Here is a 121,896-nt window from a genome sequence, read left to right on the forward strand (position 1 = left end):
TATATATATATATATATATATATATATATATATGTATATGTATGTCTTTGGTTGTTCGGGTTTTCTCCCGCGTAGAATTGGAAGTATCTTCACGACGTTTCGATGAAGTCTCATTCATCATCTTCAGGCTGCTGCTTCCGGCTTGGTGCTTCTGGCTTGGTGCTTCCAGGAGCAATGTGAGATCTCAGCCGGTTCCTCTTTTTAACTGCCAGTGGGGGTTTGTGCTGATTGGGTGGGAGCTTGGCTGCATTCTGATTGGGTGGAGGTGTATTCTGATTGGTAGGGGGCTTGGCTGTGCTCTGATTGGATGGGAGTTTGGCTGTACTCTGATTGGATGGGGGCGTGTTCTGTTTGGGTGGGGGCCTGGTTGTGCTTGTGTTAGTCTGAGTTGCAGAGGGATTTGAGCTGGTGAGCTGCGTTGCTGTTGTTTGGCTTCGCGTTTGTGGTCGTGCCACATCTCCGTGGTGGGCATCAGTTTGCTTCATGTATGGATTAGAGGGGTTTAAAGTGGCTAATAATGCAGCTGTGGTCTGGCTTCTGGTTTGTGGTCGGGCTTCTGGTTTGTGGTCATTATCGGTGTGGGTTTGGGCTTGCTTTTTGCGTGGATGTGTGATAGTGACATCCTGTGTGGTTTTCGTGAGTGTGGGTCTGGTATCATTCTTAGTGTTAGGGACTCGTTTGTCAGTGAGGGCGGGTTTCCAAATGGCTGGTAGGCGGGAGGTATCATCTCGTTTATTCATGCTGTGTGGTCGTTTTTCTATCTCAATAGCTTCTCTGATTATTCTGTTGTTAAAGTGTTCAATTTTGGCAATAGTTCTGGTCTTTTTAAAGTCTATATCATGACCAACCTACTCCAAGACTCCACTTACAAACCCCTAAGCACGGATCCCACCACCTACTTAGAAAAAACCACCAGATCCAAAATAAAAGCCTCCCCCATCAGCGAAGAGATCCAACAAAGAATCATTCCCAGAGAAAAATCATCCAGATGCCCTAAGCTCTATGGTCTCCCCAAGATCCACAAAGAAGGAACCCCACTCAGACCCATAGTCAGCTCCATAGGCTCACCTCTACAAAACCTAGCCAAATTTCTCGCCAAACAACTACAGCCCTATGCAGAATCCATCACCTTTTTATATTTGTGTTGTATTTGTGCTGATAAATAAATAAAGGGAGACTAGTATAGATCCATTTCAAGCTACTTAGCTCTCATCAGCTAGCCATACCCTTACTGGGCTTCGAACCAGGGCTGTATTGCATATTAGGCCGATGTAACACAAATACATACCTATTTCCCTGGCTTAGCTGATAAAGGAAGAGAGCCTGTGGCTTAGTGGTAATTACATCGGCCTAATATGCAATACAGCCCTGGTTCGAATCCCAGTAAGGGTATGGCTAGCTGATGAGAGCTAAATAGCTTGAAATGGATCTATACTAGTCTCCCTTTATTTATTTATCAGCACAAATACAACACAAACATAGCAAAGGCAACATTAAAAATAAAAATATGGTTTTCTGCCTGGATGGTCTTCTGTAATGAGCCGAAGGACAGAAAGGGGGAGTAGTGAGCTCCCTCCCATATTTGGGCATACCAGGGGTTGTAACACAAATACACAGAGAGAGAGAGAGAGAGAGAGAGAGAGAGAGAGAGAGAGAGAGAGAGAGAGAGAGAGAGAGAGAGAGAGAGAGAGAGAGAGAGAGAGAGTTTTCCTTACACTAGCTAGCTAGCTGGTGCTTGTAGGGATAATTACTCTGGCCAATTTCATCATATTTATAAATGTTCCCATATTATACATGTAATGTAATTCAGCACACTTGACAGTTTAGAAGATTATATGTGAGAATACTCAAAGGTCAAAATCCAAAAATAATTATGTTCAGGGATATATAATGGGCTGTCAAATGCAGTTTTGTCCAATTTATATCAGCACTTTAAAAAAAAGCTAAAGGCTTCCATCCTCTTTTAATTACAGTATCAACCGTTTCATCAGCCATCCTCTCCTAATGCTTCCTTAAATGAATCTTCTTTTATCATAACCATGGTGCGTTGAGTCAACATTTCCATTTAGTTGTTTTCCATCATGACACAAAGAAATATTTCATGCTGCCACTAGTGCCTGCTATTCTCTGCTTTAGCATGAAACCCTGATCAATGTACTAAGCTATTTTGGAAGAAGCATTTTCATTAGTCTGGTCCCTTGTGTTTGAAAAATATTTGGAGACAGGCTTGCTATTTAAAACAAGTGTTCAGCTCATGGAAAAATGTATTTGAGGGGAAAGTTTATATTTACAGAAATGGAGCTCATCATTTTTGATATGTTAAATTCCTGAAGCATGAAAGGTTATGCAGTTAGTAACGATATTCTGGCCAGATTTTTTTAAAAAAAAATATAAACGAAATTGCGTGTCGATTCAATACTGATAACTAAAACAGAGGAAGTGGAAGTAAAAAGCACTTTTTTCATATATTGCTTTATGTAGACAGATTTTAATTGGATCATCTGGCTGACTTGGATTGCTTTCAGCAGTTTTAGAGGAAATTTCAAAGGGCTTTAAGAGCACTTCCAGATGGTTGCTTCCCACACATTGCTGGAACTAAACAGGAGAAAGGGGGAATATACCTTAGGTTTTGCTCCCCAATTGATGTGTCACCTCTGTAGTTGTTGTTGTTTTTTTGTCAGAAACATAGGCATTTGCCCCTAGTTCAGGGGTGTCCAAACTTGGGAACTTTAAGACTTGTGGACTTCAACTCCCAGAATTCCCCAGCCAGCATGGCTGGCTGGGGAATTCTGGGAGTTGAAGTCCACAAGTCTTAAAGTTCCCAAGTTTGGACAGCCCTGCCCTAGTTTATTAAACCATAATGGTGCATTCTGACTCATGGAGGGAAGGGGCATTCACTGCACTTTTTTTTCCATTTTCACATTTTAAAACTGAACCTCTGAAAACTGTAATTGCATTTTAGTAAAGTGATCTTTGAGGGACTGAAGGAGCTGCTGCTGGGCTGCGTGGCCTGTGACTCAAGAATTTCCCAGTTCTCTTATTAAAGTGACAGAGACAGAGATTTGCCCCAAGAGAAAGGGCTCTTCTGCATGGCACCAGCCTTTAGCTGGTCTTCTCTGCATAAACTAGCTCAAAATAAAGCCCATTAATGAAATCCCTTTCCATTTTGCCATTTTTTCCTCTGCTTTGACCATACTAATGGGTGGATGCCCCTACTTCTTTTACCCTCCCATCCGTACCCAGAAAATAGGTGCTAATTGCTTTTTCTTGGATAGACAGACTTTTCTTTTGAGCACTATAAGGGGAAACTTGGCAGACCTCTTGTCAATCTCATCCCGTTCTTAAACTAAACCTAACCAAAGGAATACGGGCAGTTCTCAGTTAACGACCAGAATTGGGATCAGAATTTCCATTGCTAAGCAATGCAGTCATAAAGTGCAATATCACGTGGCAGTTCTGGTAGTTCAACCTGCCACTATTAAGCAAATCCCGTGACACTGTTAAGCACAAAGTCACGGGGTCACCATTTGCGGCCTCCTGCAAGTTTCCCCATTCCCCAGAAGCCAGTAGTGAAAGTTGCAAATGGTGATTGTGTATGTTGTGATGTCGTAATTGTGAGTTGGTCATCAAACACTCATGTCTTGATGGCGTGATCACAGAAATGTTGCAATGGCCACAACTTCAAGGACCAGTCATAAGTACAACTTGTTTAGCACCATCATAAGTTTGAATGGTCAGTGAACAAGTTGTTGTTACATGAGGACTACCTGTAGCCTGGGTCATTCTATGAAACTGGCAAAAAGGGAGGCAGGGAGGGAAGAAAATCCAATCTGTCATGGCCAGCAGCTCAGACTCGGACAAAGAGACTGACAATGAGCAGCCAGTTCCAGAGTTGTCAAACAAGCTGCCACCTGGAGAGCTGCAGGAGACTGTACCACCTGGCAACCACCAGTCTGCCAGGTGGTATAGCTGCCACCAGTCTCTGAAGATGGGAAGTCTGAGATGCCACCACCAACCAGCACAAGGCATGTCATGTGGAGACGAGAGCAGAGAAAAGACCCTTGCAAGAAAGGAGCCCACCCTTCTAAATGAGCAAAACAACACAAGGGTTGCTTTTATTTAAGATGGGCAGTGAGCTCAAGCCTCTGCTGGCAACAACTGTTCATCTACCTAGATTTTGTGTGTCTTGACTCGGGACTTGAAACCTTGCAACTTGGATTCTGGATCTGGGTCAGCTGATGACTCTTCTATAACATTTGGACCCATGGATTTCTCTTGGCCACTCTTTGCCTGATGTTTTGGATTTAAAATTCTCTTAAGGTAAGTTTGCTGGGGGGACTTGCTTTCTCTTCTGTCTGTGCATTTGCACTCACCTATCGTGCTTTGCCACTTGTTTATTTGCTTCACAAACTTCTCAGTAAAGTTTGAAACCATCTCTCCAGGATGTTTGTGCATGTATCTCCTAGGAAGGACACCATCTTTCGTGGCACGCAGCTCCAATACAAAACAGCCACTGAAGCAAGAAAAGTAAGGTCAGAGAGGTATTTCTGGCCATGAGCCAATTGGAATGAGGCATTTCTAGTGGATGGAGTAAATAGGCTGGATGTTATACTGGCTCTAGCAGAGAGAGGTTACTCTATTTTTGAAGTGAGACATCTCAGATGAAGTCACCATCCCAGCATGCAAGGGGAAGGAGAAATGTTAGGATGACATCATTCATTCCTACAACCCCAAAATGATAGGGAACCCATGCTCAAGCTGGGACAAGCAAAAGGACAGATCAGATCAGTCTCCATGATAGAAAGATCTTGATTGAGAATAAATGCACATCATAGGAAGAATCATATTTCTACCACTATGGCCATTGGGTTCTTGATCTGATTCAAGAGAGCCTTTCTTACATGCTTATGTAAAGTGACCTGTCCCATTTTGAAGTGAAATAATATAAATTATCATTTATATAAAAGAAGGGGTTTGCCTGAAAAGCTTTAAATCCATCTGAAATTACAGAGCTAATCTACAGTATAACCAGTTCAGTGCAAACAGTAGTTTTGCAGATGTAATCTTACAGTGAAAAGTCTTCCTTTTCTTAACTTTCTTTCCTTCTGCCAGTATTTTTAGCATCAGTCTCGATAAATGGTCTTTTTTTATTATCTGGAGTTACTTAAAATGCTAAAATACATAAGACATTCTTAATTCTGAAGTAAAAACTGGTTCAAAATATGCTGGTTCATTTCATTAGAAACCTAATACCTATAGCATCATATTGCACACCTGCAACCCTATGAGGAACTAATCTAGTTAAGCCAAACATCTTATGAAAATCCATGATAAAATATACTTTCAGTCAATTCTACAAATACAGGATTGGAATGAAAAACTGAAATGAAACTATCAAATTCCTTATAAGTAAGATGGATTTTTTGTGTGGATTCGCTACTTAAGGTATCTTGTTTTTTCAAATCCCTTTCATTTCTTCTCCTCTCAACCTAAATCTACGAGTGGATTTGTTAATAAAATCCAGGTAGTATTTCTTACATTTTACCTGGTCCAATTTTCTGACAGTCTCTCTCATCTTGGTCTAACATGACAAGAGATAACTCAGTTAAATTATCAATAACTGCAACAGGATCAGTAAAGCTTCATGGAGGAGTCTGCACTTCAGACTCCTGGTTTAAAGCTGCACTTCACTAGGAATATCTAGGGCTGTGTTGCAGAAGAAGAAACACAATGCAGTCTTTAAACGAAACTTTCATTGAATAAGCCTTGTTCAACAATCCAATTGCCCTGAGTAAAGGCATTACTACCTGTGAGTTATGTATGTTATTTTGAAGAAAAAAAAATATGTTCTTTACAATATAGGATAAATCCTGGGCAGATATGTTTTCCTGCATTTTTCTCCTCCCTCTTCCTATTTAATGTGATGAAAAAAAAAATTATTGGAATTTGTTCTGAAGGAGAAAAGAATTCTAGTTAAATTCTCATGGGAGAGTAACCTTACTTGGCTACAAGTTGAATTAATAGTAGGTGTGAATATCCTTTGATTTTTTAAAATTCCTTTCTCTTGCTCACCCTCTGTGGGGCCACAGTGCTGCCATTAGATAGAGATAGATTTGAAAGCCAGCCACTTTGATTTGCCTGCATGACCTGCCTTGCTGGGAACACAGTGCAGAGAGCAATCAAAGAGCAGCTACCTCATCCTAGGTGCACTCAGTTGATGGTACCATTTTGAGGGCTGGCCTTACTTATTTCATCCTGCACATCTTCCATTGAGTAAGAACGAACGACGAGGTTGAGGTATCTCATCATATTATCCAGAAACTGAGCGTGATTCCTTCTTCTGGGTGGTCTGCTGCTCCCAACCTTTTTTTAATGCATTTCCCCCAAAGAAGAGATGTGTGACTTGTGAGGGGAAGCCCTCAGAGCTACTGGCAAGTACAAACTTACCTAAAACTTACCTTGCAATTGAAAGGGGGGAAAAGGCTGAATAACCAAGACCGGTTGCTTTGGCAAAGACAATATATGGCCTCCTCTTGCTTTCCCTCTTTTTAGGTAGTACAACTGAGAGGATTTGAGTCTAAGCCACCACTATTATGGTACCAAAAGAGAATTTAGGTGAACAGGTTAGAAGATGCACTGCTTCTTTGGTGATTAACCCACCCTATTGCACTGCCCAGAGAGGGATTGAAAGCAGATCTATGCAAAATGTTCTCTGTGTGTGACGTGGTTTGTTTGATTTTGACTCACTAATATCTGTGAATCCAATAATTAGATTTAAACCAGGATTTGCAGGTTAGTGTGATGCAATGAGCCAACCCACATTCATTCCTGAACAAACCATAGATAAAAAAGATTATGGCCTAGCATTAAAAACTTTTCCTACTGACAGAGAACCTACCAATTGTTTCCCCTAACATAAGATAGTGCTGGGGGAGGAAGCAAGTTTTGATAGATGGGCACAACATTGAATTCAACTTTCTCTGAACCTATGCTTACCTACCAATCTTGGTTTGATCTTGTTAAGCATTTGTTTCTACAGGAGTATGACAAGCAGTTGCTTAACCAAGGCATTTTCATTTAAATCCAGAATACAAATCAAGGGATACATCTGGCCCCAAATTCTACCTGTTGAGAGCAGCATTGACCCAAGGTTCATCTCAATAGAATTTCAAATGCCAAGTTATGAAACTGTCTTTCATTTTAGATTGTATATTTGTAGCTGAGGGTTGAACTGTGGGATCCTTGGTGCTCTGACTGAACTTGGTTGTTTTCTTGCAGTCATTTCATTGCCCAACTAGTATCGTCTTTAGTGCACCAAGGCCCCCATATTAGACTGTTCTGCTGTGTTGGGGATCCTAGCCTTTTCGTCAGCAGAAAAATGTGGAAAATTCTACGCCTGACATTAAATACTCTTTCTTAAAGAAGAAGAAAAATAGAAGAACAAGGATAAGAATAAGAATTAGAAAAGGCTGAATCTGATAGACAATAGTGTCTCTTGCCATAAGAAATTCTATCATCTAAAGCAGTGACATTTCCTTTTGTTTAAACCAAGTGTTTTCATGCTTCTTAGGCAGTAATCTAAGAATAAAGGAACTGTGCCTTACATAATACAATTCTTCTTTGTTTAGTGAGAATTGCTTCCACCTTCTGGTTGAATAATAGCATTGAATTATTACTAGAAATTAAGTGATAATTTATATTCCATGAGAGCCATATCTATTTCACAGACATAATTTTCATAATCATGTGTTGGACAGAACCTATCTATGGGAGAAGGATGCCACTTCAATCTAGATTTCCCATCGCTCCTTTCTCTGGGGAAACTATGTTCATGTACTACTATGTACAAAGGGACCTAACACTTATCACATAGATCTGACACATTTGCAATTCTGCTGATCATATGTCTTGGGTAGTCAATGGAAATACATTTTTACAAAGCTCTATCTTATACTGAATGCATGACAGATAATAAGGGACTATGGGACGATTGACACTAAGCCAGTTGTGGGTTGCAGGCGGTACGCCCCAGTACAGGCGTACTGGAGCCAGCCCGGAGCACCAGATACTGTTCCGGTACGGTACTCCGTTTTAAATAATTTTATTGATTTTTAAAATTTATGGGAAAAGGGTGGGTGGATATACAAAACATTTTTGGCAACTCCATCGTGCTAGAGGTAGAAATCTCTCCAATTGTCACAACTTTTACAGAAAGGAAAAAACAATAGATAAAAGATAAGCAGAAACAGCATCTTATTATACATTGTATCAACCATATGTTCAATCATCTCTTTTGCCACTTTCTAATATATCAACAATTACAATGACATTCCAGATATATTTATTTTTGTGACCTGAGTCTTTCCAATATTGTTCCCGCCCCCCTGTCCCCAGGCGGAGCCGCAGCCCCTCCCTCCTTCATGTCTTGTGTATTGTCGCCTTTTTCACTACCTCTTATATTTTCGTCCTCTAGGAGGGCACTATGTTTTTAATGAAGGCCTCTGCCTCCACAACTCTGTTAATTCTAATTCTGTTTCCCTCCCAGAAGATCAACATTCCTTCTGGCAATAACCATCTAAACCAAATTCCTTTATTATATAATTTCTTTGATAAGGAGGAATACTTTCTCCTCTTATCTCTTATTTTTTTCGGAATTTGCTTAAGAATGGCAATTTCTTTATCTTTATATTTTAGTGGTCCTCCCACTTTGAGCCCCTAGAATTTCATCCCTCGTGATCTTCCTAAGAAATTTAACATGTACTTCCCTTGGAACATTATGTGTTCTGGCATATGCTGAATTAATCCTGTAAACCAGATCCATATCTCACCACAACTGTTCTTTATCTCTTTTAATATATTCTGCTAAAATTGTACTTATTATATCCTTAAGATCTTCATCTTCTGCCTCCTGTAGGTTCTGGAATCTGAGAAAGAAGGACATTCTTTCAAGTTCTATCTTTGCCATAAAATTTTCCAATTCTATATTCCCCTTCTGGACTGCCTTAACCTCCTCCCCCAGCCCGACCGCACCCTCCTCCAGCACACCAATTCTCTGATTATTTTCTGTTATTGGTTGCTGTACACTTTTGAGCTCTTCTCTAAAATCTGCCACCTCCTTTTTCAACTCATTTTGTCCCTGCATAAGAGCCTGGAACATTTGAGTAACAGATAAATCTTTTGAACTCTCTCCAGTCCTTTCTTGTTGTGAAAATTGTTAGGTACTGGTGCGATTAAGCACTAGCAATGAACGCCAGGTCGAGGTTATAACAGAGCAACAGAACAAGGTTTCAAATTGATTCCATTAGATAGAATAACAGTTTGACGTACCATTTTAAAATTTACATGGCCTAAACGTCTATGAAGTAGATGTATACAGTTATCATGGGGCTGTTTATTCTTATAACCAGGTTCAGAACTCGCAATATTTAAAGAGTTCTCATGTAGAATAAATAAATTATTCTCCAAATTGGCAGTAACACTATTACCTTCCTTTTCAATAATGCATCTATCATTCTTAAATGTTACTGTAAACCCACATTTCACAAGGTCTTTTACAGATAATAGGTTAAATTTCATTTTAGGTACATATAACATTTCCAATTTTTCATTAATTCATGGACAATACGCTGTACCTTCACCTGAAGCCTTAATTTTCCAACCATTTGCTAAGGAAATGTGCTGTTTGCTAGCCTTCATAGTAACAAACCTTTCTTTAACCTTAGTTATAGAATGGGATGCGCCACTGTCAACCACCCAGAAACTATGGTTTACAGCCTTATCTACCTTAGCTACAGTTACAGTAACATTGTTGCTTTTTCTTTTACTATTAGCAACACTCCTTTTCTTGCTATTTTTACAGTTCTCAGCAATATGCCCCTTACCACCACAAGAATAACATTTCTTAACAAAATTTACAGTTGAAAACTGTGTTTCTTCTTGTGATTGATTGTCTCTGAACTGAACTCTATCCTCTCTTCGTCTGGACTCTTCAAGCAATCTCCCGGTAACCTCAGATAATGTCAGTTCATCTCGTGAAAGAACTTCCAATGAGGAAACAAAAGAGTCGTAGCTTTCATCAAGCGATGATAGCATAATATACACCTGTTGAAGCTCAGAAAAAATTAACTCTTTTTCTTGCAAATCCTGCAAAGTTTTCTTCATGAAGTCTAAATGAGCTAACATATCACCACCTTTTTGCAAACGGGCTCTAAACAGTTTCCGTGTGAGATAAATATGAGCACCCACACTGTCCCGAACATAAATTCTCCGCAATGTGTTCCAACACCTAGCAGCAGACTCTTCGCCACGAATATGGACCAGTTGCTGGTCATTCAGTGTTAGTCCAATAATGCAGAGAGCTCTCTCATTGTCCCTGTTAAACTGCGCAATCTTCTTCGCATCCTCATTATCAGCAGGATCCCAATCTGTAACATCTGGTGGGTTCTGAACCACAAACCACAGTCCTTCTCTACGCAGAAGTAGGGAACACTTCAAGGACCAGGAAACATAGTTGGTTCCATCAAACCGGGTAATCATGGAGAGTGCAGCAGAATGTTCTTGTGCCATATTCACAAAAATAAACTATCCAAAAAGTGGTGCTTAAAAAAAAAAATTATGGTTAAGGCAGGACGTCTGGGCCCATAACCAATGTTAGGTACTGGTGCGATTAAGCACTAGCAATGAACCCCAGGTCGAGGTTATAACAGAGCAACCCTGTAAAGTATACGCAGCGTGCGATAGATAAAGCAACCACACTGAATAATGGATAGTAAAGTAACAAAATAAACTTTACTTTTTGAAGAATATAGCAAAATCCATAAACACAGCCAAAAAGTCATACACAGAAAAAACAGTCCAATACTACCAAGATAACTTGGATACAAGTAGCAAATAACTTACACACAGTAAGTAGTAGCAACAGTAGTAACAGTTAGACAGCAGTTATCATACATCAATCAAGAGAGAGAGAGAGAGAGAGAAACAACATCAGCTGCAATTTAAATGCTGTAATCTACTAATTAGCAGAGTTCCTCTCTTAAAGATACATAACATGCCTGGTGCAATATATTGTCTACCCAACTTGTTGGTTACACCCTAACAAAAATGATGAAATTTTTGTCTGTTGAGTCGTTGGACTGGATGTAGAAGAAGTAGGTGCCGAGGCTGCTTTGCCTGAAGGTGGTTTTCTGGGCCTCATTGTCTGAGTTCAGAGATGAGTATAAATCTTTTGCAAAACAAATGGTGTCTGTGAAGCGTGCAGCCGAGCAAGTCCGAGAAGACAGGCAAATCCAAAAGTGAAATTTAATCCTCAGTCACAGTTCCAAGCCAAGAAGTCACACACACACACACAAATCAAATTATCCAAATCCAGACCACGTAACAGGAGAAGCTCCAGGAGTCCTTCAGGGAGGGTAATATAAAGCCAGACTTTCTTCAAAGGAAGTTTCAAAAGGCAGACTTCATTTATAAGTGCGAAGAAGAAGACAGAAGCAGGCCATCTTAGCTCCCCCTTTCACAGGGAACCAGGAGCAGAACATCAAAAATTTCCATAAAGTTTTCAAAACATCTCAGCAATCACCTCTTGCAATTGTGATATAAATCTTTTCCCATAGTTAGTTCAAGTGACTAATTCAACTTTTTGCTCTCTCTCTCCATTCCGAGATTGAGAGATAGTCCAAATGCCGCTTTGCCTGAGAGGGGTAGAAAAAAAAGAAACCCCCCTCCAATCTTCCAACTTCAAACAGATTGAATCCACAACTTACAAAAAGCTGCTGCTCATCAATTAAAAGCGATTAAAGAGATTGGAGCGAACTTCTCACCTCCAGCACTTCAGCCGCTGCATGTAATTAGTTATTTCCTTCCGAAATCCATTCAGCGAAGGTGCTGCTATGCACCCCCTACACTCCCCAGCTCCTGAGGCGAAACTGGAACCCCCCCGTAGCTGCCGCCTATCCGGGGGGGTTCCAGCAAGCTGCCCTACGGCAGGTGGTCCCTCCAAGACCGCCTGTGCTCCTAAGAGGAGCCCACCGGAGAAGCGAACAGCGGACCAATGTCCATCGCCTTCGGAAGCCGGAAGCGATCTCCCGGTACAGTACTCCAGAAGGCCCACCCGTCCGCCCGAGCTCCTTACTTGTGTTTTAAAGCTTCTGCGCTGCCGCACACGCACATGGCACATACAGTGCCTGCGCGATGCTCTGCGAAGCAGCTGGAGTCTTGCGGAACATTGCAGAGGCACTAAGATACATGCGCATGCTGCGCGTGTGTGTGCACACTCTGCACGTGTCCATGAGGACGCCACCAGGCCCGTTCCAACCATACCACTTGGAATGGGATTTGAAACCCACCACTGCACTAAGGGGATGGTGAGTAAGTGCAATTCCACTTCATCCCTCATCTGATACACAAATAGAGGTAATCTATGTATCTCCTAGCATTTTAAAGAATATAAAACATCCCTTGTGAAATCTGGTTAGAGCCTCAGACTTTGAAAGCTTACTCTACCATGTACCTACCCAAATGTGATTTTCATTTCATCAGAAGCTCTTCTTTCAAGGGCAAAATCATTTCCTATCACAGCGATGGCTGCCTTAATTCCCAAAACACATAACTCCTGCTCCAGCCCATCCTCCTGATGCTTTTACTCGCAACAATCTGTTTTCTCCCTGACAGCTTTTATGACAGCTCTTTGGGGCAACAGTGGCTTCTGTGAAGTGGCGAGCACAGTGTGTTTCAACGCCGCAACATTATCAGTTTTAGCTGCTGTGGGAAGGTGCACTTATATAAGCTTGGAAAAATCAGGCCACTGAGGTTTCTATGGGCATTGCGAAACTAAGGCATTATTTTTAAAATGTCTAGATTTGAACATCTCATGAGATTGGTTATTGAAACTGACTATAGAATGAGCAAGGGCAAGATGAACTTGGCATGAGAGGGTATCCCTGACTCTTTCTTTCTCCCAGAGATCAGTGGACAAGACACAGCTGATTAAAAAATAAAACCTGCACCCAATGTGATAATTCAAATCAGTGCACATTCAGACAAACAATTGGACTGAAAACCACAAGCAATCAAATGACCTTGCAATTGTAGTGCTATTGGCCACTAAAAGAATGTAGGGCCATTCTACTACTCCAAATTTAGAAGGCATATATACCTTGTCTTCACTTATGGATATCGGACTAAGCTGTTTGCCACATGCCTATTGAATATCAGTCATTATTTGGTGAATGATGCCACAGTCGCAGCCTGGTTTAATTATTAAGCATTGGACCTCCTTGTTGGGCCATTATTTAGGTCAGGGATGTCAAACTTGCATTGTCACATCATCGTCACATGACCTATTGCGACTTTTTCTGAAGGGAGGATATTAATCCCCACCCCCAAGGGCAGGCTCACCCCAATCTTGATGGCCTCTAAGAATGGCCTGAAAACCTGGATTTGCCATCTCTCCTGGGCATCAGCGAGTAGAATGGAGCCTACAAAATGGCAGCCCTGTTCTTGAAATATTGTGCTCTCTCAGTGATTGCATTGTATAGTTTCTGATTGTTTTTAATTGTTCTAACTTTTTGTATTGTTTGTATGCTTGTTCTATTTTTTGCTTTGGGGGGGTTGTTTATTTTTCAGTTTTAAGCTGCTCAGAGTCATAAATGCAAGATGGGTAGCTATATAAATTGAATAAATAAATAAACTGCATAAACGCGAACACTGCAACATTTCAGGAGGAAAAAGTCTTTTAAGGTTTGGGTATAGCTGGTCATATATAACCAACCATCAGTTACTGCATTTACAAAAGTCTGTTCCAATATACATGTCCATCAGTGGTGGGATTCAAAAAGATTTACTACCAGTTCTGTGGGCGTGGCTTAGTGGACATGGCAGGGAAAGGATACCATAAAATCTCCATTCCCTCTCCACTCCAGGGGAAGCTTACTGCAAAATCCCCATTTCTTCCCAATCAGCTGGGACTCAGGAGGCAGAGAATAGATGGGAGCGGGGCCAGTCAGAGGTGGTATATACCGGTTCTCTGAACTACTCAAAGTAGTTTCCACTCCAGAACTGGTCAGAACCTGCTGAATACCACGTCTGATGTCCGTTCCAGCTCTTTGTTTGTTTGTAGAAGAGCTAGAATACTGCAGGTAATGTGAAAGAAGAGAGGGCCTTTGGAAACTGTACATATTTTTTTTCTCAGATGAAGCAAACTTCAACAAAGATATACAAGATTGCTATGACCAAGTCACACCCCACCAAAAATGGTGGGGTCTTTCTTTAGGCACATTGGTTTTTAAATGTTAAATTAAAATTCAAATTGCCCCACCAGTAGCAACTAAGCGCGTATCATATCCAATCTTGCTGATGGCTTCTCAACAAAATGAAGAAAAACACATTGAGTCCTGCATCTAAAAGGTTGTCACTGAGAGCTGACAGATGCAGGTGATGGGTGTCACAAATTCTCAGCTCTTGCTAAGAATAATTTATTGTATTTGTCATGTATTATGGAAATCAGTTGCACAGTCGGAGACTATTTAGAAGGACACAGATCGTCTGCAGAGACAAAGGGAATGCAACGTGGACTGCAGCATTTCTCTGGGACAGTCTCTGAGGCTGCCCTTCCCAACAATACTAGCCTCACTGGCATTTTCCAGCCCCTTAGAAAAGAAACTGTCCTCTCAGAAGTGTACTTCTGAGTTGACCTTTCCTACTAGAAGCATTGGTGGGGTGGCACAAGGGATTTTACGCATCTCGTGACACCATCACATAAATGATCAAAATATATCATTCATGCCAGTCACAACTTTTGCTTGCAACTTGTTGTAAATAGAGTTTGGACTGAGGAGGAAGACTTTAGAGAGGAAGTGGATGAAAGGAGGGATCTCAGTAGGCATGGAGGGTGGGGTAGGGAAAGTGGGAGAGGTAAAGGATGAGGGCCTTTTATGGCTGGAATTTAAAAAGAGTGCCTTAGGAGAAGGCAGTCAAATAAGTAGTAGAAAGGCAACTAAATCTTTTTTGCGCATGTACATTTCTGTCCAAAAGGCAAGCAATCCATATTTTGGGCAAGGCTGGGTTATATAGACCTTGCAGATCTGATCTCGCATAAATTGATGGCCTTTTACATCCTTATTTGCTACTTCTTTTTCATTGTACATGTTGTAAACGGAAGGGGAAGCTAAAACACAAAAGCCTAATTTGCATCAAGTGTGAGCGTCTAAAGAGGAAACAGCTGTATAACTATAATTAGGAAACAGGAGGCCCAGATCCTTATGCCTAATTTATTCATCTATATAACAAGTCCCTTGTGGAGGGGTACTGATGTTCTCTGCAAAGTACCGGAGACAGAATAAGAGACTCAAGCAAATCTCTTGAGAGCAGTAATAAAAACGGTATGAACCTATTTTGACATACTTATTGCTGAATACTTTGAAGAGATAAAGCATATTGGAAAGACTTGTAGGAGACATAACCTACTAAACGAAGCTATTGCCTTGTGTCTCAGGTTGACAAGAATTACCCCTGGGATGTTAATAAGGTCATGCTATTATTTCTTAGCACTTACATTTCTTTGAAGAATTAACTTACTTAATTACCTGCCTCCATTACACTTGCCCAGATTAGACTTTTCTATGATGTGCTGCCCATCAAGATGCTGAGGAGGGAGGAGCAAAGAAGTAAGATTTGGGTCTCCTGAGTGCAGGGGTGAAATGCTACTGGTTCGGACCAGTTCAAGCAAACCGGTATTTCCGACGATCAGCTGTGACGTGCGATTTATACTAGCTAGAATCATCGGATTTCCTGCTTTCTAACTAATATAAATCGCAAGGCACAACAAATCCCCCCATTGCTGTTCTACCTACTTTTGCAGGTGCGCTCAGTAGCAGGCTCCGCCCACCCACCCGGATGCCATCAAGTCTTGCTTTTGATGCTCTGCGTATGTGCGGAAGGTCCTGCGCATGCACGGAAGTGGCATGTGCAAGCAAAGTGAGCGCACGCACGTGCACACATTTGCAAACGAGTAGCGAAGGTAAGTTGATTTCACCCCTGTGGGCAAATATAATTATCAGTTACAGAATTCTGTCTCAATATACATGTCTCTTCCAGCTCCTTTTTTGTTTATAGAACTGCTAGAATACTGTATGTAGATATGAGAGAAGAGAGGACCTTTGGAAATGTTTCAGGTTTTTTTGTCAGCCTTCAGTAAAGATATGCAAGATTTCTATGATCAAAACACACCCCACAAAAAAGGGCTGGGTTTTTCTTTAGGCACATTGGCTGTGAATGGTTTCTAATTTTGTTAAAAATCACTCAGACCCACCCAAGTGGGGCATGTTATTACACAAAGATTTAACCATGGCAACTGTTTGTCCTTTTATTTTGAATCTTTTCAGCTTGTGGATCTGGTGGGTGCAGGCAGAATGTCTGGAAATATGAGGACTGCCTCCAACCCTACTTGACCATCCTGATCAACTACATTGGCCAGAGGGACTAAATTCATGTTTACGGTAAACTAACATTTCCTTATAGGAAAAATGTGCCCCTACTAATTTAATCAGGACAGTGATAATATCATTAGTAAACTAGATTTCCCTTAATTAAAAGAATTGGGAAAATACTGCCCACTCTAAATTTTCATTTATGACTAAGGTGACCAGAAAATTAACAGCTTCACGACTCGATGCATATCTAGAGCAGTGGGGGGGATTCAAAAATTTTTACTATCAGTTCCGTGGGTGAGACTTCGTGGGCATGACTTGGTAGGCGTGGCAGAAGAAGGATAATGCAAAATTCCTATTCTCTTCCACTCAGCTGGGACTTGGGAGGCAGAGAATAGATGGGGTCAGAGATGGTATTTATTGGTTTTCCAAACTACTCAACATTTCCACTACTGATTCTCCAGAACTGGTCAGAACCTGCTGAATACGACTTCTGATCTAGAGCAGCGATGGCGAACCTTTTTTGGCTTGCGTGCTACAAGTGGGAGGAGCGCAGAGGGGTTGTGTGCAGGCGTGCCGCACCCATAATGCAATGCGGGACCCCCCCAGTGCACATGCGCACACAACAGGCGCAACCCCCCATTTTTACATGATTTTTTCACCCTTCCCAGGCTCCAGAGGCTTTATAGGAGCCTGGGGAGGGCAAAAAGAGCTTCCCCGCCCCCCCCCCCCGGAGGCCCTCCGGAGGCTTCAGGGACGGTCCAGAGGCTTCCCTGACGCCTTCGGAGCGCTCAAAACGACCCTCCAAGCAAACCGGAAGTGACTTCCGGTTTGCTCGGAGGGTCGTTTTAAGCGCTCTGAAGGCTTCAGGGACCGTCCGGAGGCTTCCCTGACGCCTTCAGAGCGATCAAAACGACCCTCCGAGCAAACCAGAAGTGACTTCCGGTTTGTTTGGAGGGTCGTTTTGAGCGCTCCGAAGTGGTCAGGGACTGTCCGGACGGTCCCTGAAGCCTTCGGAGCGCTTAAAACGACCCTCCGAGCAAACCGGAAGTCACTTCTGGTTTGCTCGGAGGGTCGTTTTGATCGCTCTGAAGGCGTCAGGGAAGCCTCCGGACGGTCCCTGAAGCCTTCAGAGCGCTTAAAACGACCCTCCGAGCAAACCGGAAGTCACTTCCGGTTTGCTTGGAGGGTCGTTTTGAGCGCTCCGAAGGCGTCAGGGAAGCCTCTGGACCGTCCCTGAAGCCTCCGGAGGGCTTCCGGAGGGCGGGGGAGGCTCTTTTCGCCCTCCCCAGGCTCCTATAAAGCCTCTGGAGCCTGGGGAGGGTGAAAAAATGGCTTAAAAAAATGGTGAACTCAGCTGGCCAGCGCATGCATGTGCGCTGGCCAGCTGACAGGGCAGCGCCTCGCATTGGCACCCGTGCCATAGGTTCGCCATCACTGCTATAGAAGATATTCTGTTTGAACAGAGAGAAGAACAAGTCATCTCACTTATGCTATTGTGGATACAATGTTGTTTAAAATGTATGGAGGAAGACTTCTTCCTGTCAAGAAAAAATGCTGTAGACATGGCTAGAAACTGGGCGAATCCTATTTATTTTACATACTTTTTACACATGCTATATTTCTTTTATTATTGCATTTTGCATCTTTTATTGGCTCAGTGTTGAATGTTATAAGTCTATAATTTGCAGGTGCTTTTGACATGAACAAAGGAAGAATCTCTCTTTGTCATGTAAAATTCTTGTCTTTTGTTCTTGCTAGGATTCTGGAACCACTTTATGTCTTCTAAATATGAATTTGCCTACAGTTAAAAGGTGACATGTGGAATGCTAAGTTTTATATCCGTTAAATAATGTCAGAGCTCTGTTTGGACTTTTCGCTGACACCTGGATTGGAGAAGACATTATTATCAGATTTGCCTATAGTCAAGAGATGAATTATGGGATTAAGAGTTTTTTATCAGTTAATTAAGAGGAGGTAAAAAGATAGTGAAATTGTTCATACGTAATGAAAGTGGAAGTTGTTGCTTTCTTAAGGTTTTTTTCCTATTTTTTCTTGTTTTCTTGCACTTTTCTTTCTTTTCTTTCTTGGTTTCTATTATTTTTTACTATTGTGATTAAAACTTTTAATAACATTATTTTTTAAAAAAGAATTCCAGGGACTGTCTTGCTTTTTGAGTTTACCTGGCAGATTAAGGCTGAGCCACCGGTTCTGTCGGTATATTTGGGGACAATTTCTTAATATACTTTCTTCAAAGTTTGTTGCTGTGCTATCTCTCTTACGTTCATGTTCTTTGTATTAAGGTGACCAACCGTCCTCCTTTTGGGAGGACAGTCCTTCTTTTGTAAGTTCTGTCCTCCCTCAAAAAGTGTCCTCCTACATGTCCTCCTTTTTGATATTTGAAGGCTAATCTGTTGCGCGCTATGTGACGTATTTTATTAAACAGTTTTTAATGGTGTTTTTTTTACTTCATCGCAAGTATATTGAACAGATATTGAATCTTGTGTTGAATTTTTATCTAAAGAAATGCTAGACATTAAAATAGATGACAATTGTCTCTTTGAAGAAATTAGAAGACTGAATGTATATTTAAATTCTGAAAAATTAATACAATGGGAAAATCAACATGTTGAAATTGATAAAAGATGGGTGGATATTTTCAGCCATTTCAAAAATGAACATATTCCATGTGAACATTTATTTATACTTGTTCAATTTACGTTGTGCTGCCCTGGTACTAATGCAGCAGTTGAAAGAGTTTTTTTCAATTGCCAATGATTTTTCGACAAGTGAGAAATCGAGATTGAATGTTGATACTCTAGCTGCAGCATTTGCCGTAAAATTCACTATGAAGGATATTTCTTGTTCAGATATTTCCAATATATTGTTAGAAGATGATACATTGACAAAAAATATTAATTCAATGGAAAAGTACTCATTCAAATAATAATTAACAGGCATGTAAGCATAATTACAATATAAAATGTTGCAAATGTTTTTATTATGCATATATCATATTTTAGTGTATTATTGTTGCAATGAATAAAATATTTCTTTTATTTACGATATTTTTTTTCCAATTTATTTGTCCTCCTTTTCATTGTAAAAAAGTTGGTCATCTTAGCATTTTGGACAATAGAACGTGTTTTGTCCTCCTTTTCATTGTAAAAAAGTTGGTCACCTTATTTGTATTGATCCTGAAAATCCTAAACTAAGCATTGACACACCAATTAGCACCAATGGGAGGGCAGTCCAGTAAAAAGGGAGAGACCCTAATAGTGGGCAGTTCTTCCATCTTGACAATCAGCTCTTTGGTGGGCTTATTTTAACACTGGATTTAGCACACTTCTAAAAGAGCATTAAACCCATTTTAATCAGTGAGGAAAATATGTGATCCACCAAGAAATGGGGTTTGTTTACATAAGCTGAAATTGTCAGTTAAGTACTAGGCTGTATTCAGAGTTATCTGATTGCTCTGCCAAATCAATATAGGTAGTCTTTGACTTACAACCACAATTGGAACTAGAATTTCCATTGCTAATCAAGATGGTGGCTAAATGAGTCACACCTAATTTTACAACTGTTTTTGCCATGGTCATTAAGCAAATCTGGCTCCCCCCCCCCCCCAATTGATGTTGCATACCATAAGCGGCCTGGGAAGGTCACAAACATGGCCACGGCCATGCTGCAATAATCCTAGAACATGCCAGTTGCTGAGTACTCAATCTTGATCATGTCGCCATGAGGATGCTACAATGGTCATAAGTACATGGACCGGCCATAAGTCGTTTTTTCCAGTGCTGTTATGACGTCAAATAGTCACCAAAAATGGTAAATTGAGGCCTATCTGTAGTCAGCAAAGAGCATAACAATATCTTCATTTAGACACTGCCAAATGTTACAGGTGGCTTGGGGTGTGTGTGTTACTTTAAAACAGTTAGGGATGACTTAAGCCTGTATCAGGGAAGTAGAAAAATGCAGTGTCATCGTTATATGGCAGAATAAATAGGTTGCTGAGATCTGTTTGGACTTCTGTTAGATACAAGTGTGGGATGGCCCCATATCTTATACCCACAGCTAATAATGTCCAAAAGTTATAATATCCTGATCTAAATTCTACTCTGCTATTCGCCATGCTCCCAAACTGTTTTTTCCCAATCAATATCAAAATCCAACGGCACACAAGTAACCCTTCTATTTATTCAAAAGTGTCTTTTCTCTGCTCTTCTTGCCTCACACTCCCAGGTCTGTTTGGATGTATTTTCACATATCCAAAGCAAGCATAGGCAGGATCTGCAAGGAGACAAAGGAATAATCCTGCTTTCCTCTACTTTCAGACAGCCCAGAGTTAGTAATAGGTTAAATAGGTATAAGTTAAAGCTGTAAAAGCAAAGTTATGCTTACAGATAACATTACTGCTGTTCCTCCACCCCGGAAAAAAAACACAAAATTTGTTTTTGATTCCTAGGATTTAAGAGCATTTTGTTTCTGAATGTATTTTAGCTTTGTGTATACTGACATCTTGTGGCTAAAAACATAATCTGAATTGAATAATTCTCCAACCAAATCCAGTGCAAAAATTGTGTTCACATATAGATAAGGCAGATTCCCAGGTTTTTTAAATAAAGAATTATGCACCTTCTTATCCCTTCATATACTGTTGTTTATTCTCCTGAGTATCTAAATAACTAATGGATGAGTTTGGAAACAGGATACACATGTAGTTCAAGAACTATATCAACATGTTTAAGCCAAACAATAACTAAGGTTGGATTGATACAAGCAATGATTTGCTTAGCCATGGTTTGTAGAATATATTGCAATTTGAGTTTTTTCCCTCACATTCTAAGGCAAACCCAAATAAAGTATATGAAAATGATGAACAATCAATCTAAAGAAACTGCATTTAGTTTTGTTTTGGAAGTGGGCATGTCTAGTTTAATGAAAAGAAGGACTAAGGGAGACATGATAGCAGTGTTCCAATATCTCAGGGGTTGCCACAAAGAAGAGGGAGTCTAGCTATTCTCCAAAGCACCTTAGGGTAGAACAAGAAGCAACGGGTGGAAATTAATAAAGGAAAGAAGCAACTTAGAACTAAGGAGAAATTTCCTGACAGTTAGAACAATTAATAAGTGGAACAACTTGCTTCCAGAAGTTGTGAATACTCCAACACCTGAAGTTTTTAAGATGTTGTATAACCATTTGTCTGAAGTGGTTTCCTGCCTAAGCAGGGGCTTGGACTAGAAGACCTCCAAGGTCACTTCCAACTCTGTTATTCTATTCTATTCCATTCCATTCCATTCCATTCCAAGAAACTGCCGTAAGCCAACAAAATTCATAAATCAAGCAATAGAGAGAGATTTTTGTATCTTTACAAAATGGGGAAAACTCACCTTAAGAATTCCACTTGTTTAAAATATTATAGGCTTTAAAAGATGGTATGTTGCCAAATTGGGTATATCCTGCCCGTTTCTTTTTTCTTTTTTATATATATAAAGTTTTTCATTTTTTCACATATAACCACATGCATACTATTATATAGCCAACATCCTATTGTATTATTAAATGTTTATATCAATTCATCTTACCATCAACTCCCAAAAACAATTATTGGCTCTTCTGTTCTCCATACACCATATTTGTATCTTATCCATCACTTTCTTCTCCCTCTCTTCTCCTCCTCCCTGCCTCCTTTCTTCCCTCTGTCGTCCTTCTCTTCTCTACTTCCCCTTCCTCTCTCCTTCTCCTCTCTCCCCTTTTCACTCCTTCTTTCTCTCCTCCTCTTCCCTTCCCTGCCCTCTCTCCTATCCCTCTCTTCTTCCCTTACCACTCTCCTCTACTTCACACTCTTCATCTCATTTATTTGGTGTATTTCAGCTTCTCAGCGAAATACACCAAATACACTTTTATGTTGATGATATTTAAAATTCCTTTTCAATATACATATTTAATTGACATATATCTTCCTCCCTTTTTTTAAAGAGAGGGGGCAAGTATACATGTATCGTAATTGTGTTTTTAAAAAACCCCTCCCCAGCCTAATTTTGGATGAGATGTAGACCTGGTTACAATTCCCAGCTATTCTCATCATTATATGTATATTATATGTATATAATTATGCATCCTTACACACCCCCAATTTGTGATTCTGTCTTTAAATCTCAATAGTTTCCAATTGTAAGTATATTTCATGTTCCCTCTCAATTTTTCCATATCTTGGCTTGGATTACCCTTAATTGTCTATAAATAGCAATCCTTACTGTTCAATGTTCATTACAATTCCCTTAATCTACTATATAGAATAACAAGCCATACACATCTCACTTTATCATCTTAGAATTACTATATATGTTCATGTTTTGTATATTTTAACCCATGCTTAATTGTCCTTCCATTGTCATATTCAATCAATTAGTAACTCAATTTAATTATCATGTATAAAAGTGAATCACAAACCTCTGCTTTACAATCTCCCCATTACAGTTTCATATTTATCCATATTCCATATATTTTAACCTTTATTTATCTTTCCATTATCATATTCAATCAGTTAACAGCTCAATTTTGTCATGTACAGGAGTAAACCACATATCATATCCTGCCTGTTTCTGTCAGTTCTATTAATATTAATGGTATTACTGTTGATTTGTTTGTTACCAATGCCTGCCTCAAATGCCATTTGTCAGCCACAGGATATGGTAGGATATAAATTAAATAAATAATGGTCAAACTATTAAATTCATTTTTAAATGAATAACATAAACATCTCCTTAAAAGGGAACTAAGCCAGTGAGCTATCATTGCTCCAACACTGGAAGTTTCTAAGAAGATGTTGAAGATGTCTGAAATGGTGTAGGGTTTCCTGCCTGGTCCCTTCCAACTCTGTTATTCTATTCTATTCTATTCATTAAGGAATGTGAGAGAAGTAATATACTGGATTGGTTTTTTAGATGCTACCTATTTTCTTATAGACATCATAAATATTATACTTGTCATTTTCATCAAGCAAATTTTGAACTACCTTGATTTGTGACCAATTTGTCTAACGACTACTCAAAGTTACAGCAGCACTGAAAAAAAGTGACTCAAGACTGTTATTGCATTTACAGCCATAGCAACATCCCAAGATCATGTGATCACCATTTGTGAATTTTGAGTAGCTTCCAACAAGCCAAGTCAATGAAGAAAGTCACATTCCCTTTACAATTGCAGCAAAAAGGTCATAAATTGGCCATGATTCACTTAACAACTGCATCATTTAGTGACCAATGTTCTGATCCCAACTGTGGTCATATGTTGAAGACTGCCTATGCTAGGGATTAATTCCATTCTTTCAATTTCTAGTCTGTGTTGCTAAAGAAGGAGGTGGAATCTTCTTAAGGGACTTATAACCTCCAAATATGCTTTTTGTTCATTCTGAATATTTTTAGGCTATGCTGTAATCACACTTAGAAAGTGTTACAGTGAATTATTGAAAAACAAAACAAAGGACAAGATACAAGAATCAGGCTTTGGGCTGGAGCTTCCCAGGACACCCAATTCTCCCTTTCTGGATGCAATAGTGTACATAGGGTGTTTTTTCTGTGATGGATAAAGCATGTGGGGAAACTTAAAATGTCAAAATAACTTGTAGAATAGTATTTTGATGTATTCATTTTGCTTGCTTGAATGCACATAGTTTAGTAATTGTAAATGCAATGAGAACTTGAATTAAGTGGACGTTTGGGGAATGGAAGTCTGGGATCTCCCAATGTCTTGTTAAATCAAAAACTAGGTCACTTGTAGCAATTTACATCAACAGAATAATGCTATCATTACACAAATGATACAAATAATTGTAAGCATTGTAAAATTAATACTTTGTCCATAATTTGGGGGAGATGCCTAGGCAGAAATATGGTTCATTGCATTCAGCCTGTTAAATAGAGATGTTAAATCAAGGTTTCATTGTACTGAACTATATTTTGATGTGACACACACACCCCTAAAAGGGGGGCTGGAACAATTATTGTCATTGTGTCCTTAACATGATTTTCTAAAAATGCCATTTGCAGAAACACCCTTGTCAGCTCTTTGGACAATAAGGCTCTATTGTGTTTTTCCCTCACTGAAACATACTTTTTTTTGTAGTGGTGATTGAGCCTTACTTTGCTTTGAGGAGGACATTTGTTTTTAAAGAAACTATAGCAATCCTAAAAAAATATTTTATCATTTACTTTGTTTTATTGTTTTGTTTACATCTTTTGCAATGTTCCCTCTAAGGTGCATGGCTGCGCGGCCGCGCACGTGGCAAGAAAACACCACGCAGCAGTTTTCAACTGCCACAGGCTCCAGAAGCTGGGGAGGTCCTTTGCAGGTGGCTAGAACTGGCCGCCCGCAAAGGACCTCCCCGGACTTGTTTTTTTTTTATTATTATTAAAAGAGTTTTGTACAAACAGATTTTCCCCCTTTTCACCACCACCCCGCCATACAATATAAATCTCATACAAATGCTATACCCCCCCAACCCCCCCACCAAAATTCACTTTCAAATATTATACCAAATACTTTGCCCCCTCCCCTCCCCCATCTTAAAATAGATTACTCGTAACCCCACTCCTCCCAACAAACACAATATAAATTTCTCTTAGATTAATAACACATTGATCCCATTTTCTAAGCTAATTTAACATCTATAACTCTTAATATAAATTTCTCCTAGCATAACAATGTTTCATTAATCCCATCTTCTAATTTATTCATACATATATATTGCCCCACCCTCCACCCTAACCCTCCCCCACCTCCCACACAAACCCACCCCCCTGACTTCCGCTGTATACCACTCTAACAATTCCAAACATCCCATATACTATTTACTCTGATCATCTATCGGTCTAAACATTCTTACCTAAAGGCTACATAATAACTCCTAGTCTGGTATTTATTCTGTATATAATCAATCCATTTTGCCCATTCCTGTGTGTAATCCTCCTGTTTCTGAGCTTTTAAGAAAGCTGAAATTTTTGCCATTTCAGCGAACCCCGCCACCTTCTGAATCCATTGATCAATTGTCGGTAAAAAATCTTTTTTCCAATGTTGCGCAATCAACAACCTAGCTGCTGTGACCATATACAAGGCCAATTTTGTTTCCCCTTTGGTAAAATCCTTAGCTATACCCAATAAAAACATTTGCGGAGTGAATTGTATTCTTTTCTTAAATACATTCTGCATAACCCACCATATTTTTATCCAAAAAGCTTTAACCTTGTTACAAGTCCACCATACATGAAAAAAGGTAGCATCTAGACACCCGCATCTCCAACATTTTGGTTGAACATTTGGGTACATGCATGATAATTTTTTAGGATCTAAATACCATCTGTAAAACATTTTATAAAAATTCTCCCTTAAATTCTGTGACTGTGTAAATTTAACATTCTGAACCCATATTTTTTCCCACGTTTCCAACATAACCACTTCACCAAAATTCTGAGCCCATTTAATCATACAATCCTTAACCAATTCACTTTCTGAGTCTCTTTCTAACAGTACATTATATATTCTTTTAACTTGTTTTGGACCAGTCTCTTTTATCTGCTTAATCAGTTCCACTTCTTTATCCATAAAACCGACCCTGCGATCTTCTTCCCATCTCTTCTGTAGCTGTATGTAATGTAACCAATTTAAAGTAATTCCTTCTTCCAACAGCTGTTCCAAAGTTTTTAACTTCCATTCGCCCCCATCAGCAATAAGCACATCTTTATATAAACAACCCCCGAGTGACTTAATATTCATAATCCCCATGGTGTCTGCAAGATCCAACCAAAGCGGTATTTTATAATCCCAAATTGGGCCGGTGCTTCTTCCATATTCTCATCAAGGCACTTCGGAGAACATGGTTGTTAAACACTTTATCCACCCTGTCTTCATAAAAAAGATATGCATGCCATCCCAGAACAAGATCATGGCCTTCTATATTCAGCAATTCCATTTTTGTTTTCCCAAACCAATCTGCTACATGCGTTAGTACCGCAGCTTCATAATATAATCGAAGGTTTGGGAGTCTGAGGCCGCCTCTTTCACGTGTATCTTGCATAATCTTCATCTTTACTCTCGGTTTTTTCTCCTTCCAAACAAATTTATTTAATGTTGTTTGCCAATTTAACAAGGTTTTATCTGATTTAAGCACCGGAATCATCTGGAATAGAAAGATAAATCTAGGTAGAATGTTCATTTTAATTGCTGAGATCCTTCCAAGCAAAGACAATTGTAACTTTTTCCACGCTTCAAGATCTTTCTGTATCTTTTGCCACAACACTTCATAGTTATTTGAGAAAAGTTTTGTATTTGATTCTGAAATTTGTATTCCTAAATATTTAACTTTAGAAACTATTTCAAAACCTGCTAAACTTACAAGTCTCTTTCTTTGAGTCTCTGTCATGTTTTTAACCATCATTTTCGTTTTGTTTTGATTTAGTCTAAACCCAGACACCATGCCAAATTCTACTATGATATTTTTCATCTGGATTATTGATTTCAAAGGATGTGAAAGGGTAACAACCAGATCATCGGCAAATGCTCTAGTTCTGTATTCCTTTTGCCTGATGGCTATGCCATCTAAGGATTTTGAGTCCCGAATTGCGTTCAACAAGACTTCCAAAGTTAAAAAATATTTTACCATTTACTTTGTTTTATTGTTTTGTTTACATCTTTTGCAATGTTCCCTCTAAGGTGCATGGCTGCGCGGCCGTGCACGTGGCAAGAAAACACCACGCAGCAGTTTTCAACTGCCACGCAGTGATTTCTACTGCCACAGGCTCCAGAAGCTGGGGAGGTCCTTTGCAGGTGGCTAGAACTGGCCGCCCGCAAAGGACCTCCCCAGACTTGTTTTGATGAGCACGGGCGACTGACGGTAGTTGTGAAGCCCCAAAGCCCCCACCGCCACCGGAATAACTGCTGCCACCTCCTCCTCATCTAACAGCACTGCCGGATTTGCCGCCCGGCACTGTGGCTGAGGTGAAGCCGCCAATGCTCCAGCCGGCATCCCTGCATGTGGCAGCAGCGCCTCCCCCTCTGCTCGGAGCACCTGAGCTGAGCCCCGCGTCACCCCTGCCCCCTCCTCCTCCTCTGTGCTTTTGAGAAGCCATGAGGCTGCAGGAGCCAGTAGGAAGGCGACGGAGGGGTAGGAGCAGGGGGGGGAAAGGCCTCATGGCTTCTCAAAAGCACAGCAGAGGAGGAGGGGCAGGGGTAACGTCGGGCTCAGCTCAGATGCTCTGAGCGGAGGGGGAGGCACCACTGCCATTCGTGGGGGCACCAGTGGGAGCTTTGCCGGCTTCACCTCAGCCGCAGCACCAGGCAGCAAATGTGGTGGTGCTGTTGGAGGAGGAGGAGGAGGAAGAGGTGGCAGCAGTTATTCTGGTGGCGGCGGAGGCTCGTCGGCATCTTCAGCGGCAGCCCTGCCCACAATGAAGAAACCAAAGATGGAGCAGATCCATGTAGATGACGTCGCTGCAACATGACTGGAGGAGGAATTCTGGGAGTTGAAGTCCACAAGTCTTAAAGCTGTCAGGTTTGAAGACCCCTGCGGTTTTTTTTTGTTTTGTTTTTTTTGCTAAAGGGTTAGGGGTGCAAGGATCTTGTAACTTGACAGCTTTAAGACTTGCACACTTCAATGCCAGAGTTCCTGAGCCAACATGACTGGAGGAGGAATTCTGGGAGTTGAAGTCCACAAGTCTTAAAGCTGTCAAGTTTGAACACCCCTGGGGTTTTTTTTTTCTAAAGGGTTAGGAGTGCAAGGGTCTTGTAACTTGACAGCTTTAAGACTTGCATGCTTCAAATGCCAGAGTTTCTGAGCCAACATTTTGGTTGCTAAGCACGAGCATTGTTAAGTGATACTGATATTATATAACACTTTGAATTAAGCGGGTACCTTGAAGAAACATAACTTTTGAGTTTCAAATAATACTGATTTCGTTGTTGTCTTAGGTGACATCTGTGAAAAAAATTCAGGTGCTCAGGCATGAAAATGTGCCGCTCAAACACTATACTTTTCTGCTCACATTGAAAAAAAATTAGAGGGAACATTGATCTTTTGTCACCATTGTTAAGCATATTTGGCATCCTTTTGTGATGGGAGAGGTAGGTTACAAATTCAAAATCCCTTCTTGGTAAGCAACCTTAGCATTAAGGAATATTCTGCTCTGGTAAGTACAGCTAATCTAAACTCTCAGGTTGTGTTTAGAAAGAGTAAATATATGGTTTTATTACAATGTACTTTTGTCCCCTAGAAGGGCAGATGTGCCACCATTGCATTTTATTTTACTTCAGGAATAAAGTATTTTTTATCTTTTTATTTCCTTTCATAAATAAAGTATTTACTTCATGAATAATAAAAATGCTTATATTAATGAAAAATCCTTCTGTTTGGGTGAGAGTGGACAGCTGTATTCAGACAGGATCTTTGCATTTCCTCAAGGTGTAATTTTTCTGCAAAATACAAAATAACCCATTTTAGCCTGCCAAAATGAACAGGTGGATCATAACAGAATGTCCTGACCTCTACCCAATTGTCCTGTTGCTCAGATTCTTTTTCTTCCTAGCTCTTATTCACTGCTCTCAGACACAACTATAAATGAGAGGTACAGTACTTTCAAAACATATGCCTTTCTTTTTTCAGTGCCCTTATCATTTTGAGCGGTCACTAAGTGAAGTGTTATAAGTCAAGGACTACCTGTACTAGTACTCATTTCCCTTGTTCCTGTCCATGTTTATACTTATACCTGTTATCTTGTACATGTTTGACAAACTAAATAATTTTAAAAATAAAATAAAATTTAAATCGGAGATCACCAATTTAATTTAAATTGCAGATGACACCAAGCTGGCAGGAATAGCCAACACTCCAGAAGACAGGCTTAAGATACAGAAGGATCTTGACAAACTTGAACATTGGGCACTATCTAATAAAATGAAATTCAATGGTGAAAAGAGTAAGGTTCTACATTTAGGCAAGAAAAACGAAATGGACAGGTACAGTACAGGTGGTACCTTCCTCAATAGTAGTAACTGTGAGAGGGATCTTGGACAACCATTTAAATATGAGCCAGCAGTGTGCAGCAGCTACCAAAAAAGCCAACACAGTTCTAGGCTGCATCAACAGAGGGGTAGAATCAAGATCATGTGAAGTGTTAATACCACTTTATAATGCCTTGGTAAGGCCACACTTGGAATACTGCATTCAGTTTTGGTTGCCACAATGTAGAAAAGATGTGGAGACTCTAGAAAGAGTGGAGAGAAGAGCAACAAAGATCAGGGGACTGAAGACTAAAACATATGAAGAACGGTTGCAGGAACTGGGTATATCTAGTTTAATAGAAAGAAGGACTAGGGGAGATATGATAGCAATGTTCCAATATCTCAGGGGTTGCCACAAAGAAGAGGGAGTCAAACTATTCTCCAAGGCATCTAAGGGTAGAACAAGAAGCAATGGGTGGAAACTAATCAAGGAGAGAAGCAACTTAGAACTGAGGAGACATTTCCTGACAGTTAGAACAATTAATCAGTGGAACAGCTTGCCTCCAGAAGTTGTGAATGCCCCAACACTGGAAGTCTTTAAGAAGATGTTGGATAGCCATTTGTCTGAAGTGGTGTAGGTTTCCTGCCTAAGCGGCAGGGGCTTGGACTAGAAGACCTCCAAGGTCCCTTCCAACTCTGCTATTGTATTGTATTGTATCACCAGAAGATGCTAGAGCTATAGGCTATACAGGAATTTAAAAAGAAACCCAAGAAAAAATTAATGGCAAACTGTTACTTCAGGTCCCCCAAAATCAAAGAATGCACATGCTTATGGAGAGGCCAACTCAGTTCTAGTTCCTGCTGCTAGCCCTCGACCGCGGTGGCAGGGAAATTCCAGGGGATCTGACAAATTACAAGCGAGTCCCAGCCCCCGAGTGGGAGGCGTAACGGGGAGCAGAGAGGAAAGACCCCTGAGCACGTGATTCCCGACCGCGTGGTTTTCCTATCAGGCACCGGGGCTGTCCGTCCGTCCGTCCCCCACCCTCCGCTGGAGCCTCGCTCTCTTCAGACGGATCCATCGCCTCGGGCTGCCTTCGAAGGGCTCGACCGTGAGGCTCGGCTAATCAATCGCTGAAGCTGAGGCTCTCGCAGCGGGCGGGATCACGCGCTCTGCGCTCGGCACATTCTTGGCGCCGCCGCCGTTGCAGCTGCAGAGCAGAAATTGCCGCCTCTTTCTCGAGACTCAGCGGGAAGCGTTCCCGGGGGGGCGTCGAGGGGTAGCTATGGCGGAGCCCGCGGAGAAGCTATACCGGGCCGAGTACGCCAAGAGCGGGCGGGCTTCCTGCAAGAAATGCAAGGAAAACATCGCCAAGGATTCGCTCCGCCTGGCCATCATGGTGCAGGTAGGGACTCTACCTTCCCTCTAAGCAGGCTTAAGAGTCTATGCCAAGCTCTGCAAGGCTTTCACCCTAGGCCACCCAGGCCCGGGAGCGCCACGTTGCCTGCAGAAGCGAGCGATCAATCGTCTTTGTGGCCGCCCCTCGATGCATCTGTTACCCTCCCGCCGCTGCCTTTGCGCCTGATCCCCTGGATCGGTTCGATTCCGTTTTGCTATGCGCCACCCAATGGGTCAAGGCAGCTGAAGGATGCGGAGCGCAGCGCAGGAGGAACCGCCCTTTCCCTTTCATAGCTTCCCTTCTTGCGGGGATCTTCCAAAGATGCCAGTTGAAATCATTTTATGATCCGGTCGCCTTAAACTGCATGTCTCTTAGCTTTTCACTGAGGAGGAAGTTCTTTGGGGGTTTTACGTCTAGGTGGGGAAATTTGAGCTGACAGTAGTTCCCACGTTATCCCATTAGGACCCCGGGGTTTAGCTGCTCGTCCTGCAGTGGGCGGGGGATATCATCTTTTTTAATCACAACCAAGTCCAATATCCTGTTTTTTCACTATTTCGCACATTTTCACCATACAATTTTACAATACAACCCTCCTAAAGGTTTGTTCAGAAGTGCACAGTTCCGAATAAATGTTTACACAACTTTGAATGTAATGAGGCTTTTCCTTAGGATTAGCAAATTTCTTGATCCTGATGCCTAGTCTAGTTGGAACAATCATAAATTGGACGGGGCTAACATATGGAATTGTTATCTTTGAGTTGGAGGGGATTTTAAAGCCTAGAATTTAGGACAACTGTTACTTTGTTAAAATAGTCATGCTCTGCAATCATATTTTTCAATCTGTACTTTGGAATCTGAATTTGAATGCTACATTCTTCAGTGGGGCATAGTCTTCAAGCATACAGTTTTGACTCTAGTCTGATGTGTTGCCAAGAACAGTATATAGGCAGATCTATTGAGTGAGGAGTTTGTTTAGCCAAGCAATTCTGCATCCTTCCATCTCTCGGTAGTTTACTATTTTTGCAATAAACCTGTGGATTTGACTCCATTTGACATAATAATAAAATAATGTAATTGGTAATCCTGACAATTTGTAGCTCACTAAAGGCAGCTTAATTGCAATAGGGTGAAATCAAATAAATGGAATAATAATGATACTACCAGTATATGGTGTGATGTCTTCAAACCTATTGTTGTGGAATGTGTACTATATTCCATTCTCTGAGGAGCATGCAAAGGCATTTTGTTCATAACTTCTTACCTAGAAAGTAGGTCAGGCAGAGAGCAAGCAGCTTTAGATGTACTAGCAGGGGAACAGCGAGATGATTAAGTTTCTTATTCTTGGCAGGTAGATGAACTTTGCTACAGAAAACTACTGCTGGATATAATTGTGCATGCTGAGTTATTTTGTAGGCCCTTAGCATCTCAAGTACAAAAAAAACCAAACCTGCCCCGAAATGGAACAACCATTCACTGGTTAATGACATTCTGTAATGAAGACTGCATTATGAAAGAAATAAGCAAACAAACTTGGTAACAGTGGAAACAACAATTTATATGGGGAAAATTGATGATCACAGAACCATTTTGCTGGATTACTTGTACAGTTGCCTAGTAACTATTATTATTTATTACAGTACTGTTTAATACATTTCTGGTTTAACTAAATCTGTAGTAATGTAAATCTATTAGCAACAATACTGTAATAGACAACTTCATTCCATTTTAGCTTCCATTTTACTTTTTCATTGTTTCATTGTTATGAAATGTTTTGCTTTATCGTTTTTGTTTTTTATTAAATGTTTTTGAAAGGGAAAACTGTGAGTGCCAAATTAGATTACACTTTGATATATATTGATATTTATGATTCAGAGGCTTCTTCCCCTAAATGCCTTGTACTCTTAATCTGAAAGTTCAGCAATGATCCATACACAATAATATATAAAAGTATATAAAACTAAATATTTGGTAATCAGCGATACTCTATTTTAGGGGTGTCAAACTCAATTTCATTGAGGGCCGCCTCAGGGTTGTGTTTGACCTTGGGGGCGTGGCCAGCTCTATATCACTTATGTCGATGTGCCTGTGGTGGCCTGAGCAGTCTGCTAGCGAAAATGGGCTCCTGAGCACCATTTTCAGCTGTGACGGCCTCCTGCAACCCTCTGCCAGCGAAAATGGAGCTTGGGAGAGCTACCTGCGGCCCTCCCACGTTTCGTTTTTTTCTGCCAAAGACACCATGGGCCAGTCCTTTGCTGTTTCCATGGTAGCTCTGCGGGCCAGATCGAAGCACCCCACTGGCCAGATGCAGGCCCGGAGCCTTGGGTTTGACACCCCTGCTCTATTTGATGGTTGCGTCCTAATTGCTGCCACAAAAAAAATGGACACGATATTGCAGATACTGTCATTGTAATCAGAAAGTTAAAAATGTATATACCAAAGATCTGTCTGTCTAGGATGCTGTTCCAAGATAGATGAATAGCATGAATTCCATAGATCCCTATAAAAAATTATGGTGCCGTATTATGTGAGTGATGGTTTTGATTTTTCAAATGCATGAGCCAAGGTTTTTTTGAATATGTACCCAGAAATAAAGTGAATGGCAAGATGTTACAATGTGTGCCTTTGGTTCTGGGAACCTTGGGATCCAGGTTCTGTTGTTGTTAAAGTGCCTACTGATCTCCAGTTGATATTGCACATGCTTTATCCTCTGAAGGACTATATGATTGACCTAAGTGTAATCCATTGTGAGGAGGTTCTCCATGTAAAGGCCATAAGAAGCTAGTTTGGATTCTGCAAGACCACTCCGACTTAAATTAGATTTCTTTGTCATTGCAATGGTTGGGAAGAGGCTGGTTGGGAAAAATCAGATTTTTAACCAGTATCTCATTGTAGCTCAAATTTTTAAAACAAACACTTTAGTTCTGTGTAAGTAGTGTTACATCTCCAAATTCTTATTAAAGCCTGAGCAGAAGGAAGCAAAAGGAATAAAAGAATCACAATTACTTCTGGATGTTATAGAAATCTGAATTGATAATCACTATTGATAATAACTGCATATGGGATGTTATAGAAACGAAAACAGTACTCATAGATGGGCATAAGTTGCTTATTTATAAAATGTATTAGCCGCCCATCTTGCCACACAGTAACTCTCGGTGGTTTACAATATTAAAAAATAAAACTATATAATTTATAATAATATAAATACAATACTATAAAATCAACCCAGCTAAAAAGATGGGGGGGGGGGGAGAATATGATAAGAGGGAAAGAGGCAGGAAGCTGTTGTTATTCAATCAACCACCCAAAACATGAAGCCCATCTGTTGGTGCTCCAAGGCAACTGGCTAAGCCAGATCTTTAAGCTCTTACAGGTCAGGAGGGCTGGAGCTGACCTCACTCCATTTGACTGTACCCAAACAAAGCATCTGCAAAACTGGAAAAATGTATGAAATAGGAAGGTGTATGGAACTGTGACTCTTATTAATAAATACTTTTTGTCTGGATTCTAATTGTACTGTATGGGCACTACTTCTTAACCCAATTCAGTTGTATCAGTTTTCATGCCTGAGATTCTTCCCCCCATTCTTTCTTTTCAGTCCCCTATGTTTGATGGCAAAGTACCTCATTGGCACCACTATTCTTGCTTCTGGAAACGAGTTCAGCTGCTATCCCATGCTGATCTGGATGGCTTCGCAGAACTCCGTTGGGATGATCAGGAAAAAATTAAAAAACACATAGAAAGTGGAGGAGCTGCAACAGGTAAGCTATTCACTGATGATAAAAAGGGGAAAGACTGTTGGGTGAACCATTGACTTGAGCAGGTTTAGGAGCCTGTCATTTTTATGCTGAGAGCAGACTTCATCAAAATGTTAGAAGGTCTCCAAAATATAATTGCTTAAGAGATTCTTTAGAAGTAAGTTTCAATGAATTACTATTGCTCTCACTCTCTGGGGTCACTCTTGCATGTTCTAGAAAACATTAACTGCAACCAAAAATTTCTCTCTCTTAGACTAGTCTTAAAAAGTCTGTATTTATTCCTGAGCAAATCTAACTGATTTATGTATCTTATTTCTGTTGTCCCAGGGGATTTTTTAAAATTAGAACCTAAAAATTATTCCTTTCCTCTTTTTTTTTCAGGCAAAGGTGGTGGCCAAGAAGGAGGTGGCGAACGTGGCAAAAGTGAAAAAAGTTTAAATGATTTTGCAGCAGAATATGCAAAATCCAATAGAAGTACTTGCAAAGGTTGTGAACAAAAGATAGAAAAGGTAAACATGGGTAGCTCTCTGTGTATAAGGATGTAAACATTCACACAAAGATACACAAACACTGTTTTTAATGGCAGAAATGTTTTCTAAAGCAGTGATCCCCAACCCCCCCAGGCCACAGCTCACTACCAAGCCATGAGCTGTTTAAAACCAGGGCACCCAAAGCGATGGGCGAATATGCATATATCCCCCCTTACGTAAGTAGCGGGAGAGTGCATGCATGTGTTTTCTGCTGCCGCTTGCGCAAATGGAGCTACATATGTGCTTGGCCGCCACTTGTGCTGAACCATTCCCTCCCTCCATGTGCTAGTCTGCAAAGCTGGAAAGCATTTCTCCAAATCAGAGGATTTCTGGTTATTTTTAAGACTTCCCAAGTTTAATTTTTGTCTTTAAATCTTAGATTATGGTCTAAATATGGTCCCTTGAATAACACATTAATTGAATTCATTTATGATTATATAATAATTGAAGAGACAAGATCAGAAATTGAAATTTTATGTGGTCTAGATTTAATTTGTTTAAAAATTAAATGTAATGGCTTAAATAGTGCTAAACTAAAAGCTTTGACATTGAAGAAATATTGTGATCTGAAATCTTGAAATTTTAATAGTTCTGTCTTATTCCTGAAGTAATTTTGTCCTTCTACTGTGTTTCCCCGAAAATAAGACGGTCTTATTTTCTTTTGATTCCCGAAATAAGCGCTTGGTCTTATTTTGGGGCGGTCTTATTATTTTTCAGCTGTAGGAGGCGGCGACCGTGGTCACCTCATGGCTGCTGCTGTGTTGCAATATTTTGGGGAGGGCTTATTTTCAGGGAAAGAGGGTAATTTTTGGTCTTTATAGTAACACATAGTATCTATCCATCCGTCTGTTGGCAATCTATTCAGTTTAAAGAAACAAAGAATAGAGAGGTGTGTGTGTGTGTGTAAGTAAAAGAGAAAAATTATAAACAATTTATTTGGGAATGATAGAATCTGTTTATGTTCAAGAATAGCGATCATCCAGTGGTAAGTTTCAATTTATTTTACCACTGGATCACTCACTCGCGCGACTCTTCTGCGCATGCGCAAAAGCATCCAGGTGGGTGGGTGGAGTCTCCCACCGCCGCCACTACCGGTTTGCCCGATCCAGGCGAACCAGCAGAAACCCACCTCTGGACTCATCCCACTTTTATTTCAGAAATAAAGTTCTTATTAATGTGTTTTTTGGAAACACTGATTTTAACTTTCAGAAACAGTAAAGAAAACCCCAACTACATTATTCTGAATTATTATTAATACAATAAAATAAATAATATTAAATTTCTGGCTTGAAACCTTAGTAGGCAATTGGTTAACTTTGTTTGTGAGTTTATTTCTAATTTCTCTTCCTGTCTACCCAGGGTCAGATTAGAATCTCAAAGAAAATGGTGCTTGCTGAGAAGCCACAGCTGGGGATGATAGACAATTGGTACCATCTTGCCTGTTTCAGTAGTCGCAGAACAGATCTGGGTTTTCTTCCTACCTTTAATGCCTCTCAGATCCAGGGCTTTGAGCAGCTAAAGGCAGAAGACAAAGAAACTCTAAAGAAGCAACTGCCCTCTGTCAAGACTGAAGGGTATGTAGAAGATGCCAAAAAGGTGCATATCATGCTATTTGATTTTGAACATTGTATGACAGATACTTCTTTTTTATTTTTTTATTTTTATTTACAAACATAAAAAATACACACACACAGAACTTAGACGTGCGCTACATTTACACAATACAGTACAAACAGGAACTTACATACATACATACATATATGCTGGTCTTGTTGTATTCAGGTCTTTTCCTGTGTAAGATTGAGATTGTCTTGGCAAGGTTTCAGCGAGGTCTCACTCACCATCTTCAGGCTGGGTTTTGGGCTTAAAGTGTGATCGGAGCTACCGTCTTTCTATAAATCTTGGTGGTGGGGTGTGGAGTGCTGGCTTTGTTTCAGTAAGTGGAATGATTGGTTGTGTGGTTGTATCATGATTGGTTGATTGGTGCTGGCTGTGTGTCCATTGTTGTTTCGTGTTGTAATGGCCTGGGTGGTGGGTGGGGCTCGTTTGTGAATGCTTAAGTCTTGCATCTTTCCACAAAGCCATTGCACTGGCACTTAAGAGACTGGAGATCATGTACCAATTTTTATAGAGAATTGAAAGTGAAAATAATGGCAGTCACTGAGCAAAGACTAGAATGAAGGCGATTCTGAAGGGAATGTTTTCCTTAGAATCATTTAATTCCAAATCCTCATGCTATTGAATTTCCCATTTTGATTTTTTTCAAAATGACTCCATACAGGAGATTTAATAGCAGTTGTTTGAGTTATTTCAGGATTGCTGCAATAAAAACAAAATATTAACACCAATACACACACACACACACACACACACACACCACATAAGTGGCAGAGATACAGGTAGTCTTTGAGTTATGAATGTAATGGAGCGTGCTCATTCCATTCGTAACGCAAGGATTCGTGGGAGTGAATCTCGTACCTTGAATGGAATCACTCTCTCCTTTCGCCTACGCATTCTCTAATCCAATGCGAGGCTGGTTAAGTGCACATGAGGTATTTCAGGGTGGGAAAGGCCATGGGGGAGCCTATGATGGAACAGGCCACCTGCCTAAGACCATCCCAGGCCTCCCCAACCCACTGAAATACCTTATGCTCCCCACAATTCCTCCCCCCCCCCCCAACTTACCATGCTGGATCACTGGTGCAAAGATCTAGCAAGCTGTCTCCTCAGAAGAAGCCTCTCAGCCGCATGCACCCCTCTGCAGCTTCTTTTAGGCCTGCACAGGCCTCGCCTGGCACATTGCAAGCCAAAATGGAGCTCCGCAGGCCTTGCCCAGCACATTGCAGGCTGAAATGGAGGTCCAAAGGGGCAGATAATTCTTAAAATGTTGATTGCTTTCGATGCAAAATCTGGCCCCAGACTCAAATCTAGATCTTGTTAGTTTTTGCAAAATTGAAAAGCTTTTAGTACTGACACCACCACTGTATAATTTTTGACCAGGATGGGAAGTTTGCTATTGTAATGGTTGAAACACTGAAAGATAGATGTCACTTTCTGGACCTAGTTTCCATCAGTTTTACCGATAGGATCTTGCCTAACAGAAGAAGAAAAAAGAATGTGTAAAAAAAAAAATCCCTTGTTAGAAATGAAAGGGGAGGTTTGTGGTTACATAAGGGTTAGCTGAATTTCACAATTTTCTAAACCATAAAATATTGTTTTACAAACCACAGTGTGGTTCAATTTGCTGCGGCTTCTTTGAAGGACAGTAATCTAATATCTGTTTTGGGGGATCGGCATCAAGTTATTCCTTCATTGTTTGCATCAACCTGTTATCCAAGTACATCCAAAATATAAACATTGACAAGATGTCCAATTCAACAGAAACTAGTCTTGCTCATACCCCACAATGATGGTCTGATTGTAGGCTGCTGGAGAGGATGTGCTCTAATATTTGTAGTGTTTTTATTGTGCCTTTTGAATGGTGGGTGAATATAGTTTATCTCTACTGATGGCTGATTTGTCTGAATGCAAAGCTTTCAGAAATTCCCTAGCATTTTTTTATTCTTCTTGATTTATTAGCATGCTTACAGTTTCCCAGTTGAAACTATGAGTCTACCCTATGTGTTATGAAATTAAGGAGCTTTCATTGGATTCTCTGAATGTTAGTTGATGTTTATGGATGTGCTGTGCTGTTCTTCTGCCTGTCTATCCACATAGTGGCTGTTACAGTCCTTATATTGTACATTGCAAACCACTCCTGTTTTTGTCTTCTTGGGCTATTGGATTTTTTGGCTTATTTAAGAAATTTTGGAGGACTTTATTGTGGTAAAGTGATGATTTGTGACTGTAATAGTCTGTTGTTTCTGAGATGTTTTTGATGTATGCTAATGTTATCCTTTTCATAGCTTGTGTTGATTGTTTTGTAGTGGGTTGAGTGGTCACACACTTTTCGATAAAAATTGAATGTTTACCCATTTTGTTGGAAGATGTTATATAGGTGATCTGTTTCCTTTTTCTGGTGTTCAGGGTTTCTGCAGTGCATTTGTACTAGTCAACTTTTCTATGTAATCTCTGTTCCTTAATGAAATGCTATGGATACTTGTATTGAACATAAACTGACAGCCAATGTAGGGTAAGTTCTGGTTCAGGATTGGGAAAAGCAGAAAGAAAGGCAAACTATACCATCCTAAGCTTCTAAAAGAAAGGTTGGTATCTTTGTGTCTTTGCATATTTGTGTATATACACTATATAAACTCACTGTGTACAATCACTCAACTGTATACCGAATTAATCTTATATATGTTAAAAGAAATAGAGGAAATAACATCAAATAACTCTCCTTAGCACACTATGTATTATTTCTTTTCAGAAAGAGAAAAGGAGATGAGGTGGATGCAAATGTAATCTCAAAAAAGAAACCCAAGAAAGAGAAATTATCAAAACAAGAAAAGCTGCTAAAGGTTTGTTTTGCTATGACTAATTAGTTTCATTTAAAGCACCTTTGGATGATGAAATCAAAATACCCTGAGAGCAATTCGACTTCTTGATGGAGACTGCTCTCTTCTGCATTGTCACCGTTCTGAATATGATTTGGCCCTGAAGAATGCTTGAAGTAAGTGGAATGTGGTAATGCTGAAGGAGCTGACAGTGTTACCAACTTTCATTTAGAATCAGTCTCATATTTTGGTAGCTTGGCTTAACTGCAAGTCAAGTCGCAGTGAGAAAGTGATAGCCTGAAATAACCTTCTGGTTATTCCAAATATCTAAAAGCAATTTCTTACATCCTGTTTCTTGAACCATCATCCAAATAATATTCATGTAGGGATACAAACAACGGCACTGAATTATATAAACTTAGTCTGTTCTGTAAGCCTGTCACCCATGCCTCTTATTATTCTTAGTAGAAAGGTGTTGGAAAGAAATCTTAAATGTGATACTTTGCACATTTTTTTTTACCTACAGGATCAGACAGAACTGATTTGGAATATCAAAGATGAGTTGAAGAAAGCCTGTTCTACCAATGACTTGAAGGAGCTCCTGATAGCCAACAAGCAAGAAGTTCCTTCTGGGGAAGCTGCTGTGAGTTGAGCTCCATTTTATTTGACATTTTGTGTGGAAATGAGGAAAGAGAAAGAAGAAAAAGAGTTTGTATTTATTTATCTATTTGAACACACATATACACAGACATTAAGCTGCTTCTTTTTTAAACAAAGTTTTTTATTTATTTTTTATTACATATTTTAACTTCTTTTATGAACAAAGTGTTGTCCTGGTTTGCCCCCCCCCCTCTACATCTTCTATTATGCATATTACATTTTACATCATATTTCCATTTTACATTTCAGCCATCTTATTTTTGTTCCATGTTATCCCGCTTAGTTTAATTTTTTTCTTAATATATAAACAATATCCTTTTGCCTCTCAAAGTTAATCAAATTTAATATATCATTTCCATCTATTATTCTGTTTTACTATTAGTAATACATATCCACATTGAGCTTTTTCTAAATATTAATGCTCGTGCAAATTTAATTGAAGTGAGATGAATGCATGCAGCCTTCAAAGATCTCCTTCAAGAGATGCTTAAAAACTTGTTTTGCCTAAGGCCTTGGCCTAGGATGGGTAGCAAGGCTCTTACAGGACTATGTTGTATCCTCTTAGGTTGTCCCTCTCTTCTGTTGGATATTTCATTCTATTTTAAACATGCATCATTCATCTTCCTTTGTTTTAGTATTCCATGCTGCCCAGAGTTATCATGAAGTGGGGTGGCCTTATATACATTTCATTAATAAGGTAAAAGCAGTCAGAGAAACATGACTTGGTCCTATTAACACAAGTAGAATTTAACATCCATTCATTCAGCGATTATTCAGAGTTGCAGCAGCGCCGAATGCGAATGACGGCTCCTCATAGTTGTAGCTGTCGCAATAGCTTCATGGTTACTTGATTGTCTTTTGGGACCTTCACTGCCAGCTTCTGACAAACATTAGTCATTAGAAAAACTGACAAATGGCAGTCCTGTGATTGTGGGATGTTGTGACTCCACATGATTCACCTAATAAAGGCAACAAAATCTGCCAGAATTGCTGTCCTAAGTCAGCGTGGTCACATGATATTATACCTTATGACAGCATCACGTAGCAATTGAGCTCCTTACCCCGATTGGCAAGTAAGGATTACGTCTAATGAAATTTAACTTTCTAGGGTGGGTTTTAATGGTTTTGATAAAGAGTATTAGGAAGCAAGGGTGGCATCTTAAAGGCAGTCTGTTGCCAATATAGGTAGTTTTTAACATACGGACATTTAATGACTGTCCAAAGTTATGACAGCTCAGAAAGGGTGCTTTACACTCTAAAGAATTTCTGGTTATCGTAAAATGCTATGTTCCATTGCCCTTGACAACCTGTATGCACATGGGAACTTGTCTCAAGATGGTGATTTGCAATCTTCTCTGCTGGCTTCCCCAGAAATTCAAAGAGGAAGCTAGCTGGAAAATCACAATCTCCTACTTCCTGCCAAAAGATTTCCCCTCCCCTCCATGCACCAGGGGTTGAGGGCAGAAACCAGGCTACAGAATTGGAAGTGTGGACCTTTGGGATTCCTGCTTCATCTCTCCAGCCCAGTTCACAAGTTCTCTTACGCACGTGGAGGGAAGGGGAACTCATGTGCTAGGCTGGAGAGATGAAGTGGGAATCTTTGTGATCCCTGCCTTGCTTCTGCAGCCCAGCGCATCAGCTCCATTCTCCAGTGGAGGGGAGTTGCCAGCCCTCCTTTGGTAGGCAGCTCTTTTGCTGTCTGTTTAATGACCCACATGGTTGCTTATCCACAGTTGGGAGTGCCAAGATTGCAGTAGATCACTGAAGCAGTCACAGTGTCTTGCCCAACAACTGAGCCCCTGGTCGCAGTTGTGGTTGAAAGTCAAGGTCTACCTGTAAGTGTATCTTAAACAATTATGGGGAAGTCAGAAATAGAATAGAATTAAGGAGTCGGAAAGGGTTATTAAACAGTCATTTAAATGCTTCTACTAAGTTCTTGGAATATGAAGGTCATGATGTAATTGATAACAATGCTGCATTTTGTCATATAGTTCTGATGATAAACAGATATGGGGTAGTATTAGCATGTGACTACAGACTGTTATAACCTGAAGCACAGGTTCTGCTCTTCATGAACCACAGGTGTTTCTCTGGTAAGAAGTGCCATGCTGAATTATACCAACGGCCAGTTTAATTCCGATTCTGTTCTAGCACTAGTTATTGGAATGCCTATAAGAAATACACAAGCAAACCATTGTGTAGTACCCACGTACCCAGATTTTCCAACAAACAATATCGAGATGCATACAGCCTTTGGTAGTTGGAAGAATACACAGCCATCCAATTTTGCAAGCTGTTGATGCCATTCCCCTATTCATAGATGGAATTCCTTCATAAAGTTGTCCAAATGAGTGACACTGTGTACTTCAGGATTTTGTAGTTACTGGTGCATGTTTGAACTTTTTTTTTTCTTTGCCATGAATATCTCACCATTTGGTTTAATTTGAGTGATAAAGCTAGTACCGTGTTTCCCCCAAAATACGACCTGTCCGGAAACTAAAGCCTTGCCATATTTTTCGCGTGGGCAAAAATATAAGCCCACCCCCGAAAATACCCCCCCGGCCACCACCACCCCTTCAGCCAGGCAAAGCACCACTCACTGACCTAGCGTTATCCCAAAAGCACCAAGTCGCAGGAGCGGGGGGGGGGGGGGCGAGTCTTCCAGCATCGGCTGCTCTAGGAGTGCTCTCTATGGTGGGACAGCTGCCGGACAGAGAGTCTTCCGGACAGGGAGTCTTCCAGCAGCTGGCCCACCATAGAGAGCACTCCTAGAGCGGCCAATGCTGGACGACTTGGCCCTGAGTTTTGGAGTTTAGAAGTTATGCTCGGAGCGGGGCAGCGGCGGGCAGCGGTGGTGCCCTGGGAGAGCTGTGCAAGGACTTGGTGAGGCTGCGGGCGGAACAGGCACTCGCGCAGCTCCCCTCTCCAGCCGGGCAGAGCTCCATGCACTGACCTAGGGGGTATCCCGAATGTGCCAAGCTGGGGGACGGGCAGAGTGCCACATGGCTTGGCACCTTAGGGATATCACCTAGGTCAGTGAATGGCGCTCTGCCTGGTTGGAGAGGGGATTTGCCGGGCGGCTGCTTGTGAGCATGGTTACCTCATGGCTGCTTCGCCCCTGAGGCTGTGCCCGGCTCTTCGGGAGCCAGTTCACAAGGGAGCAGCCACCCGGCAGCCCCAAAACCATAAGCCCTCCCTGATAATAAGCCCAAGGCCATATTTCGTGGGGCAAAAGAAAATAAGCCCCTGTCTTATTTTCAGGGAAACACAGTATTATGAAAAGAGAAAAACAGTTGTAAGCTTTCCTTAAAAGGCAGTTATTTCAGCAGTTTCCCCCCCTCCCATTTTTTTTTACCTTTTCCTGCACTTTAAAACAACGGAAGCAATTTTCTAATATCTCCCCTCCCTCCCCGCTGAAAGGGTAGCCAGAATTGAATAACATGTTTCAAGTGTCTCCCTTCATAGATGTGCTGACAGTTTTATATTTGGTTCTTTTCTTAAAAGACTCCCCAGCATGAAATGGATGCATCTTTCACAGGGATTCTTTGATGCCTACGTGGCTGGAGGTTATAGTACAATATTTGTAATGCAAAACATGCAGAAGCCACCAAAATGAACCGGCTGTTTTACTTCTGTATATATTATCTCTGAAATATAGTTTTGTACATCATTTTGCTTAAAGCAAGCTGGGAGAAATTCCAGTTTGATATCTAAATGAGCCCCTCGGGTTTCTTTGTCCAGTTCCAGGGCTGTCCTTCCTAGTCAGAAGAGAAAATAAGACTCAATAAGGTGAGGGACAGATGAGTCCATTCCCGGGAACTGTTCCTTAGGTTATTGTTGGCTTCTTGGACACTGCCACTTGTCAGTGAATAAAGGCTGGGCAAAGAGGAGTGACTCCTATAATTTTAGAGGAGAGCTCTGGTTGATATTTGTTTGACATCCTATTCTCTAAACAAGGCCTCTGTGGCATTGGGCATTACTCATTTTACTGTACTTCTTTTGCTTTTTCATTGCTTCAGATTTTGGACCGTGTTGCAGATGGGATGGTTTATGGAGCTCTGCTTCCCTGTGAAGAGTGCAAAGGACAGTTTGTGTTCAAGAGCAATGCCTATTACTGCACGGGGTATATTACAGGTTGGACCAAATGTGTTGCCAAGACACAGACGCCCGACAGGAAAGAATGGAAAATCCCAAAGGTAGGCTGGGAGGCCTGCTAAGCCTGTTGTCACATTGATTAACATTGTTTATGAGGTTGTATAAGAGAAAGAATTCCACCCTTCTATCCTTTTTCTTTTCTTCCATTTCTCGCTCTGCCGAAGACCTTCTGCCAACACTCTTGAAACACTCACACCATCTCAGACCTTTCTCCTTTTTATGTAAGGAAGTTGGATATGAATTCAACTCTCCTGCTCCTACCCCCAGTTATAGCAAGACAGGGAAACCAAAGAAGTGCATATCTATCATCCAAGGTTGCCTTCCGTTGTCTACAAAAAAACACAGCTTGCTAAGCCTGAGCCTGATATGATGAGCCTAGCCTTGCTCAATTTCGCTGAAAAAATAAAATGATTTTGCCTCTGAACTGTAGCCAAGAAGCTGTTGGTTGTACAGCATTGATGGGGGATAAAGCCATACAGTGATATTGGTGGGGAACTGTCAGTGTACTATGAAGTATACTATGCAGTAGTGCTTAATTGGTTTACAGGCCTTATTTGGTTTGTGATTTAATACACAATTGGTATCACTATAATAGATGTCGGATTTAAAATGAAAAATTTGAGAAGCATATTGTTAATACCTATGGAAGCCACAACTTTCCCAAAATCAGTGACCTCCAGATGTATTAGACTGCAGCTTAGCATTCCCAGCTACCATTTTACAGCCCTCCTACTATCTCCAGGTTGCTTCATGATTTGGGACATGTTTTTTTTACTTGTGCCCCCTCTCCCCTTCCCTAAAATAAAAGACAAAATATATGCCTCAAGCTGTGAAAGTAAAGTACTGTTTTAACATTGTTGCCCCTGAAGTTTGTTCCATCTTCTTTTAAAGTGCAATCCTTAACTGGTAAAAAGTTTCTTGTCCTCAATTTAGAGATCCTCCAACTAGGGAGATATGCAAAATAGTGAAATGGACAAACAAATGGAAGAGTAGTTATGTATGGCCTCCTTTTCACTTATGTAAAGCAGAGGCAGCTGGTGCTACTGAGTGTTTTAGTTCAGAATGGCTGGAGCCCAAATATTCTCTATCTCTAATATAATTAATATGTATAAGTTTTATTACTAATTATAAAAGAATAAAAGTACAACTTATTAGGCACAACCATTTGATACAACAACATAGCTTCAGGATATTGAAACCAAAGGATGGATATAGTTTGGATCATCTCACCCCACTTAAATGTTTATTGTTTTAATTACAGCAGAACTGGGGAATTGGGGCAATGAGTTCTTCCCAGTTACTTTTTAAGAAAAAAAAATCACTTATACTTTGAGTCTACAGGATCATTTTTAAGTTGATTCAGTACCACCTTCCACTACTATAAATGTAAATGCAACATTTTTCTAGAAAAGAGGTTGAAGAGAGGGCTCTTTCCCTCCCCCCCCCCCCAATCACTGTGATTTGCAGTTGTCGCAATCTAGTTTCTTCTGTGGAGAGATGTTTACTATAAGGCAAGGTTATTGTTGCTTTTTTTTTAGAGCTTTAGTTGAAATTTTAAGTTAGGAGGAATCTGGTGATGTATTTGAAATTGTTCAGATATTTGTAAATTGCTACTTATCGTTTGCCCACTCTGATATGAAGAGAGTTTTGGGAACAGTGAACATTAAACCTTATCTGAATGTATTTGCCTACTTTTTCCATTGCATTCGTTTATGAGAGTTTTTTTTATTACTGTTTTTAAATTATTTTTTTCCTCATCCTTCTGCACAACAGAAATTACGAGAGATCCCTTACCTAAAGAAATTCAAATTTAAAAAGCAAGATAGAGCATTCTTGCCAGAGGCTGCTTCTACAAATTCTGTACCTCCTTCAGCAGGTTCTGATCCTATTACAGGGAATTCGGCTGCACCAGCAGGTATATTAACTGGAAGTCATTGTGGGGAACTGTTTTGATTAAAAACATGAAATGTTAGTTTTCATTAAAATGTTGTTATTCCCACAGGGGGGATAAGTACCTACTGAAAAATATTATTTATCATTAGAATGAACTAAATTATAATGTAATTTTCTTTATCCTTTCAGAACAAATTGTCCTATGATTCTTAACTGTACTATGCTGTGCTGTGTTATACTACACTACACTATACATACTTTTGTATAATATGCTAAATATGCTTCTATTTTATTATAGAGCTCCCTATCTCACAAACAAGTGACTTTGAGCAGCATACAACAAAGCTAAAAGAAATAATACTTAAATCCATTATCATTAACAACTCTTTTAAAACATTTTTAAAAACTATAAGAACACTTGACATATTATAATTATATCCTAGGTATTACCTATTAATTTCCAGATATATTCTCCAAAATCTTTTAAACACTAAGAAGTTTGCTGTCTTTTCTACAACAGTATGTTTTTGATTCACAATATAATTTTAATAGAATTGTACTTTCAAACAAACACTTCATACATGAAATTATTTCTTAGTGTTCCCCACAGATGGCAAGGAACAGGTTGGTTGTTCTATAAAGTCTTTAGATCTTTAGATAGACCAGGAATGGTGGGATTTGTAATCTGAAAATTTGTTGAAGATAGCAGTTTGGGGAAAGCAATTTGAAATAAGAACAACAACTTGCATGATCTAATGTTTGATTTTCCCCACTTTTGTACTTTTAACCCTTTGAAATACTGAATTAGCTGTTTATTCAGTTTAGCCGTAAGCATTTTCACTACTGCATATTTTTCTGTAACTGTGATACAAAGGACTTTGGAGGAACAAGCCAATCCATTTTCTATGCTTTAACTAGTTCTCAGTAGAGACTTATCTATTCCTCCCACCCTGTTCCACAAAAAGCATTTGATGTGTTGAAATGTCAGGGCTAGCTGAGGTATGTAGGAATGCTAGAGCTAGGATAACATTCTCAGGAAAGGAAAGATATAGGCATGGAGCCAGTTCACTCTAGTGAAGAAAGCAAGCTGGAATGAATCAAAAGGATCCTAAACAAGGTGGAGGGAGATAAAAGAAGAAAGTCAGAAAATGATACAGTGGCATTCTTGCCCTGGATAAGAAAAAATGGGAAGCTGCAATGAGAGGCTGTCTGTCATACCAGAGACGTGGGTGTCATATTAAATAAAGTTGGTGCTTGGCAATTGCATGAATGGCGGATTCTGTTGGAAGAGAAAGGGAGGCTTTTTCTGACATTGTCAGCTGCTGCTTATTACAGCATAATAACGGAAATACTCATTTTCTTTTGGAAGGCATTGAACATTTTTTCTCAAACACCCCCCCCCCCGCTTCCCATCAAACATGAACGAAATCCCATCTATTATGCATAAACATGTATTTAAATTTGCATTGTAATTTTCATGGAATCAAAAAAAAAATCTCTTGAGCATAACTGTATTCTGCAATGGAAAAAATAACACTGGCTCAAGAATTTAACATCCTAAGATTTGCAAGTGACATATTAAAAAGTCAGGGTAATATGTGCAGTAAAAGTGTAAAGTTTTATATCTTCACGTTTCCTTCTTTCTTTGAATAGTATATTCATATGCTTTGTGATTTCACTTGACTAGATAAACCATTAAACAACATGAATATGGTAATCCTTGGGAAATTGTCGAAGACCAAGGATGAAATTAAATCTGCCATTGAAGAACTTGGGGGAAAGGTGACAGCGACTGTGAATAAAGCTGACTTGTGCATCAGCTCTCAAAGTGAGTAGATGGTGATACTGTTAACCGGGACATTCTCAATAGCAAGAGTGTTACATTAAACAGAGGCCTAAAAGAGTAGAGGAGATTGTATTAAATTTAGCAGCTAATGCAAGGAACTCAAGAGTATTCATCTGTCTTAAATATAATCTGATTATGAATGCTTTTATTTGATACAATTAAGTAATATCTTAGTTTGCTTCTATGTCTATTGTTTATCAAACATTTCCCTGTAAATATTACTAATAATCTTTTTAACCATCTTGCTTTTACTTCATTTTTGTTAGTTTACTGCTTCTTTACTTCTCAATTGTAACACTGTTTAGTGATCCAAGGGTGGGCTTGTGGAGCGAAAGATTGGAGGTCTCCTCTGAAAATGCCTCCCTTCAACCCACCTCCTTGCTGTAGATGGTAGTCCCTTTGGTATTAATAAGAATATAATTTGATATTAATAAGTACAAAGGAAATACAGAAATCCTTTTGGAACTTTGAGGAGTCAGCAGAAAGCATTGAAGGATAGCATCTTGAACTGTGAAAATGGCAGTTTTTACTTTTACTTACGTTTTTAGAAAGAGGAGAGATTAAGTGGATCTCTGTAGTTGAAGTGTTGATAGGTATTAACTCTCCTGCTTGACAGAAAAGATGTTGATTTCATGCATGAGAAAAAGCTGTTCAGTGAATGCAAGCTTGCATCACAACACATTTTTACATTTCTCTTTTAAAAATTGAGGAAATAAACATGAAACAGAGTACTTTTTTATACACTTTGTAGGTGTTCGGTGAGTGCTACCATCCAACTGCATCATTTTCTGGGAAATCTAGTCTACTCTTACCTAGTTTTAAATCTACCTTCTAAATTCACAATGTATGCCAGATTCAATTTAGTAGGGATTTTGTGCATCTGTTCCCATAGGTCTGAATGCTTGAAATATTGATGATATTTTATGGATACATAACTAATAAATTTACTACCAGAACATAGGATTTAATAGAATTCTGGAGATATTATAGCATTAGAAGCTCTGAGATGATGCTTAATATAGTGTATGGTTATGGTAATTGACCTCAGTGTCAGGTATTTGTGTAAGGGGAGGGAGCTGTATCAGAAAAATAACTACAACTGAGCAGATGAAGCTCCATCCCTTTGGAATACAATACTAGATTAACAAGACTGATATGGTCCAGCAGAGCCCTCATTCATTCAGCACCTTTGGGTTAGCTTTGTAGATGCTTCTGGCACAGTGATGGGATTCAGCAGTTTTTCCTATCAGCTCTTTGGATGTGGCTTGGTGGGTGTGGCTTGGTGGGCATGACAGGGGAAGGATACTGCAAAATCCCCATTTCCTCATGATCACCTGGGACTCGGGAGGCGGGGCCAGTCAGAGGTGGTATTTACCAATTCTCCAAACTACTCAAAATTTCCACCACGGGTTCTCCAGAACTGTCCAGAACCTGCTGAATGTTACCTCTGTTTTGGCAAGAATATAGACAGACAGCTACAAGTTCCTGTACCCTGAAAATTAGTGTCTTCTGCTGTTTCAGCTAAAGAAGGGTAACATATTGTGCCTTACCTTTTCTATTTCTTCTCTCTCTCCCCTCTCTCTCAAATGTAAATCTTACAGAGGAAGTTGACAAAATGAGCAAAAAAATGGAAGAAGTAAAGAAAGCCCACTTATGTGTGGTGTCGGAGGACTTCCTCCAGGATATAAAAAGCTCCAGCAAGGGTTTTCAGGAGCTTCGATCACTGCATGCGGTGTCTCCCTGGGGTGCAGAAGTAAAGCAGGAACTCAAAGAAGTGCCTGTAAGTGGAAAATCCAGCGGACACCCAAACATGAAAAATTCTGGGAAGAACAAGGAAGAGCAAGGTAAAAGTCAAAATAGTAGTTGTTATTTTCACCTCAGGCTGCCATTTTCTTACTAAGAACATTGGTTAACATTTAGAATAGGATCCTTAATAGCCTTTTCAGGATTTGTCCTAAGCAGAGGTCATTCAAGACTGAAATGTACATATTTGTGGAAAAAAACATTAGAAAAGCTGCCACATGTGATGATCATAGGAATGGCCTTTCCATCCTCTACTTCATATTACAGGTTCCTTTGTTTTGCCCTTGCTGTTGGACTTCTAAGAAGAAATAAGTGAAGCAGCTTTTAACAGGCAACGGGAAGGAACCATCCATTGTTTAGATAAGGAAATCCCCTACCCATTATAGTGTGCCCTTCCACTCCCTCAAAGAACAGGAAAAATGAATTCTTTCAACTTGCCAACTGGAACATAGGATGCTGAATAGAGGAGGCTTACTTTAGTTCAAGGCTAGCTAGATAAGAAGATCGTGATATGCAATAGTCTAAATTAACTGAGTATCTGCATAGGAGATTTTGTTTGTTGCTTCTGGCACAAATATGCAAGCTGAAAGATCTGTTCTGGAAATGCTTGGTATTCTGTACTTCAGATTCCTTAGAATTTGCCTGAAACTTAGTTGTTGTTAAAGCCATTTATTTGCAGTTGCCTTATTGCTGAGATAGCATTCTCTATCTTGGCAATCCTATTGTTATATTGAACTATGTCATCTGCAACTTTTAGCAAGAAGGCAGCTATACTTCAAGGGAAAACTTTCCTGGATAGAGTAGGCTGACCTAAGCCTTAAACTGGAATATTATGTATCGCTAAGAACTTTGATGCCATGATAGTATAACATGAATGCTAAAATATGAGATCCATTTTCCAAATTCGAGGAAATATCTGAATCCTCATTTTTTGTTTCCTTCATTTCCAAATAAGGTGGTCCTTGATTAATAACTGCTTGTTCAGGGATGGTTTAAATTTATGACAGCGTTGAACATTTCTATCCATCCCCTGCAGTCACATGATCATGTTTTGCTACCTTCCCTGACTGCTTTCCACAAGCAAAGTCAATGAGGAAGTCGGCAGGAAGCCAGGGGTCTCAGTTGTGTGAGATCTTCACTTAACAACATCAGTTGGGACTGCCAGAATTGCCATTGCTAAGTGAAATGATCACATAACTTTGCACATTGCTTAGTGATAGGAATTTTAATCCCAATCGCTGTCATTAAATAGGATTGTCTGTAAACAATTGTTGTATTCTTATTTTGTTACAAACAGAAGCCCATAGTTCTATTTTTAGTATTTAGTTGAAGAACCTACGTTTTTTAGAATTCTTCCCTTGTAATCTCTGGAAAACATAAAGACGCCATTGACAAAACCACATGTATGCAAGAAATATGCCTTCTCTGTCTCAAATAAGATTTTTAGGTACCTAACTGTTTGGATTCTAAGGGCTAGGCTCTAAAAATTGCTGCAAAAGAATTATCTGAGGGCAAGGTAGGTGATTGGATTTAGCAGGGATTAAACAAAACCCAAATGGTTCTTTTGATTTATAAGATTTATAATCTGCACTGTGTTTAATTCTAATATTCTAAACTGTAGTCTGAACTGGGAGGGATTACAATTAACTTTACACGTTTTATTGAGAATCGTTGTTACTGTTTTTACTTCTACATATTGTTCTGCTTTTTCATTGGTTAAAATATCCCCAAAGGCAAATATAATCATGTAAAAATTAAAACAATGTTAAAATAACTTAAAACAAAAAATATTCAGTAAAAAAAACTCTTAAAAGTATTAAAGTCCTACAAAGCTTAAAAATAATCCAAAAGGCAATTTAAACATATTGTTCAAATGCTAAATAACATTATTTACCAAGTTATTAGAAACATAGAGATTGCCTCACAATTGACAGAGTAACTCAGCAAATGATCAGTTTGCATTAGTTCCTGCAAAATGTAAGGGGCGTTTTTATAATCACCTAATTATACTTTTAAAATTGATGGATGATTTCTTTCTACCCAGAGAAAAAGCAATTACTACTTTGTTTCCCGTCATTATCTAGGAGCAAGTAAGTCTGAGAAGAAAATGAAGTTGACAGTTAAAGGAGGGGCTGCTGTCGATCCTGACTCAGGTATTTTTATTTTCATAAAAATAATTCTACCTCCCTTTTCCCATATCAGTAAGTTGGGCAGCCAGGGAATGTTCTTATATCCTTGCTTTCTTTTACTGAGTCTGCTTTTCTAGTTTTTCTAATGCATGGATGATATGAATGCCTCTGTCCTATTGATACCCCTATTTATCCTATGTATGTGTTATTATACTTTATGATCAGATAAACAACAATAGTAAGACTTTGGGTTTTTTACCTAGCACAGGTATGTCTAAACTTGGGAACTTTAAGACTTGTGGACTTCAACTCCCAGAATTCCCCAGCCAGCCTGGCTGGGGAATTCTGGGAGTTGAAGTTCACAAGTTTTAAAGTTCCAAAATTTGGATTCCCTTGACCTAGCATCTTTTATGTGATGTTTCCTAGCACAAAACAAGGAAGTTGGCACTCTGGGAACTGGAAGAAGTCTTTCATACAGTATATTAGTTATTCAGGATAGGACTTTCTGAGTATGGATGCTTGGTAAAATAAATTGTGATTTTGGCAACCAGTACTAGAAGCCTGAAAGAAGCAACATGATTTGCCATAAATCAGTTATGTGGTTACAATTCTCCTTTGAATCATCTTTGTGGATAAGAAATCAAAACTCCAACTTTTCCAGTTTTATGCTCAATTTAATAAAATAAATAAAAAAATGTTTCAGAATAGGAAGAATTAACATTTGTTTTATATAAATAGGTCTGGAAGATTCTGCACATGTTTTTGAAAAAAGTGGGAAAATATTCAGTGCCACTTTGGGTCTAGTTGATATTGTCCAAGGAACAAATTCTTATTACAAACTTCAGATGCTGGAGGATGATAGAGAGACCAGGTGAGAGTTCTCCTTTTCTAAACAGTAAGCACATTGCAAATATGTCCTTAGTGTGGCTTGGGTAATAAAAGCTGATATTGTTGCGTTTATTTTTCATAAGAATTGTTTGATTCTCGCTCTTGCTCTTAAACAGGTGATAAGAATCCAAAACCAAAACTATTTGTACCCCTACATAAAACCAATCTTCAGTTGCAGTTTTCTGGGAATGACTTCAGTTGAACTTAGTTCTGTTTGTTTTTTAATTTAGCCTTAGTTAAAACTCAATTATATAGAGCCTAGAACTTCATGAAGTACAATACAAATATATACAGCAGTTTTATCCATAACATGTTTACACAACTATAGATGAGAAACAAGCAGAGGGAAGCTAAATGCAGCTTTATTTTATTTATTGATTTTGCCTCCCGTTCATCCCTCACGTGGAATTCCAAAGTTAACTCTCCCCACAAGTGAAAAAGCATGCAATACTATTACTTTAGAAGTGTTTCCCAAGTTTATCTAATTTGGGGTGGGTGGGTGGATAAATATTAGGGATTTATAGTAAAAGCAAAGATAGTCAAGGGTTTCTCATGACATAATCAGCCATCCCAAAAGAGTTTCTTAATTATTACTGTGAATTCATTCATTCAGCTGAGGATTTTTAAATGACAAGTTATCAGTCTTGTAGAGCATTTAATTTTCATCATTCAAATAATGCCATAATCTTTTGCATGTACACATGGGACCAAGCCTCACTTTGATTTAGCAGACAAATTTCTGAGTAAACAGGCAAGACATTTTCTGCTCTTTGGGGACTCTTATTGGTGTTTGAGCTCACTAACTGGGGAACTACTAATGGTTGCTGCCAATTCTAGATGATAGGTATCTTATTAGTAAACAGCCTGACCTTAAATGGGCTTTTTCGGCTAGAACACGGGTGTCAAACTTGTGCTGTTTTTCCCTTCAGGGAGCTGGGATGGGTGTGGCCTGTGTGTGATGCACTCGGCACGCGGGCCACCAGTTTGACACCCCTGGACTAGAAGATCCACTTCTCTGTAATCAGATATCCTTATCCTGACTGCATCCTGGCTAAGGATGTGTCAAGGATCATAAACTGTTCACTTCATTCTGGCCATTACAGGAAAAGGATGTTAAGTTTTCTATTTTTTATAATAGTCTGATAAAAGAACTTAGTTGCAGAGAAGTAGGCAACTTTTAACTATCTAGTTTAATACCAGCCTAGTATCTAGTATCAACAGTTATTGTAGTTGATGGCATAAAAGCCATCAAGAGAGATCCAGTACAGCAGAAATTCCATGTCTGTTTACTTCTTCTATATTTACTCTTGTCAGTAATCATGACCATGGTCCCCCCAAGGGTAGATATGCTTCTCAGCAACGTGATCCATTGGACTACACTCATTTTCACCTAGTAGATGCTGTCCAAATCTCAGTACAATTGCATATTTATTTCCAGCTGCATTAGAGTAGGTTCACACTTATATTCTTGCAAGCAATTTTTGTCCTATAAAAAAGGTACCATGTTTCTCCGAAAATACGACAGGGTCTTATATTTTTTTGACCCACGAAATATGGCCTTGGGCTTATTAGAGGGAGAGGGCTTATTATTTTTCAGGTGCAGGAAGCAGCAAGCCCACCAGCTCCACCCTCTCCGTCCCACCATCTGCTTGCCTGCGGCCACAATGACCCAAGTTCTCCTTGCATCCTGGACTTCGCCTGTCCTGCTTGCTGGCCGCGAACAGCTGACTGTGCTGCTCTGGCCTCGCGGGAGGGGGGAGCTCTTCCTGGCAGAATGAACGAACACACACACACACACCCTCCCCCTCCAAGGCAGCCACATCCTTCACTAACTTGCTTTCCAGCTCCATTCTCTGTTGCACATGCAGGACAAGAAAAGTAGACTGTGTGCCTAGGGTTAAAAAAAATACCAGAAAGTACCTTCCAAGTTCTCGCAAAAATAAATAAATAAAAGATCTCGCGAAGTTGGAAGTAAACTAACAAACTACTTTTCTTGCCCTGCACTTGGCAGTGGAGAATGGAGCAGGAAAGGTTAGTGGAGGGATGTGGCTGCCTTGCGGGGGGGGGGGGGTAGGGATCTCTCTCACACACACCCACACACCATCCTTTCCTTGGGAGCTCTGCACAGACGCAGAGGCGGCTTCGGATAGAGCATTTGGGGGATGTGCGTCTGCGCTGAGATCCCAAGGAAAGAACGATTGCCAGGAAAAGGAGTGGGGGAGGGAATTTTGCCTCTTATCCTATGTGCTGAGTTTCAGAACAGGGTAAGAGGAAGGAAAATCTCCCCTCCCCATTTTCAAGTCGTTCGCAAAAATGCCTCATTCCGAGCCTTCAATCCTGCAATATGCTGAAGGCTCGAAATGGAACGTTTTTGCAAACCGTTTGAAAATATGGAGGGGGATATTCCTGCCTTTCCCCCTGTTCTGAAGGTCACAGGATAAGAGACAAAATCTTCCCTCCCGCATGCCTTCAATCCTGCAATCCTGGATAATGTGAAGGCTTGGAATGTGGCGTTTTTCAAACCTCTTGAAAATGGGGAGGGGGGATTTCGTCTCTTACGTATCCTGTTCTCAGTCTGTACTGACCTTCAGAACGGGGAGAGGCAGGAACATCTCCCTCCCCATTTTCAAGCCATTCGCAAAAAGGCCCCATTTCGAGCCTTCAATGTAAATATGCAGGTGAGAAGCTCCTACCTCCTGTAGGCATTAAAATCCATACTCTTGGGACGTCAGAAGAAGCCCTGTGAGGAGACGCTGCTGCCGAAGTGCAGGAAATCTCCCCCCCCCCCCCAAAACCTGCAGATCGTCCTTTCAAAGAGGAGTTTCACCAGGATGAAGAGGTGGCTGAAGGCGGCGTTTGTGTCACCTTCATCCTGGTGAAACTCCTCTTTGAAAGGACGATTTGCAGGTGGGGGGAGTTCCTGCACTTCGGCAGCAGCGTCTCCTCGCAGGGCTTCTTCCGATGTCCCAAGAGTATGGATTTTAATGCCTTCTTTTCCTGTTCCGTGGACGGAATTGCGAGCTGTGACTGTCACCATTAGGCAAGGAGGACATGAGGCATTTGGGTTGTGTTGCTTGGGCTCCGGCTTCTTTTGCAGCAGCAATTGGCTGCAAAAGCGATCAGCATTTTGCTGTAGGTAGAGGCCTGAACGGCACCCGCGAATCAGCTGTTTTGTGAACAGAGCGGCCCAACTGTTCCGACTAAGGGGCCAAGAAGCCCTGAGGTGACCAGGTAAGGGAAGGGCTGCCCCCTGTTCTGGCTAAACCCACCCCTTCACTAGGGCTTATTTTAGGGGGAAGGTTTATATTTTTGCCCACCGCGAAAATCTGGCATGGCCTTAGTTTCAGGACATGTCGTATTTTCGGGGAAACACAGTAATATTTTGTTATATATATATGATGCAGCTGTATTTTTTAAACTCAGATTTGCTTATGCTCAACCTACTGAATATGTGTAAACACGAATCAATGTTTAAATGATGCTAAATTAGTTAATGTCCTGCGGGAGTGTTCCCTGTTTATATAAATCCCTTCTTCGTAGATTAACTTTGAATTAGCATTTAGGCAAAGCTTTCCTACCACTTATCCTTGTTTCCTAAGCATACTGTTACTAAATGCAGCACAGGAGATTGTTCTATGATACAGTCATCCTTCTCTCTGTTTTGCATTTTTATTATCAATTTCTGTAATAAGGAATACAGTTATGTGTACTGCAAAGAGCTAGGCTTTATCTCTTCCTTTCAGAACAGCTTGCTAGATCATTTCATATTTTTCTTTCATTTACTTTTGTCTTTAGGTACTGGGTTTTTCGCTCATGGGGTCGTGTTGGCACATCAATTGGAAGTAACAAGCTAGAGAAGATGCCTTCTAAAGAAGAAGCCATTGACCATTTCCTAGATCTGTATGAAGAGAAAACAGGCAATTCCTGGCATTCCAAAAACTTCACCAAATATCCTAAAAAATTCTACCCTTTGGAGATAGACTATGGGCAGGTAATGTGATCCTTTTCAAAAAGATGCTCTGCTTTGTCAAGATTACATATAACAACATGCTTTGGAGTAACCAGGAAAAAACTTTAGTGTGAGGCAAAGACTTCGCTATAGTAAACACTTGCTAGCTCCATTCATTCATTGATTCATTTGTATGTTATAGGGTTATATTTAGGGTTGGTGTGAAATCAAAACATAGTTTGACTGAGACCAACTTAGCTTAAATTTACTGCAACATCGTGTAGCAGACGTTACTTAAGTAAATTAAGTAACTCCTGACTGAGAACCATTAATCAGTGGAACGGCTTACCTCCAGACGTTATGGGTGTTCTAGCATTGGACATTTTCAAGAAAAGCCTGGGCAGCCCTTTGCCTAGAGTAGGATAAGGTATCCTGGGAGGGAGACACTGGAAGACTTCCAAGGTCCTTCCAACCCTATTATTCTATGTTCCAAATATCATATATCCTGCCTTTGTTATTTTCACAAATAATTCGAGGTGGAATATCTAATGCACCTTCCTTCTATTTTCCCCACAACAACAACCTGGTGAGGTGAGCTAAGAGAGACTGGCCCAAGGTCACCCAGCTTGGCTTCATGGCTAAGGCAGGACTTGAACTCATAACCCCTTGCTTACTAGCCTCAATTTATGCATATGAAAGAGTTTACCTCTAAAGAGGCACCGCCTTTCATCCAAAACATGTGACTTTGTGGATTCTATAACATTTGATAAGGGGAATGAATGCATGACAACCTTATGTAGTGTTTAATCTTACTTTTCGTAACCTTGTAATGTGCATTTGCTGAAGAGCTGTATCAGTACTTTGTTAAAAGATTGGTCCTCAGATTATAACCTTCACTTGTTTTTAAAAGCAAAAATGTTCTGTCATCTAGGTCCTTCAGATATTTTTAAATTGTCATTCCTTCAATCCTCTTGGCCATGCTAGCTGGCATTGCTTAAAGTCATCCAAAACTGACACCATGACAGATTGCCTATCTTTGAACTAGATCCTCTCAAACAGCAGCAAAGGACTAGCTAATGGACAATGCCACATTATCATCCCAATTGATCAGAGCTGGTATTTTCTAAGTACTGGAATCTCTACAGTTAGAAATCAATTTATTTCTTTGAGGACAAAAGGAGGGGGACGCAAACAACCTTGTGCCCAATTTATTGTTTCCTTGCAGCTGTGGATATAAAATGTCCAGATTTTCTGAAAATTCTAGTAAGTGTGGGTAGCAATAACTTTCGAAGATCAATTGAGAACTTCGTGTATTCTCTGTTCTTAGCTAAAGAAGCTTAATTAAGTAGCTTAATTTGTGCATGTATGTTGCTTTAACACAAGTTTGTCCCATTCAACTCCCAACCCTCTACCAATAGGATGAAGAAGCAGTCAAGAAACTGACAGTGAGTGCAGGAACCAAGTCAAAGCTTCCTAAAGCTGTCCAAGATCTGATTAAGATGATTTTCGATGTAGAAAGTATGAAGAAAGCCATGGTGGAGTTTGAGGTTATTATTCATTCTATGCTTAACTACTTGGTGTTATTAGTTTGATATTCTCAGAATGATAATGGCAAGAATGCAGTTTGACGGGAACAGGTATTCTTTATCTTTCAAGAATGTCATGGTGATTTTTCTTTGGCAGAAAAAAGTTGTGTCTTAATGTATATTTTTTAACCTGTTTCCCAAAATGTGAAGACATAATCTGGAAATAGGTGTGTATAGATCATTTATCTCTATTTTAAAAATCTTTTATAGTACTTAACTGTATTTAATTGGGCAGACCAAAAAATAACAGGTATATTAAGCTAAATCCTTTCAAACAAATTGATTGACTAGAATAAAGTAGCATCTTACATTCTCTTTGTATTTCTATTCTTTGGGTTAATATTTTTTTTGCTATTTCTTGTATATCTTCTTTTGCAGCCAGTTTTCCATTGTTTTCCCATAATAAAATTCTACTTTAATTGGAACCATTTATTTCCTTCTTAGATTGATCTCCAGAAGATGCCTTTGGGGAAGTTAAGTGAGAGGCAGATTCAGAGTGCATACTCCATTCTGAATGAAGTCCAGCAGGTAAGTAAAAAGAAAAAATCATTTTCCAGCTATTTAAAGCAATATTCCTTTGATTCCAGAAGTAGTTTGAAATCTTCAAGAATAGTAACTATCAACAAATGTAGGTAGCTCCCTTTTAAAGTTTCCTAATTGACAATCCTTGCTACTTGGTAGCAACAAACTCCTGAATTTAACTACGCATTTTGTAAAGAAGTATTCTATTCATTCATTCAAATTCTGTAGCTGTCCATTTCAACCAAATGACTCTTGGTGGCTTTTGTCACTTCTGAGTCTCTTCACATCTGTTTTCAGTGCATGATCTAGATTTTAACATATAAAATGGGGGGGGGGGGATCATTCCTCTGTCCTTAATATGCCTGATTTTAGATCTCAACTGTTCAGTCCTTCCTTATACAAGAACCGCTCTAAACTGTTAATCATTTTGGCAGCCTTTTTCTACAATCCCTTTAATGAAATTGGTAGTTTTTTGTTTTAGTGGAAAAAAAGTACAGGACCATATGGGCATGTCTTTAAAAGATACACAACTAGCAAGCTAAATAAGAGAGAATTGGACAAGGAAAAAGGAAAAGGAGAGAAGCAGGATAATTAAAACAAAGGTTTAGGAAAAATAATAATAATGCTCAGGAAGAGTTTTATTGATGTACTGATAAAACTGTTCAATCTCTACATTTTAAATTATTCAATAGTATTTTAATTATTCATATAAACCTGTGCTCTGATTAAATAAGAGAGAGAATCTAATACCAATCCCACAACTAAAGTAACTATACTAGAAGAAAGATAAGTGATAATATATGAGAGGAGATCACATCAATATAAAATTAAATCTTAGTATAAGAACACTTGTTAGGGTGATGTCAACAGGGTTTTAAAATACATATATCTATCCATTCCGAAAAACTAGACAAAATTTTGCCCCTTCTGAGCAAACGGGTCAAAGAGAATGTGCAATTCGGAACCACAGTTAAGTGGCCTTTTCTTGCAGCATTTTCTAATATAGAAAAATTTAAAGGTGTTGCTTGTCACCTTAAAGCCTTACTGATTACCTGAGCGGCCGTCTTTTTCCAAGAGTTTCTAGCCATCCCAATTTGATCCAGCAGATTGTCCATGCTGCAGATCCCGTCAGTCAAAGAGTGTCAACTGGCAGGAACTATAGGGCAGGCTTTAACTGCTATAGCCAGTGCCTTATGAAATATTCTCCTCCCAGACATTAGAATGTCCCAAACCTATTGGATATGTAAGTGGACCTGGGCTTTGGAATACATTAAGGGCTGCTTTACTTGGCTTTACTATTAGTGATTAATCATCACAGCTGCTGTTTTGTACTTATTTTGTGGATGTTTTTATTGTTTTTAAATTATTTCAGTTGTTTTATAATTTTAGAATTGAAAGCCATCCAGCAGATATAGAAAATGGATGGATGGATGGATGGGAAGGAAGGAAGGAGAAATCTCAGTCATGAAATTACATGTAGACCAGTCCTTCCTGAACTGAATGTGGAAAAATAGCATATGCAATGTTTGCTTTTGCTTAACATTTAACATCCTGGATTCTCACTTCCTGCCATTCCATGATGTCATATTTCAGTCGCTTTGTTACTGATGATGATTGGGAAGGCATCATACTGGGAAAAGTTAGACAAATATTTCAAAATGCTTCCTTAAGTAAAGTTTGTTTAAACTAACTTTTTACTGAGGGAAGTAACTCAAATACATGCATTTGTTGCTGCCGAAGATTCTTAGTTTTATTTCTTTTTCTCTTCATGTAGGCAGTTTCTGATGGTGGCACCGATTCACAGATATTAGATCTCTCCAATCGCTTCTACACACTCATTCCCCATGACTTTGGAATGAAGAAGCCTCCACTTCTAAACAACCTTGACTACATTAAGGTACTCTACATTTAACTCTCATACTTGAACACAGAAATAATATAAATCATATTTTAATAGATGTAATTTTAAGACAGTTATGTCAGCCCAACAGTCAACTTTCTAATCTACTTTGAATGGTTAATACAGTGTTGGACATGGGCAGGAGGTTCAAGTTCAGGATATGCCTCACCTATAATGTTTATTAGGTAAACTTGTGGCCAATCATTTTCAGTTTAATTAAATACTATATTACAGGAGTGATTCATACTTGAAAGGAGGTGGTATTGGGGGTATTTAAAGGAATTAAATCCATCATCCTTTGGTTCCTTACATAAAATGTAAGACAAAAAATAGGGGAATTTTCATTTGTATCAGAAAAGGCAACTTGCTACTTCTGTGCGCTGCTTGGAGAATCCAAGCATGGGTTAACTTTTACATTAGCCTAGAGACTGAGTTATGAAATTGTTGACCATGCCTTCTCTGACTGGAAGACTTCAGTTTTTTAACTCAGTCGAGCCTGAAGAGACATATAATTTTTCTCTCTAGGATAATAGACAAATTAACTCTTTCAATTAAGTATTTTCCCTTGTAGGTTTTTTCCTCTACTCTAGGTGACTACTAAATTGGAGGGCAGGCAGCTGCGTTCTGACGGACTACCTTGCTGGGCCGTTTGTTTTCCCGGCACAATTCTGGTGCCCCTGAAGACAAGCTCGGCCAAAACGGGTAGCGGTTGACCTCATCCCCTACCGATAGAGAATGAAGAGCTGGTTCGCCACTCTCGCATCGGCCACGCTGGGCGCCATCCGCTGATTAAGCGAGATCAGTCCCTACCGCTTTAAATTCACTTTGCTGCTGAGCCTCACTGTTGGGCAAGTTTGGCTTCCCTGGCAGGCCCGCTTCGCTAGAGGTAGCACAATCGCTGTCCTGCTCACAGAGCAGTGGTTATTGCAGCGGCTGCGGCCGCCGTAAGGAAAAGAACTTTGAGACGGCCGTTGCCCTCGTCAAAATCGCAAATGCGGCCATTTTGGAGGCCTTTGTAAAAATCCGCCCCGCTGCGAAAGGACTAAAGGGCGGCTGATCTGTTCGCGCCCAGCCCAATGACGTCAGATCACCCGAGGGTGGTACTAATGGCAGCCTGACGCTGACCGCCATTGCGCACGAGGATTTGTTCGGTACAGCAGCGGCTCATGTGTCTTTGGCCTATGCTCTCCTTTGCGAAGCCCGATTGTTGAACAAACCTTCGTTTTCTCAGCTCGGCTGATTATTCTGAGTGAGTTCCTAGTCTAATGATGGCTGATCACTTGGCGACTGGGAACAACTCAGGGGCAGAAACCTCCCCCTCATTGCCTTCCATTCAGTCCAGGGCCAGCAATAGGGTTTGGAGGACTGTCACCTGGACCTCCTGCAGGATCAGATAAGGCCGCAAGGTGCAACGATAATAACAAGAGGGGAACTAGGCCTCTGGCCATTTCCACTTCCAGCAGGTCACCACCTGCCCTCACCTTGCAGGCCTCTCCACCGGCCTCCCCACCCAGACTGGCAGGAATACAGGTTGGAATACAAATTGATGATTCGCAAGACACACCAGGCTACCGCCTGGGCCTTACGTTCCGGGGCTGCGGCTTCCTTTTTCAATCGAACATCCTTGGTATGGCTGAAACAGCTCCAAGCCAGAGTTGCTCCAGAGGATATGCGACTGCACCAAGATACTAACAAACTGGTCGCAGCTTTGGAATATTGCTCTGATACTACTCTTAGCGCAACTAAATTCGCGTCTTGGGCTATAGCGTCCAATGTCACCTCCCGCCGCCTCCTAAGGCTCCGCCATTGGCAGGCGGATATAAAATCTAAATGGAGCCTAGCTTTGACCCCATTCAAGGGCGGCGCCTTGTTTGGGACCGCCTTGGACCGCATCTTGATAGAAACAAGAGATAAACGCAAGGTACTCCCATCCACCAACAGGCATTCGGATAGGAGACACCAGCCTTACTTCAGGAAGGAGCCCTTTCGGGCCACAGATTCTGGATTCACAACAGCATCCTATGTTCCTCAGTATAATTGGCCATACACATAGGGGCAGGACCGGGCTCAGGACCGGTCGGGGGCCCGGGACAGAAATAGACAACAAAATCAGCAGCAGTCACAGGCCCGGCGGCCATTTCATGGTGCCAACAAGCGGTCCTTTCGCCAGTATAGGTGACTCCCAAAGGGATGGGCCTATTGGCGAGCGATTGTCAGCCTTCGCAAGCCAATGGGCAGAAACCACCTCAGACGCTTGGGTTGTGCAGACCGTGAGGCTAGGCCTCACGCTAGAGTTTCTATTCCCCCGAGACATTTCATCAAGTGCCCCGTCCCCAGGTGTCAGGTGAAAGGAGATCCAACACCTGTTATCCATCGACGCCATAGAACCAGTGCCCCAGGGATAGGAAAGGCTAGGATTCTACTCGATCTTGTTCCTAGTTCCCAAGTCCTCGGGAGAATAGAGAGCCATTCTAGATTTAAAGAGACTGAATCTGTACATCAAATACCAAAGATTCAAGATGCAGTCCCTCAAGAGCATACTGACCTGCATCAGACCAGGCGACCTGATGACATCAATTGACATAAAAGAAGCCTATCTACATCTGCCCATACACGCAACACACAGGAAATTCCTGAGGTTCCACTTTGCGGGCCGCCATTTTCAATACAAGGCCCTGCCATTCGGCCTCTCATCAGCCCCGCGAACCTTTATCAAACTATTGGCAGCGATAGCCGCATATCTGCACTCCCTACCAGTCAGAGTAAATTGTTACCTCGATGACCTCTTGATTCTCTCCTCATCGAGCTCCCAGGCAGTTCGAGATCTTCAAATGACTATCGACACTCTGCAGCGCCACGGGTTTGTGCTGAATTTTCCAAAAAGCCACCTTCAGCCAACGACGAGGCTTCTCCATCTCAGGACTCTAATAGATTCTGTCACATGCGAGGTGGCATTATCTCCGGAGCAATGTAGCAGCATACTGTCGCTAGTGAGTCACATTCGAAGTCCGAAACTAATACCCCTAGCTGTGCTTTCCCAGCTTCTGGGAAAAATGATTTTGTGCATAGACATTGTCCCCTGGTCGCGTTTCCATGCTCGTCCCCTCCATCACTCCACTGGTGGAAGACCTTCAATCTGAGCCAGCGGTCCCTCTTCAAGGAGCCGGACCGGATTGTGGTAACGACCAATGCGAGTCTGTACGGATGGGGGCACACTCACTCGGCCCGGTAGCCCAGGGGCATTGGAATCCGCAGGAGCTCAGAAATATCATCAACTGGCTGGAGCTGCGCGCCATCCGGTTGGCACTTCTTGACTTTCAGGACTTGGTCAGGGCCAGTCATGTGCTGGTCCTCACCAACGTGGCCTCCAAGGTGCATGTCAACCGCCAGGGAGGCACACGATCCAAGTCACTGATGTTGGAAGCGGAAAGACTCCACTGTTGGGCGGAGAGATATCTCCTATCAATACAGGTGGAGCATATCTCGGGGACTGCGAATGTCTAAGCAAGACTGGCTGATCAGGGAAATGGTGGATCAGTCAGAGTGGCGTCTATCCCCAGGCCTGTTCCAAGAGCTATCCTGCAGATTCAGCCACCCAGAAGTACACCTCTTCACGCAAACCCACAACACTCACCTCCTGCACTTATTTCAGGTACGGGGAGCAGAGGGCCCCAGGGCCTGCTTTATGCGTTTCCGCCACTCCCAGTAATTCCGCATGTCATTCGGAAAATACTGGCGGAATGGGCGGAGGTCCTGCTAGTCGCCCCAATGTGGCCACGGCGTCCTTGGTACGCCGACCTGCTGAACCTGTCCATATCTCGCCCTTGGAGAATTCAGGACGATCAAATATCCCTCTCACAGGGGGCGCTATATCATCCAAGCCCCCAAGTTTTACAATTAGCCGTGAGGCACTTGAGAGGGATATCTTAATGAAACGAAAGTTTTCTATCAAGGTCATCAAAACAATCCAGGCAGCTCGGCGTCTGTCCACGACGAGAATTTACAAGGCCACCTGGAGGGCCTTCTGCGGGTGGGCCCGCAGAGCCAATATTAACCCTGTCACGGCTTCAGTGCCTCAAGTACTCAAGTTTTTACAGACGGGTATGGATAAAAGACTTACTCCCAATACTCTACGCCGCCAGGTTGCAGCTTGCAGCTCTATCGACTGTCATTGTCGGCGGTCACGGACACTCCCTGGCTCAACATTCATGGATACGGTCCTTTCTCAAAGGGGCTTCAAACCTTAGGCCCCCAGTCATCCATCGCTATCCCATATGGGACCTGACAGTGGTACTACAGGCTCTCACCTCAGAGCTCATAGAGCCTCTCCGCCCAGTTAGTCTCAGATTGTTGACCCTTAAAACTGTTTTCCTTGTAGCCATTACTTCAGCTCGGAGCTGGCAGCCCTGTCGGTCCCACGAGGACCTCTGTATTTTCCACCCAAACAGGGTGATCCTTCGCCTGGACCCAACATTCCTCCCCAAGGTCAACTCGTGGTTTCACTGGGCGCAGAAGATCATTCTCCCGGACTTCTGTCCGCAACCTTCGCACCTGAGGGAGAGACAATGGCACTGTTTTGACATTCGCATGGCACTCCGCCGTTATGTGAAACGAACTGCTTCATTTAGAAGGTCGGAAGCCTTATTCGTTTCCTTTCAGCCATCAACCATGGGCCAGAAAGTGTCCTCCAACACTATCGAACGTTGGCTGAAACCATGCATTACCCTTGCCTACAAGACCCAATCTAGACCTGTACCCAGGTGCATCACTCCTCATTCCACCAACAGTGCGGCCACCTCGGCAGCCTGGGCCACTCAAGCCTCGGTAGAGGAGATTTGTAGGGCGGCGACCTGATCATCACCGTCGCCCTTTGTCAGACATAAGTTAGACGTGTTTGCCTCGGCTGAGGCCTCATTTGGGCAGTGGGTCCTTCAGAGGGTTCTATCGGCATCTCAGACCCCTGACCAGCCAGGCTCCCGCCCTTGAGCTTCATTGCTTTGGCATGTCCCATGCTTGGATTCTCCAAGCAGCGCACAGGAGAACGACCGTTGACTTACCTGAACGGTCCTTCTATGTGCGCTGCGAGGAGAATCCACCCCACCCTCACTTCGGCTGGTCCAGGGGACTTCGGGACTTGTATTTCCGGTCTGCCCTATTTGGAGTTTGACACCTGTCTTGAGGATCGAACTGTTTCATTTCTGGACTATTTCTACTATATTATGACCTGATAGCAAAATCTACATCTCTTAGTTCGACTGAGCCTTCTTACAAAACTGAACTCTTCCAGTCAGAGGAGACGTGGTCAACAATTTCATAACTCAGTCTCTAGGCTAATGGACAAAGTTAACCCATGCTTGGATTCTCCTCGCAGCGCACATAGAAGGACCGTTCAGGTAAGTCAACGGTCGTTTTCGGAAAATAGCAATTGGAGAATCTTAAGCAGTCTCTTAAGATAATAAACATTGTGCATTGTGTATTGTTATGAACAATTGCATCTTTCATTTATCAAGACTAAAGTGGAAATGCTGGATAATCTGCTTGACATAGAGGTCGCTTATAGCCTTCTAAGAAGTGGCGGTCAGGATGGGGATAAAGATCCAATAGATGTGAACTACGAGAAGCTCAAAACCAGTATCCAGGTAAAAATGGCAGGAATGTGTGTTATCCTCCTTTGACACTATATTTTTCCAACTTTCCTAGGTTAATTTAGATGAGTAGATATAAGATGTACATTTTGGTACTTCAGTGACAAATTCTCATCTGCAACAATTTCAACCATTTAAAAAAGTTTTGATGTCTAGAAGCTCATATACATTTGGTTATTTTTCTTTTCTGTTATTTTTAATGTAGAAGAAAAGGAAAAGGCTCTAAAACATAAAAACAAGAAAAACAAAACAGGGAAATACATGCATAACATGAATTACATGTATATGGTGGAATGACCAGATTTTTTAAAAATATAATGACTCATTTTCGGTATTCAACTTGACCACATACAAATTATTGATCCATCTTTTCTTTAACTTGATATGAAATTCATTCACAGGGGACAATGGACATGTATCATCAACCCATATAAAATATATATTACCAATATTGGTCTTACTAATTAGGTTGTTAATTAGAAATTGTCCTTTGGAAATGCTCGATCTATAAATGTGATTGATAAATATATAATATTCTTCAGTTCTCTGTAAAGATAATTCATTGTTATCTTTTCAAATATAGCAACAGTTTAAGAATACTGCTAACAAAATTGGTCCAAAATTATGTAAACAGAAGGTTTGCAAATTGAATAAATTGCCATTAGCCATTTTAATGAGTTCAAAGTGTTCCTGCAGTACCACAGATACTTAAGAATGAGCAAAAGCTCATCAAAGGTTTTGGGTTTTGTTGTTCATGAGCTTCTAAAAAAGGTTTAGGTGCCATTCTCAAGAAGGGATTGTCCCCCAGTGTCATTTTCTCATAGGAATAAGGATCAAGTATGAGCTTCTCTTCCAATGTAACTCAGACATACAGCCTTAATGTAAAAATAGCAACTGAGTTTTTTAAAACTAGAATTGGTGTCAAGTCCCTGCCAAAATACCAAGAGACAAATAATCAAGAGGGGACAAATAACTTTAAAATTATGGCTGTAAACGCTTTTGAAAGTTACTTAAAATTCATAGGTTTCAAAGTATAAGTTCATTGATAAATCTTAAAATCTGGATTATTAAAGCCCTCTTTTTAAATGCATTTTAAAAATGCCATAAGAACATTATTATTATCTTAAGATACTCATTTTAATTTAGTCTTGGAGGTTTTGCAACAACTGTCTTGTCAAAACAAGACTTTTAGGTTGGAGGTTGTACTTTTACTATCACCCAGACTTGGCTAGATAACAGCGTAAAAGGAAGGGAGCTTAAAGACTCTCCCTTCTCCCATATTCAGCTTCCCATCGTATCTCCTCCTGCCTCTTACTCTTATAGTCTTCGTTCCCAGGTAAGTATTCCCCATAGTTAAATCATCTCCTTAACACAGGGGTGTCCAAACTTGGGAACTTTAAGACTTGTGGACTTCAACTCCCAGAATTCCCCAGCCAGCCATGCTGGCTGGGGAATTCTGGGAGTTGAAGTCCACAAGTCTTAAAGTTCCCAAGTTTGGACACCCCTGCCTTAACACCTCTATCACCAATATAATGATCCCTCTAGTAATACTTCTGCCTCAGGGCAGTATTTCTTTTAGCCCAAGGAATCCTTGGAGGCTCCAGTTGGTAAGTTCTTCTGCTGTCTCACCCTGCAAGAACAATTGGCAAAGCAGGTACAATCTTCAGCAGCTTCTCATATGATGCTTTAAAAAAATAACATTCAAGTTTCCTAAATCAGGATTGCAGGAGTAGATTGTGTACATCATTTTAATGACCAAATGCATTCCCAGGTTCCTCTTTTTACATTATTAAATTTACAACAGTGATTTTTTTCTCAACTTCCTGACAGGTAGTAGATAAAGATTCAGAAGAAGCCAAGATTATAAAACAATATGTTAAGAACACCCATGCAAGTACCCACAATGCATATGGTTTGAAAGTTGTGGAGGTAAGTTCATGGTTGTGGTATGGTATTTTAAGGAATTGGTCTATATTTAACTTGTCTTTCCTGAATATGTTGCTGGAGTATTTAGTTGCTAAATAATATTTTTGTGGAACTGTAATCAAGGCTCATGATTACCTCACTTCTGTTAACTATAATCTTATGTAGTCTTGTATCTTGCAGTTAATACAAAATGTTTATGGAGCAGATATTCTGAGTTCCCCCCCCCACCCCCAAATCTTAGGCTTGTGAGCATGGAAAGTCATGAAATGAATGTTCATGCTATATATGCAAATAGTATATGATGATACTCTAATCGGCACCCACATTAAGCAAAACTTAAAATCATGTTTTGAAGTACTGAAACATGATCAATTTGGATATTTCATTAGAGTTCACTATCTTAATTCTAAACCATTGGAAGTACAGCACAGCAGAATAATTTGTGCTTAGGCAATAAAGGATGGTTGCAGAGGCCACCCTGATCTTTTGGCTAAAGATAATGTAGTTTGTGTAAAGCTATACTGGGCGATGGTCTTTGTCCCTCCTGTTTTTCGTTCCATAAGCCAAGAGGTTTTTGTGTATTAATGCCAAATTTTGCATTTGGAAAAACACAAATTGCATGTGTATCACATAGATATGCCTTTCCTCAACTTCCATATAAAGCAGTTCCAACAGCCTACTTCCCCTGCACCTACAGGGTATGTATATTCACATGTGCTTGAACAGTGTTACAATGCCTTCTCTTCAGATGCTTGCAGTAGATAGATTTTTTTTTCCATTTGAAGCAAGAATCCTAGTGACCAGGCCATGTAGGACTTTAAAAATAGTGGTTAGGATTTTGAATTGTGCTCAGAATACCAGTAGCGGCTTCCAGGTAACCTTCACTGGCAATCTCATACATTATAGGATGCAATTGCAAGAAATGGGAAGGGCATGCTCTGTTTGTACACTCACAAAAATCCACAAGGGAATAGGTGATAGATGTATTGTTCGATTTCTCAACATAATTACCTTATTAAAATGGCTGCCTACAGAGGGTGATATAAGTTGGGCAGACTGTATAAGAAAGTATGGCATGCCTAATTTAAGAGAATTATGTGGAGAAATCCAGTTACAGATTACCAATGTAGCATCTACGTCTGTCTTCACAAAAATCGATTCTAAAATAGTGACGAACAAATGTGAAGTAATAAAAGTCAACAAGGATGATTACATCCTTAAAAGTTCTTTCTGGTGCCTCTAATTTTTAAAAAGTTCAATAAGCAACCACTTCTTTTACTTATAGTCAGATTTTTTTTATATTATATTCAAAGCCTTCAAAACTAACCTGGTTTTAAGATGTTTTAGAAAAATGGCTAAATTTTCTTATAGTTGTAGATATTTCAAATTATGTTCTAAAAGGGTGCTTTAGATCACACAAGTCATGAATATAGCTTTTGTAAGCTATCTTTTTATAGGATAATCCATCTAGAAAAAGAAACACAGCTGCTTTAAAGAGCTACAGGGAAATGTCACATTTGCATCCCTAACACTCCTAAGTATCTTTTTGAATCAGTTTTAATATGGCATTCCGTACATTGCTTTTTCAATAAAAGGTATTCATTTTATTAAATGAAGTATCTAGATTTAAGTTTGATGCATAGTTTATGTTACTATGAGACTTCTCAGGGACTAGCTTTACAAAAATGAAAGAATATACAGTACCTAAGAATTCAGGGTGGTTTTTTACATATTGAATTATTTTTCAGTATACTCTGCTTTATCAGTCATCATATCTTTTTCTCCATCTCTTCCAGATTTTCAAGATTGAACGTGATGGAGAATATCAACGTTATGAACCATTCCGGGACTTACACAATCGCCAGTTGCTCTGGCATGGTTCTCGCACTACCAATTTTGCTGGTATCTTGTCACAGGGTCTCCGAATAGCTCCACCTGAAGCCCCAGTGGTTTGTAATACGCTAATTTTCTAATGCAGTTAGTGACATTCCAGATGCAGAACTCTCAGCTTCCAGCAGGCTTCAGTCAACAATAGCATAAGAGTTACTGGGAGTTAAAATTCAGCAATCTGAGGCATATGATTCTTAAAAGAATTTACAATATGTTCTATCCTAATAATCTTGCAGTTTGGGGGATGGGATTTCCATTTCAGTTAGCTTGAGTTTATTCAATTCTCTCAATGGAGAGGACATAGAGGGAAATTACACTTATCATAATTCTACATGTTGTTCCATACATCTAGATTAATCATTGTAAAAATGATTACCGTATTTATCGGCGTATAGCACGCACTTTCCCCCCCTGAAAAATAGGGGGCAAATGATGTATGCGTGTTATACGCCGATATAATGTTAAGAAGCCATGTTTTTACAGTATTAACAAGTACTGTATACACCATATACACCGCCGATAAAATGTACATACTGCACAGCAGCGAGTGGATCAGTAGCAGCGTGTGGAGTGTGAGTAACGGCAATCAGTAGGCAACAGCAAGCCCAGGCAACCCGCGCCTTCCTCACGTCTAATTCTCGCGGCCGTCGGAGCGTAACCACGGTAACGCTCTGCACTGCGAGAGTTTGCAGACTCGCGAGAGTTTGCTGTCTGAGGCAGGAGAACTTGTACCCGTCAGGTATACCACTGCAGTGTGACTCATCCTGACACTCTGACGCTGAAAAAAACTGCATTCATAACCGTACTTACGGTATTTCCCTACTACTGGTATCCCTAATGGATTTAAAACAAAAGCGTGGAGCATATAAAGCTGCTTTCAAGTTGAAGGTTGTGGAATACGCCAAGCAACATGGAAATAGGGCTGCAGCAAGGCATTTTGGAGAGCCACCAACAGAATGCACAATACGAGAGTGGCGAAAAATGGAAGAAAAACTCAAGACATTATCAAAAACAAAATGCAATTTTCGCAGCGGTATTGCTAAATGGCCAAAATTAGAAGAACAGGTGAAGGAATTTGTACTTAATCATAGAAAAGCTGGTATTGCTTTATCAACAAAAATGATCATTATTCAAGCAGTGAAAATCAGCAAAGAGTTGCAAATACATGATTTCAAAGGAACAGCATCATGGTGCCAAAGATTCATGAAGAGGTATGAGCTTCGGATGGTGAAGAAGATGAGCTGATTTATGAAGATAGTAGCAGTGAAAGCAGCAGTGTTCATTGCGATTTTGAAGATAGCAGTGAAGATGAAGAGTTTCTTGGTTTCCCAGATAGCGATTTCTGAGTAAACTTTTGTAAAAACAGAATATCCAAGTTTCTTTGTTAAAACAGTTGCTTTTACTGTCCTTTTACATTATTTACCTTATAAGTGGTAATAATATTAATAAAAAAAAGTTCTGAGCTACCCTTATTTTGCTTCAAAGTTCTTTATTTGAAATTTAAATTTTTTTCCTGAAATTTCCCTTAAAATGAAGGTGCGTGTTATACGCCGATAAATACGGTAATCATTTTTTGTAGAATTGCAGACAGTGTAAAGGTCATCTCGCCACCTCTGAGCAATTAGAGAATAATTCTGACAAATTATTTTATTCAGTCTAATCATACATAGTAGAAATACAGTTTATTTAAACTAGAATATTAAGATGCAAGCTCAGAACTAAAGGTGGAAGTAAATAAATAAATTTCCATGACACCTTGACGAATCCGAATATCTAGACCCACGCCAGTCCGGCTTCCGACCCGGGCACAGCACAGAGACAGCCTTGGTCGCGCTGGTTGATGATCTCTGGAGGGCCAGAGATAGAGGTTGTTCCTCTATCCTGGTCCTATTAGACCTCTCAGCGGCTTTTGATACCATCGACCATGGTATCCTATTGCGCCGGCTGGAGGGGATGGGAGTCGGAGGCACCGTTTTACGGTGGTTCGGCTCCTACCTCTCCGACCGGTCGCAATGTGTGTTGACGGGGGCAGAGGTCGACCCTGAGGTCACTCACTTGTGGGGTGCCACAGGGGTCAGTCCTCTCGCCCCTCCTGTTCAACACATGTGAAGCCGCTGGGAGAGATCATCCGTGGTTTTGGGGTTGAATACCATCTGTACGCTGATGATACTCAGCTGTACGTTTCAACCCCAAATCACCCCAGCGAGGCTGTCGAAGTGATGTCCCGGTGTTTGGAAGCCGTCGGGGTCTGGATGGGGGACAACAGACTCAAACTCAACCCCTCCAAGACTGAGTGGCTGTGGCTACCGGCACCTCGGTTCAATCAGCTGACTCCAACGCTGGCCATAGGGGGCGAACAACTGCCCCCTGTGGAACGGGCGCGCAATTTGGGCGTCCTCCTAGATGCCCGGCTGTCAATGGACGACCATGTGGCAGCCGTGGCTAGGGGGGCGTTCCACCAGGTCCGCCTGGTGCGCCAATTGCGCCCCCTTCTGGACCGGGATGCCCTACGCACGGTCACTCATGCACTGGTGACGTCTCGCCTGGACTACTGTAATGCTCTCTACATGGGGCTTCCCTTGGGATGCGCACGAAGACTGCAGCTAGTCCAGAACGCAGCCGCGCGGGCAGTCATGGGGAGTACTAGGTACTCCCACGTAACACCGCTCCTGCGCGAGCTGCACTGGCTACCTGTGGTCTTTCGGGTGCCTTTCAAGGTTTTGACCACCATCTTTAAAGCGCTCCATGGCATAGGGCCTAGTTACCTGCGGGATCGCATCCTCCCACATACATCCCTGCGGCCAATTCGCTCTCACAGGGAGGGGCTTCTCCTGGTGCCGTCCACTAGGCAATGCCAACGGGCGACACCAAGGAGTAGGGCCTTCTCTGTGATGGGCCCAACCCTCTGGAATGACCTCCCCCCCGATATTAGAACCACCACTGACTTCCGCTCCTTCCGGCAGAAACTGAAGACACACCTGTTCCGACTGGCTGGTCTGGCATAATTCTTAACGTCTACCTCCTGGCATATATATTTCCTACTGGTTTTTTAGGGGATTTAATTTTATAGGACACGGGGGTTTTAAATTTTGTATATTTTAAATTATTTATTTAGCAATTACAGTTCTGTCTATTTTATCCTCCTCTTATTTATGTATTTATCCATTTAATAATTTTTAATTGTTATTATGTATGATGTTTTTGATATGGACTGTACACCGCCCCGAGTTCCTTTGGGAGAGGGGGCGGTCTAGAAGTGCTAATTAAATTAAAAATTAAATTAAAATTAAATTAAATAAAATACAGAATTGCTATCTGTTTTAATCTGAAAGGGTAAAAATATCTTGCTCTCCAATATAAATATGTATCAAAGAACCATTTTTTTCCCAAGGGGGGAAAAACATCCAGAGATCAGGGGAAAATGTTTCTTTTTGTCGTTTTATATAATAGGCATATATTTAGAGCTAAAATTTTATCTAGACAGGGAGTTGCAATCCCCATTGGACTTCCTAATCAGATGACTTTTGGGAAGCTTAGCATATTTTTTTAACTTTTTTTAGACTGGCTATATGTTTGGCAAAGGTATCTACTTCGCTGATATGGTGTCCAAAAGTGCCAACTACTGTCACACCTCTCAAGTGGATCCTGTTGGCTTACTCTTGCTGGGAGAAGTTGCTCTTGGAAACATGTGAGTGATACCTTTTTAGAGTGATAGCATGTAGAGTATCAATTTAGATTTGAAAATGTATTTATTCTGAACAAAAATGTTCTTTCTGTGTCTCACAGCAGATGAGAAGCTATAGGAATTTGTATTGAAATGTCTTATTCTAAAGCAACAAGTCCTTTAGTTTTACTGAAAACAAAATATTCATAAAGGAGGAGGCAATTTTTTAATTTTGTGAAATATTGTATCCTAAATGGTGGTCCTCTCTGTTTGATAGGTTTGAATTGAAAAATGCTTCCCATATAACCAAGCTGCCAAAGGGCAAACACAGTGTCAAAGGTAAGTGCCTTCTAGAAATGATGAGCGATTTTTATGTTGTATCCAAGACTGCCTGACTTGGCCCACTTTTTTTATGCTTTACTGTTCAATAATCTCTATTAATCAGATTAATGCAATATTAAGATACCACCATCACCCTTCAAAAGTCATTCAATGAATAATTTCAGCTGAAATCAAACTGATGAGATGACTGAAATTGAAAAATAGTATTAATATATCAGAGTTTATATATAGCATGGATGCTACATATTTTAGACAAAAAAAGAAACACAAGTTGATCCAAGGCAAGGCTAGATTTGAATAAATAATAGAATTTCATTATTAAGATTGCTATACTAATCTTGCTAAAGAAGCAAGTCCCCTAGTTTGCAAAAATACTTTTTTAAAAAAATGTAGGTATAATTGCACTGTCCATTTAAAAATATTTCTTTCCCCTAATTCGTCCTAGCTTGTACTAAATGATGATAATCTTAAAACTGATCTACACCCAGCAGTTTGCATTATAACTGAATAGTTCCTCTCCAAATGTACAAGGTTTCTTTTCCCAATCTGAGGTCCTTCTGCTGTCAGATTGAAGAAGACGGGAGCTTACAGTCCCAACTCATTTGCAAGTCACCAAGCTGGGAAAAGGGACAGATGGAAATCTTTTCAATTCATACATGATTTATTTATTTAAGTGCAGACAGAATTTTAGTAACAAAGGTTTGGATATATTGGCTGAATTGATTAGATTTCAAAATTGTCAGCATTGTGAGAAAAACTATAGAGCTTTTTCCAAGGCATTTAAATATATTTTAAGAGCCTTACTTATAACCGCAGTCCAACATACTGTAAAGTTGTTGACCAAATACCTCTGTGCAGTTCATAAGCAGGAGGTGAGGCTGATAGCACTGTTTCCTAACTCTGCATTTTTTAAAAACACTAGTTTTGATACTAAAGATAGTATGATACTATTGAGAAAGTTACCAGTGAACCTTAATCCTCTGTGTACAAGCCTTCTTTAAAACTGCCTACATTTGTCACCATCAGTATTTGATGGCAACAAATTCCATAGTTTAGCCATGTGATATTTTATCACACCTTAAAGTCACCATTTTATCTTCACTTGATGGCCCTTAAGTTCTAATGTTGGCTATAGGAGAGGGAAAATCTGCTCATACTTCCTTATGAATAATTTTATATAAATGTATGATATATCTCTATTTGTCACCTATTTCTAAACTTAAATACCCAAACATTGAGGGAACTTATTCGATCCCCATAATTCTTTTGCATGCTATATTAACTGATTTTATAATTCAGATCAGTTAGGTTCCAGTTTTTCAATATACATGTGAATGCATTAGATTTAATTACAGTCATTTTTTGTTTCCTATTTAGGTTTGGGCAAAACAGCCCCAGATCCCACAGCCACTGCTTCTCTTGATGGTGCAGATGTCCCTTTGGGAAAAGGAATTCCATCTGGAATTAGCAATACTTGTCTTATGTATAATGAGTATCCTTTGATCAATATTAGAACAGAATATACTGTAAATAGCCATTGGGGATACCTGAAAAGTGGTTGCTTCTAGCCAGGTGAATACTGTTAGCCTTAATGAATTTGGACTTTTTAGCATCAGTATGAACAGTAAGTTATCTCTGCAGTTCTGGGATAAATGTCCTTGACAATTAGAAGACGCTGGGAAAGTATAGGCTTTGCTGGAGTTTTAAAACATGTACTTTTTATTTAATTATCCATGTATTTGCGTGCCCTTTATTCCTAAAATTCTCTCTTAAGATATAAGTATTTTATATCTAACAGCAATGAAAACTATAGAAACATGATAAAATAGTGATGCCATAGATCACTCAGTCAAATGAAATTAATACTGTTCTCTCTAATAGTTGCCTTCAGTTAAGTGGCATAGGGGCTCACTAAGCGAGTTCTGGATTTGGGTATACTCCATGCTTCTCAAGTGGTAACTGGAGGACAGGAGAGGGCTGATTTTGGCTCTGGAGGAGAGGAATTTTTGATGTTCTCATATTTTAGTACTCTCAGGTTGACTTCTGCAGCATGCTATATTGAATTACGTTTAGTGGTAATCCAGATACCATACTTTGGTTTAAAATACAGTATCAAGAACTTTAACAAGTACCTTTCTAAGACTGTCGTGCCACTGATCTGTCACTATGCTACCTTTCAGGAGTATGGGGCTAAAATCCTAGAATTCTCACTAATCTTGAGTCATTTTAGAAATCTGAGAGGGCTTGGTGGATGATCATTATATCTTCCTGTTTTATTTTGCAATGCAAAAGAGCACAGCAAAAATTTCTTTCTTTTTTCCTTCATTCATTACTTTCTTCAGATACATTGTCTACGATATTGCTCAGGTGAAACTGAAGTATCTGCTGAAATTAAAGTTCAACTATAAAACAACAACACTCTGGTGAAGATCAGCTTCTTGGAATTAATAATACAAATGTTTTTGAGCCCCTCCTTTATTTTATTTTTTTGATAAATATGCAAGATTAGATGAAAAATGCTATGAGCAATTTTGTATTTGTGCTTTCCCCCCCCCCTTTCTTCTCCTCCCCCCTCTTGGCTTATTCTAGTTTGAACATACTGTACATCTTTAACTAAGAGTAACCCCCACTCCCCAAAAAGGAAGGGGAAGTCAATAATCCTTGAATTAAACTTTTAGTAAAAAGACAGGGAAGATAAATGTAGAATTGTTTACATACTTTTTTCTTGTTTTTCAAATCTTCCTTAATTTGTATTCTGAATAAATGTTAATGTGTTTATTTTGAAGTAAAAATAAAAGCTACTTTCTTACTAATGTTTCCTTGTAGGCAAAATACAGTACTTCTGTATAAGGTTTTAAGGTTAGAAGTCAAGTGTAATGTTTGTCCTATCCTAACCTGTTGCTCAGTCAACAACTTTATTAGATGATTGTGTGTAGAAAGAACAATCCTTTTGGAGTTGCCATCCACTCTGCTCTTGTGATGCACGCTGGGAAATGAGTGCACTCAGGCAAATGTGAAATCTACATGCTTCAAAAAAAGTGCTACAAACCTAGCACAAGCATAGCACCTCTCTACCATTTATTAAAATAATGGCTTATGGCAGGTTTTGTGTAAGCCTGAAAAAAGATGTATCGCTAACACATTAACTTTAACTCTGCCATGCTTTCAAACTTGTGCAGAAGCCTAAACTAGAAGAGCTGTTTTATGAATGATAGGTGCGGTTGTTGTTTTATGAATGATAGGTGTGGTTGTTTGCATGAGCTTTGAAGCATTTCTTTCAACTTATTTTTGAAGGATGCAAAACCCTAATATGCATATCCCCCTCATGTACTCACAGATGCCTTTCATTCTTACATATGTGCACCACCTTCCTTTCCCGCTATCTTTAGCAGACTTGTTGAAAAGAAGGAAGAAATAACTTTCATTTCTACACCCACAACTTACCATAGCAATCTGCTTCTATATTGCAATATTTATTTAAAAACGAGTACTTTGCATGCTGCATCATGGGAGTAGGACACCTACTCTACCATCAACAAGCAGAAAGAAATATGGGACAGAGAAACAGCTGGTCTGGAAAATCTGGGAAGTAACTTAACAAATACTGTACCCCAGAAACTAGGTGAGAGGAACAATGTAGTTGGATCAAAAATGTTAACGAAGGGAAGGGAAATACAAATGGTACAACAGCAATAGATGCACTAACAATTAATGCACCAGTGTAATGAATGAATGACATGGAGATGATGGCAAGTTGCCAGACAGCACTTTTAAAGGACTGTCCAAAATCTGCACTGCTTTACACACTAACATTGAGTGACATCTCTGGCATTGGTGGGTTGCATGTTGCTTACAGATCATACAACTGCAATATCGAACAAACTCCAGAATAATAATTGGGCCTTTTTATTTATAAAACAAATTAATATAACGGCCCAAGATTGTGAATATTAAAAATTCACAATCATCCTACCCCAGGTAGGCAACAGAATCAACCAAGCCACATGATTCATTCCAAATGGGGTCCCCAAGCTCACTGACAAAACCATATCTTCAAGATCTTGGAGAAGAGCAATGTGCAGTCCAATCTTATCTCTGGGGGAATTATGTTTTGGTTGCTTCCAGTCTTTGGGCACAATTTTATCTTGAAGTTTTATAACACAGAGAACTGGACGACTATGGCTTTGCATCCCGAACTCTCCAAGGAAGTATACTTCTTAACTGCATAATGGCCAATCAAGAGTGAATGGCAGACAAACGATATCACTGAAGAAGCTGATACTTATTTGCCAAATCACTTTTTCCCATCCAGCCACATAATGAATGCACAGGCATCATTTTAATTCATTAGAAGACAGTAACACCTTGCTGTTTTCCATTTTTGTGGCTCAACAACTGTAGCTGGTATCTTGTAACGATCTGAATAGAAATGAACTGAGTATCCTGGCAAGAAAAGTGCTGCTTTTGGCAAACAGCACTAGTAGCTGTCAACATGTGAAAGTTTTAACTAACTTGAATTTCCAGAGACTTCTATAGAGACTTTAAGATAAAAATAAAAGATCAATATCATTATGTAACAAAGACTTCAAAGCACAAGCGGTTGTGTATTTTAATAGATTAATTAGGTCCTAACATTTCTGCTCTAAGAACAAACTTGTAAATCATATAAGAAAGTATTTTTTCTTCTCACATGATTTATTCTGGTAGCATATGTACTTTAATTTTGTTACTTCACATGACTGTGAAGACAGAAGACCTAATAGGAAGAGAAGTACATATATAGTGATCAACACTCAGCTATCTATACAAGTTATAAAGCAAAGATTCCAGAATCTTAGATTGCTCATACATTATCATACATATACTTTAAAAGGGTAATTGGTATGTAACTTTGGAGGGGGGAGTTCTTGAAGATCACAGTGCTATTTTGACATGGCTGGGTGGTTACATTTTATTGCTCTTGAAAAGAAGAATTCACTTTGTAGCTATACTTGCTTTTTTATTTCAAATTGTTTGTGGATATATACCTATGCAGTTACACCTCAGCAGCTGGCATAGCTAGGAATTTTGACACGAATTAGTAAAATGAAGTTTTCTAGACAAGGGGATCTTTAAGTTCCAGATGACGGCAAGTTACTTCTGGTAATGCTGACAGAAAAGACCATAGGAATTATTAATTATTAAATTTATATCTTGACTGCTCCACAAGCTCAACGCAGCATATTTTTCTCTTCAAGATTTTTTTTATTTAAAATAACAGATTCTTGTCAACAGTCCTTGTGGTAGATATGAGTGGGAGGATAAATCTGCTTTTTATAGCTTAATGGCAAAAAAGGGTTGTCTGTGGTCAGAAGGTAATACATGTTACAACATAAAAAATCAGCACTCCTTTTGGAGAGAGAATCAGCTTCATGCTGCATTTGCCGAATGGTAATCTCAAGCAACTTCATGCAAAATCCATAGTTAATCTAGCTTCAATAATGAGAATCTGCATTGCTATCAGTAGCTCTGAATTATCAGAATTCATGATACCCATATTACACCACAAAAAAAATAATGTCTCTATATATCCTATCCTATAAAACAAGTGTTAAATAATTTTAAATCAATGTATGATTCTAAAATGTAGGAAAGATAACTAAAGACATTTTCATTTATAGAGGACAGCATGGATGGCAGCCTCTTATACAGCAAGCTTGAGGTAAACAAGGATAGAGTGATTTCTCAACAATAATTCCTAGTTCAGGAATAGCTGTAACTGGCACAAAGTGAAGCTGTGCATGTTCTGTTGACCACATCTTTATCTGCTCCTGAAGGAGCCATGAATCCAGGAAAAACCCCATGTTGCAGAAATGCAGAAATGCAACTCCTTCCAAGGGATGATTTCCACCAGTAGCTTCATGTAGATGTTGAACAGCAGAGAAGAGACCCCCAATGCACCCTACATTACAGAGCCTGAGAGCTTGACCTCTACCCTTCACTAACTGGAACTGGAACAAGGATATTATGGTCAGTAGTAGTGAAGGCTGTCGAGAAATCAAGCAGGATCAAAAGCATTATACTCCCACTGCTATATCTCACTCCCAGGTCAACCAAAATAATCAATGCAGTCTTAATCCTATAACCAGGCCTGAAACTAGAAAGAAAAGAATTGAGATAATCTGTTTCTCACAATGTCTTCTTTACTTGCTCTATCACTTCATCAATCTCTCCTAAGGGGAAGTTAGGGGGGGAGGTAATTAAAACAACCAGGATGAGTGATTGAGGAGAGGGCACAAAATTGTTCCCTTCAAGGCAGGTGGCATCTCATAAGGTCATATTAACCACCATCTGCATCCAGCATCCTCTCATGCTGGCAGCTTTCACTAGCCAAATGGAATAGGAATGTAATCAACAGATTGTGGAGCTTACATATCCTAGAACCCCGACTACTTTCTTGGAATCAATAAGCTCACACATATCCCAGATCTTTCCCAGATGATATTATATCTTGTCAATAGCCAGTGCCAGGTTACATCATCTAACCCAGAGGGGTATGTGTAATATATGAATTAATGTGACATAATAACCTACATCTGTTTTTGCACATGGCAATAATTGAAATGATAAAGTCTGTGATTTTTATTTTTCAATCTGTAGTGATGTTTAATCTGATGGCCAGATCTCATCTAAAAATCACTTATAAAAATCATGCAAAATCCAGATTTTTATTGCTAGTTAGGCCTGTGCCATATCTACGGTAGCAACATTGAGGGCCGAAATAAACATTAAGCCAAATTCTGGTGGTCTATATACAGGAGTTACCGTTCAAAGGTATTGTAGGCCAATTCTTTGTCAAATGGGGCCATTATGTATTTATGACATCTTTGCAAAAAAAAGTTGTAATAAGACACCATTGCTACTGCTCAGTTCACTTGAGTAGAACATTAAATATTAAGAAATTATTACTAAGTTGATGCCATGGTATTGCTCTGTATTTGCCCAAGAGTAATACCCCACTGAGAACCCTTTGTGTAAGCAGAACAAACAGTAATTGTAAATACAGGTAGTTCTCAACTTACAACAATTGAGCCCAAAATTTCTGTTGCTAAGTGAGACATTTGTTAAGTGAGTTTTGCCCCATTTTACAACCTTTCTTGCCACAATTGTTAAGTGATTGGTTGCAATTGTTAAGTAACATGAATCCAGCTTCCCCATTGATTCTGCTCATCAGAAGGTTGACCACATGATGACAGGACACTGCAACTGTCATAAATATGAGTCAGTTGCCAAGCATCTGAATTTTGATCACGTCACCATGGCGATGCTGCAAAGGTCAGAAGCATGAAAACCGGTCACTTTTTAGTGCCATTGTAACATTGAACAGTCACTAAACAAACTATTATAAGTCAAGGACAACCTGTACAATCTGCTGTCCAGAATACGGAGTTGGAAGAGGCCTTGGAGGTCTTCTAGACCAACCCCCTGCCTGAGCAGGAGACCTGATTACAGATTAACAGAGTTGGAAAGAACTTTGCAGGTCAACTAAGTAGTCCAACCAGGAGGGAGACCTTACACCATTTCTGACAAATGGCAGTCCAATTTCTTCTTGAAATTCTCAGGTGATGAAGCTCCCACAACTTCTGAAGGCAAACTGTTCCACTGGTTGATTGTTCTCTCTGTCAGAAAATTTCTCATTTCCAGATTGAATCTCTCCTTGTTCAGTTTCCATCCATTATTCCTTGTCTGGCCTTCAAGTGCCTTGAAAAATAGCTTGACCCCCCCTCCTCTCTGTGGCAGCCCCTCAAATATTGGAACACTACTATCATGTCTCCCCATGTCCTTCTCTTCAGTAGACTAGCCATGCCCAGTTCATGTAACCGTTCATCATATGTTTTAGTCTCCAGTCCCCTAATCATCCTGTTTGCTCTTCTCTGCACTTTTTCTAGAGACCTGATTTATACCATTCCGGACAAATTAAGTGTCCAACCTCCAGTGATGGAGCCACCCACAGACGAACTGAAGCCATCGACCAGATGCGGCCGCTGCATGCAGCCCTTCATTTTCCCCAACTCGTCTCCTGTCGCCTTGTGGAAAGATAACAGTAAAGCTGTCGTGAAACTGCAACAACTTTTTTTGCCCGAAGAGAGCAGCACGAGACAGCCGCGTTCCCGCCCGAGCCTTCGTAGAAGCGAGCGACTCGCGCAAGTCCCGCCTCCGCCTCCGCCTCCCTCCAGTCAGGCGAAAGCGAGAGGACTCCGTCTCCTCCCCCACAATGCACCGCGACAGGCAGCCTTTGAAAAAGCGGCGCGGCTCCTTCAAGATGGCGGAGTTGGATCAGCTGCCTGACGAGAGTGAGTAGCGATCTCTGCCCCTCACTCTGCCCCGCCGCCGGCCCTCCCTGCTCACCCATTGCCGAAATAGTGGTTCTGGCTACCGGACCCTTCGCCCGCTCCCTCTTTCCTGAGTCACAGTCCCGGTCTCGCTCCTCCGCCGGCGCTTGCTACTTCTTTTGTTGCTCCTGCTGCTGCTGCTCTTGTAGTAGGAGCCGGAGCTGCCGGCCCGGCGTCACAATCTCCACTCTCGGTGCCTGGCCCAGCTCTGTTTTCGGAGGGCCTCCCCTCCGGCCTCTCCCTCGACTTTTGGAAGGGGGCTGCGTGGGAGGGGGAGGCCAACCGAGCAGGGCCGGAAGCCGCTATTATATAAGCTGCCCTTCTCCTGGTGGGACTGAACCGCACCCTGAACCCCGAGACTCGGAGCAGGCCGGAACCGGGATTGGGTCCGTCCTTGGCAGGGAAGAACGCATGTTTTTTCAAATCGGGCAGGGAAGCGTTGTGTGTAGGGCAGCGAGTGGCATTACGCCTCTCCGGGGTAGGCAGGGAGAGCGAGTACAGTTTCACGCCGTAAATAAAGTAAGGATGGTATTTGTCTTGCTGTGAGCATCCTTCTAGTAGTTGTCATGACGATAACCTCCTATATGCTTGGAGAGATTTATCTGACTTTTACTCTGGTTCGTGGGAAACTGTTTTAAAGTATATTAAGTACGGTTTTACGTCTTACTCTTCTCTTGTATATGCCAATCTTGTATATGCCAAAATGATAATGTTTATATAGGTGATAAGCCTTTTAATGGTCTATAAATAGAAAAGCAAGTCTCACCTAGTCCTGTTTTGATAGTTGTCTACATCCTATATTTTAAACAATGTGTGTATTATATCTGGGAAATTATGCTAGTGTTATGGTGAGTGGCCCCGTCTGTATGGTGAAATTAGTATGTTGGCAAAATTACTGGAAGCAAAATCAAATGTTTTTAAACCGAGAGTGGAAGGCACACTTGTCTGAAAGTACTGACTGAACAATTGGGGATAGAGCAGCAATGAACAACTATCAGATTTGAAGAACTAATTTTGTTTCATATAGAATCCTGAGATTCAACAGTCAGACCTTGCTGGAAGTCAAGGAAGTCATTTCCTTGGAATTAAATTAAAATCGGGACTTGAATATATGGCATACTTCTTCCTTACATAAATATAAATCCGCATCACTTCAAGCTTTTTATATTCAGCACTGTAATTTGAGAAGATTGAATTCATCATTACTAGTATTGCTGAAGAAACTTTGATCCCCTGCAAAACACTTCAATATAAGGAACCAATAAAAGGAACCATTACTTTGTAATCTGTACCTCATATAGAAGGATAGATATACTGTACTATTTGAACCACCAATGAAGTGGAAAGAAAATTGCTCATTGAAGGATACCTTTTTATAAAAGTTTGAGAGTTACTTTAGAAGCAATTTGGTAAAGATGTTTGGCTTGTTTGTAAATGTAGATATATAAATAAAAGGAACCATTACTTTTAATGGTAAAAGGTAATATCAAATATTCCTGTCAATATTTTGCAATATTGAATTTGATAAAGATGTGTGGAACATATATTGATGTTGCACAGTGAATATTGAAATAAGGCCATTGATGAAAGACATGAAATGACATAAATGACAACACAAGATACCATCTTAATGGATAACTGCATATTGCTTTAAAATAATAATGTAATTATTACAAGCATTTTTATTTTATAATATGGAAGAAATCAAATTATAGATTTAATTCTTCAATCTAATGTGAAGAATTCCAGGTTTGAAAGATTCTTTGAATCTGGAACTATCTATATAGGTTATGTAATAATGAAGGGAGAAGAAAATTTCATTCTGGGAAGTAAACTTTTGCTTATGGATTTCAGACTATCTCCTTGTGTGGCATATATATGATAGCTGGACAAGAGACAAGGCATATAAACACACTGCAGAACTTAATATTCTCTATTATATTTATGACAAATTAGTAGTATATGGCATTGTCAATCATTTTGAATGTTGAATTGATAGTCAAAAATGTTTGGCATTCAAAATATAGTTAAGAAAATGTCAAATGCTAGGAAATATTTCTGTTATCCTATATGTAACTGAAAGAATGTATAAATTATATATTCAGAAAATGTGTTTATGAATATATATTCTCTACAAAGTTGCAAATTAAACCATTGCTACTTTTTATTTCTGTGTACCTTTCAATTAACTAATTCACCGATAAATGTGTGCCATGATGAAGAATCACCATGAATTTAAAAAAACCTAAATTATTTATGCTTCCTATGTCATTTGCCTTTGATTTTACTGCTTAAGCCAAATGCTGAGTGCATGTCTACCACATTTTGTTGTATACCTTGATCTATTAGAAAAGCTATATGGGGAATAAATTGTATTCTAAATAAGGTTTAATTTTATTCACCTCTAAATTATTGTAATCTCTTGCCATTCCAAGTATACCACCTAAGGTGCACAACCTTAGATTTCTGTAAATATTGCTTGAGTTTAGCTTTCATAAGCTCCAGACAATATTGTTAGAGCATCTGGATGCTGACAGCCAGAATCTAACATCTGGTTAGAATTTCTGATTCTAAAAAGCAAGTCTTTTTTATCTATCACCTGCATAAATACATGCCCATATACTGAGAAGACAGTTTAAATTAACATTAGATAATTCTTCAACAGTCTACTACCTAAATTCCCCAATTTAAGCTAAAATCAGAAACATATTTATGAGGAAGTCAAAATGAAGTATATTGGATGACAAAATAGGATTGCAAAGCATTATAGACTGTACAGACATGTTCATCAATTTTTTATTGCTGAGTAAATAAATCTTATGATTAGCCAATCTTGTTGAGAAAACTTGCATTGCTTTATGACATAGAGAAACATCTTATTTGCTTAATATGACAATATATGAATTGGTGATTATAAGATAGAAATAACCTATAATATATTGGTGCTATCAAATTTATTTCGCAATATAAATATAATAGGTTTTTAATTTTTACTAGTCTATAGAACATTCTGTTAATGTTTACCACATGAAGGAATAATTTTAGGCTTAGTATTATAACTGTCCATGTTTGTAAGCTTCTGGAATGCATCTGACAGAATACTGGACTATATAGCACAGTGGCTTCATTCAACAGACTGTTGCATCTTTCTACATCTTATCTTTGCTAATATTTTTCTTTACAATTTATTCAGCTGCATAGTGTAATGCCTTTATTCAGCTAAAACACTGTTGGTGAAGATATAATCCATCATCAAAGGAGAATTATTGAAAAATAAATATAGACATGTTAAAATAAAATTTAAAAGCATGTTCATAGTTTCCTCCTCTTAAAGAAAAAACTGATCTGATGCATAAATATATTAACCCAATCATTACAGGTTATATTATTTCATCTTGAAGTATTAAAGTTACTTAATGTAAAATATAAGCCATCTGTAGGATTCACTATTTCAATGTAACCTACACCCTCAAATAATATAGCAATATTATTGTAAAACGAGAGACTAAAGCACCTTCTGTAATGTTGATTAAAGAATATACATTGTTAATCACCATTGAAAGTTTCCTGTGTGGGCATCCTGTTTTATATCTTGTATGAAATTGCAATAAATGTTTTTTTATGAACGTATGACTTTGATCATGATTTGAAGGAAGTAAAATTTATGGTATGACCATTTGAATGTAAGCAGTTTATTATAAATTGAGAAATAAGCAAGCACAAAGCCACATGGGTGTCAAACTCAATCGCATCATGTGACATTTTTTGCCTTTGCGGAGCTGGATGGCCGTGGTCTGCGCATGACGCATCCGGGCCTCCAGTTAGACAGGCCTTGCCCTATAGCATCAAACTCTGATTTAATATACATTAATTTATACTAGTATGCTTCTGGTATTTTGTTTTACATTTTAATTTTGTTTTGAATATTATAGCTATAATCTCTAATACATGCTTTTTTTGCAACATAAAAATATTTTTTTTATTAAAAAATCTCTCCTTATGCAAAACTGTAGTTTTCCATAGTTATGTTTCATTGTATGAGTTTGTAAAAGTTTTGAAATCGGTTTACATCTATAAAGTAGAAATGGCTTAAATGCTTTCTTTTTTAACACAAAAATATGAAGTCAAAATATTAATAGTGGAGTACAGAAAAGTGGAACAGCAAATCTACCATTTCATCCTTAATCTTGCTGTGCCATGCTGACTAAGCAGAAGGTTTAAATTGGAATAAATGGATGAATTAGCAATGCCAACTTCAGTGCTAGCCTACTTGAAAGGCTTGGATTGGATCCATCTGGAATAATATGTCTTTGAACCTGTTATCAACTTATGGATTTAAAGACTGAGATCTTAAGTCTGTCAGGTGTAAATGAAGCAAGGCTAATAACTTTATTGTTAGAAATAATATGACTTTATTGAGTTTTGTTATTTATTTCAGGTTCATCAGCAAAAGCCTTGGTTAGTTTGAAAGGTAGGACAACCAGATTATTTCTTCATACATAGTATTAATGAAGGTTAAATCTTACAAAAATTCTTGTTTAACGAGTATTATGTTAGGACTGAATTTATACATTGCACATGCTGCAGAATTTTTAATCATAGTTTGTTCGCTTTGTTCACATAACATCAATTATAAAACCATAATTTGCAAGTGAAGTGCCTGGGTTTATTATGCATCGTAGTAAACCAACAGCAAGTCATGATTTAAGTTGTATGAACTTCTTGTATGCTATCTACTCATTTGTGGCAGCACTTTGTACAAAGCAAGATTGGGCCCAATTAGGTGAGAGAGAGAGAACACAAGCTGTAGGATAAATATGCATAAAGTGACTATATATAACTATGGAATCAAGTGTTTATATTTATGGAATCAAATCAAAGGTTTAACTTCAGATGACATTAGATCAGCTGGAAGGTATCTACAGAGGATGGCATTTGTGGAAAACCTGAATATGTGCATGTGTGTCTATAAGCATGTGTGTAATGTACTTGGATTTATTATGCTGTACTCAACTTTATTCTATTTTATTTTTGTATATACTACTTTCTAATTAAATATCCAGCAATCAAGAAGATAAATACCCAGTTTAAAAAACCAATAAAATTCTTTTAAAAAAAAAAAAGAAGATAAATACCCAATAGTTCTGTGAAAACAGCCAGTAAACCATAAAACAAGGCAAATAAAATTGAGTGAAAGAAACAAAGATTAAGTTAATCCACAAAACTTTCCAGAATGAAAATTTTAATTATGCAAGAAATAAAAAATATGAAATATGTATTTATTCTACAATACATTTATAGATAGTTTTCCTTTATAGAAATGGGAATGGGAAGATCAGGAAGATAAATAAATTGAGAAGTTCCAATTTTACTTTCATAGGCATGAAATGGGGAATTCGGGGTCCATTTAAATAACATATCAAAATTAGTTTTTGTTTGAATATTGTATCTAAGAAGTTTGAAATTTTAATTCAATTTTTTTTATATTCTGCATTAAAAATCAAGTGTAACATTTTAACTGTACTTTAAAAAGTACTGTAGTTCACCATTTTCAAATGAAAACTATTTTTCCCCTAAAATGCTCAGAATTTCCTGTCAGATTGGAAAGAGAAAACATTTTCACACACATACACCACTCTCTTCCTTTTTGGGGTAAGCAATATTATGCCAAGTCCTAAAAAAGTAAGCCAAAGAAACACAAGGTATGAGGTAAGAAAAGAAAATCCTCCAGTTGATTTTCTGGGTCTTTTTTTTTCTTACGACCCATTAAGTCATATTTAGTATATTTTATGACCCATTCCTTTTATTCTGTTTGTTCAAACCATCTCAGCATGCTTCTTGTATGTTGATTACTCAGTTTTGTATTCAATCCACTCTTCATTCTTAATACTATTTAGTATCTTAAATATTTCATTCTCATTGCATTCAACTTTTATATTTCTTCTAGCATACCAAATTCCTATATAATAAAGTACACAGCTAAAATACATAGCTGTTTTCACTTCTTTCAACAAACATTTATTCTTTGCAACAGACTATATACTACTCAAACCATTCTACCAACATTTCTATATTGTAAACATTTTCCATCCATGTTTCACAAAAGCAAAATGCATAATCTTATATTGTTTTCAACATTTATGTAAAACATGCAAAATACTCTTTCTCTCTACATGGCTTTTGATAAATTATAAAAATTATATGACTATAATTGATTTTTTACATCTTACAATCTAATACTGCTAGAGTTCTGTAAAGCACTATGAAGTGGTATTTAAATATTAATAATAAATAATAATAAATTTGGATTTATTAGCCGCTCCCTTTCCGGGCAGGACTCGGGGTGGCATACACCAAGACATATATAAACATACATATATACAAAAGACATACATGCACGGAGGAGGTAATAGATTAAAACATTAAGACAAATTAAAACCATTAACAAATAAAAAATCCAATATACAATAAAAATTTAAAATTTAAAAAAGACAGTCAGGAGGAATATGAGAAGATTACGGTTGAGCCAGGCCGGATGATTGAAAGAGGTGGGTCTTCAACTGTACACGGAAGGAGCGGAGATCGGAAATAATCCTGATGTCACGGGGGAGGTCATTCCACAGGGCTGGGCCCATCACAGAGAAGGCTCTGCTCCTGGATGTCGCCCCCCGACACTGTTTGGCGGACGGCACCCGGAGAAGTCCCTCTCTGTGTGAGCGAATTGGTCGTAGGGATGTGTGGGGCAGGATGCGATCCTGCATGTAACTAGGTCCTCTGCCATGAAGCGCTTTAAAGATCATAATCAAAACCTTGAAACGCACTCGGTAGACCACAGGAAGCCAGTGCAGCTCGCGCAGGAGAGGTGTTACAGGGGAGTATCTAGACCTCCCCATAATCACCCGCGCGGCCGCGTTCTGGACCAACTGTAGTCTCCGAGTGCATCTCAAGGGAAGCCCCATGTAGAGAGCATTGCAGTAGTCCAGGCGAGACGTCACTAGCGCATGGGTGACTGTGCGTAGGGCATCCCGGTCCAATAAGGGGCGCAATTGGCACATCAGGCGGACCTGATGGAACGCCCCCCTAGCCACGGCTGTTACATGGTCATCCATGGACAGCCGGGCATCTAGGAGGACGCCCAAATTGCGCACCTGTTCCATGGGGGCTAGTTGCACGCCCCCAATGGCCAGAGATGGAAGCACCTGGTTGAACCGGGAGGCCGGAAGCCACAGCCACTCCGTCTTGGAAGGGTTGAGTTTTAGTCGGTTGCCATCCATCCAGACCCGTACGGCCTCCAAACACCGGGACATCATTTCGACGGCCTCATTGGGGTGGTTCGGGGTGGAAATGTATAGCTGAGTATCATCAGCATACAGATGATATCCCACCCCAAAGCCACGGATGATCTCGCCCAGCGGTTTCATGTATGTGTTGAACAGGAGAGGCGAGAGCACCGATCCCTGTGGCACTCCACATGTGAGTGACCTCCGGGTCGAACTCTGCTCCCCTGCCAACACACGTTGCGTCCGGTCAGAGAGGTAGGAGCCAAACCACCGTAAAACGGTGCCCCTGACTCCCAGCCCCTCTAGCCGATGCAACAGGATACCATGGTCGATGGTATTGAACGCCGCCGAGAGATCTAATAGGACCAGGATAGAGGAGCAACCCCTATCTCTGGCCCTCCAGAGATCATCAACCAATGCGACCAAGGCCGTCTCCGTGCTGTGCCCGGGTCGGAAGCCGGACTGGCGCGGGTCTAGATAATCATTTTCCTCCAGGTGACGTGGGAACTGCTGTACCACCACATTCTCTACAACCTTCGCTAAGAAAGGAAGGTTGGAGACAGGACGATAATTGGCTAGGTCCGTTGGGTCCAGGGAAGGCTTCTTGAGCAGGGGCCTCACCACCGCCTCTTTCAAGGCAGCCGGTAAAGATCCCTCACCCAGCGAGGCGTTCACTAGGCCCAGGAGCCAGTCGCGCGTAACCTCCCAGGATGCCAGTACAAGCCAGGAGGGACACGGGTCCAATAAACATGTGGTGGGTCGCAGACGTCCACGCAACCTGTCCAAATCCTCGATGGCAACCGAGTCAAACTCCTCCCAAAGCGGTCCCTCAAGACTCGCCACGGGCGTCTCTACTGGACCACTGAAAGGGGCCCATCCCATCCGGATTTGAGCGACTTTGTCCTGTAGATATTTCCCAAACTCCTCTGCTCTGCCCTGTAAAGGGGCTTCCCGCGGTCTCTCAAACAAGAGGGAACGGGTCACCCGAAACAGGGCGGCAGGGCGGTTATCTGCGGACGCAATAAGAGCGGCACAATATTGACGTTTGGCCGCTCTTAGTGCCACAAGGTACGTCCTCAAATAGGCTCGTGCCTGTGCTCGGTCAAATTCGGAACGGGAGGATCTCCAACGACTCTCTAGGCGTCTCTTGTGGCGTTTCATCACCCTTAGCTCCTCAGTAAACCAAGGGGCCAGGGTGGTTCGTCGCCGCAGGAGAGGCCGCAAAGGCGCCACCCGGTCTAGGGCCCCGGCAGTCGCACTGTTCCATGCGTCTACCAGGTCCTCTACTCGAGGGCGGGTCAGATCCACAGGAGGTGGCCCAAGCTCCGTCTGGAACCTATCTGGTTCCATCATGCGCTTGGGGCGGAACCATCTAATGCCTTCCGGTTCCGCCTCCTCGCGGTGGGGGGTAGCACCAGGGAAGTCAAGCCGGAGAAGTGAGTGATCCGACCATGACAGGGGAATAATAGCTAGATCCCCTATTCCCAGATCACTCGTCCATTGGCCAGAGACAAAGACAAGGTCCAGCGTATTAAGTTCTATTGCTATTTATGCTACAATCATTTGAGTTCTTGACCAACAATTCAGCATTATCTAGATTTCTAATTTCAATACAAATATTCCATATACATTCATAATTTACATTAAGCATGACTAAACATGAGACATCCAATCCAATGTTGAGCCATTTATTAAGCATTCAATTTTCATATGCACTCTATTTCTATCATATAACATTCTTAGTGCATTCAGTAATTAACATCCAAGTCCATATTCACACAAAAATTCAAGTAGTTATTCATTTTATCATACACTTCCTATGAATCAACAAGTATATAAGTATTGTATATGGTGTTAATAATCTGAGGAAGAACAAATCAAGTCTGTACATCTCCTGCCAAACAGAAAGCAACAGTGCACTTCCCAGATTCTGTTCATTATCATCTAACATTCCCTTTCAATCAGAATTCTGCCGAAACCTCCTAGATCCATTTAATTTAAATAGTCCATCTACAGTATAAGTAGTCCTTGACTTACAACAATTCGTTTAGTGACCATCCAAAACTACAATGGCACTGAAAAAGTGACTTATGACCATTTTTCACATGACCTTTGGACTGTTGCAGCCTTCCCATAGTCTCATGATCAAAATTCAGCCTGTTGGCAACTGACTCATATTTATGACAGTTGCAGTTGTTCTGGGGCCTTTTGCCACCTTCTGACAAGCAAAGTCAATGAAGAAACCAGTTTCACTTAACAACCATGTTACTAACTTAACAACTGCAGTGATTTATTCAACAACTGTGGCAAAAAAGGTCATAAAATGAGGCAAGACTCACTTAACAAATGTTTCACTTAACCACAGAAAATTTGGGCTCAATTGTGGTCTTAAGAATTACTTGTACAGAATTTTTATTCATTCTTGCTACCTTTCTCTTTCTATAGGAAACAGTAACCGCATTCTATCAATTGTCAGGCACAGATGCAGTCTTTACATACACATTAAATAATTCACAGTCACTCCTTAAGCATCTAAATTTAATTCTCTAGTACATCATCAGCACCTAGCTTTACCATATTCAACACTCCTACATCCATTCACCATTACTTCTTTGTCATTTTTTTCTTCAACGCTAACATTTATAGCATTTGTTTGCATTCCACTCTTCAATATGTCACTATTATTCCCATATAAATGTTTAAAATACTCACAGCAGCATTCCTCATTTCAGTTTCATCCTACGCCATTTCATCATTTTATGGAGTGCTAGAGACTCCTTATTCGTCTCTCTTCATGCAATTCCAAAACAACTTTTTATTTCCATCAAAATTACTTTGCACTTTTTTTGCCTCTTTCAATCTTAATAATTTCTTATTATCTATAACCACAGTACTTTCTTTGCAGTTTAATATACTTTCTTTCTCAATATACAGTGAATATAGAAAGTCTACATACCCATTAAAATGCCAGGTTTTTGAGGTGCAAAAAAATCAAATCAAGATAATTTACATCAGTACACTATGCTACACACAGCATTTCTTGCTAATAAGTTCTAACTTTGTGAATTAAAATCAATGTTTATACAAAGTTGATGCCCAGTTGCAGCAGTTTCTGATGGGGGTGAAGGGGAGGGCTTAAAATAGTCAAAATGATGATTGTAATTAGGCAATCAAAATCTCACCCTTTTGTGCATGTATGCAACACACAAAAGAAGTAGGATTTCTATTGCCACAATTACAATCTTGCTTTACTTTCCACACACATGCACACACCCTGCAGATGCCACTGCCCAATTTTGCCAAGGAGTATTAAGTTTGTCCCTGATGAATCATTGCGTAGCAAATACTATTTCCCCTTCCCTTATGGGGGAGAGGGAATGTAATTTAATCTGAAAATGAAAATGAGGTATAAGCATACAAATATAATTGATTGGGTTTAAGAGCAAAGAAAGCTCTTAAATATTAAGAATATGTATAATTTGTGAAAGGATTTATATTTAAAATATATAACTTATTCATTATAGAGGGAAGTTTATCCAATACATGGAATGAAAAAATCAGTTCTTTGCAGAAAACACCCATTTGGAAAGGCAAAAATGCAGGAGCTACTGTAGAAATGGTAAGAAACAATTTTTATCTTTGTAGGTTGATTTAATATATTTTTGTCTATCATTCTTCCAAAACACTGTGTTCTTGTCTGGTCTAGTCTACAAAGCTAGTTAAGCTAGTTAAAAAATAAATTTCTTTCCTTTTACTTTCCATTGTAATATATGAAGGGTACAAATTATTTTTGCTTGATTTATAAAACTGGAAATTTAACATTTTTTATGAAAACAAAGAAAAATCCTATGCACACTTTTTAAAAAAGTATCTTGCTTCTAAGTACCAGGATACATTTACAAACAAGGTTTGTGGTAATCATTCTTCTAATTTGTGAAACCCCATCAGGAAGCAAGCCAGAAGTTGATTCTGAAGTTAATATAACTCTCTCCAAGTCTACCTGTTCAGGTGTCATGAATAATCGTTTCCTTGCCTTTTTTGTTTTGTTTTTGTGTCTTCAATGTTTACTCCTGGCAACTGCTGGACAAGTCTCTTCAATTTTCTTGGCAAGATTTCAGAAGTGGTTTGTCATTGCCTGCTTCCAAGAGCAAGTGACTGACTCAAGGTCACCCCACTGACTTTGTGCCTAAAGTGGGACTAGGCCTCACAGTCTCCCAATTTCTAAGCTGGTACTTTAACCATTACAGCAAACTGATTTTGTTTTGAGGTAGAAGTTAATCCATCACATATACAGGACCTCAAAGTTCTGAAGTCAATCTAATTTTCATACACAAGGGAAAATTCTGTGGGGGATTGTGTTGGAAGAAGAATTTTACCTCCTTGTCCATGGGTGGAATTCAGCATTGATCATGGAAGTTTGACTGTAACAGAGTTAGGCATTAATGTTGGATTAAGCAACAGCATCCCTTTTTCCATTCCTATTTCAGCTACAAAGATATGGCAAATTGTTTAGATTTTTCACATTGTAGCAATTTGTTTTGCCTCACCTGAATTAAATATGGCTTATTGTGTTGCAACATTTTCTATCCCACTACGTTGCCATCCCACATTGCCATTCGAGATTAAAAGCCTTCCATTTGATGAGAACAGGTTATTCAGCACTAAGTCTAAATGATATTATAAGTGGGATTCAAATGGTTTATATTGCATAGATGGAACTGCAGCTACCCTACTTAATTTCTTTCTATTGCCATCCATGGTCTACTGGAGAAACTGCTATTCTCTCAAATGGAAATAGCATGAGTCCAGGGCTTTCATTAGACATTGGTATCAATTATGTATCCAACACAATAGACCTTAGGTATTTGTCTCAAAACTAATAATGCTCCTTGATGCTAAAATATTTTCTTCTGGATAATTTCTCTATTGGTGTTATGTCAGATAGACAGATGTGCTTAATTCTCCTTCTTACCAACACTATAGATTGAAGCTTGATTCCCAAAAAGATATAATCTTTGGAGAAGCTGTTGTCTCTTCAATAGCCTCCTGCAAACCCTAAGAAACTTTTTACTGATTTGCGTGTGTGAATATCAGAGACCATTATTAGAAAACTGATAACGTGTATTTGTAATTAGATCTCTGGATGATCATCAGTGTTCACACATCATGTCGTCTTTTCTCCTTTGATCTCACGTTATGCCTCTCTTGCTTTACATCAGTGCTTCTCAATTATTTTCTGTCATGCCCCCCCTAGGAAGAAGAAAACATTTCGCGCCCCCCCGCGTGACTGTAAATAGTATCATTTGTCTATAAAATTGTTATAAGTACACCTCTGCATAACACTGTATCCTTATTAACGTATAAGAGAATAAAAAAAAAATGTGGATCAATTTACAACAAAGAATAGCTTTATTAACTGTAGCAGAAAAGATTTAAAGGAGCACAGCTAGAACATATATATACATATATTTATATATAGAGTATACTTAAATATTTACAAAATGTTAAGGGGTGTACTCACTTCTGTGATAACACTGAAGAAATGACACTTGTATGTGCATGTATACATGTTACGGTGAAAGTCCGAAATCTGGTGAATGTCGACATTCACCCAATGAATGTCGACATTCACCAATCTCGCTTGGTGAATGTCCGAAATATTTGCTAAATGCCCTTATTTCTGACTTACACCGGTGAATGTCGACATTCACCAAGTACGTTTCCCCCTCTCTTTGGGGAGGAGGAGAGCCAGAGGATCGCCTCTCTTTGGGGAGGAAAGTACGTTTCCCCCTCTCTTTGGGGAGGAGGAGAGCCAGAGGATCGCCTCTCTTTGGGGAGGAAAGTACGTTTCCCCCTCTCTTTGGGGAGGAGGAGAGCCAGAGGATCGCCTCTCTTTGGGAAGGAGGAGAGCCAGAGGATCGCCTCTCTTTGGGGAGGAAAGTACGTTCCCCCCCCTCTTTGGGGAGGAGGAGAGCCAGAGGATCGCCTCTCTTTGGGGAGGAAAGTACGTTTCCCCCTCTCTTTGGGGAGGAGGAGAGCCAGAGGATCGCCTCTCTTTGGGGAGGAAAGTACGTTTCCCCCTCTCTTTGGGGAGGAGGAGAGCCAGAGGATCGCCTCTCTTTGGGGAGGAGGAGAGCCAGAGGATCGCCTCTCTTTGGGGAGGAAAGTACGTTTTGCCTCTCTTTGGGGCATCCTTTGAGGCGATCCTCTGGCTCTCCTCCTCCCCAAAGAGAGGGGGAAACGTACTTTCCTCCCCAAAGAGAGGCGATCCTCTGGCTCTCCTCCTCCCCAAAGAGAGGCGATCCTCTGGCATCCGTAACATACACACACAAACACACACATATATTTCCTGCATGCAGTGATTTCTAGAAACAACACCTGCTCATCTCAATGGGAAAGACCCATGCATCCCAGATGCGAAGACAGTCCAAGTGGTCTCTCCCTCTGTCTCTCTCTCTCCCTCGTCTCTCTCCCCCCCTCTCTCTCTCTGCCTTTCTCTTTCTGTCTCTCCTTCTATTTCTGTCTGTCTTTCTGTCTCCCTCTCTCTTTCTCTCTCTCTTTCTCTGTCTCTCTCTCACTCTCTCTGTCTCTTTCTGTCTCTCTCTCTTTGTCTCCTCTCTCTCTGTCTCTTTCTGTCTCTCTGTGTCTCACTCTCTCTTTCTGTCTCTCTCTTCTCTCTCTCTGTCTTTCTCTGTCTCTCTCTGTCTTTCTCGGTCTCTCTCTCCTCTCTCTCTCTTTCTGTCCCTCTTTCTCCTTCTGTCTCTCTCTGTCTCTCTCTGTGTGTGTCTCTCTCTCTCTGTCTATCTCTTTCTGTCTCACTTCTCCCTCCCTCCCTCTCACTAGCTCTCTCTTTCTCTATCATCTTCTGAAGGTGGGGGGGGTTGAAAAGGGGCCCATTTTTTGTGCCTCCTGGGGCATCTGTGCACCCATTTTTCACCTCCCCCACCCCCAGAAGCATTCTACTGGCAACAAATGGGCAAAAATGGCCCGTTTTTTGGCCAAAACCTTCCCCTCACGGCCAGTTGCAGGGCGTGGATCCCGCTCGGAGAAGGCGGAGCGGCAGCTCCTCCCTCAGCCAGGAGCCAGCGGGGGCTGGTCGGACAGGCAACCTTGGCGGGAAACTCCAGTCCGCCGCCGCCGCTGCGCTGTTGCCGCCGCCGTTGCACCCAGATGGAAAGGAAGCCTTCGCGCCCCCCTTTACGGAGCCTCGCGCCCCCCCTGGGGGGCGCGCCCCACTATTTGAGAACCACTGCTTTACATCAAGTTAGAGAGGTCTGTTCTAGATTTCAATACAGATAAGGATTTTTTTCCTTAAAAAATTATAATGAGCTTGCTGTAATGCAAGAACTGGTACTGGAAAACCTTACAGCCTGCAAATCAAGTTTTTGTTTGTTTGTTGTATTTTTTTGGTTGCAGCCTTTCAGAAATTCCAAACGAACTCGTTCCTTTTGTGAAGAAGATGAAAGACAAATGAATACAAGATCACCAAAAAGAAATCAGAGAGTTGGAATGGTCCCACAGGTATTCTTATATATGAAGCTGTTTATATATAAGTAGGTTGTTTATTAACAAGTTTGTGAAACATAGAGCATTCTTATATTGAAAGCTAGGGACATCACTTATTGCCTGTAAAAAAGGAATTTGCTGATTCTCCTAGGTGCTGCTTGGAGTGTCCAAGCATGGGTTAACTTCAGCTTGCTGCCCAAGGACTGAGTTCAAAGATTGTGTAGTCACGCCTCCTGCTCCCCTCAGAGGCTCAGTTTAAAAAACTCAGTTGCCCTATGAGTCCCTTTTGGGAGAGGGGGCGGTCTAGAAATTCGAAATAAAGTAAAGTAAAGTAAAAGGACACAGTTGGGGAGCTCCAGTTCTTCGACAGCAAGTTGGACTCTCCAAACATCTTAGTGTAGCCTCTTTTCTTATTTTTGTGTTTAGAGTGTAGATTAGCGTTAGGTTTTCTTATTTTCTCCCTTTAATTGAAAGCTTCCTTCCTATAGCCTTCTGAAGCACGGAACAGGCAGCTTGGAACGTGGCTGCCTTCCGCGACCACCGTGGTCGAGGCACCATCGGGAGGCTCGCCAGCGGCCACTGGCAAGCTCTGGGGGCAGGTAGGTTAGGGACCCCCCCCCCCAAAAGCTGTCAGAGGACTGTTTTTAGCCCCGGAAGCTCTATTGAGCCCTCCAGATTGCCAACTGCTCCCCGGTGCGCTCCAAAGCTTGTGGTGACCATTTTGAAGGGAAAAAAAGTAGCACGCTTTATATTTCAAGCCATTTGAATTGCCGCAATCTGGTTCCACAGCAGATCGCCGCTGGGAGGGCTTCTTAATATTGGGATCTTGCTCTAGGGCTCCAGGCAGTTCTCCCCCTCCCCAGGAAGACTATTAAGAGCGGCTGCAGGGAGTTTGGCTTTTCTCTGGCCATTCCCTGCCTTATTCCAGCGCAGATCTGCAGCGCCTTGGGACTTCCAATTTTGGTGCCAAAAATATTGCTCGCTGTTATTGATCCCTGCCGAGCCCCATTTTCTCAGGACTTGGACTGAATTAAAGGGGCCTATTATCCAAAGCTATATCACATACAGGGACTAATTACAACCAAGCTGTGATAGGGCTGGAAGTGTACCATGGCCAGCAAGAATGTGGCTGAAGTCAGGGATCAAACTGAACCTACCTCTAACAAGCGCATCAGGCCCAACCCTGCTGCTAAAGGGGACAGTGCAGGATGCCCTGCAAAAGGGAAACAGCCCAAAGCCAGGAAGGTCTCAAAGGCTGCAGAAATGCTGGCTGAGAGAAGACAGAAAGTCCTGGAGAGACAATTTCAAAAGGCAGTTAGTGCCCAGGCGCAAACTGTTCAAGTCAGGGAACCACCACCACCTCAGGTTCCTGCAGACATCCCCATAGTGGATATTCCACGGGAGGGCTCTCCATCTCTGACGGACGAAGGGGACTTTGGTTTTTCTCCCAACCCTTCCAGGGCATCCCCCAGGTCTCCTGATTCCTCCCTGGAAGAGGTGGACATGGAGGAGGCCTGCTCTCTAATGGGGGAGGAGTCTCCCCCTTCTGGCCCTATTTCTAGGACTACTCCTGAGTTATCCCAAGCGATGCAGGAGGTGGTTGCACGGGCGATATCACAGGGGATTGCAGATGGCATTCAACAGGTAGGTCTCACCTTGTCCCTCCAGAACAAGGCCAAAGCTAGGGTGCAGACCACAGGAGCTCACAATCAATCCACCGGGGCCTCCCCTCCTGCTTCCTCAGCTGTCAGCGAGGTGTCTGAAGAGGAGGGTGGACAGGACGCCCCGATCTATCGGAGGACGAGAATCTGTACCCCGACACCCCCGCCTTCTCTGGCTTATTCAAGCTTTCAATGTTTAAGGCCATTCTGACCAAGGCTAGGGCTTCGTCCATTCAAATGGGACTCCCCGCCCAATCTGACAAGACTGCCACTGAACAGGGTAGCAAGGAAACGGTGAGATCAGGGGATCCAGGTGCAGGTCTCTTTAAGGAGCCCACCCCCCTTCAGGAGCTGGTTCCAGCACTACAACTGGATGTTATGTAGCGACAATGGGTCCAGCCTGGGTCGATGGCTAATCCCAGTGAGGTGGATAAAAAGCTCTACTCTATGGAGAGCGGCATGGAGGATCTCCTGAAGCTTCCTCAAGTAGATGACCCCATAGTGGCGCTAACCTCCAACTCGGTTCTCCCAGTCGACCTACTGGAGGGACTCAAAGCGGAAGACAAGAAGGTGGAGAAGGCCTGTCATAAGACTCACATGGCCACCATGTGGGCCATGAAGGCCTCCTCCTCCTCTTCCTACTTCAGCAGGGCATCCCTATTTTGGCTCCGCAAGCTGCTAGCCAACCTCCCTGCCGGAGACACTAGAGACGTCAACAAAATTATTGCTGTTGAATACTTGGCCGACGCTTCCCTTAATGCCACCAAATTTTCCTCTAGGGCAATGATGGCGAACCTATGGCACGTGTGCCACAGGTGGCACACGGAGCCATTTGTCAGGGCACGCGAGGCGCTGCCCTGTCAGCTGGCCAGCGCGCATGCGTGCACTGGCCAGCTGAGTTCACCTTTTTAAAAGCCATTTTTCGCCTTCCCCAGGCTCCAGAGGCTTTATAGGAGCCTGGGGAGGGCGAAAAGAGCCTCCACCGCCCTCCCAGAGGGCCTCCGGAGGCTTCAGGGATCCTTTTGAGCGCTCTGAAGGCTTCAGGGAAGCCTCCAGACGGTCCCTGAAGCCTCCGGAGGGCCTCCAGGGAGGGGCAGGGGAGGCTCTTTTCGCCCTCCCCAGGCTCCTATAAAGCCTCTGGATCCTGCGGAGGGGGAAAAAAGCATGTAAAAATGGGGGGGTCGCGCATTGTGTGTGCATGCGCACTGGGGGGGTCGCACATTGCATTATGGGTGCGGCCCGCCCGCACACGACCCCCCTGCACTCCCCCCACTTGTGGCACACGAGCCAAAAAAGGTTCGCCATTGCTGCTCTAGGGCTATGGCAACTAATGTGACCACACGCCGTCGGCTGTGGTTCCGCCACTGGCTGGCGGACATGAAGGCGAAGTGGAAGTTGGCCTCGGCCCCTTTCAAGGGTGGTAAGCTCTTCACTGAGGCCTTGGACTCAGTCTTAATTGAGTCCAAGGACAAACGCAAAATCTTACCAGCAGTCACCAAGAAACCAGACCGCAAGGGTCGTACCTTTTTTCGTAGGCAGCCCTTTCGGAATACTGACTCCTCCTCCACATCTGGGGGATTTACCAGATCCTATCCCCAAATGCAGGACCGCTCTCAGGATAGGACATCCTTCAGGGACAAAACCAGACAACAGGGTAACTGCAGGTCCTTTCGAGGAGGGTTCTCCAACCGTTCCTTTTGCAGACCCAAGTGACCGTCACCGGTCACCTCCCATTGGGGGTCGGCTACAGCTCTATGCCGCCCAGTGGGAGGAGACAACGGACGGTTGGGTACTGAACGTGCTCCGTCATGGCCTTAGCTTAGACTTCCTTTCCTCTCCTCTGCGGACCTTTATCAGCTGCCCCCTCCCGAAATCGACCCACAAGCTACAATTGATGCAGGCAGAGATCCAGCACCTACTGGACATAGCGGCCATAGAGCAAGTGCCCCGGGGTCAGGAGAGTAGAGGATTTTACTCGATCCTCTTTCTAGTCCCCAAAGCCTCGGGAGGGGTGAGAGCCATACTGGACCTCAAGAAACTCAACATCCATATAGTGTACAAGCGCTTCAAGATGCAATCACTCCAGATCATCTTGGGTTGCATCAGGCAGGGCAACTTCCTGACATCAATCGACCTGAAGGAGCGCATCGCAAATTTCTGAGGTTCCAGTTTGCAAACCAGCATTATCAATACAAGGCTCTTCCCTTCGGCCTATCATCGGACCCCAGGACATTCACCAAAATTCTGGCTGCTGTCGTCGCACATCACAGATCTCGTCCAGTAAGAATCATTTGTTATCTGGACGACATCCTGTTGATATTGTTGTCCAGGGAGCTGGCGTGTCAAGATCTCAACGTCACCATCCACGCACTACAGCAACACGGTTTCTCCGTCAATCTGGAGAAGAATCACTTGGAGCCTACCTCCAGGATTCAACACCTGGGCACTGTGATCGACTCCAGAACTTGCAGGGTGCTCCTCACACAGGAGCGGAGGGACAGCATCACATACCTTGTGCGTCAGATCACGAGATCCAGGTCAGCACCTCTAGTGATTCTATCCCAGCTACTGGGGAAGCTGATCTCGTGCATCACTGTAGTTCCTTTGGCATGGCTTCAGTGGTTCCTTCTTCCCATTCAGCAGTGCAAGGCCAGCAACTCTAAGAGGGTGGTCAGCGTTCCCCCAAAGGTGCTTCGGTGGCTCGAGTGGTGGCAATCTTCAGCGCTGACAAGGGGTCCCTTTTCAAGGAACCAGAGTGCCTGATCATAACAACAGACACCAGCTTGTATGGCTGGGGTGCCCACCTACAGACACACGTGACGCAGGGCAGATGGTCGCAGGCAGAGCTCACCCACAACATAAACTGGCTTGAGCTCAGAGCCGCCAGACTAGCCCTACGCCACTTCCGTCGGTTCATCAAGGGTTCCCATGTCCTCATACTGATGGACAACATCGCTGCCAAGGCCTACGTCAATCACCAGGGCGGAACTCGATCAATGGCCCTGATGTCGGAGGCGGAGGCCATAGGACGATGGGCGGAGCGCCACTTCGAGTCCTTGAGAGCGGATCACATCTTGGGGGAGGACAACGTGACAGCAGACTGGCTGAGCAGAACGACCATCAGCAACTCAGAATGGCAACTTCATCCATCTCTGTTCTACCAGCTGACCCAGAGATTCGGTCTTCCGACAATAGACCTGTTTGCCAGTCCCCAAGAACAGTCATCTCCCCTTTACAAGATTCCAATGCTCCGGCGCGGAAGGGACGGACACTCTTTCATGCTGCTGGCCTCCCGGACTGTTATATGCATTCCCACCCCTCCCACTGATACCTCAGGTGATCAGAAAGATCTTACTGGAGGGCGCCGAAGTACTGCTAGTCGCCCCACACTGGCCAAGGAGGTCCTGGTTCCCCGACCTTGTCAGCCTGTCAGTGACCAAGCATTGGCGCATACCTCAGGAGCAGGTCTCCCTCATCCAGGGGGCCATACCTCACCTGGACCCTCAATGGCTTCAATTAGCCATTTGGCACTTGAGGGGGACCTCCTGAGGCAAGACAGTTTTTCTGACAAGATCATTCAAACCATCCAAGCGTCCAGGCGAAATGGGTATGTCTAGTTTAATGAAAAGAAGGACTAGGGGAGACATGATAGCAGTGTTCCAATATCTCAGGGGTTGCCACAAAGAAGAGGGAGTCTAACTATTCTCCAAGGCACCTGAGGGTAGAACAAGAAGCAATGGGTGGAAACTAATCAAGGAGAGAAGCAACTTAGAACTGAGGAGACATTTCCTGACAGTTAGAACAATTAATCAGTGGAACAGCTTGCCTCCAGAAGTTGTGAATGCCCCAACACTGGAAGTCTCTAAGAAGATGTTGGATAGCCATTTGTCTCCCATTCTTTTGCAGCCTCAGTAGCTTTGAAAAATTGTGTGAGAATGGAGCATGTTGTCAGATGTTGGTGAATACTATGTGTGTTACCCAAAATTGTGTGACATGTCATCTTTGACACATATGTCATAGGTTCAACTTCCCTGTTCTAAGGGGATGATACTCATTCCAAAGCAAGGGCATAGAGAAATTGGAAGACGTACTTTTGACTTTCTTTTCCTGCTTGTGCTATCATTATATAGCAGTCTTCTATGGATAGATGAGCTAACATTATATTGAGGTGTTAAACATTTTATAAAAAAGCTATAAATTTGCATATTATTGCATTCTACATGATAGATAAAATCCAAAATATGTAAGTCTCTATTATCATTAATATTTCACCTTAAGTGCTTAAATGTCATATATTAATAAGCCTCTATTTATCTTTGTTACTTAGAAATTTACTGTAACAGCACCAACACCAGACAAAAAGGCATCACAAAAGATTGGTTTGCGGCTACGTAATTTACTCAAACTTCCTAAGGCCCACAAATGGTGTATATATGAATGGTTCTATTCAAATATAGATAAGTATGTATGACTTTTCATCTACTACTTTTAATCAGTTTATGATCAGTTTATGATTATTAAGCTTGTTGTTTATTTTTACTTGGCAATATTCCTCTAAAAAATTAACTAATGGCAATACAGCAAAATATATTTGACTGTATTTAACACTGTTAAAACAACATTGCTGGTAAATTTAAATATTATCAAAATAAATTAATAAGATAAAACTCTTATCAAACTCAATTTCTGACGACTTCATAGTCATGCTTATGTCTTTTTCTTGACAGCAATCTAGAAATGTTTTTCCAGATCTGCCGGACATATTTTTGGCTTTTCAATCTAGCTGAATCTCTAGTATTCCCTATAGTACAGTTCAGACCCATATCTGTTTAGGTTCATAGCGTAAACAATTACATATTGTACATTGACATGATTAACAGCAGTGGCGGGCTTCAAATAATGTTACAACCGGTTCTCTGCCCTAATGACCGGCTGGGTAGGCGTGCTTGGGTAGTCTTGCCCCGCCTCTAATGACCATGGGGATGGTTCAACGATCATGTGTGAAAAACAGTCATAAGTCACTTTTTTCAGTGCCATTGTAACTTTGAATGGTCACTAAATGAACGTAAGTCGAGGATTACCTGTACAAAAATACAAAAAACTTATTTCTCATCCAGGGAAATATATTCTTCCTTTTTAATATTTCTCAAAAAATTTCATTCTTCTAGGAGAGGGGTGGGTGCTAACTTTCTACAATTCACTTACTTTCCCTACCGGTTCGCACACGCTCACATTGGCGAACTGGTAGGGAAAGTAAGTGAATTCCATCCATCCATCCACACACACCCTCCCCCCCCTCTCTCTGTCTCACACACACACACACACACACACACACACACACACACACACACACACAGAATATAGGCATATAGTATATAGAGAAATTATAGAAAAATATCTTAATGTTTTTTGTATCTACTTATGAGTAATAATTATAAATTAAAGCTGATAGATATTTACATTAAATTGGTAATTGTTAATTCCTCACAGATTTAGGAATCAACTTTTACTTTTAAGTGACCTTAATTTACATTGTTATCTTCAATATATCTATATAGAAGTCTCATATAAATACAAATAAATTTGCCCTAACATAGTACATAATTCCTGAAAACATTCATGCCTATAGTGACAGAATATCACTTGTTTTTAATAGGCCATTGTTTGAAGGAGATAATGATTTTTGTGTTTGCCTGAAAGAATCTTTTCCAAATCTGAAAACAAGGAAATTAACCAGAGTGGAATGGGGGAAAATTAGACGATTAATGGGAAAACCACGAAGGTAAAACCTTACTGTGTTTTGAATAATTATATTGTATGTGTGGTTAGGGACAATTACTGTTACTTGATGGTTTCTTTTTAAAAAGTGCTGAATAGTTTTTAAATTGCAGATTATGTTTTGTAAATAGAGTTGAGAATGAAAAAATATGACACTTGTCATTTCTTGTCAAAAAAACCTGTTAGATGCAGTTTTGTATCTAATAGAAAATGATTATGATTTACAGCTATGTAAACCAGTTCTACAAAGTTGGGTAATAAATTTTAAAAATTGGCCCATTGTGTCTTAAATTTAAAATCATATATTGTATCCTTATCACAAAGTAACGTATACAATGCATTTCCTACCACAATCCCCTAGTTTCTCTGGGGCATAAAAATTATGCAGGTGAAAAATGCAATTCCTGATTAACACAATAACAAGCTTTCCTGCTTTGATTTTCCATAATGACAAAATCATTTATTACATGATATCAAAGTACTTTGAAAATCAGAATAAAGAGCTCCTTCAGTTTAGTCCAGCGATGGCGAACCTTTTTTGGCTCACGTGCCATAAGTGGGGGGAGCGCAGGGGGGTCATGTGCAGGCGTGCCGCACCCATAATGCAATGCATGACACCCCCCCAGTGCGCATGCGCACACTACAGGCGCAACCCCCCCATTTTTCCATGCTTTTTTCGCCCTCCCCAGGCTCCAGAGGCTTTATAGTCAAAGTCACTTCCGGTTTGCTCGGAGGGTCTTTTTAAGCGCTCCGAAGGCTTCAGGGACCTTCAAGAAGCTTCCCTGAAGCCTTCGGAGCGCTCAAAACGACCCTCCGTTCCCGAATTTCCGGTTTGCCCGTAGGGCTGGTTTTTTGCGCTCCGGAGGCTTCAGGGAAGTTCATGAGGCCTCCGGAGGGCCTCCGGGGGGGGGGGCAGGCTCTTTTCGCCCTCCCAAGACTCCTATAAAGGCTCTGGAGCCTGGGGAGGGCGAAAAATGGCTTTAAAAAAGGGTGCACTCAGCTGGCCAGCGCACACATGTGCGCTGGCCAGCTGACAGGGCAGCGCTTCACATGCCCTGACAAATGACTCCGCGTGCCACCTGTGGCACACGTGCCATAGGTTCGCCATTACTGGTTTAGTCTATTCTTAACCCTTCATCTTCTCAAAACTACTTAGTAAGAACATGCTGTATTTTGGACTATGTGTCATTAACTTGCTGATGACATCAGCTCTGTCATATAGAATACTTGAGTTGCAATCATATGTACATATCAGTGGTGGGTTTCAAAAATTTTTAGAAGCTCTTCTGTAGGTGTGGCCTGCTTTGTGGGAGTGGCTTGCCAGCCATGTGACTGGGTGGGCATGGCCAACTTGTAAAATGTGGTGAAACTCACTTAACAATGCTCTTGCTTAGCAACCAAAATGTTGGCTCAGAAATTCTGGCATTTGAAGCACGCAAGTCTTAAAGCTGTCAAGTTACAAGACCCTTGCACCCCTAATCCTTTAGAAAAAAAACCCAGGGGTGTTCAAACTTGACACCTTTAAGACTTGTGGACTTCAACTCCCAGAATTCCTCCTCCAGTCATGTTGGCTCAGGAACTCTGGCATTGAAGTGTGCAAGTCCTAAAGCTGTCAAGCTACAAAATCCTTGCACCCTTAACCCTTTAGAAAAATAAAATCTAGGGGTGTTCAATCTTGACAGCTTTAAGACTTGTGGACTTCAACTCCCAGAATTCCTCCTCTCGCTCTTCATCTTGATGATGTGCGGATGGGCAGGGGGGAGGGAGCTGGAACCGGTTCTAAACGGCACTGTAGATTTGTGGAACCTCTTCTATAGAAGAGGTTAGAACTGGCAGGAACCCACCTCTGGTACATATGCATAAGAATAAAACTCACTGAAGGCAGTAGGTAGTAAAGAAAATGTTTTTCCAAATAAACTTTCAATGCACAAAATTGATTTGTTAATTGCTGAAAGGAAAACATGATTCTCGTAACCTGTCAATAGTACTTTAGAAGTGAGCAGCATGCAGCTGACTTCATCCTGTGCTATAGTCATGAGAATAGAATTACAGAAAAATCTAGACAGCAACATGTTGCCTAGCCCTGCCGGACTGTGATGTAGCTGTTACTGTACTGTTCTTTCTTTAATGGGTGAATTTGTTTTTGGCGTGCTTGGATTTTGTTTTTTCCCATCGTTTAACATTTAATATTTAGCTCTTGTCCTTCAGGAAACAGTTCATGCTGCTTATTGTTAATTTTATTTAAAGAGTAAATATATAAACATGTAAATATTTCATAAAAAACATTTTAATGTACTTCTAGAGGACCATCTGCAGGATTTAACATATCTGCATGAGCACAGGTGAAACAAATCAGAATAGTTTCACTTTCTGTTTGCAGATGTTCTTCTGCATTCTTTGAAGAGGAAAGGTCAGCATTAAAACAGAAACGGCAAAAAATTAGATTACTGCAACAGCGAAAAGTGGCAGATATATCTCAATTTAAAGATCTTCCAGAAGAAATTCCATTGCCATTAGTAATAGGCACAAAAGTTACAGGTATTTTTTATTGCTTTTACATAAAGTCTTTTTTTTTTACTAATGTTGAGTTTTACTGATCTAGCTTAGTTTGAAAATAGCTTTTCTTTTTGCATGCACTATTGCATCCATCCATAAAAAGATATTCTAACTGATTTAAATATTTCAAGTCTAAAATAATTCAGTTTATCATACAATATATGAAAATAGTACTTCAATATTTTCCATCATTGACAAGGATCATATTGTGAAATCTTATGTCAACAGTATGTTTATCATCTTTGTGGCTGATGTCTTTCAGTGTTTTATTTTTCTGAACAGCCAAACTTCATTTTTATCTCTTTCCAATAGTTAATGCAACTTGACTGATTACCATAATAATAGTCCTAGGTGCATCCAACCCCACTGATACCCAGCAGTATTGCAATCAGCTTTCTAGAATGAAGTTATTTCAACCATATCCATTATTATTGAGCAGCACTAGTACCATTTTATTTTAACTGACCCTCATTTTGAGTTTTGACACTTTTTACAGTATGTACTTATGAATAGGCATTGTCTGAAAATCTAGTCTAGCTTTTTGTAATTTTATGATGATGGCCATTCATGTTGGGCGAGCATTGGCAAATAAAATCACAGGCTACAGAGATGCTATCTGAAATCTGAGATACCTTTCTGAATCTTTTTTTACTTGGAAATAAATTAAATTATTTTTAAATAGTCAAAACCTTTTTAAAAAAATGAAACTTAATTTTATTACTATAGTGGTTACAGAATTCAGCTTTTCCTGGCACAGAATTTGAAAAGCCAAATTGACCATACAATTTAAATTTCATCATAGTCTAGCAGGCTTACTGTATTTTTCTCCAATTAATAATGTGATATTGATCATAGCGCGGTTACGTGGTTCCCATGATGGACTCTTCACTGGACAGATTGATGCTGTTGACACTCTTAATGCTACTTACAGAGTAACCTTTGAGAGGACAGGACTTGGGACACACACAATCCCAGATTATGAAGTCCTTGTAAGTATTGTATTTTCATTTTTTTTAAAGTTAGAATATAAAAAAGTACAAGATAATTCAGGGATGAAAAGATACCAATACTGTCAATTTTATCAATGTTTCTAAAATATGTTTCGTTCTCTCTCAAAACACTACTGAAACTTGATCATTCCATTAGCTACAGGTAGTCCTCGATTTACAGCCATTCCTTTATGGACCAAAATTAAAATGGCACTGGAAAAAGTGACATAACATTTTTTTCACTTACAACCATTACAACATCCCTATGGTCATGTAATCAAAATTTAGACAATTGGCAACTGGCATGTATTTCTGACAGTTGCAGTATCCTGGAGTCATGTGATCAATTCAAGCAAAGCCAGTGGGGAAGTCAGAATCACAACCATATTACTAACGTAACGGATGAAAGGAGGAGGAGCTTCCGGTGATGGCGGTCGCCTCCTGAGCTCCGGAGAAACGCCATGGAGCTCCCGACGGGATAAGGGACTACCGCCGGGCCTCATGTCATTGGAGGCCCGAGAGTTTGATAGCTCGTCCACCCTGGCTTGTTTTGAGCTCGTTTCGGGCTGCCAGGGTGGTCGAGGGAGTTTGGAGTTCGGAGGAAAGGAAGGAAGGCTGTAAGCGAGGAGAAGGCTGGGCAGCAATAGCGGCGCGTAGCGGAGCGCGTTATGGTGCGAGGATTGCGCTGGCGCTAGCGCTGACGGCGAAAAGACACTGGCAAGAAGAACAAGGCACCGGGGAGGAGAACAGTAGAACAGGACTGATGGGTGTGAGGTGCGAGGATTGCATTGATGCTGGCGGCGAAAAGACTCTGGTAAGAAGAACAAAAGACCGGGGAGGAGAACAAGACAAGGCTAGGAGGCTGGGAGTCAGCCGGGAGAGACTAATTGGAGACGGTTATAGCGGCGTGCGAGGGGAAAGAAAGGTCGCCACTGCCAGGGACTCCTGTTGTTTTTCCATCGTATCCTGGCTGCTCCCATGCCCCTATGCCCCCCCCCCCTGGGCTCTGTCGACACCAGCAGGGGGGTGCCAAATACCTAGTACGAGTCTTTGTGAACCTTTGTGAAGTTTGGTGAATTTTGAAGAGCTCTACCCCAAACTTTACCCTGAACCTTGGAGAACCTTGGAGCGCCGGGTGGGAGCCTCTGGAACCATCTTGAATAGTCTCCCACCTTCTGGTCATCTTTGCCATTTTATACATCTTTGCCATTTTACACAACCAAGGGATATTCGATCATTCCCCCCCCCCTTTTTTCATCCAAGTACATTAACATCTTCTTCCTCCCACCAAGACCCCAACTCATCATCTATCAACTTTTTTATCAGCACCCTGATCCCACTGGGCTTTTAATTAATTATCTATTCGAGGTCAGACCTGCTCCGCCTGCGGGAGGCCCCTCTCTCGCAGGTATGGCCCTTGGCTCTCTCAAGGGCCTGCCTTGATGACGGGTTTGTGAACCCCGAGAGGTGGAAGAAACGGAGGCTGAGGGGCTTTTTATCTAAATGTTTTTTATTGTTATTAAGGGGTTCCAGGGAGGGGGGGTGGGTTAACCAGGCCGGGAGAGGAGCCAGTGCCAGACGAACAGGTGAGTCCAGGAGGGAAGTGAGCGGGGTGGGGGGGGGAGAAGGAACAAGTTATTCCAACAGAGGGTTGTTTGATTACAACGGTCGCGGGGAGGGGGGGATGCGAGGACAAGAAAAGATCACAAGGTCGGTTGGGAGACCGTGGCTGCTGGCTACGCCCGGTCGTTTGTACCAACCCCCGCAACCTAGGTGGCCAGGAACTACAGAGCCGGGGCCTGCGGCTGATGCTTTGCAATGCAAGGTCCGTGACCAACAAGGCCCCCCTCATTAATGAGTTGATCTCTGAGGGGGAGCTGGACCTTGCAGGGATAACGGAGACCTGGTTGGGCCACGAGGGTGGTTTACCCCTCGTGGAAATGTGCCCACCGGGTTTCCGTGCATTCCATCAGCCTCGGGCCCTGGGTAAGGGTGGTGGGGTGGCGGTAGTTATACGGGAAGGTCTAGAACCGAGGGAGTTCACTGTTCCTCAGATACCCGGGTGTGAGTCCCTTGGTGTGAAATGGGGCCCAGGGAGGCAGTGGGGTTTGCTGATTGTATACTTGGCTCCTCGCTATACATCAGCGGCCCTGCCCGAGCTCCTCGAGCTGATCTCGGAGACGGCGGTTGAGATCCCCAAGTTTGTGGTTATGGGGGATTTCAACCTGCCGTCAACGGGAGCAGCATCTGAGGTGGCTCAGGAGTTCATGGCTTCCATGACAGCCATGGACCTGACCCAATTAATTCAGGGCCCCACACACGAAGGTGGCCACACACTGGACCTTGTTTTTGTATCTGAGCAGTGGACGAGTGATCTGGGAATAGGGGACTTAGCTGTTACTCCCCTGTCATGGTCAGATCACTCATGTCTCCGGTTGGACTTCCCTGGCGCTACCCCCCACCGCGAGGAGGCGGGACCAGACGGTCCAAGCGGGTACCGCCCCAAGCACCTGATGGAGCCGGATAGGTTCCAGACGGAGCTTGGGCCATTACTTGTAGCCCTGACCCGCGCTCGGTCGGAGGACCTAGCGGCCGCCTGGAATAGGGCGGCGGCTGGGGCCTTAGACTGGGTTGCGCCTTTGCGACCTCTCCTGCGGCAGCAACCCACCCGAGCTCCTTGGTATACCGAGGAGTTGAGGGTGATGAAGCGCCATAGGAGACGTCTAGAGAGCAGGTGGAGGTCCTCACGCTCCGAATCTGATCGAACACAGGTAAGAGCCTATTTACGGACCTACCTTGTGACATTGAGAGCGGCCAAACATAGATATTGTGCCGCTCTTATTGCGTCCGCTGATAACCGCCCTGCCGCCCTGTTTAGGGTGACCCGCTCCCTCTTATCACAGAGGACACAGGGGGCGCCCTTGCAGGGCAGAGCAGAGGAGTTTGGGGAATATCTGCAGGACAAAGTCGCTCAGATCCGGAGCGGATGGGCCCCCTTCAGTGGACCGGACGGGCCGCCAACAGTGAGTCTTGTGAGACCACTCTGGGAGGAGTTTGATTCTGTTGCCCCCGAGGATTTGGACAGGTTGCGTGGACGGCTGCGACTCACCACATGTTTAATGGACCCGTGTCCCTCCTGGTTGGTACTGGCATCTTGGGAGGTGACTCGAGGCTGGCTTCTGGGCCTGGTGAATGCCTCATTGGGTGAGGGATCCTTACCAACTGCCTTGAAGGAGGCGGTGGTGAGGCCCTTACTTAAGAGGCCTTCACTCGACCCAACGGAGCTAGCTAATTATCGTCCAGTCTCCAACCTTCCCTTTCTAGCGAAGGTTGTCGAGAATGTGGTGGCGCAGCAGTTTCCACGACACCTTGACGAATCCGATTATCTAGACTCACGCCAGTCCGGCTTCCGACTCGGGCACAGCACGGAGACAGCCTTGGTCGCGTTGGTCGATGATCTCTGGAGGGCCAGAGATAGAGGTTGTTCCTCTATCCTGGTCCTATTAGACCTCTCGGCGGCTTTTGATACCATCGACCATGGTATCCTATTGCGCCGGTTGGAGGGGATAGGAGTCGGAGGCACCGTTTTGCGGTGGTTCGGCTCCTACCTCTCCGACCGGAAGCAATGTGTGTTGACAGGGGGGCAGAGGTCGACCCTGAGGCCACTCACTTGTGGGGTGCCACAGGGGTCGGTCCTCTCGCCTCTCCTGTTCAACACATATGTGAAGCCGCTGGGTGAGATCATCCGTGGTTTTGGGGTTGAGTACCATCAGTACGCTGATGATACTCAGCTGTACATTTCAACCCCAAACCACCCCAACGAGGCTGTCGAAGTGATGTCCCGGTGTTTGGAGGCCGTCGGGGTCTGGATGGGGGACAACAGACTCAAACTCAACCCCTCCAAGACTGAGTGGCTGTGGCTACCGGCACCTCGGTTCAGCCAGCTAATTCCATCGCTGGCCATAGGGGGCGAACAATTGCCCCCTGTGAACGGGCGCACAATTTGGGCGTCCTCCTTGATGCCCGGCTGTCAATGGATGACCATGTGGCAGCTGTGGCAAGGGGGGGCGTTCCACCAGGTTCGCCTGGTGCTCCAATTGCGCCCCCTACTGGACCGGGATGCCCTGCGCACGGTCACTCATGCACTGGTGACGTCCCGCCTGGACTACTGCAACGCTCTCTACATGGGGCTGCCCTTGGGACGCGCCCGGAGACTGCAGTTAGTTCAGAACGCAGCCGCGCGGGCTGTGATGGGGAGTACTAGGTACTCCCACGTAACACCTCTCCTGCGCGAGCTGCACTGGCTACCTGTGGTTTTTCGGGTGCGTTTCAAGGTCTTGATTACCATCTTTAAAGCGCTCCATGGCACAGGACCTAGTTACTTGCGGGATCGCATCCTCCCACACACATCCCTGCGGCCAATTCGCTCACACAGGGAGGGGCTTCTCCTGGTGCCGTCCACTAGGCAATGCCAACGGGCGACACCAAGGAGTAGGACCTTCTCTGTGATGGGCCCAACCCTCTGGAATGACCTCCCCCCCGACATCAGAACCACCACTGACCTCCGCTCCTTCCGGCAAAAATTGAAGACTCACCTGTTCCGACTAGCGGGCCTGGCATAATTACAACAGTTACCTCCTGGTAGATGTACTATTAACTGGTTATTTTAGGGGTATTGTTTTTAATTTAATTTGTGTGTTTCTTAGGGGTTTTAAAATTATATTTATATATACTGGCTAACTGTACAGTTCTTTTTAATTCTATTTTAACCTCCTCCATATTTAACTGTACATATTTAATTTTTCTATTTATTGTATTTTGATGTATTCTCTGCATGGACTGTACATCGCCCCGAGTCCCTTTTGGGAGAGGGGGCGGTATAGAAGCACAGTAAAATAAATAAATAAATAAATAAATAACGTAACAATTGTAGTGATTAACTTAACAACTGTTACAAGAAAGGTAATAAAATGGGACAAAAATCACTTAACTGTCTTGCTTAGCAACAGGAATTTTTCACTCGGTTTGGTCATAAGTAGATGATTACCCGATACAAAATCATTTTAATTTATTTTTTGCTTTATAACTTCAGAGTAATGAACCTCATGATACCATGCCAATTGCTGCCTTTGGACAAAAACAACGACCTTCTAGATATATTATGACACCTCCTCAATTACATTATACACCCTCCCTCCAATCACCAATTACAGTAAGTGACGTAAATTTAAATTTTGCTTCGTTTACTAATTAGCTGAAATTTTAAAGACTGAGAAACATTAAAAGTTCAAAACATTCTAAAATTTAATTAAGGTAATTTTAAAGAAAATAATTATTAAATACAACCTTTTTTGTTTTGTAGGACAGTGATCCTTTATTAGGATCTTCTTGGAAAAACAAAATTTCAGGTTCAGATAGTGAAACATTAGGTGGTTTTCCAGTAGAATTCCTTATCCAAGTGGTGAGTCTCAATATTTTTCAGTTTTACTTGTATTGATGCATTGAAACTTTTTGTTCAGGGATGATAAACTTCTGCTGTTAAAAGTAATCAATTCTTATGTATAATATTAGAGAACAATGTTTGTGAGAAATAATTATTCTGTCCAAAATATAAAACAGGAGCATACAAATATTTCATATTGTATTATGAAAAGTAAAAATAAATATTTGGAAAATAAGTTACAATTTTAAGTCAATTTTCAATCTTATGTTTGTAATATTTTTACTAATAAAAATATACAAGTCGAAAGTTGCATGGGATTTCACAAGGATTTGATGCAGGCCAAAGGAAGTTGATTCCTAATAGCTCTTTCTCCTAAAGGTTGATTTACTATTCTGCAATCAGCTGTGAAAATTATGTCTATTTCAAAACCAGAAAGTCTTAAAGCAGTGAAATTTGCTTTTAAGAACTATTTTCACAATTGCAGCCATTATGGTAGAAAGTCTAGGGACTTTGGTTCATCAAATAAAGTCACAGTTAAGATGTTTAATTATGGTTTTTTTTATATTTGAATTGATTAACCATAATTAACCAGTTCAATCTATACACTCTAGACATAGTATAATGGGCATTGTTTAAGATGATGTAGAATCAAGGAGACTTTGCATCAGAGGTTTAAGACCACTTTTAGTTATGGAAAAAACTAAAAGTTAGATTACTAACTTCCAATTTCTATGATCTATGGAAAATATATTATACCCTTTTATCTGCTTTCCTCAGACCAGATTATCAAAAATTCTTATGATCAAGAAGGAACATATCAAGCAGTTAAGGGAGATGAATACAGAAGCAGAAAAATTGGTAAATATATGCACTTGTTTCAGTGGTCATTATTATATCAATTTATGATCCTGCAACTTACTAGTCTTTTCTTCACATGCTGCAGACATGCTTTAAAGCAGGGGTGTCAAACTCAAGTCCTGGGGACTGGATCAGGCCCACGGGGTGCTTAGATCTGGCCCACGGGACTGCCCTGGCAACAGCAAAGGACTGGCCAGAGCTCTGTTTTTGCTGGCAGAGGGTTGCAGGAGGCTATTACAGCCAAAAATGGAGCTCAGGAGCCTGTTTTCCTTGATAGAGCACTTAGGCCACCACAGGCTCCCCCAACACAAGTTATGTCGAGCTGGCCACGCTCCCTGGTCACACACCCTGGCCCCCTCGAGGTCAAACATAACCTTGATGCAGCCCTTAATGAAATTGAGTTTGACACCCCTGCTCTAAAGGCTGCAGGGTTAGTAAAAAATCTGTTTCACTAGTGCAGTGTTTCTTAAATTCCTGGGTTTCTGAAGGCCCTCTTAGAGGTCTGCAAAATCAAAATTATTTGCTAGTCCAACTTGAAAAATAATACAATATTCAATTTCTGGGGAAGAAATTATGAACTGAAGCAGAGCCAATGACCATGGTGGAATGAAAGGTCAGCATGTAGACCGGCTGTTTGTACTTCCTCTCCAAATAAGACGAGGACTTGAGATCACCCATAAGGGACCGTACAGTTGCTCTTCATGAGGAGACTGCAAAATAGCATTCTCCGTCAGGGTTAAAGAGCAGGGAAACAAGGGAATACCCAACTTGTTAAGCCGCAGTCAGCATCTTCTAAAGGACTCTGGGTTCACAACATCCTTTTTAATTCACATTTGGAAAATCCTTGTTGACTGCTTTTCAATTATTAAGGAACATTTGAATCAACAAGTTCTACAGCACTGGTTGGGTCATTTAATCCTTAATAAACTAAGTTTTAAATACAAGTTTAAAACTTTAAAAAATTAATAAGCAGCAAAAAGGTGATTAGAACTTTGGTTTTCGAGAGTTACAAATATACTAAAAGTCCAGATGTATTTGAAATAAGGAAATTAGTTTCAAGCAAGGGTGGAAATATCAGCTTAATAAAATTATTAGTATTTATGACTGTCTTGTTCAGTAGGCAGCAAAATATACACAGGCTTAATTCTTATTAAAAGAGAGATAGCTTGCTGTACCATATACAGTACAATATCAAATGAAAATAATGCTAGTGTAAAGTTTAGAACACAATGGGTTTCAGGTATTGTTCATTTTAAAATAGTTTAAGTGTCCACAATAAACCTAAGGAAGTGATATGAAAAAAAAATTCTAATCTGATGCATCCTGAATAGTGTGCACTTCCTTGATTTTAACTATTAACTACCAATTAGATGTTTGCATATTATTTATTTAGTCAATTTACATAGCCACCACTTTATAGATGATTCAGAGTGGTATACAAGTAAAACAAAAAGAACATTAGAAAAATATAAACCATCATCAAATAGAATAAGCCTCATTATATTTTCTGGAGTTTACAGATACGTGCATAGGATAGCAATCTTGGTCAGCTTGAACTTAAACATACATAAATTGGTTATTAACCTAATTGGTACACAAAAGAATATCAACTACAGTATTTAAAAATATGTTTAAATAATTTACAGACTAACTGTTAGCAGCAATTGAATAAGAGGATTCTTAGTTCATTAAATATATTAAATATATTTAAAATACATTTGTATATTTTTGTATAAGAGATAGATGAAGCAGAAGTATACTTAAGGAAATATTTGGTCACATTTAAATGTTAGGAAACAAAAATATAGACTAATTTGTGTTTTAAAAATCTGAACATTGTACAAATCATGCTTCTTAATGCATTTAACTTTTTTCTGTATATTTTCTAGAAATCCTATTCTATGCCTATTGGTATTGAATTTCAGAGAAGATATGCAACTATTGTTTTAGATCTTGAACAGCTGAATAAGGATCTAAATAAAGTTTTACATAAAGTTCAGCAGTATTGTTATGAAGTAAGTGTTTTACTGGTTTCATGGTTTAGTAACTATAGGAGAAGCTACAGGTTCTTTTGAATATATTCCAAACGATCCATATTTATGCATTACTGATATATCTTCTATGCTGCCACATAAGCATATAAGTCATCTTTCATTTCTGTTTGATGTAGTTTGATAAAATAATTAACTGGTATCTACAGGTGACTGAAGAAATAGGATAAGCTACTCAGATGCAGGTGAGGTTTATTTTCTGTCACAAATAAAAAGCTGATAAGATTTGTAGTTTTAAAATGTCAGTGTCTACCCTAGAAAATATGGTCTAAATGAGCATATGGAATCCTGGCTCTTAAAACCAACTCAATTCCTTATTCTGTTTCAGCTTGCTCCAGAACAAGGTCTTCAGCCTTCAGACCATCCCACAAATCTGAGACGAAGATGTGAGGAAGAAGCTCAGGAGATTGTCAGACAATCAAATACATCAACAACTGGACAACCTTGTGTTCAAAATGAAAATCTGACAGAATTGATTGCTAGACTCACAACAATATTACTGCAGATTAAGGTAAACCCATTAAGAAAATGAGAATACTTATATTAGTCTTCCAACTTACAACTGTTCATGTAATTACTATTTTTAGTTGCAGTGCTCTTGGAAAAAATGACTTGCGACCTGTACTCACACTTGAAACCATCACACCACTCCTGTGATAACATGATCACAATTTGGGCACTTGGCAATCCACGCATATTTGCAATTGGTTGCAGCATCTTACAGTCACATGACCCTGATTTGTGACCTTTTGTGCCAATTTCTGACCAAAAAATGCCCATTGGGGAAGATGGATTTGCTTAACAACTGCATGATTCGCTTAATGAACACTAAAAAAAATGATAAAATTGGATCCGATGTACCTTATGACTGCAATGACTTACAACAGAAATTCCAGCCCCAGTTGCGGTTATAAGTTGAGGACTATCTGTATTTTGACAAATACATTTTACCACTGGGTTAGGAAGCTTATTGTGACCATATCACCTGCTTGAATCTGGCTTCAGAAATAGGCAATTAGATGTACGTAGGAAGTAACTTTTCTATACAATCATTAATCATCTTGTATGCATTTTCTTAGCAAAACCTAGTGTATAGTGGTTTCCCATTACTTATTCATGTGAATATTGAGGTAGTAATAGTTTATTTTCCAGCCTTTGCAGGATGCAATAAGACACAATTGTTTTTCCTGGGGATGGCTTCCTCACCCTGTCCATGTTTCTCTGTTTTTGGTGTACACATGTATGTAAGAAGTACACAACAGAAAACCTACATAATTATTTCTATGAAATTTCTTCCAGTGTCTAGCAGAAGGAGGTGATCTAAATTCCTTTGAGTTTAAGTCATTAACAGATTCATTGAATGACATTAAGAATTCTATAGATTCTACTAATATCAGGTAAGAACTTGAAATTAAACTTGTATCAGATATCCTTATATTTACAATAATCTTTTCAAAGACATCACCATTGTATGCCAATGTAGACCACTTAGTAAATGGAAGAAGAAAAGTAGTAGCATGTCAGTCTATTTCATGATGAGATGATCATATTTCTCAGTTTATATGCTGCATTAATCACAAAGTGACTCTAAATTTGGTACAATGCATTATATAAATTAGGTACAATATATTTTTTTAAAGTAAAAAAATAATAACCCAAACCTTATTAAACAACCATATCACAGAAGGAAATACCATAGCACCAAAAATTAATAGCAATTCATCCCAATATCAGTTCCTTCCAAGTCCAGGTTTCCTTCAGGAAGGCTATGAAGACTTGGCTCTTTCAGCAAGTCCTGGGCTCTGTGATTTTGTGGACTCACTAATATGTATGTATGACTATTTCAATTTTATATTCCCTGGACAAATGTTTGCTATTTAGTTCTCTTCGTATTGTCATATTGTATTCTTAACTTGTCTTGTATACTTCCTTGTGTTTTTGGGACAATTAGCCTTATAAATTTAATAAATATATATCAATGAGGGTGTCACAAATTGCTCTGCCCAGAACATGCTGAAAAGTCACATAAGCAGGGTTAGGGTTGTATGAACTTTGAGGGATTGCCATTCCAGTGAACAGCCTTGGAAGAAGCAAGTGTCTGAGATCCCACAAGATGACATAATTTTATCAATTAACACCTGGAATCTGCCCACCCTATTAAGGAGCAATTAACAATAATTGGAGAAAAATAATTTTGTGGATATCTAGGCCCTGAGATATGCTTTATTCATGTCAACTAACACCTGAAAAAACTGACAACCAGTGTAGTTCATAGAGCAGAGATGTTACTTGGATAATCTAAGGTTCCATGTACATTCTGGACGAGTTGACGCTTCCTAGTAGTCATGAAGGGCAGCCCCCATGCAGAGTTTGTTAGTGTAGTTCAAACACAAGATGACTAAGCATGAGTGATTGTGAACAAGACCTCCCAATCAGGAAAGGGTGTAATTGGGACACAAGGTGGATTTGTTTAGAAGCCCTCCAGTCAAAATTTTCATCTGTTTGAGCATGAGCTATAAGTGCAGGAGGACCCCAGAAACTATGCCAGTTCTATTTGAGAAAGTGCTATCCCACTGAGTACCAAAGTTGAAAAGCCACTCATAATAGAGATCTCATGAATCCACAGACATTTAGTTTTGCTGGGTTGAACCTAAACAGGTGTTTAAGTCTCACTCTTTTCCTTTTACCAATACCAACATGATGAAATTAGTACTATTACAATGCCTTCTGCTCCAATCCTCAGACATTTTAGAAGAATACTATAATGTTAGTATCAAAGACCACCAAAAGATCAAACAGGGCAGGAGAGTCGCACTACCCCTACCCTGATCCTGCCAAAGATCATTTATAAAAATAATAAATGCTATCTCTCAAGTCCAAGATCCCATTGAAAAGCATCTCAATAAACTGCTTTTTCCAGGACACTCTAAAGCTGCAATCCCATCACCTTCCCCAAAAGGGGAAAGTTAGAGACCAGTTGGAAATTATCCAGCCTGATGGAACATACCAACTGTCTCTCCTTCAGTAGACCAGCCTCTTACTCAATTCATGGAAACTACTTCAAGTGAATAATGTTTGTTCTTCACTGTGTTAAAAGACATGATTTTCTTTCATGGCTGATGTTGAGAAATATGGTTCCTTTTCATGAAATATGGTTCCTTTTCATAAAATTATACCAAAATAGGCAAATACATAGCCTGATGTCACAAAATGTTGTATATAAACTTAGAACATGTATCTAAGCACATAATACATTTGCATGTGGACTGTTTTAAAAAGAACTGTTTTTCTTTCTTTAGCTGTTTCCAGAATAATGTAGAGATCCATGTTGCACATATCCAGAGTGGCCTCAGCCAAATGGGAAATTTACATGCTTTTGCTGCAAATAACACTAACAGAGACTGAGAGAAACATTTATACTCCCAAGTGTACAGAGTATAGTAGAGGAAAATACTTGGTGTATATGCTTTACCAAATATTCTACCAATTGGAAGACAAAGGAAGAAAGGATATTTTGAGAGTGTTTGTACTACTTCTGAAGAAACCAGCATAAAATTACCAGCATTGCTATGGACTTCATCACTTGCTATGCACATAATATTATCTTGTTTTAACAGCTAAACTTTAGTTGTAATGTGTGTGTGTTTGTTGTTTTAAACTGAAAGTTATGCAGACATGTTTTCATAACAAAGGAAAAACTAAATGTGGCTGCAACACATTTTTGCAGCACATAGTTTCCTGGCAAATACTAGAAGTTTTTGAAAACAGTAAAACTAATATGACACAGTTGAGGGATCATATTAGTAATTTCTTCTTATTGGAAACCACGATCGCTCATACTGTGACTTAATAGCTTTTTGATTTTAGCCTCTGAACAGTGTGCTAATTGATAAAGCAGTATATATATATATATATATATATTCCTGTATTTGAGAAATAGCAGGATAATAGAATACCTGAAGGAGTAATAGCAAATAGATTACTATTGTACACTTGTGGATACTGGGAATCCCTGTAAATCAGTTAATATCTTTGGAATATTTAATTTATTATAACTTATAAAAGTACATGAATGAAGGAATAGAAAAGACTACAAGTTTTTTTAGTTAAGGTATTTCACACAAATAACTGGTAATACTTTCCACTGATTGGTTTGCACAATTTAAACTAAACACCTGGTTATCAAGCAATTCATATAATTTTAGAATGCAATTGGATAGCCAGTCCTCCAAACTGCCTTAAAAACTAAAGACCTAAGGAGTGTAGAAAAATGTTGATCTTGTAAAAAGGGTGTATTGAGTTGTTATATTTAGTATAATCTTGTAAAGCTTCAGTGTAATAAATTGTTTTCAGATTAGAATTTTCAGATAGCTGTAGCAATGTTTTGATTCCTTAGTACCTCGTAAAATGAGGTCTTTTGTATGTTAATGTATAAAGAAAATGTAAACAATTATTTTCAATTTAAAATTTTGTATAGTTTTAAAAATGAATCTATATTCTGTGTCTGGATTTATGCTGCTTCAGAATTTAACTGCAGAGTCTATATTTAGCAAAGCCTGTTCTTTTAAGAAATGCATAAATTTTATTCTCATTGAGTGATGAGAAGGCTGCAATGTTTTACAAAAGTTGGAAACCATTTTAAACATGAAAAGGTTGAAATAATTTTCAGAAATGAAATAACTGTGTTCAGAAATGCATTCTTACCTGATATGGAGATGTAAGGCAAAAAATTCTTAAGACTGGGAAAAATGTATTTAGTGAAAGTTTGACGAGCCTTATCAGGAAGGCATTACATTAAACCAAAAGGAGGAGACAGAAACACAGACTCAGTAGAAAAGTTATTGGCATTAGGAATCTTTATTTATTTGCTTACATAATTCATATGACCACCATCTCACAACAACTCTAGGCAGCACACATGGATTCAAACCAAATCTGCAACCAATAACACCTAATGCCAGAGGTAAAACAATGCTCCCCAATCATGAAAAACCACCTCAGCACAAGAGCTCACCTAGCCATGGTTGTGTATGACAGTGGAACAGAGTCAAGACAAAAAAGGG

At 40.7% G+C, this 121,896-nt stretch overlaps 2 protein-coding genes across 3 annotated transcripts; both read left to right on the plus strand.

Moving 5' to 3' along the window:
• Positions 1-30,467: 30,467 nt before the first annotated feature.
• PARP1 (poly(ADP-ribose) polymerase 1) lies at positions 30,468-77,148 on the plus strand. Its single transcript, XM_081944219.1, has 23 exons — positions 30,468-30,823; positions 34,416-34,578; positions 34,957-35,084; positions 36,465-36,679; positions 39,475-39,565; positions 40,068-40,184; positions 44,221-44,397; positions 46,130-46,271; positions 47,937-48,077; positions 49,697-49,939; positions 51,983-52,051; positions 52,766-52,898; positions 56,711-56,906; positions 58,283-58,411; positions 58,895-58,978; positions 60,747-60,869; positions 66,383-66,511; positions 68,348-68,446; positions 70,240-70,392; positions 73,894-74,021; positions 74,275-74,336; positions 75,717-75,831; positions 76,682-77,148. Exons 1-23 carry the CDS (start codon positions 30,704-30,706, stop codon positions 76,764-76,766), a joined length of 3,042 nt encoding a protein of 1,013 aa, XP_081800345.1. The 5' UTR covers positions 30,468-30,703; the 3' UTR covers positions 76,767-77,148.
• Positions 77,149-82,549: 5,401 nt separating this feature from the next.
• Positions 82,550-121,641, plus strand: LIN9 (lin-9 DREAM MuvB core complex component). Of its 2 annotated transcripts, XM_081944493.1 has the most exons (16): positions 82,550-82,672; positions 87,150-87,182; positions 93,516-93,610; positions 97,408-97,512; positions 103,486-103,619; positions 104,815-104,940; positions 107,317-107,474; positions 108,348-108,481; positions 113,574-113,693; positions 113,844-113,942; positions 114,702-114,782; positions 116,672-116,797; positions 117,162-117,344; positions 118,133-118,230; positions 118,568-118,661; positions 120,133-121,641. In XM_081944493.1, exons 1-15 carry the CDS (start codon positions 82,594-82,596, stop codon positions 118,656-118,658), a joined length of 1,662 nt encoding a protein of 553 aa, XP_081800619.1. In that variant the 5' UTR covers positions 82,550-82,593; the 3' UTR covers positions 118,659-118,661; positions 120,133-121,641. The 2 variants fall into 2 exon arrangements, with proteins under 2 accessions (XP_081800619.1, XP_081800618.1); XM_081944492.1 differs by lacking the exon at positions 118,568-118,661 and having other exon boundaries at positions 82,551-82,672.
• Positions 121,642-121,896: the final 255 nt, after the last annotated feature.

This window comes from Natrix helvetica (assembly GCF_964273705.1).
Source record: "Natrix helvetica genome assembly, chromosome: 2".
Lineage (NCBI taxonomy): Eukaryota > Metazoa > Chordata > Lepidosauria > Squamata > Natricidae > Natrix > Natrix helvetica.

Bases quoted from the DNA above. Each gene is read 5' to 3' on its own strand.
- LIN9 (XM_081944492.1), top strand. From the start codon at position 82,594: ATGCACCGCGACAGGCAGCCTTTGAAAAAGCGGCGCGGCTCCTTCAAG. The intron at 103,620-104,814 runs GTATGTATGACT...TGTTTTTAATAG, and splicing joins TTCTATTCAAATATAGATAA to GCCATTGTTTGAAGGAGATA. The intron at 108,482-113,573 runs GTAAGTATTGTA...TTATAACTTCAG, and splicing joins TCCCAGATTATGAAGTCCTT to AGTAATGAACCTCATGATAC.
- PARP1 (XM_081944219.1), top strand. From the start codon at position 30,704: ATGGCGGAGCCCGCGGAGAAGCTATACCGGGCCGAGTACGCCAAGAGC. The intron at 30,824-34,415 runs GTAGGGACTCTA...CTTTCTTTTCAG, and splicing joins GCCTGGCCATCATGGTGCAG to TCCCCTATGTTTGATGGCAA. The intron at 70,393-73,893 runs GTTTGTAATACG...AACTTTTTTTAG, and splicing joins CTCCACCTGAAGCCCCAGTG to ACTGGCTATATGTTTGGCAA.